Source organism: Haliaeetus leucocephalus, unplaced genomic scaffold (assembly GCF_000737465.1).
Source record: "Haliaeetus leucocephalus isolate CR32 unplaced genomic scaffold, Haliaeetus_leucocephalus-4.0 Scaffold13, whole genome shotgun sequence".
Taxonomy (NCBI): domain Eukaryota; kingdom Metazoa; phylum Chordata; class Aves; order Accipitriformes; family Accipitridae; genus Haliaeetus; species Haliaeetus leucocephalus.
This window is the reverse complement of record NW_010972449.1, coordinates 1787700-1931878: the sequence shown is the minus strand read 5'-3', so window position 1 is coordinate 1931878 and position 144179 is coordinate 1787700. Positions and strand designations below refer to the sequence as shown.

The window sequence follows — 144179 nt, the reverse complement described above, 5'->3', positions numbered from 1 at the left end:
AAATCTCCAGGCCGGCTTCTGAGCACCCGCAGAGAAAGGTCCCCTGGAAGACTGTTCGAAGAGAGCAGCCGAGGACGAATGCCTGTGAGTGGTGCCAGAACTCCTCTTGCTCAAGTCAATAAGGTAAGTCAGGAGCCTGGAGAACTTTTCTGTTCTCAGGAAAAGGCATGTACTGCAGAAGGGCTGGTGGTACTGTAAAGTACAAGAGCAAATCAAACTTCACCCCCCGGCCCCTCAACTTCTATTGAAACAGAGCACGTATGGTGTAACTCACTGGCCCTATGAACACCTTCCCTTGTGCTAGTTCTGTAACTGCAAAAGCAGCTTGACTCCGGAACAAAGTCCTCCAGATCTGAAAGCAAAGGTGCATTTACCAACAGAAGTCAAGTTGCTGAGACCTCGAAGGGGGACAATGTCTGGAGGAAGGAATGTGGGAGCCTGCTGTGTTCAGAGTGATGCTGACAGTGCTTGCCTTTGTCAGTGCTTTAAGAATTATGCCACCTAGAAGCAAGCAAGCATACAGCACTCAGCGGTAGCAGCAGTAGTTAGGTGATGTACTGCTGCTGGCACCTGTGCGTATGTGAGAAAAAAATATGTGCGACTTGTAACTGTCATTTTATTTCCCTGCCAGGTCTGGGACCAGTCTTCGGTGTAAGTCTCAGCTAGACAAAGTTACTCATCTTGACCTGCAGGAAAAAAAAGGAAATACACTGAGTATATGCACTCCATATGTCTGCTGCCCAGTTACCAAAACAGCATTCCTGGGCCAAAGCTCGCTCCGCACTGGGAGACGTGACGCTTTTGAAGATTGTTCGCATCTCAGTTAATTTCTCTGCACTTTCCTGCACTCCTGTTTTTGCACTTTGTACTACTGTTACTCTTTCAAGCAGTTCATGAACTTTTTGTATTCACTTTAGTCCCTAGTAGTTCATCAAGGAAATTAAACGGGACTAGAGTCCCACCCCAGGTCTTTACTGTGGTTAGCACCCCTTACCAGATAATTGATGATAGTTCTGAAACACGCTGGGAATGCCTGGTGGCCTGGAACCAGAAGGGCCAAGGTGAGTGAGTCTTTCAATAGAAGGTGTGATTGGATATTCTCTACAGAACACAAGAAAAATTACTTCTGATTAGTCTGTTCACCTGCCACTTCTGAAAGTTATTTTGTTCTCACTAAAATTGCTCTAGAGCAGCTCTGATGGGGAGGGAAGAACCCTGCTTTAAACGATCCCATGTGCCCGGCCCTGAGACAAAGTGCATTACCTATAAGCTACTGGGGTGTAAGACTTTATCCAGGTCTTCTGCATGACAGTTCACTGCATGCTGCTGCACCATCACTGGCTGCTCTCTCCTTTTAGGTTGCTTTGCTGAGTAGTGTATTGTACCTCACTTGTAAATTAACTGAAACCTTTAGATTACGCTGCAAAATAACCGTTAAATACTCTGGAAATTTGGCAACGAAGAGTTAACAAGCCTTATTCTATGACAAGAATTACAGTCACGCTTGTGTTCTCCTCTCAGCGTTGAACACGGTCCCTTCGGAAATGACACCGTAGTCCCGACAGTCTCGCATCCCCCAGAGAGAAGAGCAGCCCAGGCCTGGCTCTTCCCGTGATCTGTAACTTGTCGTACAATAAGAACCAAATGTCATGGCACAAGAGGATACTCACAATGAACAGCTTTAGCGGTTACTGAACACACCTTCACCTTTGCTTCTGCGTATCTAACCTCGAGCCATTTATTGCTTTCTATTCTCTTTTGCTGTGAACATGAAGCAGAGAGCAAATGATTTTCAAAGCAGGTTTTGACCATTCAATCTGCAATAGCAACATTCTAAGTGAACAACCATGTTCTTTACAACTGGAAAGAGCAAAACTGCATCCAGTCTTCCCTTGGCCACACTCTTAAACTTCTGCTAGTCCCTCGCAAGCCTGTGCTAACCTGTTCTAGAAACCCATAAAAATTCAAATGCCTTGTCAGTGTCCTTTGGCGAGTTTCATGAATATTGTATTCCGTTCTCGTCTGTTAGGTTATTTTAGGTCAGATGATTTGGCAGGAAACTTGCTGAAAGTTTTTGTCTCCTGGTCTGGATATTTTGAAAGGTCACTGAGATCAGTCTTTAAATCTTTGCATCTCATGGAAGATCTTCAAGACCTCAGAAATGGGCTTGTTGAGTCCTGAAAGTGTATATCTTGTCTTGTTCGTGAAATGCTTCCTGCTATAGAAATAGCTCAAAGGACTGTACATATTTACAAGAAACTTTATATTCGTAACAAAAGGGAATTGAATTGGTTTCTACTTTTTTATTGTAAACTGTGCGTTTTTCAACACTAGCTTTTTGTTTTAATGGTGGTTGTGGACAGCCATCTTCAGACACTGGAGGGGCCTCAGCTTAGTCCTCCTCGCTCCCATGAAGAAATATTGTAACATTAAATTGCAATTGAAGCTTGTTAGCATAAATGAGGTTTTAGGTCTCTAAAAGTACAGGATTTTTCTTCATTACCTTTTTATTATTGACAAGGGAGGGAACCAGAGGGACAGTTCAAAGCTCCACCTGGAAAGTATTGAACTTTGTTGTTGAACAATAACCAAATAAAACAAATAACTATCTTGACTGGCATGGTGAAATGAACGCTTCCTTCTATATAGAGTAACACTGAGCCATCCTACCATTGCACCCAGCATTAGAGGCTGTGTAATCTATAGGTGTCAAAGCTTACCAAAGAGCTAACCTTGACAAATATTTAGCATTTTAATAGTCGTTATTCCCTGAACAAGTAGCATAAGTGGCTTCACAAAAACAAAGCATGTTCATGTGAACTAAAACAGGTGGATTTGTCCAAATATTTTACTAGAGCAGCAGTCAGCTGCAAACACCTACAGCTAAATTCTGCCCTAGTGATACGGGCAGAGGTGAGACACGTGTGAGTATCTGGGAAAACAATCTTGCCCTGGTAAATGACCCACACATCTTGAGCTGGAAAAAACCATCATCTTAATTAACAACAGTGTGATCTAATGACAGGTTTGGGATTTATCCCAGCAGTGTACTGGTAGCAAAGCAGACGGAGACAATTACTCATCCCACCGCTGTAATATGCTGGTGCTTTAAGGCCTAATAGCTGCAACTTTAAAAAAAAAAAAAACATTCACAAATCAAGTCAGATTGAGTACAACCTGCAGAGTTACTGTACATCTTAACATACACCTGCTGGGAAAACTTGCTAGATCAGACTTAAATGTAAATACATCTATTTTTAACTGAACCAGTTTTTACAGGGTCTGAAGTATTCTTTCACAGGAAGAGGTTTTTAATATTCACACTGCTGCCTACAGTAACTTAATTTGTCCTCCTACTGTTCAGTGTTTTTGGTTCTGTGCACATACCCACCTCCTTACCCCCAATAAAAGGTTTGTTGGAGGGTGTGGGGGTGGGTTACTAATAGCTCCTCTTACATTTTGGTCTACATGACATTCTTCATGAAAATGCGCTACATAAAACCCAAGCTGCTTGATTTATCTATTGTGCCTACTATCTGATGTATATGATGAAATGCTAACTTGTTAAATGTTCCTTTCTTTCTATTTTACTGTGCACAAAGAATACTTATTTAAAGCTCATTGTTGCAGTCCTATGATGCATGATCAGAATTGTAACAAAACTAAAATAATCCAGAAACTGGTGGAGTAAAAAAAAATTATTTATTGAGCCTTTTGATTACCAAGAACCCTGCACAAATCCACAGTCAGCTTGACCACCACACACTGTGCTGAAATTCAGGGGGTCGGGGAGGGCAGGGAACTCTTGTTATTTCTGCTGTAGACACAGAACGTAACGGCTTACTCAAGAGTCCCAAAAAATGACTATAACAAAAGTCTCTGCATCTACCTTAAAAAAAATGTGCTCTCCTAGCAACAGCCAAGAATAAACATAACAGCACAGACTGGGAGCTGTGGGTGGGGAATGTAAGTGAGCTAATAAATCCAACTCTTGATCCAGCTTTTGCCTTTGGAGGGATCTGATTCATCCCATTACAATAAGGGAACACAGTGTGATTAATCTAATTCATTCACCTGTCAAGCAGAAAACAACCTAGCAAAAAACCCCCAAAAGACCCCCCCACCCACACCCCCCAAACCGCCCCCCCCCAGCAAAAAAACAAACTAACCAGCCTACCTCTTCCTTCATCAGCCCCCTGCCCTGGCAGGAGCCAGCCCTCCCGCAGATGCTCCTGCTGAAGAGAAAGGGAGTTGGGGGGCTGCTGCAGCTTACCTGGAGGAAGGCCATGGCTCCCGGGAGATGTTCCTTGAGGCCATAGGTGCCAGGGGAACACCACACCTCCATCACCTTGCCCTGCCCCGTCTGGGAGAGGTCCTTGGGCCTGAGGGCAGCTGTGCTCACTCACCCAAACGAGCAGAGGAAGGTGGAGGTGATTATGGCACGATTACTCTTGCAAGCCCTCAGGTGATGTGCGGGGCTGCTTGCAGGTCACAAAGCCTGGGCCACTTCACCCTGGTTTCTGAGGCAAACAAGCAAAGATTTTTTGGAGCTGCAAAAGCTAATGGTGCAGCACCGGCTGCAGACCAGGTACCAAGTGCTCTACCATCTGAGACACGGCTATAGCCTCCAAAATAAAAAAAAAAAAAAAAAAAAAAAAGCTCTCTATAAAATAATTGGTTCTGTCCTGTGGTTCCACCATACCAGCACTGATGAAAAGCCTGGAGTGAGTCATGCATATATGTAATTGGAAAAAAATCCACAAAGCTTAGCAAGAACTAATGAGACAGAGTCCATAAATACTGTTAAGTAAGTCTAGCATACTTTCACCTTCCTTTCTGTTCTCCATTTTGCAACATTTCAGCTTTAGTGTTTGACCTGTGAAAAATTTGTTTTGCAACTGAAGGAAAAAAACAAACCACAAACCAAACTTACTAAGCTACCTCTAAGGTCCTCTCTTCTTCTAGCAAAATAAAAAAAAAAAATTCTAGGTCATTCAAATGAGAAATTTGTGGTATCATTTCCCTGCTGGCAGTAAAAGCATTTAAGAGGACTCACTGCATGACTTCTGTCTGCCAATACACTCTCACATCTACTTTTCTTTGAACGCAGCTGAAAAAATTCCTTCCAACACTTGCCTCTCCGCTGCTGATGCTTAGTCTACCAAACAGACTCCGTTCTGCACAAACGCCTTCACCGAGTTTGCTTCCACAGCATGTCACCTGCATTTGGCATCCTGCAGCGCCCAGCTCAGCCCCATCACGAGATCCCAGAGCACTTACCGCCGGTGCCTTGGCCCACGGTGCCCGGCCAAGCGCTCCCAGCCCACTGCGCACACCCCTTGGCTGCGCCGTATCCACCAAGCAAAGGCATGAGCACAGCCTTGCCCACCACTCCTCAAGCTGCAGGCTGCCAGCCCTCCTTCAGTTCACCAGGCAACGCACCGTGACCGCTTCTATTACCCGACAGCAGAGCCTGTCATCAGAGACCCCAACACATCGCTTCCGTGCAACAGCTCTGTTGTGCTACAAGACATCAGGCACTAGCGCGCCTTTGCTGCCGCCATTACGGAAGGAGAGGCCATTATTTAATGACAGCATCATCAGGCAGGGAACTGACAAAGAATGGCTGTGGTCACCCGCTGATCTGCCAGCACATACTTCTGCATTTGAACATCCAGGTGTTTTGACTGAGTGAGTTTACACTTCAACAAAAGGCAATCCTGTTGAATTAGTTAACTGGAACTGTTCCAACCCGCTCTTCCTTCTCTGCTATTGATGCACCTTTGTTTACTGCCCCGACACAACCAGCTCAAGATAAAAGAAACCTCTACCTCCCCAGGCCCCAGCAAAGCCCACAGGCCTCCCTGCAGCATGTGCTGCTCTGCAGCTACCAGCCCCAATCCCACAGCCTCTTCCCTGACCTCCTCACAAGTAAGTCAGCATTTTCTGGTGCCGATAAATATTACAGAGGGTGCACAGCCTACTCCAGCGCCATACACCTGCCTGTGACACCACAAACCATATCCAACCCGCAATCACACGCTGTCAAGAAGAAAGGCTTGGGAAAAACGTCTGCTTGAAGAGTGGCTGGCTGGAACAGAGAGAAGCCAATGGGAGGCTTAAGACCAATACCAAGTTTTTCAGCCCTAAGGAACTGACTGCTGGAGCTTTTTACGCAATTGTTCTTCCTGTAAGCTTTACATCACAAATACACACTAACACCTCCCTCATCTTATTTACTGATTAACTGCAAGCGAACAAGGTGTTTCAAGCTGCATCTATGAATGAAAAGTTGCACAATCCACCAAGGCATAAAACTGCAATCAGGCACTCATAGGTTACAAAAGAGTAACAACTAAAGGAAGCTGAGGTTACCAAAGATGGGAAGGATAATAACAAAGCAAGTCACCCACTTTTCTTGAAAATGTTTTATTTGTTTCTAAAGAGGCTGAAAACAAAAGCAATTCCATATTTCAGAATACCAAATACTATCCATAGCACAGAACGAAGAAAGAGTTTTCAGAGAAAACCATTGCACTAGACCCGGATCTACTCGGCTACTCAGGATATTGCAACAAGGCTAGTGAGCAGATCCGAGGATGGCAAACCACCCTTCCACTGTGGCTGGTTCCACTGAACGCTGGCTGCTGCAGCTTTTGTCCCCACTCAGACTCCTTACCGATTTGTGCAATGTGCTCTTCCCCACAGTCGGACAGGGGCTGGTTATCATTGGCACAGTCGCTGGCACTCGCAGGCACCAAAAACAAACAGAGGGAAGGACCCAGCAGGTCACTTCCTGAGCTGGTTCCTCCAGGGCAGGCCCGAGGCACACTGGCAGGCAGTTTTGCATTAATGTTGCATTTGTTTTGGGATAAAACAGGCTGCGAGTACCAAGTACAGGCAACCTGGTGCTACTATAATCACTTAGAAAATATAAACAGAATAAAAAGTTGCAGAGATCCCCACAGCCTTGGCTGCAGAAGCACCAGGGATGTTATACCCGTGGTCAATGCTGCAACCTGGAGCAGAGGCCCAGCTCCAGCCCTGGGCACAGAAGGATGCAGTGCTGCTGTATCCAGCGTGCTGCAACTGCTTACACCAAGGGGCAAGTTTGGCCACTGGGAGACGGGTGACTCACAGTCACCTTCAGGCTGTTACTGAAGAACTAATCCCCAAACTGAATACATCGATTTCCTTACGGCTACCTATCCCAGCTTAAGGAAGTCCTTATCAGTGACAGCAAGAGAAACTAGTTTCAAAAAGCAGATTACTGCAAGACACATTTATGATTTACAGAAAAATCCAGCCGTTAAAAACAATTGTCTTTACCAAAATTCCACAGGGGAAAACTTGTATTTCAGTTCTCATGAAGAGAAAAACTACAGAGCTATTCACAGCAGAAACAGTGCACTCCAGTCTACCGTAAAATAAAAATGAACTTGTCGGTGATTTGTGTCGCTGATTTTGCCTAGCAAAGGCTGCTACAAAAAGATCATCAATATTCACACTTATTTCAGCCATACAAGTTTGGAACTTGCTACTGAAATAATTGCGTGTTTGATGAGTTATGAAAGCAGTAATGGGCTTGCTTTTGCTGAGTGTTGAGCTCAAGTAAGATTCCACAAGAATCCTGAACTTTCTAGACTTTGGGCTGGCTTGTTTATTACTTACAGTCTGCCTCACTGCTGAAGGTCTTTAATCTGTTGCTGCCCTCACACTTTTCAGCCTAATTAAATTGCTGTTTTTTTAACTGAGCTGACAACAGGCACTGACACCTTTGCCATCTGTCTAGTTGTCATGAAGCTGCCATCTCCAAGAACTTCCAAGGTGGGACTGGGAAAATAAGGCAAATATAGGAGAACTTGGAAGTCTCAGAAACAATATGAAATCGGAGTTCATTTGCTACAGCACAGAGCAGGAATAAATTTGGTTAAGAGAAGAATTTTTTTCCCCCGAGACTGCACTAGCCCAGAACAATTGGTCACAAACTACTGTGATGCTCATATTGGCTTGTACAGCAAAGTAGTCACATATTTCTTCTTGTAACGATGCGTAGCACTAAGCACCATCACTCCATCCTACAGGAGATGGAAAACAAGTGAGCATATTACATGGTTATCTAAAAGCTGCAAGTGTGAAGAACATGCCCTGGTCTCTCACCTTGATAGAAAGTGCGTAGAGGTGGTTCAGCATGACATGGTTGGGTTCAGGGAGCAGAGCAGGATCGCACTGGAAAAAAGAGAAAGCGAGACAGTGTGAAAATAACGGAACTCACAGTTTACTCATCACAGCTGATGAGTGATAAACACCGTCTGTAACTAGCCATATCCTCAAATACATCACACCACTTCTTACACCGAGTTCATCAAGAAACGTAGACAAAGTTTCAGAACAATCCAAGATCCCTCCAGGGTGAAACCCTCTGCATCCTCACTGCAACCATAAAACAGACCTCAATTATTTCTTATGTGCTTCTGACATTTTAATAGTGTTGCAGTGGGAAGATTAGGGTTTCTGGGAGTAAAACAACAATCTAGTTTTCTTTTCAATTTTGAAGAGAGTCAAGTAGAAAAATAAATTTACTTCAGATGGATCCACCTGGACGTATACAATAAGGAATTTATGAACATGGCAACTATTCTAAGGTTTTTCCTTGCCTGTCCCCTGTCTGTACCCAGGTTTTTCCCCATCTGTTCACAACCTCAAGGCCATTATTCAGCAAAACAAACTAATGTACTCACAGAAATGCCTGTGTCCTTATTCAGGATGACCTGCAACAGGTGGGGCGGAAGAATAGGTGGCGATTTAAAGCGCTCCTCTGCCTTACAAACGTAGGGCTCCTGGTGGTACGGTCCTGGAGGTGAACTTGACAACTCTGCCAGAGAGATGTTAAATATTTATTCTTAAATAGTCTGTAAGAGTATGTGCTCTTTATAGGTACCTTTTTACCACTACTCTAAGTTGCTTTTCACATCCAAAAACATGTGGCCAAAAGAAATCAATGGCATGTAGTACAAGAACTGTAGCAGCTGATGCAGTGCCAGAGGATCAGTCACTGCCCAAGAAGTGATTTAAGATGTCCAAAGTCTGTCTGACTTGAGACTAGCTGTGAAGATGTGGGAGGCCAAGGGCCCTACTGCACTCCAGAACTTCACTGCCCAGCACTTCTCCAGCAAACACTTAATGGTAAACATTGCTCTACAATGTTACCTCCAAGGGAAGCGCTAAAAACATGGTACACACAGGTAAAAAGCATGTATTAATCCTGTACAGGGACAGGGTAAGAGAAAGGGCTCTTCAGAGTGTAAAACAATATAATGAAAAGTTGTTACATCTTGTGGCGGGGAAACATTTACTAGAATCTCCTCCTGGCTTCTTGCAGCATCCAAGTCTCACAAATCACACCCTTTCGCCAAAAAGGCTTTCTCCAGGGGAAAGTAGCATAGAGCAAAAACCAACCAAACACACCTTCTGCCTCAGATTCAAAGGACAGGTCTTCTGAGGGAGGATTTAAGGTACTATTTCAACCATGGTCCCCATCCCTACAAAGGTCTATAAAGAACAGGTGGCAAGGCTGACCTCAGAGATGACTCAAGCTAAATCTTACCTCTCTTCTGTTACACTAGAATATGAAACTTGAGACAAAAATACAATTTTTATACTATTCTAAGATTCAGATCATTTATACTAAGCTGAGAGCATATGACATATGACTGAGCCTGTATTAGCACTAAGATGCATCTAAATTCTACCTCTTAATGCGCAACTTCTGACCTCCTCAACCCATCTCCTTAGCAGAGAAAGACTGTATTAGGAGCAGCATAGGCTGTCAACATTGGCTTGATGTCGTAAGGTAGAGACTGATCCACCACTGAGTGCGCCCAAACCAGCCATTTGACATCGCACAGGCAAACAAACAGCTATTAAGCACCCATGACTTCCTCCTAATCAGATCTACAGTAACCTGTGTTGCTCTGTCAGAGGCTTCCTCCTTTATGCATTCCACATTATTCCTTTGTGCACTTGTGACTCCTGCACACGTCCGTCCACAGGGCCTGACAAACATGTAGATTAATCTATACTGGAGCTTTAACTCCAGATGAAAAGGAAGATGGAATTTTTAACAGCTCTATAAAGTGTAATATAAAATCACCAGTAAGCTCATACCAGACATGTCTGAACATTTCTGGGAGTCCACCATCAAAGCATCAAATACTTCAAAGTCAGTTTTCTTCACCTGTATGATATTGTTGACGGTACCTAGCTGGCTGGTTACTACTGGCTGGGAAGAAACAAGATACAAAAGTCAGAATAAAAAAGCTTGCAGGACTATCAGATTCTCAAAACTACACAATCAGCATTACCAAGAATGAGATATATTGCTTTTAAAATATGCTAGTACCACATATGAAAAGAGCTCACTATTGCTCAGTTAGTGTTAGTTTAAGAGCAAGTACAGGATTTAGGACTGAGGGGGATGCATATCAGTTGAACCTGCTAGGTCCACAGCACTCAATAAATTCCTGAGCTATACATAAGGCTAGGATCAGGTTTGGGCTAAAGTTAACAGTGACAACACAAGGAGCTAACCTTTACTTCTAGCTTCTACAGAGGCTTCAGAGCCAGGCTGAGATCTGCATGGCCTGATGTAGGACACGAGTACACTTGGTATTGCTGGTTACTACCAAAGCTAGGACTGGAGACCGAAGCAGAGGTTTCAAAGAGCTAAATTTACTGCAAGGTGAATTCCCTGAGGTTCTGCAAGGTTTGCCAAGACAACAAGAAGACTGGAACCAGCAGCTGTGAATGATTAGCTCTGAGGCAGGTAGGGATTGCTAGGCAGGCTAAGGTTAAAGCTCATTTTATAGCAGAGGAGGACGAAAAGGACTGGTAGATTTTGGCACAATTACTGGACTATGAAAAGATCCAGAGCAGCAATAAGAACATTCTGGCAGACAGCAAGCACAGCACAGAGAGATTTGGGCTGTCAGCAATGCTACAGTGCTTTAAAAGACAGTTTGGCACTAGACAAGAAAAGCTCACCATATCTTATAAACCAATACCCAAGAGATCTTGTGACCCATTTGTTACAAAAATCTCCTGTCCTTTGAGATTGTCAGTCTGATGCTGCCACCTAGGCCAGCTGGGAGCAGAAATATCTTTATCACCAGCTTAAACAGTCAGTTTCTGTTGTTAACCAACACCTTCTCTCTGAAAAGGCCAGCTATTGGTAGAAAAACCAGCCAGTTTCTCATCTTCCAATGCCTCAATGAATAAATACAGAGAATCAAAGAAAACAATACCTCTGAAGGATCATGCGTCCACTGCCCATCCACAAAGAACTTGTATTGGTGCTCTCCTTCTGGCAGGTCCAGAATTGCCACAAAGTTATTGTGGCTGGAATTTAAGACAAACAAATCAGCCCTGAAATATTCTGAAAAGTACATTGATCTATAAACTGTGACAAACACTGTAACACAGAATATAAGCCTCCTTAACGTGCAAAAACTTAAAAAGGCAGTGCCACATTTAAGAGAATCTCTGATGCAATCTAAAGGTAAAGAATCAAATTAAGGTTAATGTTAATGATAATTTCCTCTGTGACAGTAAGCCCCTACACATTCAAAATTAGTATCCACATTCCTGGCATCAAGTAATTGGCACTGAGCTTTTGTAAAGTCATCTGCACATCTTCACACTACTTGTTAGTACATGAGACCTTATTTTATCTGCGATACTGCTGTTGATGGAACAAGATCAGCTTACTTGTATTTCCTTGCCTTTCAGTATTTGCCATCATAAATTGCATTTCACAAATGCCTATGAAATAAATGAACAATGACTAGAAGATGAAAGCAGCAACTCAATACTTCTGAGTTACTTTAGGTCTGAATAGCTGCTGCTTTGTAATTTTGATACTCCTGTGCTGTGAACTTCCTGATTCTTCAGAAGTCTTTACCAGCATCTCAAAGAAGCTGAGAAACAGTGGATGCTATGTGAACAATTCAAACAGGCCACACAATGCCAGTAGCTCTCTTTACTTCTTCTTCTCAGATAAGGAGCACAAGCATACCACCACAAAGCTGGATTTGAAATTTCAGTTTGGAATAACGAACTCTTCTGCCTGAGCATATTTGATTCAGTAACATGATTTTATCTAGCCTCTAAGGAGGTCCAAATATCTCCTTTCCCAGAATACCTAATCTGACAAGAGGCAAACCTGTCTTTTCTTTTTTTTTTTTTTTTTTTTTAAAAAGACATTTTTGTCCTTCTTCCAGATTCATTTCACCATTTCCCGTCTCCCAGGCTTTCTACTTAAGAGTATGACGGTAATACTGATGTTCCATTGGCCTTTTTTCCAGCTCCTGTCTTGATAATTTATTTCACATTGTTCATGCACAGAACAATCCTCCCATACCATTTTATCAGGCCACTATGCTCCTCCCTCAAGTCTCCTAAGAAATTAAGACACTTCTGCAACAATGACAATGCAGGTAGTCACTCACTGAGATAAGAAACACCAGAAATTAGCAGGAGACAAATCTTTCATGAATATGTCATCGTTGACAGACAACAGGTCTCAGATCAACAGCTAAATTCAGACTCTCCACCACCCATTAAGTTTTAAATTTTTGAGAAAACATTGGTTTAAATAAAATACTTACTCAGGTACTGAATTAAGCAGAGCTCCAGAGCTCTCTGGAAGGAAAAAGCACTTGGTACTTTAACACAGATTTGTTCTCTCGTTCATGTAGTTTACCAGCAGTATCACAGGTTCAGTTTCCTAAGCAGAATCTGGACCCTTTGAGCTGGGCAAAAGCCAATGATATGGCAAGAAAGTACATGTGCCATCAAAGACACTATGCTTAAAACTAACTTCACCTTACATATCCCAACTCCACCCCAGGTAGCAGACTGCACAACAAGGATTGTTTCAGGTCATTCACGCATGGTGCCTAGTGAACAAATCACTCCAAAATTGACACACAGCTCAACTTTCATCCTGTGCCATCCAAGAATCAAAAAGTCAGACTCTCATCAAGAGCTTGAGAAGCGAAGCAGGACAGTAGTAAATCCAAGCACAATACCAATCTATCAGCTGACCACCTTTCTCACTGCACTAAGCATTCCCAGCCCATGGGGAATATCACCAATACAGCAGCAGCAGTTTATTACCTCCTTGTCAGAGGAATTTTACTCCAGTTGTTGAAGGACCCAGATAAATAAACTTCTTTCCCTCCTCCAGTCCAGCGAAAGACTGTTGGTCGAGCTTGAGTGGGAGTTTTATCATTCACTTCCAGATCTTGTTGCCAAGCTAGGAATTCTTCTTTCTCCAATGGAGCCTACAAGCACAATGTCTTAATCAAAAGGATTCTTTCCTGGCAGACTTAGACAACCTGTATTTTACTGACGGCATTTTTGCGCTCAGGCACGATTCTCTAAGGTACAAGTCTACAAGTAGTTTTTGTCAGATGGAGATTAGAAACAGCATTTCTAGATACTGTTCACAAATTCATTTGCACAAGTTCTGCAAAGATGTCAAAGCCTTCCAAATTTGCAGAAAGAGTGGAAGGCAAAATAATCCCCTGCCCTCCAGCCTAAATTAGGCTAAAAAGAAATGACTTGAGCTCACAAGAGTTTTCAAAATACACAGATAAAAGAAGAGGGAGAAAAATAATTAAGAAGAAATACACTTAAGCACAAATACCATAGGCACAAAATTTGTAGTTGGCAGAAAGATTATGAATTGTCTGTAGGAAACAGCTCTGTCCAGCAGTCAAAATCTAAGCGTAATTTTCTGTTAGATATTCTTAGGAAACACGATACACAGCAAGGCATTTCTAACAATCCATCTAATACTGAGCAAAAATCCAGTTAACTGATCTTTTAATATGGAAAATAACAGACAGGTAAAACATCACTGGTGACTGCAAGAGCATTAAGGATCTGAGGGAAGCTGGGGCACTGTACCTAGAACTCGGGAAGAGCTTTGAGCCAGCTACATTTTAGTTTTTCTACAGTTAATTCTTGCTGCAAACCATGACATTACGCTCATTATATCTGCTTGAACACCAATGCAATACCTCTCCTTAGCGTGGGAAACAAGGGAGACAGTCAGTTTTGTGTGTAAACTCAGTGACAGAACTACGGAAGGATGTTAAGAGCACCACAACTAGACAGCATTCCCAAGCTAGCAAAGTTAGAAGACAAGAACAAACCAGCAATACCTTCATTTCCTCTGAATGGAACAAGTCTGCATCTTCAGGACTGTCCATTAGAATTTTTGGTCTATCACCCTCTTTTGTACTGATGGCTCCTCCTGAGTTGTCACCTCGGGATGCCTTATGGCCATGACGCTCCAGTCCAGCTCGCTCGCTGCTTGTGTTCCCCATTTTTAATGGCCTAAAAGAGCAGGAAAAGACAGATTAGCACACGTACTTCTGAAGCCAGAATGCCAGTAGGCAGGAAAGCAGGCTCATCAGTAGACCTGGGCTCTGTTTCTGAGTTGAAGAGTCTAAGAAACTTGAGTAACCCCAAATGCTAGAATCTTAAAATTATAACAAACTCAGAACAAAGACACTAAATGACAACTTTTAGCTACTCTTGATAATGTGCTACAGTTCAATATCCTAGCATCTCTGCAACTCAGCCACTCTAAAAGTTGACCAAGCTGGTATCTGTCACTGCAGCACATTGGTATTCTGTCTTGCCAAGCTAAGTGCTTGTTCTTCTCTCTTCTGAATACCTACACATACAATGTTCTACCACATCAACAGAAACATCAGCAGAACTTTCTGTCAGAATGCTTCAAAAACAGCCTACTAGAAATGTGACTTCACTAGGAAATAAAAAGTTAGCTGAGGTGGCAGCCTGCTGAGGATCCTTACAGGGGCCGGCTGTGGCTCTGAAGCGCAAACAGCACAGTCCTGCTGGTGCTCCGCTGGAGACTTCCTCCAGTCTCTGCTTTTCTCTGGGAGAGGCAGGGGCCTGCTATGCAAGAAACGCAACACTTCTTCCCGCTCCACAGCCCATGTGGCCACATCCAGAGGCAGAACGGATGAGACTAGATGCACATGCCATATCTTATCTGAAAGACTACTTACAGGCGAAGAGCAGCAACTTAGGGGCAGCCAAGGGGACCGTCTGGACCCATACAAACAGGCCCTTGGAACCGTACAAACAGACCCTTGGAGCACACCCAGCAGGATACAAGCACACGTATGGGATATCGTTCTGTCCCCTGTAAGCTCAGATTATGGACATTGCCCAACATTCAACCGTACAGATCTCGGCTCAGTCACAACCTGGCAGTCTCGGCACGCGTGGCTTAAGTAAATAAACAACTAAACAGGTAATTCGACGACAAAAATTAAGCATAAATGCAAACGTTAAACAGCTACGTGAAATTTCAACAGCTTTGCGCATCCATTCCGTATCTGCTTTAAGCGGCGACTCGCTGATTCTGCGAGACGGACTGTTGAGAAGGCCCCGGTGAAATCCCACAGCCCCTCAGGGTCTCATCAGCAGACACACCTCCGCGCCGTACCTGCCGGGCCGCCTCAGGCCCCGAGGCGGGCAGCCGGGCAGTCACCGCCTCCGCCACCCACCTCTCCCCGGCCCGGTTCCCCCGCAAGCGCCCAGCAGGGCGGTTACAAAGGCCGCCGGGGCTGGCACCGCCGGCAGGGAACCCACCTCCCACCTTCCGAGCCCACCGCCGTCCCTCCACCGCCGCCCCGGCGCTTCCGCTTCCGTCCGGCCGTGTGCCCGCGCTGCCGCCCCGGGGAAGAACCCGAGCCCGGCGCGCAGGTTCCGGCGCCGACCCCGGCCCCAGGCAGGCGGCCCGCGGGGCCTGCAGCAGCCCAGAGCCGTCCGCGGCCGCTCCCGGGTCCGTCAGGCCCCTGAGGCCAGGCTCGATGCTGACTGTCCCGCCAGGGCTATCCCATACCCGCTGAATATGACTGCTAAACTGGTGCCTTAGGTACGAGGTCAGGGGGGAAGCGTGGTGGCTCTTTACCTGCCTCTCGGAGCCGTTTTCTCCAAATCATCACCGCAAGGAGGTTTTGGATCTGCAGGAGAGTTGCAGATGAGTGAGCACGGGGCCGCGGGAGCTAGGCAATAAATGCATTTCCCCTCTTCGTGAAACGGGAGCAAGAGCCAGCTGAGTGGACGCCGACCATTGGGTGGTCGAAGCAGGCTGTGAAACCACCGGCACATGGCTCTCTTTCCTCTGAGGAAGCAGAGGTGGAAATTTAAGTCCTCAACTGATAAGTGTTTCCCAAATTAAATTACACTCGTATATTTCTCTAACATATTTCTCTAAGCATTTCCAATTACGCTATCTCATTTTACCCTTTGCTCTTCATCAGCTGTTGCTGTCTTTCTTCCACTTTTCTAACAGGCATGAAGTTGGGAGGATTGCAGGTTCCTGGATTGGCAGTTCTCTTTACAAGGAAATGGTTGGTTTTTCCTTAACCAGTCAAAGCAACCTGCAAACAGACAAAAGGATTCCTACCAAATTGAAGTGTATCCTTGTGGCGTGCTGTCATGTTGTGGGAAGAATTCTGCCAGGATAGACAGATTCACCATGCCTAATCGCGAGTGCACGGCTGGCTCCCACAGTATGTTTTGAAGAACAGCTGCTCCTAGTTGTCTTTCGTGGGTAGAATACCTCGGCACAGGACAGCCTGCCAGAGGGGGTGTGAGGGGAATGTGTGTGGGCAGCTCTTCCCCAGCCCCTGCAGAACAGTTACCCTGCTATAAAATGCAGCTGCTGTTATTTTGATATTTCACACAGCTTAGCACTCCTGCATTCTTTGTCTCCAAACCTGATTGTTTTCTTCTCCCCAGTTCTTTTTTGGCCAGCACCAATGCACATGCCTCTGTGTGTGCTGGTTATGTCTGCAGAACTGTCTGCGGCATAGGCTGGAGACACATGCTACCATGTCGTGTCCACCACTTGCCTAGTAGGACCATTGTGATGATCTGCACAACAGCCAGCCAGAAGTACCTTCACTTTGGGGCCCATCCTCACTTCTTTGCAATGGTTTTTGTTACTTCTGAGAACCACAGATAGGCAATAAACGGCAGGATAACGACTGCTAATAGCTCACAAGGCTGTGGGAACTAGTCTGTGGGAGGTCCAAGCATTATTCAAAGTTCTGGTATTAAAATGTGACGGTTCCTCCCCACACAGTGATGAACCATCCATCCATGGTGTGCTACATGCCAAAACCTTCGGGAGTTACTGGCCTGCGGACAGGACAGAGGCAACGGACACAGGCATCTCAGCCTCTTGGTGGTTGGGCTTCACTGTTGCTTTCTCCTTCTTTTCCCCTGACTGCTTCCTCTTCAACCCCAATTCTTGTCTTCCCTCACTGTCAGTCGTGACAGGTGGGTGTAGCACAGTCCTAGAACCTGTAACTCTTTTTTTGTGCGGTGCCTGGTCCCTATGAATTATGACGGCTGGATGACATTACACCATGAACAATGAGTCTTATGTGGGGGGCTTACCACTGCCGCCCACTAAATCATCGCCCTACCTCCTCATGGGCATGCTTGTATGCATGGTTCTCACGTGTCTGGGAGTACTGTATTGTTTTCTCCTATCAGCCTCAGTGGGAGCCCAATTCCCTCACACCTGTTAATGCAGGAGATGTGGGAAGCGAGAGATTAGCTGAAGACATGCCGCAAGGGCCTGGCAGAGCTCATCCACCCACTGATTTTCTGGAACCCTGGAGTTTTGCTCCTCCCTTTAACAGCATCTTTGACTTTTTGCCTCCTTCCATGCTCTGCAACCTGAAGGGCATAAAAACTCCCCCTTTTCCACTCCATCCAGGACCAGCCTCCACATTCCAAAGGAAGACTACAAAATACCTTTTCTACTTCTGCCCCTTTACATACCTGTCTTAACCTTCTTTTTCTTACTGCCAGATGAGGATGTAACAGATGGGGAGCTGGTTCACATTCTTCCATCAAGGCTTCCATATGTGTCACAAATGAGGTTCCTGGTTAACTTCCCTAGTGAGAATGTCAGAGGTGTCACTTGCCATTGAAATAATTTATCACAGTTTTCTAAGCTGTCATATCTCTCAGACAGGGGACACAGCAACAGGCCACTCAGGCTTAGCCCTTGCTAAGCACTCCTGATGTTGGTACCAGAATAATTTGCTCCTTAGCTGTTTAGCTGTGTGCATTGCCTTACAATTCTGGGGCATGCCCAAGAATAGTGACTTTAAGCATTTTCACTGAGGAGAGAAAGAATTAGATAAAAATATCCTTCTTGCCTCTGACACTAACTGCCAGCATGACCTTCAAGAAGACTCTTAATCAAAGGAAGGTGATGCTAGGTTGGGTGAATATTGCAAAATCTTTTAGGTAAATACGAATTCAGAACTGCAGATTATTTTGTTCTGGTGTCTTGAGGACCCTGCTTGTGTTCACTACCTACACTTCCATGGAACGAATGCTCATCTTAAGTAAACATTAAATTTATACATCAGAAAAACAAATACGAAATTTTGATATCAGCAATCACACCAATAATGTGAATGCCCTAGGATTTATGGTTGCCTGCTCAGGAAAAAGAAGTGGAATCATGGAAATTGTATGGTGAATCACAACAGCAGTTTGAATTGCAAATGGCAGGCTGGAGAGTAAAAGGATTGGGGGAAAATGTAACTGAGTAAGTTTGAATAAGAAATTCCTTTGAAAAAAAAGCACAGTCCACTTTCAGACTGTCCACAACCTATAAAACAAGATAAAAGTAATTGATTAAATGCTTTAACAGGTGTCATGACTGTGCTGCACCACCTCATAGGGCAATGTGAGGTTTTAAAAGGAGACGCTTGTAAAACACCTGCAGGATATGAAGATCTACATGGTCTCTGTGTTATTTATTGTCACTAGCCACAAGCAAAGGTCAGCTCCTTTTTCCCTTATTCACATCTACCTTCTTTAAGAAACACAAACTAGACCTGGCCTGACTATTAAAACTCACACAGAGCATCTTATTCACAAATTAATTTTAAGGCATTTTGGTTCTTGGCTCATAAGATCACGAGACTCAGCAGACTTTGACAAAGTTCTAACAATCCTGACAGAGCACTTTTGGTGCCGTATAGGCTGAGGGGTCAAGTGAAGTGATGTCTTTACTACTGAGTCATTCTACTCCTGTAAAGATATCACTTACTGTCTTTCTTCATCAGCTGACTCATTTTTAAAGAAAGTAAGGACCAAACAGGATAGATCTGAGGTCAGGAGAGACCTATGGTAGGGAAATGTATGTCTTTGATTAAATGGGGCAAATAATGGCCTTCAAACCTTTCAGGCAGAAAAAGTCAAAGCTAAACTTTTGTGCTAGCCCTAAGGAACGGATGGCACTCACCAACCACTTGTGCTCTAGGCCAAAACCTCATTTTCACTGTTTGGATTATCTCCCAGAGTTAGTTAAAATCAAAAGGCAATTAAGCCCCCACTGAACACTGCTTGAGATATGTGTACACAAGGCTGCCATGGCTCACCTTTTACCACACAGCCTGCTCTGGTATGCATCCCTTAATTTCAGTGGAGTTTCCCCTTCTTTTACCCCAGAGTATGTAGTGAAAAAAAAAATGCAGTGGCCTAAAGTCTCAGACTGTACAGTTTAGTGTCCTGATGAATCCCATGACAACCTGGCAAAGTTCTTTTTCCTTGACATGATGCAAGCTTATTTAGCCAAAGAGAAGTCATTGCAAGCAAAGTGGAAGCTGACTCAGCCCTGTGGCTAGATATGACAAAACCAGAAAAGCCAACCTCAGTCATGAGCTGATAGATCAAATTCAGACATGCCATAAATCACATTATAAAGGACACATGAACAAGTGCTTCTTGTAGCTTCCGTGCTGTGGAGAGTGAGTTAGGTGGTAGCAGCAGCAGAATTTACCCTAGAGTTCAAGACAGGATAAATTTAACTGCAGAAACCTTCTGGTTAAATTTCTTGCTATAACTTTCCTTTCTACCTTGGGCTCCCAAGTTTGTTCCTCCATCTTTACATTGGTTGAGTGATCTGTTTCCAAACCCCCGCCTCCTTTTAGGTCACTTCTGAATTTAGCCCATTTTGCCAGGCTGCCAGGGAGTGATGCAGAGGAAGTTGGGCAGCCTCCTTAAAGGCTCACTCACATTTCAGGGACACATGCTATTGCTGTGCATGCAGAACATGCTGTTGCGCTTGGGAAGTGGAAAATTGTGAGAGCACATAAAAATCACCCATAGATCATTGCAACCGTTCTCAACTCCTCTACTCCAACATAACGCTGCACACCTTCAGAGACCTACTAATTAAAAATGAGGTTGGAGATGGGAGGATAGTAAAAGGAAAGCAACATTCAAGCAGTGTTTCAGCCTGAAAGTATTGCCTGTGCAAGACCAAGGGCTTAGTCTCAGAAGAGCTGCAGGTTAGGCAGCAGCCATGCAGACTACCCTGCACAGGCAATGTCTCTGACTTTGCCTGGAGGTATCTCCTCCAAAGTCAGGGTAGGTTCCACATCTATTCAACTTCCTCGTAGTTTACCCCATTATCAGGAGTGAAGGTTTGGCGATATGGACTCTTCCCTTCACAAAACAACACATTCTATAAAGGCTCCAGAACAGCTGTCAGGTAACTTGGATGTGGCTTACCAGCTTGGCCCTGAATCAATCCAGTGAATTTCTTTGTATTTAAATCTTACTTGCTTTGGGGAATCCAGTCCTTCAGATGCATTCTCTTGCACATAGGTGCACACACAACGCACACAAAGTAAAAAGTAACTGGGAAGATGACCCAGTCTCTCCCTTACTGATGCAAATCAGTAACAAAATCCATCTTAACTGGTAGACAAAGTTAGGGTCCAGGTAAAGAAATGAGCCTAGAGAGAGATGCTTGCACACTGTTCCAGCAGGTGCATCTGGACTGATTCTTGAGAGTGATAGACGCTGTGGTAGCAATCGGATACAACCTATCTCCATGCTGACAGGCAGAACACAGTTCACACTGTGAACACATATCCAAAGACACAGGTACAAAAGCAACAGCTTCTGGAGCCTCAAGCCACACTGTTCATGGATCGTGGTTGCAACCACATAAATTGAAGAGCCAGCGCTGATCTTCAAGTCACAAGCTGTAAACTCCTGGGTGTGCCTGCAGGGAGGCACCCTAAGAATTTAATTTCATATTGTCCCCTTGATTTTTTTTTTGCTGTGCAATCTGATGAAACATACACCGCATGTTGTTTAAGCGTCTGGCTGACCCCCTTCATACGGCAGCAAAGAAACTCCTCTTATATTTAGAAGCCCTCTTCTAGGGTTACATATCAAGATACATTCACACTGCTGTTTTGCAGAATGCAGCTGCCCTGTAAGAAGTGAAAGATGCTAACATGATCCAGGAGCTGAGGCCAGCAATTTCAAGTTTCCATCTGTCTCTGCCTGTAATACATGCAGGAAGGAAAAGAGAGCTGGACTTCAGGCATTAGTTGGTGCCTTCAGCATGCAGGAAGACTGCATCAAAAAAATGGAAGCCCAGAGCAGCTTTGTGGAAGGAAGAGTCTGTTCTCCTGCCCAGGACACAGATGTTGAGTTGAAATACGTTTTACCACTTTTTCCCCCGCTATTTCATGAAATAACATCATTCAGCACATTCATGTGACAGCTCTTTTTTTCTTTCACCAAAAAATGGTTAGGTGCAATGCAGAATAATAATGGGCCAAATCCAAATCTAGATGCATGATGATGTAGAAGAGGTAATTTCCAGAGCCTGCCATAGATAATGAAATTTGTTTATATGTCCCTCAAAATATAAAGCAGGCACTAATTCCTCGGTCAGACAACCGCATTCTGCCTTCCACACCCACTGTTGTCACCAGGGGTCTTGCTGATTTGGGCAGCAAAACGTCATTTAGCTTCCCTATGTTTGATACATCACTTTGTATGGGTCTCTCACACCTACAACACAATGATTTGGTTGTACAAGGACCATATTGATTTCCAGCACAAGCTGTGTTGGACTGCATTTCTCAAACATGGTTGAAAATTTATGTAAACATAAATAAATGAAGAGAACTGATACCAATACATTAGGAAAGCAAAAATAAGACTACCTATGACACAGAAGCACTAAAGGACATTAGGAGAATTGCTGCATTTTCCCCTCTCTGTCACATTAAGTGGTTTAATATAAAGCCTTTATTTTTATACCAATCAATACCACTGTAAGGTAGCAACATTTGTCTTCAGAAGCACTGAAGATACAAAGGCTCAATTCTCAATTATATTAAGAGAGAGACTTCAAAGATATTTGTGAGCATCAAGATGCAAGTTAGATTTCCAGTATGGTTTTCAAAAGCATCTGAACGAGTCAGGTGTCTAGCTCCTATTGATCTAAATCCTTGTTAGGCACTTTCAAAAATACTTCAAGTTGCCTATCCCTACCCTCTAATGCCCAAATAACTTTGGAAATTTTTCTCCTCTCTCACACCACTAGCTGTGGTTTAGTTTAATATTTTGAGTTTAATATTTTGCAGAAGGATGAAACTTTTTGTACGCACTTTGATTTTTAGTACACTGACACAGAAAACTATTACTACAGCAATGCGATGGTGTTTACTTTGATGCCAGCAATTCAAGGTGGTGGAAATCTGACCTCTGTTACCTGCTGAGCGACCTCCTTTGGTTACCTCATTTGACCACCTTCCCCTTGTGGTAGGAAAACCCCAAAGAGACCACCGAGGGACCATTTTGAAAAGGCCTCAACACTCTTTCTGAATGCTATTTTGAAAATGAAGCAAAGGGCCTACCTTGCTGATATTTTGAGCATTAACTGATCCTAGCAACTTCTGAATGTACTGGCTACAGTACAGACTGGTTGTATAGTATCATGTAGGCCAGAAATCCTGTTTTTGTTTTGATTCACTTTATTCTGAAACTGTCCAAGGGGTTAGAAAAAGGGTTATTACTCTTTAAAATAGAAGTGGCAACAAAACTTATGAAAGACACTTCCCACATACCAGAATGGACATGAATTAAAAGTCATTTTATTCCACTTCTCAATGACAGTTCTATCATATCTGATAAGGCAAGCTACTAAAGTCCCACAAGATGTATCAGATCATTGAAATAGTATTCAAAAACCAAAGAGGAATTCACAGAACAGCCAGTTCTTGGGGTCATCAAAATCAGTGGCAAAATTCCCACATGGACAAATTCGATCAGTGTAAATGCTGAAGAAATCAACTGATGTCACCAGTGTTCATGAAGTTTTATACTGGAGTAATTAAGGATAGGCGATGCATCACTGACTTCAATGAAAAACAGAATTTGGCAGAAAGAAAAGCAAAAAAGCACATTAGGAGTATAATACCAAGGCACAGAAAATACATGCTACTTTCAGGCATATGCTTTAACAGGTAAAGGTTTCTGGGAGATTATTACTTTTTTTAAAATAGGTAGTTGTACTCCTGTCAGGCATAATTCTTTTCTCACTTGCACCTGCAAAACTCCCATGCATTTCTGGGTAGTCAGTCCAGATTTATGTTAGTGCAAGGAGAGTAAGTGTAAGTTGGCACAGCTTGCTTGAAGATGTAGTAACAGTTAAAGCAAATGGAGCAACAACTGCTGAAGATGTAGCCATCTGTCTTAATGCTCAGCAGAGCTTACTCTTTTTAACATGGAATATTTGTGTGACAAAACAAATATATTCTTTCAAACACTTTTCAGCTAATAAAGCTGTTCCATGCTGAATTTTCATAAGGTATCAAGAAACTGCAGTAATTTAGAGGCCATCAATTCTGTAACCTAAGGCTGTTCACTGAGTAATATCTTAGGATCAGCAAGAGTCTATGTAACTATGTAAGGGTACAAAAGTCTGTCCGTCTCTTAACTGCATTGATGTATAGACTATTCATAGCAAGATGAGAGGATGAACTAAACAAAAAAAGACATGAACAAAGCAGAACACAATGAAACTGTGTGACTTGCTAGAGGAACAATAACAAAGGGATGAAGAAGAACATCTATTTAAAAAGAAGATCTTTTTTCAGATAAAAAAAATAGGAACTTTTTACATACGTGGAGTTTAAAGAGGAAAATATGATCAGTGCAACTTTAATGCAGGACTGGAGCTAAGTCAAGGGAGTTCAACAATGAAAGACACCAAAACAAAAATAAATCATTAAGAAAAATATGGATGCTATGGAAGAAGAGTGTCTCTTAATAATCAAGTGATTGAAGTCGGTCCCAGGTGGTTAAAAATCCAAGGTAAAGACCTAAAAGCTGAGGATGACACAAGAAAGCAGCTGCTGAGTCAGAGTACGCCCACGGTATTATAAAATAACACAGCAGGATAAAATCACAAACCCATGGTTACAATTGTGTTATGTTGAGACTATTTTAAAGTAATAAAAAAAAAAATCCTTAATGGCCTGATCCAAAACCCACTGGAGGACTGGAGGCAACAGGAGTTCTACTAGCTTCAGTGGGCTGTGCATCAGTTCTTACATTGTGCACTATAAACAGTCTAGGTATGTTGGCTTTGCCTGGGTAGGGTCAGCCAAGGAACATCATGGATCCAGCATACCTTCCATGTAAATGAGAAAGAAAATGGAGTTGTTACGGCAAGATCTCATTATACAGTAGGGTAAAAGAGAAAATGCTGCTTTATACTGAATTTCTTATAAATAAGTAATTTTGAAAACCTGGTCACGCCATGCTGATTAACTAACTGGACTATCAGTTCATCCACCAGTAACATGCCTCTGCAGACTTGTAGGGTCAAATCTAACAGTCTGGAATGAAGGGTTTCCTTCTCTTCTTCTTCTTCCCTCCCAAGATTTACATGATGATATCCTCCAAGTGCAGTCCTGGTCTTCAGATAGCATGCTGCAAGGACACAGAAATAGGTATTTTTAAAGAGGAAAAGACAGTTTGCCTTGTGAGTTTAAATTATTAATTCTACAGATCTAATGGATACATTATGCCACATTAGTGGCACTTGTTCTCTTAACAAACATCCCTCTAGATTAGTGGTTCAATACAGTTTTGAATCAAAGAGCTAAGTTTCTAATGGCACTGGTCATCTGTCAATCTGAACTGAATTTTTAAACTGAGTTACCTGAATCAATGCAAGTTAGGATCTTTCATTGCCAGGAAATGGGCTCTTACTTGACAAAGTTTCATGAGGTCAACAGCATCTCTGCTTTCTTGAAGTGGTACATAAAACAGTCAAGCAAGAACAATACTTTCAGCAGTAGACAACTTGGTAAACACAACAGCAACACAACAGGTATTTTAAAAGGACTGGGTAACCTCTCTTGTGCATCTGCATTAGGAGAGGAAAGATCTGAGAAGTTCCCTCAAATTCTTGTGTTGGGGGTAGATCTCAGACATTACCCATGGATGTACTGATCTCACTGGCTTATCCCTAGATGCTGGGCTCTCTGCTGGAGTCTGAGATATCTTCTCCATGAAGCGGCTATCTTTTAGCAGCTCCTTAAAGAGCAATCTAGGACATGAGGCACTAAACAGTAAATATATCCTGCAGACAGCATTAACTCCTTTGCTGATTATCTCTTGGATGCTACTCAGGACTCTAATGGGCAGAATCTATTGTGGGGACATTTCCTTCATGCACAGATGAAACAACTGGGCCAGAATTTTTAATGTGGCTTGCTAAGGAAATGAGGCTGATGTAATCACATTGCCTCTGGGCATCTACATGTGTCTGCCCACTGCTTAGCCTCTGAGCTGACTGAGCACATTTGATAGACAGGTAGAGGACTTTAAGCTCTTACATTTTTACAAATCCAATAAAAAGAGGTAGGGTATTAAGAAGATAATCAGTTAGCGCCCTTACTGATAGAAAAGCAGCAGTATGAGCTCATTGCCTAGGTGGACACCAAGAATTAATGTGCATAAAAGAGAACAGAAATGCCCTGACTTCAGACTTTGTGCTCTATCAGTCACTGGCAGGTCAATCCCTGTAGTGAAAGGCAGGTAGTCTTCCTTGACTCTTTTTTCCCTATGGTAAGGTACAGAGAACAGGATTGGCAATGTAAAGATCTGGAGGCTGGCTGTGTAATTCCCGTCATCTTACTGGCCCTGAGTTTATTCTGTCTCTGAAAGAGAGACAGTCCCTCAGTGAAATGGCTGCAAAGTCTTTTGAGAGCCTCAGGAAAGGGACAGCAGAGATATTAAAAATCATCTTGCATGCTTTTTCCCCCTGAAGAATTATTTCTAAGTTAGTAAGAAAAATGTGTGTATACATCTGTCCCTGGTGCACAGTCTAAATGCTTGCATTACTGCGCATATGTTTGATTTAAGACCCTACTGATTATGAAACAGTATAAGCTAGTACTTTCCACACAGCCTAGCTGTCTCTCTGTCTTCCTTTGAAGCCATGCTGACAGGTGGTATTTCAGTGACTTCCTTGGGGTGAAGTTCTAGATCAAGTGAGATTAAAGAAGGGGTCAGAAGTTCACACTCCTCTATGAAAGCATTAAAATATAAAGGTTTGCATGAAATTCCAAAGTCACCGAACACAACTACCCTTCTCACATAAGTTATTACCAGAAGATAATTCTACTCTGCCTGTGGCCCTGGGGTTCAAGATAAACAAAGACAATGAACTTCTGATGTGAATTTAAAAAGTCTTGGACACTGGTCCATTGGCAGGAGTTTCTTACATTCCTTTCCTTCTTTGTACTTAGTACTTTGGCTCCCCTTCCTCATACCAAAACTGTCACTATCTCAGTCAGAGCTCTACAGAAAAGCTTGTGTCTTTACTTCGCTCTAACACTTCTTACTAGTTCTCCACATTTCTACTTGACTCACTCCTACTTGCCTAGACTGCAGAGAACCACTGGAGAGGTGCACAAAAGATGTGGGCTTTATATGATATCCTTTGTGGCTCAGTTGGGAAGCAAAACTCACGTGAGCTCCACTTCTGCCCCAAGCAGCATTGTCAAGCATCACTCAGCCATTAGAGGTAGTCTTAAAGTATGTGCTGTAAGAAGCTGCTTATCAGACTACTAACAGGCTATGCAGCAAACCCAGCAATGGAATAAGAATGCATGATTCCCACGGTAGCATGAAGTACAACATGACATGTTGAGATCCAGTTAAGAAAAGTGTTTGGGTTACCTAGGGTCCCCTTTACTTAAGTAAGGAGGTTCCAGCCTAGGATTACATTTCCCGAAGTCCTGCCAGTAGGACTCAGATGAAATCCAAAGACACCAAATGTCTTGTGTTATGAAAAAGCAAAACAAAACAGAACTTGGAATCTGCTCCAAAAATTTGGAGACTGCTCTGAAAACACAGATTGTGAACTACTGGAGAGCCCTCATTCATGGACAAAAATATTAGCTTTTGCTGATCAAAATACTTAGGAAGAGACAGGAAGGCTGACTCCAAATTCATTCAAGTCAGTGGAAAGGCTACTAACAGGCTTCATGAAGGAACACAAGAATAGTGGTACTGGGTCAGAGCAAACAGCCATCTTTGCGGCATCCCATCTCTGACAGTGACATGTTACAAATGCCTAAACGGACTGTATAAGAAAAGGCTACATCCAGGGTGATATTTCTCCCTGTATTGCCTTCCACCTCTGGCAATCTGCATCTTAGAAACTTTCTGAGCCCGAGATTATATCTGCATCTTTGCACTTAAGCTTTTTTTTGTAACTTCACTCGTTGCTGTTTCAGATAATTTGTATTTTTTTGTATCCACAGCAACCAGAAGGAATAAGTCCCTTAGCTGCACTGTATGTCACATGGAAAAGTACGTCCTCCTTGTTTGAAGCAGCTTTCCTCTGATGCCCCTTCATCTCATTCATAACAGACAACAAATAATCATTCTTTATTTCACTGCCTTTAACTACTGATTCCTAAGTCATTCTTTCCCAAGCCAAAGAGATTGTGTCTATTTTGTCTGTCCACATATAAAGGTTTTTTCATACCTTGCAACCCTTCTCTCTCCTTTTGTGTGTGTGTACGCCACATCTTTCTTAAGACAAGGACATCAGAACTAGAGGCAGGATTCAGGATGTGGTTCAGAGCTGAGTGTCGCTTAGGTATCTTGCCATTCGCTCTCTAACTGGACATATTACAGCAGATTAAGGCCACATGCAGTCTATGGCACACAGCTCTGCACTGTTTCAGTCTGTAGTGATGTCTCCTTATGGAAGACAAATACATCCTTTTTCTCACTGCAGTTCTTAGTGGACAACATGCCTATGGGCACATATGCAGGGCTAGACTCAGTGGTGACACAAATACCGGTTTAAGTTAAATCTGAGCAAGCAGTGGAAGTGTAATTCAGCATTCAGGACTGGCAAGGTAGGATTGCAGGAGAAACTGACAGGAGAGGGTAGAAGTTACCGAATGGAGTAAGAATAAATTTGGCCTAGTGTGGAATGAGGGACAGCCCTGATTCAGCACACGCTGCAGCTTAACACTCAGTGATTCCTCTGCGTAATGAAGAACACACCAGTTTACATTGATCAAGACAGACAAGTTTTACTGCTGGGCTGTTAACTCCAGTGATGCAAGTGACAGCTTCCCCTTGTCTACATTCAGGGTCATGACTGCAGAAGGTAGATGGTTCCCAACTGTTGGGTGGGCCCTGTTCCAGGCTATATATATATGTATCACTATATATCTTAATGTATGTTTGCTAAAGATAACATGCCGGCGTTAAAGACAAATGAGGCTCTCCAAGGCAGCAGTAGAAACCCCAAGTTGGCTTAGCGCCGAGTAAATCTTCAAAATGAAAAGTCAAGGCTGTTTCATCCATGCAGGCGTAGGTGTCGCCTGCTGTTATTCCTGTGCTACTGTTGCTCTGCAACTGAATAAACCAAAGAAGGCATGCAAGGAAGCTCGGGGCTCAGAGGTAGGAAATTTTCTGAAAAGTGAAAGGGTCTTCCTCTTCCTGAGTCTACCAGTATTATTGGGGTATAACTGGGGGTATTACTGGGGTTATAATGTCGCTGTTTGTTCAAAGCAGGAATTTCTTGCTCTTCCTCTCTCTGCAGCTTCTACCATTTCTATCCTCAACACCCCTGAATAGATGTTCTTCTCCTGACTGAGGCATGTGGAGTACCATGGCAGCCCTCCTCAGCTCTGCTTAAAGCACAGGACTTAACCCCTTTCCTAAGCAAGATGGAAAGCATAGTAGGTTTGGGTACTGAAAAGCTGGAAGAGGAGATGTGGGAACAAATGGATAACTTTGGTTGGAATTTTTAATAGGTCATGTGGGTTTTGATACTCAGAAGCTACTGAAATTCAGCAAGTTAGGCACTGATCTCATTGAACTGGTCTTCTAGAAATACCAGTCATAGAGAGGAAATTCCTTTCCAGTGAATGCTGAAGGAATCTGCGTCCAGAGACGGAGAAGTATTTCAGTGCTCCATTCACAGTGATTTCAATGAGAGATGCTCAAGACTGGCAAAGAGGGTTTTTAGCAATTAAGTTGTGAGTTTGCACAGAATGGGACCCAGAAACTCTGTTGAAGACAGCAAGGGACTGCTTGGGACTGTGCAACAGTGGTGGTGATAAGCCACAGGGCACCATCCCCAAAACTGCTGGACCAACTGCCTGGCATATCGGATGCCTTGACCTAGATAGAACTTCGGAAGGAAGATGTAGCTGTCCAGGTTGCAGCTGCGGGGGAGTGACAGCTGCCTGTCTTTGGGGCTGGGACATTGGTGGCCTCTCTGGTGGGAGCTGTACTCTGACTGAACCACTGAGCCTCCAGAGAAAAGGGCTTCAGGAAGAGGTGGGCAGACTGCAGACCATCAGGGTGTACAAACAGGAGACCAACAGGGTATCCACAGAGACTACGGAGGAGAGTGCCTAAGCTCCACAAAGCAAAGGATGAACAACTAAAGACTACAATTGAAGAGCTGAACGAAGACTTCCATGATGGGGAAGGCCTGAAGTTTGTGACTTCTGGCAGAAGGAAGGTTCCTTCTTGGCCTGCAGATCCACCAGGACGTGTAGCCAGCCCCTTGGGGGAAGGTGAAGAGTTGTATTGAAGGAGACTTCAGAGCCAGCTGAGCCTGAACCATTTCTATGCCAAGAGGAAAAGCTGTGTAACAATTGATAGAGATTCCCTCCCGCCAACCTGACTTGGATGTCTCAGGTTTGTTGCTTTCCAGAAGCTCAGATTTGGGACGTTGTGGAAGAACTGAAGCTCATCCAGCCCTCAAACTCATTACACCTTGCATCTTTGACACCATCAGCAGGACCATGGATAAATCAGAATGAGCTAGTGAAATTTATCAAAGGGTTTATGAATACTCAAGTTAACACCCTCTGTGAGAAGCTCTAACAGTCATGGGAGAACAGATAAAGTACTAATGCAGATTAGAAATAGGATGGTAGAATGGTAAACAAGCTCTAGGGAGAGATACAGAAGAATATGGAAGGAGAATACAAGGGGGTACTCCCAATGTTGATTTGCAATGAGACTTGTTATCCTTTGAAGACCAAAAGAAGCCACAAGGAATGTCAGCAGGAGCAACTGGGTAATACGGTAGCTGATGAATTTCATGTCGATAAAACATACAGTAACAAATCCTGGAAGGGTCAAGCTTTTCATATATATTGCTTTAGTCTAAATTAACTTTCAGGAAAAATGCATGTGTAGGTCATGGAAGCATCAAATCTGTGCCTAATGGTAATCAGATAAATCAGTTACAGGGCTGACTGTCATTCTATTAAGGCTATTTTGTACTATCTTATTAATACTGAAGCATATATATTAAAGTTAGCATAGAAGTAGTTTACAATCACTTCACATTAGCAGAGTGCAAAATGGCTGTTAGTAAATAATCATGACCAAGGTACAAATGGATTTGAGATAACTGCATGGAGCATGCAATGCCATCCACACCAGTGGCATGTCAAACTCAAAGACAATTTAGTATAAAAGATGAATGTCCAAGAGTAAGGCAACAAAGGGGGCTCAGGTAAGCATGGAGGATGGAAAGGCCAGTTTGGTGCTTCTGTTCACTCGTTTTCACATCAGAGGAATAAAGAAGATTGTTGCTCCCATCAAACACTTTCTTAGAAGCAACAGCTCTTTGGAGGGTGACAGGTGAGAGGGAGAAGGGGAGTAGTAAAGAGACTGGAAAGCCAGAGAGCAGGGTGAATCCAGTAAACCTTGAGTCCTCACAAAACTCAAGGTACCATTTGGCCAAGAGACCTCTATGGAAGCTATTCACTGAATACAGAAATTAATATCCCAGCAGTGTGCTGAGGGTTCCCAGTCACCTGTCAATGCTTCCATCTAACCCAGAGATTTTTCTCTTTAAAAAAAAAACAAAACCAATTTAAAAAAAATCCTCAAAAGACAAAACTTAAGGAAAAACCCACAAAGTCGTATTATACTGATTTACTGCTGCTTACTTCTTTGAGAGTAGGAAAGAGAGAGGTGCTTACAAATACTAGCTAGATGTAAAGCACTAACTACTACTAGTATCTGGCAGTGGGCACAAAGAAGCATTCACACTCCACACAGAGGATCCTACTGTAGTGTAAGTGAAATGTTGACTACAACTAAATGTAGGTAGTGTGCTCTGGTTAATATGAATGCTTCAGATCAGTGTTGTCTGCCCTTCTCTCCTCCTACTTAAAAAAAAATTATTGAGCTGCTATCCTTGCCTGAGAAATGATGAGTAAGGTAGTAGAAGCGAACAGAAGTATTTACTGCTGCTGTCAATTACAAAACTTGGCACACCCTGCCTGAAGGGACTTGGGTTTAAATCTGTGAGGGCTGAACAAACTGAACACAAGCTGACCCAAAGAGAGATTCATGCTTGCAAAAGGCCTGGGAAATTAATGAATATACAATAAGCTTCTGATTCTGCAGCACCATCCACTAATATCCTACAGAAACGGATGCCATCTCCACTAACTTCCCTGCAGTTCAATATGGCATACTTCAAGTTTTTGTCTGAAAATGTTGTACATGTTTAACCAGCTACTCCATTCCACTCCCTGGAGATGTCTGCATTTCAGTGGTGGATGAGGTGATCTCTGTTTATAGTTTATACATAAGTTTGTACAGTGCACTGAAAGGCTCTGCAACCAAAACAGCCAGTAAGAAATTGATTTAAATTGGTTATTTTAATGGGAAGTGCACATTACTATGGAGAAAAGAACATATTGTTGCACAACGTTAAGAAAGGATATCAATACATTAATTACTTTTGTCCTCTTTTCCAAATAAGATTATAATCCATCTGGGTAACCACTGCATATATAGAGATTCATTTGTCGAGCTTCTTTACTATTGTTCCAGGTGTACAAAGGCAGGTCAATTACACAGCACTGAGAGTGAACAACCTTATCCCACAGCAAGCCAAGTCAAAATTACATTTGTGGTCACTTTTGATATAGTTATGGTCACCTTAATATCAAACAGTAAAATAGTAATTGACTGTCATCTTCTCCTTGCAAAGTTAAAAGATATGTTGGGCAGATTATGAGACTGAAAATTAGCACCTTGGGACTCTATTACCTGAAATCTAAGGATCTCTATGCACGTGGTCTTGCAGATGGTGAAACGAGGAGCAGAAAAAACAAAAAGCAACCGGCCTAAACTTGAAAAGCCTAAGGGAGCTGCAAGAGTTTCTAGAAAATCCAATGCTGGTAAGACACAGTTGTTTGCATTTAACCACAGATAACAGAATTTTCAAAATTGCAAAGTAAGTAAAAATTGCTCTTTTGGAAAACATGTGTGCATGCCTACATTTTAAGATTAGTACATAGTTCTGACAATCTTTCTTATTTTGAAGCCCACGCACAGAGAATTTTTGTATTGGAACTAGTAGCATTTTGCTTACCGTTGTGAAATGAACTACGCAATAGATTCCAATGATGACAAGGCCAATGATAATTGATGCAACAGCAACCCAGAGTGCATTGCGACCCAGTCTTTTTGACCCTTCTATATCTCCTTGATTATAACTGTTTAAAGCCTGTAGAAGAGAAACAGAGAGTTTGTGACTTTTTTTTAAACAGAAATCTGTAAACAAACCCATGTGACTGCTTTGAAGTAACATTAAGTCCTGTGCACATTGGTCCTGTAGAAAGGACTTCAGAAAATGCTGATTTGCTTTGTAAAATAAACATCCACTGCCAACAGTCCAAGGTAAGCAGGGACTCCAGTTTTCTGTTCTGCTCATTTTCAGTACACTTCATTGCAACTACAGCTCTTTTATTTTCAGTGGTGAGGCTATATTCATATGATAAGTTTTCTTGTACACACCAGCATAAAAGCTGTCAAATCGGCTCTAAGCCACCCACTTGCATAAATCAGTGGCTTTTATCTCTGGCAATATTTTTGTAGTATATATGAACTGTTAGTTGGCTGCTTCATTAGCAGTGAAATAAAGTCTTATGCTTTACAGGACCATAAGCATGAAAAGGAGCATAAATAGGCTGCATTTTTACAGAAAGCCTCAGGAAAATTTCTTAAAAAAAGCTTACTAATTTCCTATTTTTCCAACATTTTACTTTTCAAAACAAAAGTCTGAAGAATTAATAGGTAGTTTGCTGGTGGTGAAAAAACCCCACAAAACAAAGAAGTATAGATCATCTGAACAAAACATCTGAGTGCCATCTTCATGGGCTAGAAATTCTATCCCTTTGCATTTTTGGAACACACTGATAATTATTATCATATACATCCTGAGGTATGCATCAGACATACGGATATTATCTCAACAGACTTGAGTTTATCTCTGTCCACCCATGACTTAGCAGATGATTTACATTCATTACATGCAGAGAGAGCAAGGTATGAAAGGACCACTCTGATCTTCTAGTCTTTTGTGTGACAGACTATAGGATTTTCTGAATTAATTTTTGTTTTAACCAGACCATATTTTTAAAAGAAAAGAATCAGTGAAGGACCCTGAAGTATTCTAGTACTAACATAGTTTGTTGTAACTTCTTCCTAAGAATAAGATGCTATCAAAGAACATTAAAATTATTTCTAAGAAATATTTTCTAAGATCAGGAGAGTTTGAGTTCATAAATCATGACATTGAGCTCAGATTTCTTTATCAGATTGCACTATTGAACTATCTCAGCATACTTCCTCAGGCAATCAGGTTAGTCATAACCTGTTCTTTAGTATCTCCTAAGTATTCCAGGAAGTATCCTAGAAGTGGGAGGTGCAGGGGGAGAAATATGGGGACCTGATCAAATGAACTGTTCTGTGGACCAAGTAATTCATGTTACCTTTAGAAAACAACTGCACAAGGTATCACCAAGTGCTATTATGAAAGTGCTCTAGTTATGAACCACTTTTTGTAGCAAAGACAGCTAATTCAACAGAGTGAAGATCTGAGACTGTGGAGAGTAGGGAAGGAATGAACTTCAGACGATACCAAGCATTGTTGTAGAGCCTTTTTTCCCAAGCAGAAAAATAATTAGGGACATTATCTGTGTGCATTCTGTCGATTAGTGAGCACACAGAAGTTAATGGACTAGATGGATCCTTGGTGTTAGCACTGCAGTAAGATCGCTCGTGCCAAGACAGTCCCAAAGCAATGAAGCCTATATTCCTAGAATTGCATCTCAAGGATAAGTGCAGATACTTATTCTCTGGTGTCTAAGAAAGGCTGAGCTGCTGATGCACCCTTGCCCTTAAAGAGAGCACTGATACATTTCTTCTCTACCTGGAAGCCTGCATGCCTAAACATTTCTCTATTTTATTTCCCTAAAGAATATCACTAATATCTCTGCTCTGCCGTCAAATTTTATTGAGGCTGGCTAGTGGACTTAAAGGATATAGCAGGGAAAGAGGGAAGAGATGGAAATAAGATATGGACACAAACTTATAGTCAAATAGGATGACTGCCCAAGCCTTGTTTCCTTAGGGTATCAGGCTAGCCACACCTGACCATTTCAGGCAGAAAACCAGCAGCTGTGCTGAGACACAGTCACCTCTGATTCTCCACCAGTGTGGCTTCCTGTTACAAAAGGTGGCTGGTACAGTTCCTCTTACCTAACTTACTCCCCTGTTTTCAGCAGTCCCGTCTACAGGAGAAGAGCCTTCTTAGGTTTTCTCAAAATATATTCAGGAAGGTCAATAAAAGGAGTATCAGGAGAAACATGGGTTGGCTCGGTCTTGACCAGGCTGACTTCTCCTCCTGCCTCTGTCAGCAACTGTGAATGTGACTGTGGCTATAGGGAGAAACATGGAGAAGCATCACTGACACCCTAGCCCTGACTTTGTTCTCCCCACCTATCAAAGGGCTCACTTTCCATGACATGTAGAGAGTGGTCCTGCGAACACTATAAACACAGTTCCCCATACACGTGGTCTAAAGACTGAGACAGAGTTGTAAGCAAGACATGGCAGCACCAGCTTGTAGTTATGCGCAATTTTACTAATGTATTTAGGAAGTCCAGAGAATGTCCATGTGATTTCTGCAGGTAGCGCATAAATAATTCACCTTGTGCACTTTAATAAATAATGTCATTTTAATACAAATCCACAGTAAAGAGGAGGAAAACAGCATTAATGATAAAGAAAAGGATTTGGGAGAGACAGGAAGGAGACAAAAGTTTCTTTATTAAGAGGTTTAAATTAAATGGCATAACTTAGACAGCATTCAAGAAAAAAATAAGAGGTTTGAGGGAATGGTTGGGATCTGATGCAAAGCTATTTGAAATTAATTTACTTCCGTCTGCTTCAAAGGGCCCTTGGATCAAGCTTCCAGTTTTCAACGTAAGGCATAGACAACATAAACACATGTAACATTTCAGGCTTTAACAGTTAATTTCCAAGGCCTAGGCAATATATACAGAATACAAGCATCTGCATGTGACATTTGGGCTATCCAATTTTTAAAATAAATTTCAGCCATTTTCAACCTAATACCATATGATTTCTCATGTTTCTGCTACCTCACTCACTATGATGTCATAAACTAAATTAAAGCCACAGTTCTGCAGCTGCTTATTTACTTGAGCAATCTCAGTGACTTGACCACGTTCACACACATCTATTTATAAAAGATATTCTCAAGAATGAAGCAACTTAACCTCATACGAACAGAAATTTGATGAATTAGCCACAAACTGTTAATCCCTTTTAACATGCATTTTCTGTTCCGCATTCCCAGAGCACCGTTTATGGCAAAAGCAGAAAGAACACTGAGTTACTTCAGAAATCCTCCTCTAGAGCTCTTACAAATCTGGGCAGACCAAACTGAGGTTCTCTGATAAACATTTTGCACGCTTTCCATGAGCCAGGCTGTAACAAACCTTATTTGGCTGTGCCTGGAAGTGAGACGCTCTCTCTAGTTCAGATGAAAGGAAGAATGAGACATGCTGGCTCAGTATGACTCCTCACTGTGAACAACTTAGAGGGAAGGAGAAAGAAGAGAGGGGACTTGGGAGCAATTCAGAACCAGGCTTGAGCTCTGCTTTTTGGCAGATGAAACAGGCAGGTGATGAGCAGGACACAATGACAAGGGAGTTTGCTCTGCGGGCTGTATAGCAGCATGCAAACAAACGCTGGACTTCTGTGTCTCTGGGGTCAGGCTGAAAGTGTTGTTGCAGAGGAAAAGCTTACCAGTTTGCAAAGATGGGGCCGTGCAAAAATGCTTAAGAATGGCTGCTGAGCCTTGTTGTTAAGTATTCCTGAAATAGGTACAGGCTGTCCCATATGATGTTAGACGTCCAGGTACCTACAAGCTACTTAAAAAAAGCTGTATAAACAATAAACTTTCCAAATAAACTTTCTAACTAAAGAGAAGTAGAGCTGTACAGGAACACTGGTCACTATGCTAGTCACTGACCTGACCAAAGCCAATATGCTGTACATGGCTCATTAGGATCCCAGTCAGAAGAGGTGACCTCCTCAGAAAGCAAGTTCCATCCTTTGCTGTCCCATGACTTCTACCACCCTCTCGCTCATTGTTTCTGCTTAGGGAAACTAATATACAGACAAGGCATGTGAATCCAAGGGTAACAAATGCAGTCAAAGAACTTGTTATTATCAGAGACAGATAAGCCAAGATTGTCACAGCTTGACCACATATGTTGTTTGAAACATGCAAATGATTAAACAGAAATGTGTCAACATAAAGAGGGAGTTAGGAGCAAACAAGCAGGGAGAAATAGCTTTTAAGAGACTGAAGTTGTTACAAATCTAAGGCCCTACGGAATTAGATGACTAGTCTGACATACAGATCTCTGAAAGACAACTTAAGGTGCTGTACTGAGAAAGGCCAACAAAGTTTGTTCGACTATCAGACCTCAGAGCTGACATTAGAAATATCTGATTCATTTTTCAGAGTTGTCCCACAGCTTCTCTCTAGCTCTGATTCCATGAGTCAGATACAGCCAGTCCACCCAGGCCAGTTCTCAGATACAACTGACAGTTCACTGCCAGCTAAGCGCTCTTTGGGTTCACAACAGGGGGAAGAGACACCACTGCAGATAAGCAGCCAAAGAGCTCAGTGACACACTGCGTAGCCACAGCCTTGCACCAGAGAAGACTCTTCTGTCACATGAGCCTCCTGACTTGGTACCTGCACCCCACATTCCTACCCTGATGCCTGTTGTCTTGCATATGTGAGAAAGAATAGGGAGAATCTGAGCGAGGCACCTCTGCAGTTGACTGAGCCAACTAATCGTACAGCAACACAATATAGCTGCTGGAAGCAACAGGAAGCAGGAGAACTCACAGCATCTGTCTGGAACTGCAGAAGAGTACTGAGGAGAACAGTAATCCTACAGCCAGGAGTCCTGGCCAGGACCCTAGGCAAAACAGATCTCCATTACTGCCAAGCAACCCTCACATCTGCAAGTGACCAGCAACTGGTTTGATGGAGCTGCTCTTGTAATGCCAATATATCAACACACTGATGTCATTAAGTATCCATTGTCCCAGCTATCCTCTTACCCCTGTCATAAGAAATAGATTTCTTTCACAAAGGTGCTAAGAAACAAGAAGAGGTTATTATCACAATAGGGAGATCTTGGGAGAGCTTGATTCTAAAAATATAGTCAAGGAGGTAGGACCTGAAATGGTAAGGTTTGTGCCCCCAAAGGTGATGAAGAAGTGAGGAAACCAGTGCTGGAGTTGTAAATGGGTCAGCAGAAGAGACAGAAGGGACTGAAGACAAATCTGTCATTTAATTCGGGGGTGTGTTAGAGCCCAGACTCTACTTTTAGAGTGGAAACATTGTCTGAATTGAGAGCACTTAAGGAGGACGTGACAGGCAAACAGGGGACTGAACCATGCCCCTCTAGAAGCCAACAGGACTTTTCCTTCCAGGCCCATTCTAGGCAGTGGAAATTTATACAGAACTCTACTTTTATGGGTCTGTAACTCTTCTGACACGAGATCTCAGGTAAGCTCTGCTGACTATAAAGGTATCTTCTGTAAGAAAAGAAAATAACCCACTTGTGTATCTCAGTGTTAACCCTTAGCAACTCTAGGAAACAAAGGAAGAGAGGGAGGATGTAGATCCCAGCAGAAGTGGGAATAAAACCAGCATAGGTTAAAATGCAGAACCTGGAGTTGAGGTTAATGGAGCAGTTACAGGTTGCAGCTCTAAAAGGCAAGGGAATCGGGCTGTGGAAAAGAAGTTGGACATGTTATTTTCAGGGAAAAGGAGATGTTTTAAGTAAGAATGATATTGAAACAGAAGGGATTGACATACAGTAGAGGTTATCGGTTTGGTTTTTGTTTCCCCCCTTTAAGGGAATGGGCAGCTGAGACCTGCACAGACTGTTTCGCATTCAGGAAGTGCTCTTCCCACCCTGTTTCTACATATCCCCTGATGACAGTTACTTAAGCCTGACTCCAAAAGCCTACATGAACTTCAACTAGGGCGTGGGTGGAGATTTCTCCATATGGGGTGCAAAAATCTTTAGAGGCCAAATTCTGTCCTTGACAGTTAACTTCTGTGCAGCCCCAGCGCTTTGGTGAAAGTACTGTCACAATGAACAGATGCTCACAGCCCCAGATCATCAGCTCTCATTACTTTATATAGCACCCTAAGTGTCCACAGACAGAAAGGATGCTGGGTACCAGCAGAACCAAATCTTCTCAAATCAAGGAAAAGAGCACATTGTACAGTTAAGTTAACAACAAAATAAACACAGAAAAAAAATACAATAACAGCTAATACTCATCTGGACAAAAAAGGTTGTGAAGATGGCTTTGGAATAGCTCCTTTAAGTAATTTTCAAGCTTAAGCAATGCGATTTCTGATCAGTCTTACCAGTTTTAAAAGAGCCTGCTTTAGTATGTTTTAGATATAGCTAATTATTCTTATACTTAATTGCAAAAGGGAACAACTATATTTTTACTTACCTTTTCAGACTGGCTGTCAGAGAAAAGGATGAAAATACACAGTATGTTTTAAACCCTTTTTAGCTCCTAAACAACAGAAGTACATTGCAGTATTACTGATTACACTGATCATATATACTATTAGAAAAGTCTGGATCTGACTCTGCAACTTTTAACTCAGAGAAGAAGATTCTGTTCTAATAATCCTTTTGAAATTAATGGGATTACTGGATTATTAAGGACTATGCAAATCAATTATGGGTTACAGGAGTAAGGCTGTTCTCTCAGTGTACTCGATACTCAATTTTATAGGAGTTTTTGCCAACAACCTACAATCATTATTGTTGCGTGTATTATTCTAGCAAATAGTATCAGGCTAAAGAACCTGTTTACTGGAAAAATAGCACTTCTATCGTATTTGATTAGCTGAAGCAGAAACCACATCTGTTTCTTTGCAAATCTGTTTTATGTTCCCAAACTGCCGCTTTCACATATAGATACTACGCCCAATTCAGTGTGCAAATTAGTTGATGTAGCAAATCCCATTGACTGGGATAAACCTCCCTCCCTTATCTAGCCTGATACTGAAAACTTGATTTGAACTGCCTCTCACTCCACGTTTTATATCTGCTGCCAGGATAGCTAAGCGGACACCCTGACTGAGCCTGCTGATGCTCTCAGGCTCGCTGCCTCACCTAACTTTGTCCACGCGCGTCAGGGACAAGTGGTTGAAAAGGCGCCTGGATGCCCGCTACCCTGACGGCTCCTCCGACCCCGCTTTGCTCCTGCAGGTCCCAGGAGGGACCGGCCGGGAGCACGGCGGCTGCGGCTGGGCCGGCGCCGAGAGCCGGAGGTCGCCCCACGGAACACCCGAGCCCAAGGGGAAGGTCGCTTGGGCACCCGGCGGGGCGCTACTCACCATGACGGCGAAGACGAAGGCGACAATGTTGACGGGATAGGCGGGACAGAAGCAGGCGAGGATGCTGAGGAGCAGGTAGTTCTTGGGCCGCGGCTGCGGCGGCCCGTCGGGCAGCTCATCCTCGATGTCGGTCTCGGGGCTGTTCTCCAGAGCCCTCTTGATGTCGGTACCGGCGGGGAGCGCGGACATGGGGCTGCGGTGCGGCGGGCGGGCGGCTCGAAAAGCCCAGCGCCGCGCACCGGGCAGGCGTGACCCTGCCGCGGCGCCGAGCCAAGGGAGCCGCCCGGCGCGGCGCGGCGCCTCCCCGGGACGGGCACCCGGCAGTGCTGCGGGGCGGGGGCGTGTGGGGTGGGTGTGTGTGGCAAGGGGGCTGCCCTTCCGCTAAGTCTGTCGAGCCGGGAGTAAATTCACGGGAGGAATCGGAAAAAAAGGAAAGCCAAACAATGCCGTCGAAGGTTTCCAGCGCCGCGTCCCGGCTGCGGCTGGCCGGAGACGGACGGGGGTTCCGCGGGCTATCCCTGTCCTGCCCCTAGGAGCCTCCCCCGCCGGCGGCACGGCGGGGTCCGGAGCCACATGGCCTTCGGCTGTTCCGGTCGTTCCCGAAACTTTTTAACTGTTTGCAGTTAAACGACTTTAACCGACTTTGCCTTACCTCCGGGAAGAACTTCGCCGTCTCGTTTCTAGCGTCAGTGAGCTCCCTCAGCAAGTGGCGTAAAGGCTGCAAAGGCGTTTCCTTTGATCTGGGCTGAATTTGTCATCCATCTCCTAACCCCGGTGGCTTGCTAAACTTCACAAAAACATGAAAGATTGGCAGAAAATAACCATCTTAAAGCATTTTGGTGGCTCAGGCCCAGGGTATTTTGGCCAACTGATTGGCAAGTGATTCAGTCCTACTGAACATAACATCTCTAAGGTGAAATCCACTTTGGGGGATGCGGGAGGGGGAACAAGGAAATGAATCTTTATTATTTCCAAAACCTACTGTATGGAAAAAAACCCACAAAACCCCACCAAACCACAAAACAAGTAAATAAAGATCTGCTTCCATCATAGTTTTAAGTTGGTGGGGAAAGTATGACAGCCTGCACCCAGAAAGGCACAGGCTCTGTTTCTGCCATGTGATATAAGACATAAGATCTTTATAAGTGCATAGAGCTTCAGCAAAATGGAGAGACTTCTGATAAGATGAAGGTTGGAGCTGAGATTTTGCTCCGTCTGGCTCCCCCTGAGAGCATTTAATTAATTAAAGTTACAGAAAACAGCAAGGTGCATTTAGAGCTTTATGAATGAGCTACTTTTGTCACTGGGAGTGTTGCAATTGACTTGAATGGAGCCACAGTTTCCCATTTCTGGGTATCATCCTACAATATAAAATGGAGTCAACACAGTAAAGACATAAGAAATACAAGTGCAGTATTTTTACTTTCATAGACATTAATCATATCTCAGCTGCATGCCTGGAATATAGTGCAGAAGGAGAATCTGCTGATCTATCAAAACATCAAAAGAAAAGATTCTGTATCTTTAGGAAAGAGTAAGAAATACCAAAGTTACACCTGCTTGCCAAAGTACCCATTAGTGTTCAGGCACAAGCTCTTTGTAGCTGTAAAATCTCTGATATGTTTGTTCTTAGGGTACTTTAAACACAGTCATCACACAAGCTCAGAAAATGCAGTTTGCATCACACCATACAATTACTTTTAGAATAGATTTCAGTAGGGATGGAGGCCATGGACATATCCTGTGCAAGGGATCAACATCTCCCAGGGCCACTCAAGCCTTTAATTCATGAGAACATTTTCAGGGAAACATTGTAATGGCTTAATGAGTTTGAGTTTGCTTGTAGTTGAAACACTAACAGGCAAATAAGAACCTATTATCAGGCATGTCAATGAGAACATCCAGCTCACATGGGGCAGTCTGAGCCATTAATGTTGAACATAAACAAGCACAACAAAAAGCTGCTGGCACATGAACTCTACAGAGAAGGAAAATGTGCAGAGATTAGCCAGGGAGACTTGAAATTGCAGTATGAGGACAGGATGTAGATTCTTACTGTCTAACATCAGACACTGAGTTTAAGTGCCTTTATGGGGGGCCTCCAAGAGGGTGATTCAGAGACTGGTGGAGTTATCAGTCATATCAGGCCAACAACCTGCACTAAGTGTTTCACTGAGGATCATGAACCGTTAGGAGGAATCTGGACTCTGTTAAATCAGACCATGTTAATCCCTTCCCAGGTCTCTCAAAGACACAGACCTAATAGTAGAACCTGGGGTTCCTTGTGTGTTTCTAGAAACAGTAAAGTTTAATTGTTCAAATGAGGCTGCTAAGGGAAGCTAATGGATTGTAAAAAAAGCAGGAGACAGGAAGTGGTGAGATGTGTGGAGCGATAAAAGATATTATAGATATTCAGGGGCAATTTGTGATAATGAGAGCTCATTAAGAGGTTCTTGAGATGGTTCTGTCATGAGGCAGTTATTGTAGCTGAATTTAGTAGTTTGTTTTATGTAGAAGATGGGTTAAAATCCAAGAAGTATATCCTGTTAGGACAAGATTGATTAAATTTTAAATGGCACTGTCTTGTAGCCACTTACTGAGGTAAAGAAAAAGAAGGAGGTATTCAGCCAATAGTTTGGTTTCACAGACTGCAGTGGTGGAGGGTAGTTGAACCTGGGAAAGGTTCTTACCTCAGAGGGAAGAACCACTGTGCTGATATGGCTCAGCAGAAACCTGTGAAAATTATTTAAGAACATTAGCTGAGAGTTTTAAAATGTAGTTCCATAGAGAACAGTCATAAAAATAGTCCTCCAAAAGAATGAGTCAGAGTACCCAATATTCTTGCTTACAGCCTTGCACTTCAAGCTGAGTCTTGAAAAAGAAACTGATCACTCTGTACAGAGCAGAGATTTTCCCAGTGATATGAGTAAGGCAAGATACTGGATAAATTGCTTATCATGATGGGCAAAGCAGATGGGCTAGAGACATGACAGTTTCAAGATTTTTTTTTTTAAAGGTCTTCCTCCCCTGATTTCAGAGGGTGCTATAGCTTGACAGCAGGATTTGTTGTAAAGCAGAATATGGTCTCTCCACCACACTTGGCTGTATTGCTGGCTGGTAGGACTCTGTCCTCAAAGGCACGTTCATGGCTTGCCGTGGTTCTGGAAAGAAGTTCTAGCATCTGCACATCCAAGTCAAAGTCCACATAAAGATCAAAAATGGTAGTTTAATGCTCAGAGGTTATTTGGTATTAACATATATGTCCAGACAACATGATACAAGGAGCTTCCTCCTTAGTTCGCCACAGCACTAAAAGAGCAGAGTCTCTGCAAATCCTGAGCACTATGAACTCTTCTCAAGTGTAGAGTCACACCAGAAGGAGCTGGTGGGACCTTGTACTGGCCTGAGAGACCAGTCAGATGGGCTAGGCTTCCCTAGCCTCCCTCGGTGTAAGGTCAGGGAGGCATTTCCAGATCACAGTTCTTGCTGGAACAATGCAGCTATGTGTCACCAAACTGGCCTTATATGGGACTGTGATTAGCACAGTCAATCCCTATGCAGCAGAGCTGGTGATGTTCAACAAATCTCATTTCAGATCATGCGCTCTGCTATCCTATGGCAAAAATGAGCACATTGTGCTTCCCCAACTACTCTTAGAAAAAGAGAGCAACTGAAAATTTTTAAGAGTGTGCAGTGTGCCCAACAGAGGAATAGTAACCTGACAGTATTGCAAACAGTGTCTTTGTAAAACAATCTATCTGTTATTTCTCAGTATGATCACACAGCTGTCTATCATTGCCTCTGTTTCAAACCCTTCTGGGTTATTAAGCTGAAAAAAGGACTATAGAAATAATAAAGGAGACCTGTGAGCAACACTTTTACACTTTTCCAAAGAACTGTTGTTCTCTGGCTAGATCATGGACTCAAGCCTTTCCAAATACAGCAGACAAGATGTTCACAGGAACCCTTCTCCACCCAGACTTAAAAACAGCTCTGAGGGAAGGAGGTCACAGTAACAGTCAATGGCCATGTAAGGCTCCAAGCTGAGTTCTACTTAACTGAAGAAAAAATCCTCCCAAGCACTTTCCAACATTTAGCCATACTTTATCCTTCCTGACAGAACAGTAAACCTGGCTATCTTGTAATCCCAAGGGAAGAGAAAACTATAAACTGGAAGTAATTCAATATCTAAAATTCTCATACTGTATCCACTGCACAGTAATTTAAAATTCTTCATATGCTTCATCACAGCATCTCATGATAGCAAAAACAGTCCCCGTTTTACAAAGGGAACAAGCAAGCCTATGGGGATTAAGGCTATGTATACACAGCAGGGCTGCTACTTCTGTCATGTAGCTCAATGCTCTGACTCTCCCCCAAAAGGGGGATCACCTGGAGATGGGACACACGAGATTGGATGGGGGCCTCCCATATCCCAAAAAGTAGTATTTCAGCTTAATAACTGCTTGTACAGAAGTATTCTTCTACATGGGAGCAGAGGAGGACTAATCCACCCTTTTATTTTTAAAGACAATTCTGTATCTGGTCATTCTGGTCTTGACAAGTATGTGGGAACATCCCGTCTCTGCCTGCTGTTCATTCTCATGATTGTCAGGCCATTTAGCAAGACTGTGGCTATGAAGAACAAAGACAGAACTGCATTATTGGTTCTTGTTGCTAGCAAGTTATAAAGAAATCTGTGTCACCCAAGCAGCTATTGGAGGGAAATGACTCCCTATCTGTTCCCAGTCAGCAATGCCAAATGAACCAGTGTCTCCAGGGTCTGCAGCTGTTCCTCTTTGCAGGCTTACTGCTAAATCAGTCCTTTCTTTTGTACATTTTGAACATTTCAGTGTCCACATTTGCTTTGCACTCGTAGGTCTTTGCTTAGAAGCCTCTATTTATAGTGAACTGAGGTGATCTGTCTTTTTTACTTCTGCCTGAACTTCAGCTGCAGAAAACATTATTTTTATTTTTATTTTTAGGCCTTAAACCCAAATACCTCCACAGTTTCAGTTTGGTGTTTTCAAGTTTTGGACCAGAACTTCGTGCCTGCTACTTATCACTAAGAGAGAAGCAGTAGTTTTGATGTTTTGATTCTACGTTACAGTTAGAGTTGAATACAAGTTACAGAAAACCCTGAATGGGGTGAGATGTAAGAGAAGAGCTTGCCCTCGTTGTTATTGATCTTCAGGTAATACTTTCTAATCTTATTTGGTTGGCTCCTAGGAAACTTATTACAAATACAGAAAGTTTATGTATGACATTTCATCCTAGACTCAGAACAAGGAATAAAGTAACTCAGAATAAGGAATAAACAAGTAGTCTCAGTGTGATGCCAGTGAATATACTATTAACCAACAAAAAATTTGGATAAAAATGGAGATTATATTAATGACTAAAACAGGTACAGCAGATGACTAAGCAGGACTAAGGAATGCAGGACTACTACACTTCCAAGAAGCGCAAAAAGAAAGAAATCTATTGTAATTCATTGTGTTGACCCCAACACAGCTGTACCATGAAGGTTTACTGGCAGGCTTTGGGAAGTAGCCATTATGCTTTTGGTTTTAGATGTTTTGGTATCTCCTAGCTGCTGTTTGGGTAATTATGTTGTTTGTACAGTGGAACTTGCAGACGGAAGCAATTTGTACAGGCATGTTGAAAGCGCTAAACTTACTTAAACATGAAAAGAAATGAGAAGGGAGAGATTTGGGAGGCTGCTTAGGGCTGCTTACTGATACCTATCATTTATTATTGATTGAAAAAATCAATATTTTGATCAAACTCTTTGTCAACATTACACAAAGGAAATTGTTGTAATAAGCTATCATAAAGACAGTTGTTCCTAGCTCTGATGTAAGTTTCTCTGTTGACAGGATCACAGAATCTTCATAAATACCATTCAGACAGTGCTGGGTAATGACAAACTAAAATCCCTTTATCCAGGAGACAGAAACTAAGCTTACTCGAGGGCCCTTGAATTCCAGTAGATTCAGTGGGAGCCTAGCAAAGGTATTATTAATTTATGAGGTTGAATCAGATAGGTACACTTTACTGGTTTTCATACATATTAAATATTCACACAGTTATACTTTTCCTAAGATAGGGAGCTGCTGTATTATTTAACTGAATACTGTAGTCAAGGAGTTACAAGAATAATTTTGATGGTGATTTCTCATGGAAGGCACAGTAGTGGGTGGACTTATAAAGAGACAGAGACAACTCGTCTGAAAATGATTTCTTTTCCAGGAGAAACAGATAAGAGTCAATATCCGTGCATGGTACAAATGTTGAATACAGAAGTCTACCTGCCCTTTAACCCTCTGGCATAAATAAATGATAACATTCAGGAATCAAAAGCTAAATTCCTGTTGGCCTTTTTTTTTTTTTTGCCAACTTGCATATATTTGCATTACATTGCACTTCAAGAATCAATTTAGAGCTTTCCCTAAGTCTGTTCATGTTACTGTCATTATTTCTTCTAGTATAGAACCAGTTAGGGCACAACAAGGCCATGTCTCATTTTTCCTGCTTTTGAAGTGGACAGAGTTTAATATGTGGCATATTAAATAGTAGAAAGTGTAATGGTTGGAGGGATGCATGTTCCCTTTCTTAAAAATGATGGATCAGGACTCTTTTTGCTACTGTATTTCTGTGGGTATTACTGAGTCAGCAGTGCCTGTGGGGCTGATGCATTATTCTACCACTGGAATTAGTGTACACTGATGCTGTAATAGGTATTGTGAAAGAAATGCCTTTCTTAGTTTAAACATAACTTTGCAATTTTAGCCTTGCAGCTGTATATTCTTGTTTTTCATTGTTGACTAGAACTGTGGGCTGTGGCTTTGCAAACATCAAAGGTCCATGATGAGCTGTTAACTTTGGTAAATTATTCATGGTAAAAACATATGTGAACAGGGAAATATTCAGATAAAAATGAAAGTTTCCTTCATAGTCTGAGATTGTTTTTGCATTCAGTGATAATTTCCTGAAGTACTATCGTAATTTGAAGCCAATAAATAAGTTGACTGTGCAAACCTGCTAGTGCTTAGAAGATATCTTTATATGTTTTTCATGATCTATCCTTTTCTATTCTATCTCCTGGCTTCTGACCTGTCTGATTTAGTCACATATCAACATCAAAGGATCTGTTACACCAGCTCAGACAGCAATGGGCATCTGCTCAGTGCTGTGGGTGACCTGCGTTGTTGCTGTGAGGAGCCCTTGTTTTATCTTGGTGTTCCATTTCCCTGCAAATGAGTTCAAGTTCTTGGAAGTTTTTCTCCTTGTGACTGACAAGACAGTCTGTTGTAGCCGTCCCTTTGCAGCACTGAAATGGCAGAATTTATCTTACCTCACTTTAACCATCTGAAAACAGAGCATCACAGCTCAGCAAGTCAAATTTCCTTTAGAATCTATGTGGAGAAGAACGCACCCGAAGTGAGCTTGCATGCTTTAGGATTAAAAGTTAGGGGAGATGAATCCCAGGCAGAAATTTTGCTTATAAGTCACTTCTAAAGCACATTTTGAGTCCATTACCATGCTAAGAAGTGTTCTTAGCAGCTGCCTTCTGTAGCATGTCTTAATAGCTAGAAAATTTAGGCTGTGCTGAATAGAAGCAGTTGCAGAGGCTAAGAGCCCTTGCAAAAAGAACATTCAAGCCTCTCCTCTAGCAAAGGAGTCTAGCATACATGTCCTACATGGCCTCACTACCTTTATTCTTGGGCCAGGTGGCTATTCCTCAGGTAGGCTTGTCCCTGGTTGCTATGGGCCTATCTGGGATACAGGATGACTGGGTGCAGCCAGTACTCTCATGTGTTGGTTGGCACCTGCTATTTGACAGCTAGGCAAAGACCAAAAAACATCATTGTACTGTTAAGTTTGACTGATCAGGGACTGGGACATGCTTTTCAGCAGAGAGAGATAATATTCAGGGATGTACCCAGTGGTGCGCACACTCTGTTGGCATTAACTTAATTGCTGGTGTTGACTTAACTGCTTTGACTCCAGCTCTCACCCTGCCCTCTTCCTTGCACATTGGCAACAGTGAGACTTTTTTTCTGAAAAAACCCCACGGATCTTAGGGTGTACTTAATGCCTGACTGAAGTCATGCTCGGATTTGCTGCTCAGAGTTAGCAGTTATTAAAACTCCTAGATATACTTATGTAAGTTTGATTGTGCTCTGCTCATGTTTTGCAAGGGACTGAAATATTAGCAGTGGATTGATTTGGAATATGTTAAAATAGACTGATTATGTTTTGAAACTTTTCCACAGCTGAGAAGCATAGTGTTTTTCAAATTTAGACCTTCATCTGCTAAGAATGTTATCACACACTGAGGTTCCAATGCTAGTTTCTGGTGGACAATATAATTTATGTAATCTAATTAAAAACAATGTTGATATAGCATTTATTTAAAATACATCATAAGGAAAACATATTTCTTTCTCTGTCACTGTGTGTGGACAGCCTATACTACATTAAATCTAATTTTACCTATTTTCTTCTAGGAATAGTTACTACTAGGGGGTTTAATAGCAGACACCTTCTCAATTATATTTTTCCTTCTTTTAAACTGGGCACCTAATTTTTCAGATTTCCTGCTATGAGAATTCATTTCAGATGTGGCTGTACAACGCAGTGCTGTAAATTCAGCCTTTTGGAAATATTAATGAACATTTATTTTCTAGGAGTTCCTGGACGTATTTATAACAGACCTGTTAGTTTAAGAATTTGAACAATTTTGCCAACTTGAGTGGTATTTGTATTATCAAAGAAATTTCAAACTAATTCATACTAGCAAATAACTGAAAATTGCTGGTTTGAATAATTTTCATAAATTCAAATGTTTATGAAAGTGTTTCAGGATTATTTAAGATTATTTCATATTCTATTAATTAAGGCATTTGATGCAGACAATGAATTTAATTAGTTCTCACTCACCCCACACTCAGTCTGGAATCTCTTCATAGACTTCTCTGGATCAGCTCCAGCTTCACACAATACAAACAAGAGAAAAACACAGGCATGGCTACACGTATTCTTCTGTGGCTGGACTAGGCCACTTCTGTTACTTACAAGTAGGGTACGGCTTGAATCAAAAGGCTAAATGCACCCATTAGGGAAAGTTTGGATCTGGACTCAGAACTGAACTTGTGGGATAAGCTGAATACTAATTGTTCTATAAATAATTAATATACTTAGCACTTTTCCATTGTGTAGCATCCCATAGGAACCATCTCTCCTTCTCTCATACATATACACGTACTCCTCTTTCATTAAGGATTCCCAAATACAGTAATTAGAACAGTCATCAAATTTGGATCTGACTGATCAATGCCACTTCAGCTTTATTTCAATGTAACTGCAGTGGCCTAGAGTGCACTGGTGAACATGGCCCAGAACTCGTTTAACTATTTAACTCAGGAGATCATTTAATGGGAAAAAAGTAACTGAGACACTGTTTCTGGGATATGAAACCCACCAGGAAATAACCTGGATGTAGACTTAACAGGACATTATTCTTTCTCCTAATTTATACACTACATTTATCACAATTTCATAAAACCTGTTCAAATGTTGTCGTGGTTTAACCCCAGCCAGCAACTAAGCACCACGCAGCCGCTCACTCACTCCCCCCCCATCCAGTGGGATGGGGGAGAAAATCAGGAAAAGAAGTAAAACTCCTGGGTTGAGATAAGAACGATTTAATAGAACAGAAGAGACTAATAATGATAATGATAACACTAATAAAATGACAACAGTAGTAATAAAAGGATTGAAATGTACAAATGATGCGCAGGGCAATTGCTCACCCCCCGCCGACCGACACCCAGCCAGTCCCCCAAGCGGCGAAATCCCTCCCCCCCCCCTTCCCAGTTCCTAAACTAGATGGGACGTCCCATGGTATGGAATACACTGTTGGCCAGTTTGGGTCAGGTGCCCTGGCTGGGCATGAGAAGCTGAAAAATCCTTGACTGTAGTCTAAACACTACTGAGCAACAACTGAAAACATCAGTGTTATCAACATTCTTCACATACTGAACTCAAAACATAGCACTGTACCAGCTACTAGGAAGACAGTTAACTACATCCCAGCTGAAACCAGGACAAATGTATAAACTCAGTGTTCACTTTTGTCCCATGATGTCAGGTTGCAGTACAGATAAAGTTACTGATTGGGCAGATGCCAGCCTATCAGACTGATAAATACGCAGATTTTCTATTTTGGGACAGAATTGCCATGCTATGCTCCATGGCTGTCAAAAATCCAGATGCAATACTATCACAGAAAAAATGCTCTTTGGAGGGCTACTCAGAAAACTGAGCTTTAGGCATATACGTCTAACCAGGTGATTTCTCTTAGCCCCTTTATAGCTAACAGCAAGAAAACTGCTTCTCCAGAAATGACCAGAATCCAGAGTACCTACACTAATTTGTGTGGGTGTAGGTACTTCTAGATTCTGGATTTGTGTGGGTGAAGGGCTTCTCATCCCCTTTACCTACAGAGGGGGCTGTAACTGTAGAGAAAGACTAGCTAGCTAATGTTCCCTGCCTATGACTGAGGAGTCTGATTACCCATTGCTCATCCCCACACAATTTCCATACTAAATGACTGTTTTGTTTAGTAATTCCAGTATTTTCTTTTTATACTTTGTGCATGAGAAAATCTGGTAATTCTCCTGTGGAATTTGGAGACGGTATTTTAAAAAGTTGAACAATATTCAGTCCTTGCTTATGTCCTGGATTCTTTTTACAAGTCTGCAGTAATCAAGTCTATTTTTTTTTAAGAGCAAAAGCTTGCTTTTTTGTCATTTTTATCTCAGCCACTTAGATTATATGGGTCACAGTTCCTCCTCTTTCCCTACAACAAATGGGAACAGTTAGACATCGTAGCCTTCTCTCCACACTTTTTGTGCCAAGTTTTCATTGCAGACCATACATATTTCCTTAGCTGCAGTCTGCCCTACTTTGTAAGCATGGTTTGAACAACCATAGGTAGAAAACAGCCTCTTAAAGGCAAGTATTTGTTAGAATATTCTGAGAAATGTTCTAATAAACTATCTGTGCAAGACAATGTTTTGATGACTGTTATAGTAATATGGCACTAGAAATAAATTAGATGCCCCAGTCGTCAACCATGATGAGTTCTTTTAAGAATCCACTACAATTTATAGCACAATGACTAAATCCATCATGTGTAGTTGGGTGTAATTTACAATGTAATGTACTAAAATATAGCCACCCTAATAAAAAGCTATATAAATCACATAGGAAAGAAACAACCATTTGCCAGGAAAAAAAAGGAAAGACATGTCAACAAAGAGAAAAGACTTTCATTTTCAGCCTTTCCCTACTTTAGGGTCTAATCTTACCCCTGTGAAGTGCACTGCAAAAGTCCAGTTCAACAATGGAAAATCAGAATCTTGAAAACTGACATTGTTAATCAGGACTGACACTATTGAAAACAAGATAATTGTGTGGGGCTGATGCAGTAGTCAGTCTAAAGCCTGCAGAAGATTTGTGTAGCTATAGCATGCCAGCTCCTTTGGAAGGCATATTCTGATGGGAAAGAGTTAGCTTTGAGGTTGCTCTGCTTCGTGCAAGAGCAAATTCTTTCCCTTCCAGTGGAATACGCCCTTTATTTCCCTTCTTGACTGCAGAATAATCTAGGATCTGCCTTTCATTCCTTAAGACCACACTTTAGTATGGAAACGGCCACTTACTGCAAATAGCCAGCTGTGGTGGCATCCTCAAAACATGGAACTTGGTGGCTGGTTCAATGGGATGAATGCTGCTGTTTCCCTGCCCTTCTGGCATAGCAGCAAAAGAGCATTCCTTGCTTCTCACTGTTGAAAGGACTCCTGAATGAATATCCTTTCTGCCTCGTATTACCCTGATGAATAGATAAATACAACTTCAAACATGCTATAATGACACTGGTATGTTGGACTGTTACCCAACAGTCTCAACTTTTCCCTCCCTCTCCAATTTTGTCATAAAACACAAGCATCAGGTAGACCAAAATGCATCTACATTCCATCTTTGACATTGGCTGATAACAGATGATTAAGAAGAGTACAAGAAACAGGGCAATTTCAGGGTGTTTCAGGCCCTGGTATGTCTTCCCAGCTTCTCACAATCAGCTGTTTATGATCTTTTCAGGACGAGGTTAGACATTGATTTCTTTCAGCCAGTAGTCAGTTAAATCAAGGAAGCTGAGGTTTTGCTAAAGAAAAATAACCACCCAAATACAGGGCCCCAAATTTAGAAACGGGAGGAAATTACATTTCCTACCCAGGAGAACTGAGGGGTGGGATGGAACAAGCCATGCCAACCCTTGTGTGGTTATAACAGAAACAGAGAGGGGAAGATGTCTGCTTCCAAAAACTCTTCTTCCATCTTCTCCAGATGATAAGCCTGGTGGGCTGGCTAAAGTAATCTTCCCTGATACAGAGCCTGCTATTACTTTCAAAGGTACGATTCAGTTCCAGCCAAAGTGGGAAAGATTAAGCTTTACTTTCGCTCATTGCACTCCAGACAGTGGATGAAGAACAGTCCTATCTACATATACATTTGGTGTCCAGATCAATGACATCATGCCCTTGGTACAAGTCCAGCACTCATCCCTCTTTGGAAACTGCTTTTAGGCACACGAGAAGAAATCTCACCAGAGATAGGAAATTAAAGTTGGGGTATCTGAGAATTCTTCCCAGCTGTATTCCTTCTGTCACATATTTTTTTTTCTCTTTGATCACTTTCTCTTGGTGGTTGGTCAGCTTTCCTACTGGGAAGTGTATTTTTATTTTGCTTTGTGTAGGCTTGCTGCATAGCAAAAAGTATGGCTACAAACACTCAGTTAGTGCCTTGAATAAAAGATTGAGCTGCTGGTTACAAGATCAGCCGTTGCCCTTGTCATAACAACCTATTCTGATTTTACAGTAATCAATACTCAGCATGGTCAATAAGAACCTTTCCAATGACCTTAATAGGAGCTGGAGCTGGTCCCAAATATCCTGGGGTTTGTTAGCCTGAGCTTTTATCTTCTGCAATGCTACAACAGTGGTATTTATTAAAACTTAGCAAAAAGAATTGCTGTTATTAATGTGTGAGGCCAAATATAGTTGCATCTCTTTAACATGCTGGCACGGTGCCATTAATTTACAAGACAGCAGAATAGAGTAATGATACATAAAGCTGAAATTCCAATTAGAAAGACGTTCCCTGATTTCTGAATACCCCCACAATGACTGTGACATTTATTTACAATAAAACAGCCTATCTCCAAGAAAGATAGAGATGTTTATTTTATAATCCCTATTTATAAGATGCTGCTTTTTATCTCCAATATAAAACACAGTGGGAGTATTGTTGTTGATATAATAGGACAGTTGGCTTCTTTTCTACCATGGTGAAATCTTACCTATGAAAAGAGCGTAGAGATGACAATTTCAGAACCATTGTGAAGCGGAAAGGAAGGGTAAATGGTGAAAAAGGCATTACTTACTATTTTAATCGATGAGTTCTCCTGTAACACTTGTCAGCCTAATATCCAAGCAATTCTCATGCAACAGTAACTTTCTGCCCTGCTCCTAGTGAGACCCAGGAAAATGTTCTTATTTCAGTTTCACAGAGGTGTAATCTGAGGAGGGTGGGGTTTAGACGATACTAGGAACACATCAGCAAACAGGATCAAGATTCAGTGTCTGAAACCCCGAAACATCCCTCCAGTGCATGAAGCAAGCTTGCATGATTTGTTTTGGCTACCAGAATTTGTGAATGGCTGGCCCATTAGCTGAAATTGTAAAGGACCAGAACAGAAAGGGAGGAAGGATGAGCGGACAGAATACTAATTGAAGCAGCTCTACCACATGCTCTGTTGACCTTTAGCAAATTTCTTGGTCTCTTGGTGCATCCATCTCCAATGTATTAAATAGGTTACTTTGAACCTACCTCACAAGGGTTTATTGAAGCTGTGAGTCGAAGACTGTGAGATTGTTCACGGAAGTATTTGGGAGAATCCAAGATATCTGCAGGAAAAAACCCCCAAAGTTTAAAAAGCCCAAGTCTTCTTTTATCTGGGTATGGACCTCTAACCTCTTTGTATTGTTTCAGTCCTTCAAACTGGCAGACAAAGACTTGAGCAGAGTTGAGGCTCTTGCCTGAGGAAACTGTAAGTTTGTCAGGAAGCAGGAAAAGGGAAGCTGGTCTTTTGCTCCAGAGGAGCTGTTCTCCACCTCAGAGTAAGAGAGGCAGAAAATTTTTCATTAGGCTGGTGCTGGAGGAGGAGAAAAGACAGTCTATTTTCTTTTTTTGAGGGGGAGTCCCTTTTGTTACCTGGTGCCAATAGGAGAGAAAAGAGCCACTGTCAAATGAAAACATACATAAGATATTTCATAATCCCACAAAAACATTAGAGACTCCTAACATTCAGCATTGGCATCCTGCTTTGGGAGCTCAAAGAGCTGCTCAGACATTAGCTAATTACATTTAGCACAATCATCTCATCTTACATGCAGGCAGACACATTAGGTCACATGCTCAGCTGGTGTAAAGTTTTGATTCAGCAGCATGGCTCATGTACTCCAGCTGAGGACAAGCCTCTTTGTTTCCATTTCTTATATGTAAGGAAAACTCACCACCTTGTATCTGCAGTTCCGAGGAAGGACCAAGATGAAGGTTTCATCTTGTGTAACCACAGTTCAACCAGGAGCTCCCAAGCTGCTAAATTAAATTTCTTTTTGTTTGCCACAGGGTTAACACAACCACACTGACAATGAAACTTGACTCAGATCATGGTGAAATGATGCCAAAAGAACTGCAGAATTGGGGTTTCTCAAAACTCATGGAGGGCTGCAAGGAAGTTAAAAGAAATGGAAGAATACAGTGACCAGTGGAGTTGAGGTGTCACAGGTCAGAATTGGACCTCATCCTGTTCACCTGGCGGAAGCACTGCCACCAATTTCACTGGGCAGTAGATCAGTCCTACAGAGTTTTTGAGGGAAGTTTGCCACTGGATTTTGAGATGGAGGGAAAGAAAAGCATGGACAGGGGAAAATATGGCTTCACTACCTGTACAAATGCTAGCTTATCACTGCCATATACAGAATGAAGAAAGTGGGAGCACAACAGAACTTTAAGAGCTTACTTTTCTCTGATGGCTGCAAGTCATAGAAATCTGTGTTCTTGGCTCTTTTCCTTGAAAAACATTTATCTTCTGATAATGAGGAGGAGACAAAATAAGGCCATTAATCAACAACATATTACACCTCAGGGGTCACTGTACTCACCTACACCCTAAGCTGGCATTGTTTCCCCTTATTGCGGCTGAAGGATCAACAGCATTTCTCCCCAATGGGTCTTCTGGAAGTTTTGACAGGCAGGTAAGCAGCTCATTAAGATCATCAGCTTAGAAGGTCGCTGGGTCACTGATTTCATCACCCAGCAATTATGACCCACCATGAAATACACAGTCAAGCCCAGACAGCTTCACAAAGGTCATGTATTTATCACTGTCTGCGAGTTCAGCGGTGTCATTCTACTGTCTTACCCAGCAGAGTAATGGCAAACATATGCTAAGGTAATCAGGGGAAAACATATCTTCAGGTGAAAACCTGGGAAATGCATCTAAGGATGCTTGGGTTTTCAATATTGATTTTAATAAGGCAAGAATTAATCTATAATCACAAAATAATACAGAATAAACTCAATGCAAAAATAAAGCATCTGAATTACAAAAAGAATTAATGCAAAAAAAAAAATTGCCTTAAAGCTTACAACTACCCTGTGCTTGGGGTATTTTTTATAAAGGAGAGCTAAAATGAAGAGCAAAGAGAGACAATGTCATTTAGATATGGAAATCAGTATATCCATACTGAGCAGATGGCTTGTTATACTATAGGTATTGTTAGAGGAATGTCTGAAGAAATGACCCGACCTGTCATCAGAAACTCAGTCTTCATTCTACATGGTTAGATGAGATTGAAACTTGATGGTCTCTCCAAGACATCATACAGGAAGGAGCAACAGTATTTAGCTTTTATTTTCTGTGGCTGACTACAGCCAGCAGAGCACTGTAGAGGGACACATTTCATTTGTGCAAGAGTGGTCAGTGGGACTTCCTGAAGTCAGCTCCCCTTCCCTAGTCTTCCTTGAGGCAGATCTCAACAGGCAGTAGTTTTCTTCTTGAACACAGTTGTAGCTGGAAAACCATCTCATCTGGCTGTTCGATTAAAAGGTGGAGGACTGTGCACTGAAGAGGGCTACTCTTGTCTGAAACCACTCACTGAAATCGTCTTCTGGCATCTGCACAATACTTTCACGTACAAACTGAAACAGAAAAAGGTTCTTTCCTGAGCTTTTGATTTATGTGTAAGAGAGAGATAACGTGGGAAAATTTGACCATTGTGACAACAGAACAAATGTAATAGCTTTTGCAAACAGTTAGTACAGTGCTTTTTATCACCAGAACATTTTTAATGCAACTTTCAGAGCAGCTGAATATGCTCTAAAATGAATTAAAAGGAAAACTTGACAATCTTTATTGCAATTTATATCCTGAATCCTTCTAAGTCAAGTCTTTGTGTTTTAAACTTGCAGCTGTCTTCTACCTACCATTGCAGTACATACATTAAAGCAACTTGAAGTTAAATAAGAACTTCATCTGGAATCTCTGTCAGTATCAGCCAGGTCATATTCAATGATGCACTTCTTCCTCCTAAAATGTGACAGTTTCCTTTATCTATTCATCAGAAGGAGCACCAAGGTCCTTCTTCCTCTGTGGCTATTTTTTGAAAGATGTATAAATAAATAGATAGGAGATTCAGCTGTGCTCACATGTTTTTCTCCATTACTACTGCACAAATATGAGGGAACAAAATGCAAAGGGAGCAGAATGGAAACAGCAAAGAAATACATCTAAACCCAGCAAGCAACAGAGACATATATTGAACATTAAGACAAGGCTGCCCCTCTGGTTATGACTATGCAAATTAGTGCACAAGACAAAATGGCTATTTTTATAAGACATCAAGAAAGTACAGGTTGTCTGACCTTGACACGTTGGGTGCTAAACCTCTACCTTTGTAAGGCATGGTAACACTCAGTATGTGTAAGATGCACAGTAACCTGCTGCCTCTCAGAGATTTCTGTAGGTCTTGCAGATTAGGGCAAATAACTGTCATGAGAATAAAAACCACAAGGTGGCACCATTGCCATTTTTTCTAAGTTAGTTACCTGGTTAGACTACATAGTGGTATAGATTCTAAATGTATTCTCTTCCCTTTCTTGTGTCCTTCCTCTTCTGCCAATTGCTTCTAGAACTACAAGAGTTGAGCCCAACTTAAGAACTTGAGAAGCAGGTGTTAATGTTGCTAAAGCAAAACAAAGATATCTGCAGAGTTCCTGGATCAGTGATGTAACATTACTTGAATAGCTCATGGATGTAACTACTGGGAATGACGGGTCTTTTCAGGGCACAAATTAATGTTTCTCTTCAAGTGTCCTAACAATTTATGACAGATGTCACTATCACTGTGATGGTAAATAAATCAACAATGACATAATAATAAAATGATACTGATTAATAATCCAATGCTTGTCATAATATCTTTCTTCTGAGGCGTTCAAAGTGCCTTGTGAAAGGTGAATAGTAGCATCTTCATTTAGTGAGATCCTAAATGATTTCATCTGGTAACTTTCCGTTGCATGAATTTCACCCATAGGTGCCTGCTCTCCCCGCCCTCATCACACAGAGAATCAAGAACTGGACTCATCTCACCTCCACAGCTGCAGCAATTTCTGGAGAACACAGCTCCCACACCTGCAGATCAGCCAGAGCCTTAAGAAAGGTGTCTGGATGAATTTTCAGGTCAGGAGTCTTGCCATATTTTTCTAGTTTCTTTAAGATTTTCTGTACATAATGGTCACTCTTCACAGACTCTGGGAGTCTGGCAAGCAATACAGGAAACCTTTTAGCAGAAAGAAGAACAGCAATAAAAGAGAAGCCATGGGAACAAATGCATATCTGATTAATAACTCTGGGTCTGCCTGGCATTTCTCCCACTTCACCACCTCCGTAACTTCCATGGAAAAATGGTTCTTTGGGGACTGCAATACCCGGTGTAATTCCGAGTGAATAATGTGAAAGAGCTTTACTTTATTGGACTTGTGCACCAATTCCCTTTGCAGAGCATTGAAATAGATGCTTCTTCATTGTTCATTTAAATTTTGGATGACAGACTTGGGTATGAGAGGAAATAATAAAATCCTAACAAATATTTCCATTTTACTACATATTTGTCCTCTTCATCTTTTCTGTATTTATTTTGTTTAGCCTCTACAGATTTTCCGGTGCAGTCAGTGCCTGATCTGAAACACTTTCTGATTCTCTTTACTATCCCTTTTCCCTGGGCTATCATCATTTTTCTCTCTCTATGTGCTGACATAAATCTCACTGATGTAAGTGCACTGTAACATGCAGTCTTTACCATCTCACTCTGAATATAGAGATACAGAAGGAGAATTACACATTACAATAAAAATAAAACTCTTGTGAAAAGCCTGCCTTTTTTTTTTAATGTTCTGTATAAATTCTGCAGTGCTGCTGTGACAGTCCTGGAGACTGATGTTCCAAACCTTTCTAGACTGTGCATGACTGGGGTGTGCTGTGGCTTTCATTGCAAAGGGCTGAGGATTTGGCAACACATCAGCAGGAAGTGCTGCCTCCCTCTGGTTTAGGACACATGTTACTGGGACAGCAGGAGAGGGTTGAGGAATTTCCTCCTTAAACCAGTGAAAAAGGAAACATGTAGGTTCTTGCCTTCACTAGGGCCAGTTCTACACTCAGTAGTACACTGCTGGTATGGGTATGGCTATATAGCCAACTCCTTATTAGCACTGGCTAGATTACCCAGGTTACCGTAATCACGTCACACACAAGCCTTTTATAACCCATCCATGCATTAAGTTATTTTATTTGAGAAAGGAAACTATGTTTAGCGTACTCTTACATTGCACTGTTCATATTTTATATATTTTTTTTTTTTTCACACCTCGAGAGAGATAAGACAACTACGCTGACAGCATATACTAGGAAAGCGTTCCTACTGTGATTCCGCTTTTTTGGCAAGGCAGCGTTTGCAAGAGTATGGGAGAAAACAGCACTATTGTAAATTAAAGAAGTGGCACGGTGAAAGCAATTTCTCTGCCATGACTCGTGTCTCCACAAGGGGGTTGACCAGCCTTGTCAGAGATCTCACTCTTCATACCCCTCATGGATAGCACTTTGCAGAACAGGCCTGGCATAGAAAGCAGTACTCGACTAACTACGCTGGCACAGTCAAAGCAAGATAGCCTCCTCACTATGGAAGCACGATATTCATATGAATGAACAGCAGACTTGTAGTACTATTCTTGCATAGGAGGAAAAGTAAAAAGCTATATTGGTATAGTCTCCTTTATACTCGGGGAGCTTTGCCCAAATTAAGGCTTTTTCTAGAGGAACAATAAGTATAAAAGCAAACCCACATCCACTCCAGTTTCAGGGCTTATTTACATGCCTGATATTAAATTTGGGGGACAGCTGGAACATATATGTTTGACAATTAAAACCAGAGTTCTGCTAGATAGGTCAAGACTAGGTTTATTCATTAATGCATGACTGATGTGCTCCTGATATGTCCTGGGCCACCTGCATTTTGGACCTCAAGATTAGAAATGGACTTTTCATTATCTCAAATTATGAAGGACAGAAGGCTTACTAGCAAGGAGAGCAAAAGAGGGCAGGCTGAAAAAAAAACCCCATTCCATGCAGCATGCATAGTCTGTAATCCCATGTCCAAGGAGTTCTCATGGACAGGGCAGTAGGGAACATGCTGTGAGGTTGCTGAGGTATTCTGGTAGGCTATTTCTAGTGTGTATCTGGAAGCTGATCACTGGATACAGCTAATATCTTTTCAAACATAAACCACTAGTAATTTGCAGAATTGCTCTGCTGGGAAGCATTTAGGTGATTACTCTACTTGCCATTTTAAGTGTTGCAGTATTAGCCATATGCAGTTCAAACATTGGCAGCGAAATATTTTTCTTTTTAACATGGATGAACAGCTAGAGTCAAAGTCTCCTTTGCCATCAGTTTTAGTACTGTGAATATTCAGTTCAGTAAGAAGTTGTGACTAACCGATGCACATTTATATAACTTCTCTCATCTTCAGGGTACAGTGTGTTTTACATACTTCCTGGTAGAAGAAGTCTCCTATAAAGCTGCACGCTGGGGAGGGTGTGAGAATGCAAGGACTGAGTGCTTTTTGCTGAATATCACTGGAAAGGAACTCTTCGTTATCCCCTTTCTTACCATTTCCAATTAACCTATTTACTGAGCAGGCTGAGATCTGCTCCTAGAGATCATATCTGTATTTTTGTTGCTACCAGTTTGAAAAGCCTGCATTTCCAGCAACTGATTCAATGGTTTCTAGTGATACTTTGCTTTGAGAAGGTAAAAAAGAATAGAAAAAAAGCTTTTTGTACTAAAGACAGAACTCTGGGACCCTGACCATCTCATCTGAAATGAGGGTTTCTGTGCCCCCTTACCAGTTTGGTCCACCTTCATCATGTTCTCTTTCAGCTCTCATGCCCAGCTGTCTTATTCTTTCCATGTCTCTTCTGAAATACTTCAATTGTTTCAAAGCCTGGTATTTTTGACAACATCGCTCTTCCTGCCTCCTACAAAAAAACCTTAAAAGTTACAGCTGTGTTTTAAACATTACCATACTTCTGCATAGTTAACTGGGAGGATACTAAGGAAGGCAGAAAACAATCAATGTGAAGAACACATTGTATGTTCAATCTGTGGACACTAATAACAATTTTTGCTTTTGCAGTTTTCTGTATACATTCATATTTCTACAAACATATTAAAAAGTGTTTACGTTTTATATCAAGTCTAGGCTGTAGGTAAGAAACAAATTTCAGAATCAAAACATTTAAACTGAAATTCAACCACCACTTTCTATCAGGTATCCACTGCTTAAAAACAAACAGAATTCTGTATAGTGATTTAGGATAAAATATTATTTAAAATACAACAGAAGAGATGTGGAATAGAGTGACCTGAGCTAGAATTTTGACACAGAGATTGGGCTCATGTATGCATTCCTACAAAAAGTACTACTGTGTTATAGCAAAAATTAACATCTGCTTTACTTTCCAGTAAATTACTTATACTATATCCTGCCAAACTGAGGTTTCATCTCCAAATGCTGATCAAACAGAATATGCTTGAGTGGCTGTATGGAGAATGGTAAGATAGCTGCAAGTAGTAAGTTTCCATCTGACTAGTCCTTCCATACTGCAGGATGCTGGAATGATTAGCTCCTTATGCAGTCACAGCAGCTGTTCAGGGAAGAAAACAAGAACCCTGCTCCAGATAAAGAAAGCTCTGAGGACAAAAAAAAAATATAAAAAAATCTAAGTACAAAATGGAATAGAAGAATGGAAAGAAGAAGGAAGTGAGAGGGGGAAAAAAAACTGTGTCTGTAACACCCTTCAGAACAGCAATATTGAGAAGGATCTTGGGTCTGATGCTTAGTGAGACAAAAGAATTTGCACAAACATCACAGATGAATGTTTCTAGGTGAAAGGAAAAGGATGACAGGCTTCAGCTGGTCAACAAGGTAGAAATGTCACTGATCTGGGAAAAGGCCTTGAGAGAGGACATTGCAACTGTTACTATGAGAAGAATCAAAATAAAGTTGAAGAACAATACAGTGATCTCTGAACTGAAAACACAAGACATCCATATAGATTGTATGTGGACTGAATTTATTATTCTGTCTGTGGTGAAAAGGACTATGATGTCCAAAGTAAGTATATCCAATGTTTTTAGCAAAACTATTTCCAGAAAAGTCATTCAGAAATATCCCAAAACACTGCTCTAAATATTTAACCTGTAAAATATTTTTTGTACAGTCATAAAACTTTCTATGATAACCCCTATATTCTTATTTTAATGCCAATCAATATAAATGCATCTTTAAAAGGCCTGAAAACAAGTCCTAAATCTGGTCAGAAGCAAGGTGTGTAGTGTTTTAAGAATATACAGAAAACAGTCTCTTCCTACCTCTCAAGGCTCACTAGGGTATTATGTAAACCACAAGCTGCTTCTTCACGTACTGCTGTGAACTTTTGCCTCATATCGGCACACAAGTTAGATTTGCTTTTAATGAAAGAGCTGATATGGCAGCTGCAATTAAAACACAGAAAACTGGAATTAACATCTTGTGGTAAGCACCTATGTTGCTCAGAACACACAGTGATGTGAGCCCACATAAATTTTGAGATTTCCTTATTCTCAGTAAAAATCCAAATTTAATAGCATTTACAGTTTTTTTTTTCAATTCATCAAATTGATGAAAGAATTTGATTAATTAAAAAAAATTGTAAATAATATTAAGTTTGTATTTTTACTGGTTTTTCAGTCACATCCTTCCAGGAAAGTGCCTTTGCATTGCATTGAAATGTACTAAACGTGCTGCAAGGTTTCACTGGCCTGCTCTGGTCTCATGTAATAAAATGTTCTCTGACGTTTACATGCCAAATGCTTTTCACACATAGAGCTGAGTTTATACAGCATATAGCGTGCTTCAAAATCAGATTTGTACCCTTACCTCTGCCTTCTGGGCCTCTGTTTCCTTGGTATTATACTCTCTTGGTCCTTAGTGAATGGCACGTTTACTCTGTATTTCTTCTGAGCCACTGGCGGCAACAAACTGTAAGACACAACAAGGTTTTAAACAGTGTGCAGTATGCCTTCTCCAGAATGTGAAATATTCTACAGGTGCTGATAAAACGTTCTTAATATTACAGACTCACTGGTATAAATTTATTTCTCTTGACCTCAACTCAAGGGAAGAAATGTCTCGCAAAGTCTAGTTGTAAGAATGGTTTGTCATGTTGATCTTATAGCTGTGGAAACCACTACAGAACTGAGTAATGATGGAACACATCTAATGTAAGCTTAGGTGGAAATGTTATAGAGATACTACTGAAAAACCCAATGGTAGAAACAGAAACAATTCTACTGGAATAGGATAGACCATCGCCTTTTCTACAAAGCTGCTGGAGCATAAGATCTCTTACGTTTGCAAAGGCAAGATTCATGGGTATTTTCCATAAAAACCACACCACTTGCACAGCAGTAAAATGGGCTATTCTGCCACCCAGCCAAAAAATGTAAATGTCATCTGAATTCACCGAATGCTGAATTCAGTTGTTCGGGGGAAGGGAAGGAGGGAAGGAGAGGGTGCGAAGAGAGCAAGAGAGGGCGCGAAGAGAGCAAGAGAGGGCGCGAAAGAGCACCAAAGAGCAGGAAAGAAAAAAAAGCATCAGCTCTGTCCTGATGAGTTGCTTCTCCTAGTCATTCAGAAACCCATCAGGTAACATACCGCTGCAGTCCTATCTTCTTAACCATATCTTCTTGTTTATGGACATCTTTTGACACCTCTTCATGTGTTATTTGGATGACTTTCTGTAGGGCTGATAAAAAAAGTTCTGTAGAAACATGCCAACTCAATAGTACATTCCTCTGTTCCTTGCAGAGAGGATGCCATATATGCTGGCCTGAATGAGACATCCTAAAGAAACCTGCTATTTAGTATTTCTAAAAATTTAAGTTTCTTCAAAAAAGCACAGCTTTTTAAAGAGGTTTCAAGATAGGTACCCAAATACGAATGCACGCAATTCATTAACCACTTTTGAAACACATAAGCTTTGTTCTTTCAGCTATGAAAAAAAACCCCAACCCATCAAGTAGAAGGTACTAAATATCTTTTACATTTGATGCTTATAAAAATAGTGTATTAGAAAAACAGGTAGACTTGAACAAACTATGCAGAAAGTCTATTTTCAGTTCCGTACTGTGCTGTTAGCATTCTACTGGCATAACTGTCAAGTATTCTGAATTTTGCCGTTGTTCTTTTAAATGTCATATGGAATTTAATACATTTAACATCAACAGGTATCTAATTACCTCTCTGTGTCTCCTTATCAGCATCCACTAAAACTTAAGACACGTCCTCAAGTAGCCCTTCATTGGCTATAATTTCCAGATTGTCCATCTTTGAGCAGATCTCTCTCACTAATAACGCTCTTTACGCTTTCTGCATTCCACTGTAATGTGAATGCTTATATTCTCCTCTACCTTGAATACCTGGAAAGCCAATTTAACTCACTGTTTTCCTTCAAATTGACATCTTTGTTTTCCTTCCCACTGCTGTTTCATTCCTGCTTTGATGCCAAACCCCTGGAGAGACACTGAGATGGCCATCTTCTCTGCATTATTCTTTCCACTCACTCATGCAGTAAAACAACTGTCACACTTGTTATTAAAAATCCCAGTGTTAGCTGTCAAATTCTAAGTCATCATCTGAGGCTCTCAATATGTCCTACATGGTAATAAGTGACATTTTACTGAGCACTCAACACCTTGAAGTTGTAATCCCCAAATTCAAAAGGTTCTTTTCCTACATTTTTGTTAAGCACCACATATAGTATAATAGAAAGTGACTGCTGAATGCTGACTGTGTTAAATAGCAGCACAAACTATTTCTACTTGTTAAAAGTACAGATTTGAATATTATACTGTGAATGTATAAATGTAAGACACAGATGGAACAAGTTGCTGGGCACCAGCTAATGGGCTAAAATTTTAAGAACCATGCTTATAATGACGATCCTCTATTAGCTGTGGCCAGGTGAGTTTCAAGAGTGCCAAGGTCCCAGTAAGAAACTCCTAAGTTCTAGCAGTGACTGGTTCTAATGATGGCTCCACTGTGACACATACTAGTCTCAAAGTATAAGCCTGTAAGATGCTGGCTACGCCACTGGACCTTATAGAGCTCTAGAGCTGAGGAGCAGTTTGAATACAAAGGCTGACTCCCACAGGGTCTGGGAACCTGACATCAATATAGGCAGGGAGCCTCTGCTCAAACTGAGCTAAGGCTGCATACAAATCTCATCTGTTCTTGGCATGCAGTGTCAGAACTCTTCTTAGAAGAACCCAGGCCTTTCTATTTATGGTTACCATTTGGGCAGATTGAGTAGCTGGATATCTGAAACCATCTACTGTGCAGATAATGGTGCCTTGGGGGAAGAGGGCTATACTAAGCCATGGCTGCATTTGATGTTTTCTCCAAGATCAGTTGAGTTGTCCAAAGCCAGTCCTGAAAGCAGTCCTGTTGGCAGATTTTGGAGGGAGATGACAGGAAGCAAACCAGGGCTAATACCACAAAGATACAGCTCCTCTTTTTGGTTGATCAACAGAAACAGAGGGCACAATACCTCTCTGCCTTCCATTTTGTAGCATTAGAACCTGTTCTAATTCTCCATCTTGGAGAAGCTGGGAAAACAAATACTCAAGCCTGTCCATATTCATAATATTTTTGAGATACTAACCTCCATAGCTATAAGCTAGTCAGACATTAATTAGAGAAGAGAAAAACAGCAAAGAAGAAAGTAGTAATTTCACCTGGCCTTGATTTCTATGTCTTAGTTAATCATCTGTGAAATGGGGTACTAATATTTACCTGCTTTGCAGGGATCTCACCATGATAAATCAATTGACAAGACATTGATTAATCCCAAAGAAAAGCCCCAAATCCAGGTATAAGTTTTATAATGAAGATCCTTTGCACAAGTATAGTACCTCCTCTTTTAAAAGTATGTATTTGACTGAGAATTCAAAGCTAAGCTGATGGCCAGAAAGCTTTGAGCACAAAATCCAGTTAGTGTTTAATCTCTTAGATACAGGTCTCACATTTTACTTCTCCGTGTGAAGAAAATGTATGTCATTTGACCTGATCTGCATACATACATTCTTCATTACACAGTAATCAGAAAAAATTAGGCTCAGATTTAGTACATTTAGATCACATACTCTCTGTCTGCACAAAGAAAGGTTGGGTTTTTTTAAGTGTGGTGGAGGAAGCAAGCTTAGAACACTAATCTGCTTTGTAAAACCTTTGACTGATTAGGTGGCGACTGAATGATAAATGAGACTACCTCAGCAGTGACCTGTTGTTATACCACAGCTGCAAGGACTGCAGCTTCCACATTTTCCTTGTCAACATGATGTAACATTTAAACTTTTGGACTAATACAGGTTCTCATTCAGCCAACAGCATGGAAAAATCAAGTTGGTATAAGCAGACATTCTACAGCAGCAGTCCCCAAACAACAGCATCTAAATTATAGTTGGACAAAAGGCTTTATATCAAGTTATGAATTCTTTCTTAAAAGAAATCTTTCTTTAAGAGTCACACTCAGCTGTATCTACTGATTAGCTGCCTAGTACAGAATCTCTTTCCCACTTCTAAAATATATTTATATGCTTTCATGTGGGTTAGGGTTGTATGTGCTCTCAAAATTATGTCTGTATGAGTTACATGAAGCTTTGTGAATTTGGGGTGTAAGGCTACAGAGCAGCTGTACTTGTAATCCATTTCTGATTTGTCCATGAAGCATCCTATAATCAGAATCCTGGATTAAACATGATTCTAGCAGCTTCAGAATTCATTATCATCCAACCTTTGTTACAGAGCTGACCTGCAGAAATTAACTTCCCATATTTTTTAGAGCTAGGAACGTAATCCTTGAGAGGACCAGACTGGTAACTCAGGCCAGTCCCCTGAAATCGCAGGCAATCGTGTGATAGACATTGTTCCAAAGGGTACACTGAACATCCTTCCCCTACATCACATATACTGCAAGATATTTCTTTATGTCCTACAGCAAATGGAGGCTCCCAGCTATTACAGCTCTCAAGATTATTTTCAAATCTCATCTCACCCACAAACCAATTGTTCACCTATATCTGTAAACAAATTGCTTGAAATCATAGCTTTGAATTCTCCACTACTCCCATTCATGTCATAGAAGGGCCATTCAGCCGTGCTCCGTGACATGGACAGCAGCAGCTGCGTAGGTAGTATATGGTATTAGTGCAAGCTTCCTGATATATCCACCCAGCTTCTGGAAGTCTGAATCTAAAGGTCTTTCAGACACAGAGAATGTGTCCATTCCTTTACATTTAAGAGCAATTAATTGTTTTTTCTTCTATTCAGTTAAATTGTTTTTGGACTTGAATATACTTCCAGATATATACTGTAGCAATGAATTCCTAAGTTTAATCATGCATGAAAACACTTCCCATTGCTTTAAATTACCTGCCAGGTAATTTAATTTGGTGTGCCATAAATCTGGTGTCAAGGGAACTTGTGAATAACCACTCTAATCACTTCTTTCCATGCACTTCGTGATGTTACAGAGATCTGTCATAACCTTGTATTCAGACATTTATTTTCTGCACTGAAGAGCCCTAGTCTATTTAATTGGTTCTCATCTGGAAGTTATTCGGTGTCTCTAACATACCTCACCATGTTTTTTCCATCAAACTTTACTACTTCTGATACTAGCCTGTCTGAATTGGAAGGACCAGAACTGAAGAAGCACATAGATGTATTTTTGCACAACATGTTTTCTTCTTTGTCTTCCACTTCATTCTTAGGGTTCTTCTTGCCTTTTTGATAGCTACTGAACATTCACAGAACTATCCCAAATGACTCTAAGAGCTCCTTACTGAGTGGTAATTTAGAGTCTAGCAAAGCATGATGTCAGCCTAATAATGATAATATAAATATCAATTAAAAGCTAATTAGCGGTACTAAATGCTAACGTGGTTTTCTGGTCCAGCTTTACTTAGAAGGAAGGGAAAAGACAATTACCTAGCTTTGTACTGAAATGCATTGCAGAGCTAACAGATAAACTATTCTGTCACATTTATCAAGCGCAAGTAATCACTGATGGATGAGTAGGAGGAATACAGGGTAAGAAACCCCCAAGTTAAACAGAACCCCCTAAGTTAGACAGATACATATTCAGTAGATCAGTTGGTTATGGCAGAGAACAGTTTCACTGTTTTCACCGCCTGTTGGACCTTACAGATGTGGATGACAGTCTGATTATACAATTGCTGTAACTGAATATTAATTAAAAATCTTACTTAATATTCACTTGGGATTATATTGTCTTTAAATCTATTTGCTAATGGGGAGGGCACAGAGAGACTTGTACGAAGTTCCATATGCCTGAAGAGAAATACACTGGTACATCTAGCAGTGTCTTTGACATAGGTTCTCCCTAGTAACACTGAAAGCAAATCCATTTGATATTGCAGTCAAGAAAAGTAACTTACAGGGGAAAAGAGGTTGTTGTTCTTTAGCTTGTGCTGACTCACTCATAACATCACATGAGGCTATATTAATCTTGACATTGTCTTCAGAGCAAAGTACAGTGGAAGTTTCGCTGCCACGAGGGGTTTGACTACGGGGAGATGACTGACTGCTAAGCTGAGAGATACCTGGCGTAGACATCTTGTTTATCTTCCTGCTAAGTAGACTGTATTGTGCTTTCCAGGTGCATTTCTGTACATAGAGAAAAAACAAATAGGAAGGAGGGTTTTCTATAGCAACTTGACAAGAAAGAATCATATTCCTGTTACTAATTCTAATATTAGATCTTTCTGATCCGCCTGTAACCTCACAGATTTTTCTCCAGTGATTTCAAACAAGCTAGTGATTTTTTGTGTACAATCTCCTTCATTTTGTTATCTTTCTTCAATACTCCTCTGCTCTAGCATTAATGCCAACAGATTAAGCTAATTTGTAAACGACTAACACTGCAGCTGAGAGAGGGTTGGTAATAGAGCAACCTTCTCATACAGGGAAGAATAGGTCACAGTGATTTGATGACTGTTCAGGTCTCCTCCCAACGCCCAATAACATAGCAAATGAATTTCCTGTGTCAGGAATGTAAAACTGAAGTCTGAAAGCAGACTGAATTCTACAGGCTTGATAATCAGAACAATATGTATTATAAAGCAAGAGCCCGTGAAGGAACCCAATATTTTCACTAGAAGTTTCATATCAAATATGAAAAGCAATCTTCAAGTAATATTAGCATAAATGACAAAGGAAATTATCATTAATTCAGGGAGGAAAAAACCTAAAAGTCTCAGCAATGCAAATGGTAAAAGAAACATCAAGACTGACATGCACTTTAGTTTCTCCTGCTCATGTTCATTTGGACATGACTTTAGAGAACTGGTAAGACTGTATGGAAAAAATCAGAAAGCCTCTTATTTAGAAACAACTCTGGTTTTTATGTGACTTGCTGACTTTTTCCTCTCTGTTCGCTAACAGCAGGAAGAATATTTGTATAAACCCACAATCTTTGTCTTTTAAGTTTCACAACTTTTGATGCTTATTCCCCAACAGAAATAATTATCTTCTGTTGAATCATTTTAATTATTATGTTGCATGGGTAAAAGCTGCAGGTGTTGACAAATAACAAGAACAAATAGCCTACATATGTAACAACAGCCCATATTTCTAAGAGTGCCTCACCTGGGGTTCTAAAAGCACTTTACAAAACGTTTTAAATTTAGCCTTCTAGGGGGCAAAGCAAGGCACTAAAAGTTTAAGCAAACTGTTGAAGATCACAATGTAAGATGTGCTACGGAGTGAGAAACCCCTGGTTCTTTATTGAGTTCTAGTTATAAACATCACTCATTCCCCCTTAATTTTCTTCCAGTCACTTCAGCAGTTTCAAAAATAAAAGTCTTTCTCTGGTTTCAGAATGATAGTAGAACAGTTACCAAGTGTTACAGATAGTTTTATAGTATTTAATTTCCTCTCGGGTATTAACTTTATTTTTCTTTTAAAAGGCTTTCATCTGAATTGCTTGTTTTTTCTTTTCCTTGGCTTTGCTTTGAATGTGGCAAGTGAATCCTGCTTTCTTTAAAGGCCTCAACATTTGGCATTTGTTTCCAAATTTAGCTTTAAATTCTGTGTAAAGAGGCAACCAAACAAATCATGACTAGAACTTACTAGAATAAGGCCTCCAGGATACCAGTCTGAAATCCCCATTTGACTGAAAATGACCTATTTGTGTGAATAGGTACCGCTACATGATTCTGGGTCATAAAAAAGGGGCGCAAATGCAAACAAGAGTCTAGTTATGTTTTAGCTGAATATTTAATTCTTTCCACATCAGTACTTATCACTAAGACCAAGCCACAGTTTCAGTCAGCTACATATTGCTCTTCCTATTACCCAGCATCAGATTGTTATTCTTCAAAACCTAGAGACAGTCTTACCAGCTCTTGCAGTCACAAGATCCATAGCATAAAATGTGATATCATGGAGTTCAATTAAGCAACAAAACAAATGCTTGGAAAGTTGGATTAGGTCCCAAAGAAAGAAATTAACAATGAAGTTACCTTTGTGTTTGTAATAAAGAGCTCCCACATGTATGTTGCTAACTTTTCCTCTTCAATTTCTTTTATTGTTTTTTTACAGCCACCAGGGTGCCTAAGTGAAAACAATTTAATTAGTTTTCCATTTGGAGAGTCTTGCTTTTATTATAAGTTCTTTTAAGAAATGCAATAAATGGAGAGTGAATAGTGGCTGACCACTACTATGACGTATATCTTTGATTATAAGAAATGGAAAGACAATGCAAGGTGTATAAGCCATGAGTAAGTTACAGTCACAAGTGAAGAAGAACCTAAATAAAGCACAGCCATGCTACAAACTATCATGCATGTACTGGGCCAGATTAAGCTCTCAACTTCCTCTGTACAAATACTGAAGCATTTTCTCCAGTATAGCAAGATTTCATGGATAGAAATGACAGCAGGTTCATACAAGTTTGATTTTTCCATGCTATTGGCTAAATGAAGACCTATACTCATCCAAAAGTTTAAATGTTCACAGAGGTAAATGTGGAAGCTGCAGTCTTTGCAGCTGTGGTATAACAACAGGTTGCTGCTGAGGTAGTCTCATTTATCATTCAGTCCTCATCTAATCAAAGGTTTTACAAAGTGGATTAGTGTTCTAAGCTTACTTGCTTAACCACATTTAAAAAAAAAAATCTCTTTTTGTGCAGACAGAGACTATATGATCTAAAGGTAAGCCTAATTTTTCATGGTTACTGTGTAATGAAGTATGTGTGTATGAAGATCAGTTCAAATGACATTGAGGGAGAGGAGTGGTGGTTAGAGACAGCAACAGGGAGCAGGAAGAAGTATACAACAGGAGATTGCACTACTTCAGAACCTGGAAATGAATCCAGAGCTTTATGCAGTTATACTCTGCTGTCAGCCTGTACCTGTGAGACTTGCTGACAAACTGTTTCTTTTCTCCCAGTCTATTGGTTGGTCCTCACATGTAAAGGGGTGAAAAACCCATCCACAACACATGGTGGACTGATTCTCCCCTCCAATTTATCAGGCTAATTCTATACAATGCTACTCCGCCACCTCTGTTACACATAGACACAGTTTGTCTTGACTGAGAATATACAGAGTAAACAGAACAGCTTTGAAGAGCTCTGCCCTGCGAATCAGAGCATAAACTGTTACTGTTTTACTAAATACTCATGAATAATTTAAATGCATGTTATGCCAACATGATTATATTGACTAAAAATGTTGGGAACTTAAATTAATATTTACTTTTAACAGTATAAAATTTCAAAAGCAATGCATCTTTTACAAGTACCCATCACTGTCATACATAATTGATAGAATAAAACCAGCTACTAAGTATCACTTAATAGCTGGCTTTGTTCTGTAATTATAATGTATATGGAATTCCTGTTGAGTTCACTGAGATAACCCTCCAAGGGAAGGCTATGGGAATATACATACATCTATTACTACATGTATTTAATTTGCATAATTGTTAACCAAAAGAGAAAAAGGAACGAAAACCCGACTAAATTTGGCTGGGATATCTCAGTATTTTCTCCTAGTTTTGCAACTTCCAATAATAGAGAATCATGCTGTGCTACTGATTTGACTCTACAACTTCCTACTGACTGCATGGGGGCAAAGCTGATGTAAAATTTGTTTATGTTGCATGGCACAGAATTAATAACATTTCACTCAAATAGTTATTACTTGAAAGAAGAGAAACAACACCACATAAAGGACAAAAGATCCCAAACATTCGCAAACTCCTCATTCCATTTACTATCATGCATTATGCACATACATTGGATTCCAACAAGTTAATATGGAATGCATCGAACTGTTGGATTCAAGAGTCAAAGCTTCCAAAAGCCAGTGTATGGCACACAGTTGTCGGAAAAGATGTTCACTGCAAAGAGGAGAAACAAGTGTGTTATACTGTAGAGTCAGGGAAACAAACTGGCATCATGTTAGCTGAAATAGATACATCTAAGCATTTCTGTAGCAGATGATTTTTTTCATTGTCCCAGTGAATTCTTGACACCTCTCAAGGTTTTTGTAATGTTAATACATAACTGAATCCTTAAAGCATATTTTTGGGTGTGGAATTTTCAACGGACTTATCTTGGTGATGTGCTCAGTGCTTTCATGCCTATGAGGATTCCGGCATTTATCCCTTTACGGTATGGATTCTACAGTAGCTTCTAAGTTTTGTATTTAAGAAAAAGCAGTGTGTGAGTTTAAAATGTTGGACCCATCTCTTTCTGAACTAAGATTCTCTTTGGCATTTTAGCTTATTCCACATGCAAATGTAAATACGTAAAGACACTTTTGGTGAGCAGTTGGATTAATGAAATTGGAACACAACAGTGTGTATTAGTGACTAATATAAAATATATAGAAGTATACATGGTACAAGTACTATCTTCTCCCTCTCTCTTTTATAGGCCTAGTTTTTTTTAACTAGGCAAATAAAATTTTAATATTGACAGCCTTTCCTTAAAATGAGCCTAATCTTGGAAGCTATACCACATAAGCAAATTTTACACAACTTAGAACTTGCCGAGTCAAGATCAGCAAGGCAAAATGATGTGTTTGTGTACATGCACACATACAAGGTTTTCAGTAACTCATTGGGATTCAATCACTTAGAGTTTAACAGTTGCTATTAGTTAAGACAGACTATTTCACCATAAACTGAATTCTCACGATACGTGTTTACCAGTTGAACAGCAGCTCTAGGTATACATGTTATGGGTCTGTGTTGCTGTGAATTTTGCTTATGTCCTACCAAGGAGGGCAGGACATAAATTTGCCTTCAAATGTACCTTTTTGCTCCAGGGGGGCTTGAAAACAAGACACTGGTATAAACAGGAGTGAAAGACCGTAAGGTCATCTTTTTTTTCTTCTTCCCTGACTTCCTCAGGTGGTTGCCTTCTGTTAGAGAGCAACTGTGGGAAAGGACAAAGATGGAAGTTAAAAAAAGGAGTATGTGAAATGAAGACAGAGCCAATAAAACTGTTTATTGTGTTGACATCACCACACTCTCTCTTCTCCTCCTTACATTTAAAAAAAGTACTTAGATGTATTTCTACATTCTTAATTACTGCATTTATTAGCATTTATTAGTATTACAAATCTGATATTTATGTTTACCAGGATATATAATTATTATTTATTTCTAATATGTTTACAGTACTTTATAAATTATAAATATGGTATTATTTGCATTAATGTATTTATACTACTACTTATTATTAGCAATTAAGCATTTCTGTGAAATCAAATTTTGGGGCAGACAAAATAGTGTGACTGGTTTGTTTGAGAAAAGATGCTGAGATACTGCTTACATTCCATTACACTTGTTTTCTGTTGCTATCATGCCAATGGAGTCAGTAGGATTATATACATGAGGCCAAAGTCTCAAGACATGCCTCAAATTCTGTTCAGTTTTTCCTGGGTTAACATATTGTGTGCACAGAAAACAATAAAGATTAAGTTGAAAAGATTCACGCCAATGAAAAAAGAGCCTTGAGTGCTGGCCAAACCAATGTAACAGAAAACTGAGCTCTTTATAGGCTGCGGGCACTGTTTCTTAGCTGCCACAAGCCTGTTTGGCCATTTACACCTGTGCAAAGTGTTTATAAAATGCTACCAAGCAAGAAAAGGAAATGTTTACAGCTGTTTTTCCCAAATGTAAATAACTACCTGCACCTGGTGTTAAACAATGGAGATTCAAGCTTAAGAAGCACAGTAAGATATTGTAGCCTTCATGTATTGATAGTATAGAGAAGATAGAAGGTCCACACAGAAAATATAACATGAACTATTGTATGCTGGATCATAAATTAGTAAAAAACTGAAATGATACTGACCATAACAAAATAGCTGAGAGGTTAACTGAGATCTGAGTGGCGGGTGAGTCTTAAAGCTTTATGCAGATTTCTTTAGCAAAGACTTCCTAGATGAATGAATGAATGATTCTGGATTAAAATTTCCTTTCTAGATCTGAAGCAGTTTGGGGATGTCAGCTTACTATTGCCTACTATAAACCAGCAAATATTTGGAACAAGGGTTGAGGAGTGTGTGCCCTAAGCATTCCATTGATACAAATTTTCTAAATCAAAGCAGCAGCTGTAAATGGTACATACAACACTGGCATGGGCATCTCAGCACTATATTTAAATATAGATCAACATATCTATTTTCTTCAGCTAATTAAGAAATGAATAAACTTACGTATTGTTTTGTCTAACAAAGGAGATGTCTAACAAAGAAGGTATCTAACAAAGACACAAGCTGGCAGGTGTTCCTGCTGTCCCAAAAGAAATTTCTTACACAAAACCTCAAGAAGTGGTGTTCTTAATTCAGATAATCTTAGACAAATTTTAACTGCAAATTTGTACTTATTAGAGATGACTGGGCACAAGAATTCCACAGACTTTGTTGTTCAAAACCACATGTCTGTCTTGTGCTTCCTCAAATCACACTTCCAATTTTGTCTTCTCTGTAGTCCTAATGAACAACAGAATGCTAGAATAGACAGTGGGACGATTATATACACATTAAAGTGTTTGACAGAGTCCATATTCCTACTAATGAGGGATAACTAAATTTACTTCTACTTTGTCTACTCTTATGATAAGAAGCTGTTATCAAGTTTCGAGTATTAATAGATTTTAAATAGTTGATAACACAATTAAATTCTACAACTTATGTAACAGTGGTAAAAAAGTCCCAGTAGAGGCTTAATATTTGCTTTTGTCTTACAGGGAAAAGAGAGGAAGGGGGGTGGGAAAAGCCTACATCCATCACTGGAATCTGTGCATATAAAATCATGCCAATAGTTTCAGCCACTGTGAAAGACTGAAACCAGACATCATTTGTTAAAAAGACATTTTGTGCCCCAGCAGTCTAACACTGCTTCAGAGCTTTTCTTATTCCATGAAGTTCCTAATTTTTGAAGTCAGGACTGTGAAAGCTAGGTGTGAAGTCTCTACAACAGATAATGAACTGTATTTTGTACTTAGGCTTTTGCCCCATGCCCTTATTTAAACTGTTTACCACGGCAGAAAAGCATACGTATAACAACTGGAACTAACACATGCTGGCAGAGTTCCCGAATGTGTGTAAATCACATGGGACAGTTTGAATGAGTGAAGGCACACCTGTCAAAGCCACGTATTTCTTGTTTCACATGCGTTTCATTGTGTACTCCTGTCCCACTCAACACATCCTGGAGTTGAGAAAATTCTCCATAAGACTCCCTAATTTTGACATCTGATCTAATGATTTCTCTCTTAGAAATGTTGGCAGATGTTAGAGTTCTTTCCCCTAAAATGAAGTTAAACTCTCAATTAATATTAGTTTTAAGCAACAAATTGAAAATATTAAAGGATATCGGGTTTACACTAGGAACTTTTGCTAGTGTAGATTTTTGGGTTAGTTGTAAGATTTTTTTAAATAAATTTTTACAACTGGCAAAAACCCTGGTGCAGATGTAGGATTAAAGTGGCTTTGTCAGTATTCACCCACAAGCCTGGTATACTCTGCACCAGTAAAAGCTTTTTTACTGCTAGAGAGGCTGTACCTAAATGCAAATAATTTTGCCTATGCAGGTATACCTTCATAAAGGAAAGAGGAATGTTAAATCTTTTTAGGTCAGCCTTGCTGAAGAAAGAAGCCTTTCCTTACAGAAGGAAATAAATGACTTCAGTAATCTGAATGGTCACAATAATAAAGGCAATGGTATTTTTCATATGTGTAATAAATTATTTGTCTGCAATAAATGTGGATTAGCTGAATTATGGGTAGATAGAACAGTTACATATCAAAAAGAAAAATAAACATGGAGTTTACAAAAAGCTTTCAGGGAGGTTCTTATGTATTCTTTTTTTTTTTTTTCCAAATTAAATTATCTTGTTTACCTAAAATGTTCATGTGGTCTTCATTAACCTAGGATCAAAGTGCTTCATAGTGCCATTTAAATAATAGAGCTGTAGGTGACTTAAGTAACAAGAAAGTTTAGATGATGGAGACATTAGAGGCTAAGATTCCAAAATACTTTGACTAATACCCTATACCTTTTCTCCTTCCATAACACTATCTCTCAGTAATACTCTATTCCTTTCCTACCTTTCCTAGCTATTCAGTTAGTGACCATTTAGAATGCTGGATATTAAATACTACTGTAGTAAATATGATACTTTTCTCTTCAGAATCTCTCAGCCTGTCTGTGCTACGTGTTTGCTTTTTGGTCTGGGTTTCATACAACAGGAAAGATTTTATTTCTTATTTTTTAACAATGGTTATATATTGTTGTCCCACTTTATGACTAGGGCGTAATTGCATCTCAGATGACTCTGGAGACTGAGTTTTCCAAGTTGAGAGTTAGTTCATGGAAGAAAGGTGAATGAGAAGAAGCTAGTACCTGGGAGTGACAAAAGCCACAGCAAACTGATGAGAAAAGACTGTTAGAGATGGATAAGCTTTTGATGCAATAAGGCTCCAAAGGTGTGTAACCTCTAGAAGAGCTACTCTGTCCTGCTGGGCAAGTATTTAATCACCTCACCACCTAGTGAGGGTTGACAAATGGAAGACAACTACATTGTTATAACAGGCTTTAGAGGTGCACTGAAAAGACCAGCGTGAGCCAAAGGTTTGAATGCTATCTAATGACCAAATGGAGAGAAAATCTGAAAAAGGTAGTGACAGGTCTGAACTAGCGGAGAAACCCACTCTCCAAGCTAAGCCACTTCTGCTGAATGCAATTCTTTTTTATTCTTAATGCTGCAGTCCCATTGTGGGAACAAAAGCACGGCACAAACTCACGAGGCCTCCTCCTTTTCTCCTCCAAGAATCAGGTCTGAGTTGGCTATGAAACCTCTCTTGAGTTCACTAACCTTCTGCCTTCTAAACTTCCTCCTTTTTAAGCAGCACCTTAAGCATTTTTCTTCCATGCTTGCTACGTTTACAGCTGCTCACTTACCCAGATATTAAGCATTTTCTCTTTCTAGTTCACACAAGTAGTAATATTCTGCCTCAATACCAAGTAATGACAGAAACTGGAAACTGTTGCTTTTTAAAACCACTGCCCTCAGACCACCAAAAGCCCTCTGAATTGACTTACATGTTTATTTCTTCCTCTGACTCCTCCACATCAGAGGAATATTCGGGTGCCTGGAACTCAGTCCTCCATCTCGTACTCTGAGCCTGCTGAGCTGCTTTCTGTCTGTTATTCCTCTCCAGTGATTCTTGGTGAAGTATATGAAAGTATTCTCCACCTTGCTTCACAGAATTGATATGATGCCTGCAGAAAGTCATCACAAGTTGGTCAGTGTACTAAAGACACCCTATCAAATTGATTAATTTCTCTGATGCCCACCAACTTAATTTTTAACAGAGATTTCATATTCTTCTATATACAAGAGTTCAACATTAGTATTTCCTTCTGCAGTATACCTATTGGATGTCTTGAACTCAACACCACTTTGTCCACTACTTGATTTAAGAACTTCCTGCCTAGTTCTAATTTATAGCAGCCAATTGCTCATTGGGCCCCTCACTGTCTTAACTCAGTTGTCAGCCTGACAGGCACTGCCCTAATGCTAAACTCCACTCGCTGTCAGAAGGCTGCATTGTTAGAAACAAGAAAGGTGCCAGTGAAGCCTGTGAGTGAGCTGAACAGGCAGGGTATTACTGCAAGAGAAGAAAATAAAGAAGAAACCATGATGCACTCCCTGTAGGATGACAAAAGAGATTTAAAAAAAAAAAAGGAAAAAAAAAGAAAAAGAAAAAGAAAAGGTGAGCTAGGGCAGTGAAAGAGATATGGCACCCAACTACTCTACAGCCTGAGATTAAAATATAAAATTAAGAATGTAGCAGCTGATCCAAGTTAGACGAGCATACTATCCAGGTATAGGACACACCCCTTTAAGTTAATGTATTGCTGACTTTTGAATGAAGTGTCATCAGGCTGTATTGATTCTTTCAAACACAATCTAGGCTTGAAAGCTGGGCCTTATTTGTTTTACTGACAAGTAATAATTCCTTTTTCTTACCAGATAGGTATTAAAGCACCTGAAGGTCATATAGGTTGCAAATTTCAGGCACCAAATTCACCAGTTCTCGAGGGGAGCACAGTTTACTCCCTCCTTGCTTCCCTTGATGAAAAACCACTTGCAAAATTTAATGGTTTGGGGATTGGCTTTTTGGTTTTGTTGACATTATTTTTTAAGTCCAGCAACTATAAATACAAGCCTGAAAATATTTCCAGTTCAGCTAGATGATCTGTTTGCTAGATATTCCTATACTAACTTTGGAAAAACTAAAAAACCCACCAAAAAACCATAAGAAAATAAGATGTCCCTGAGAAGAAATGCTGCATGCTTCAGAAAAACATAAGGATTTCAGAGTCGTTTCAGACTGGCTTAATGTTTTTCATAAGAACCTAGTATTTTGCATAACAGACTTCTCTTGGAATACTTTAAAACATTTAATGGCCTCAAATTCTTGCTTTATGTCTTTTTCCAGTAGTTTTCTCTCTCTCCTGTCTGCCAACTCTCAAGATATTTGTATGTAAAAATATTTTTTCCCCTTTGCAGTGCTTTTTCTACATTTCTGCACACACTAATGTAAGTATTCCTTCTTCAAAAGCCCTGCTGTAGCTGTGTATTATAATGCCACAAATAGCGAACAATGAGGTTATTACATGACTCAAAGACAAGTGATAGAGAAAGATACATTATAAACTAGAAAGTTCTTTTAGACTAACAGCCATAACCAGTATTATTGGAGAAAGATGCATAAATGGCAAGTACAATCAGTACTTTTTTTAAAGGTTTATCTAATATAGAAGGCTTTAATATGTATATACCAAAATCAATGATCACTCTCATACACCCATAGGAATAGGGTTATGCACACTTGTGAATGAATATTTTTAGTCTATGACTTCCTTGATGTCCCAGGTATTACAAAAAGTATCTCTACAGTCTCCAAGTATGGAAAAAGAAGTAACATAGAATTAACGGAAATGCAGCATATAAAGCTGTAATAACTACCTGATTTATACCAAAAAAGTCCTCTCATAATTCCATAGAATTATTTCTGGGATATTTATGAATGACCCTAAAGGTTCATGGACTCTTGTAAGGAAAAAGAGTAAAATAAATCCAAACTTAAAATACAGAGGTCACCAACGTACTTTTCTACACTGTAGATTTACAGTATATTGCTGGAACAGGACATCAAATATTTCTCCATTTAAACTCTGGCATCACAATACCCTGTTTATACAATAACTTAATAAATTTAGCTGGGCTGCCTATTTGACAAGTAGGTGAGAATCATTCATTAAAATGCAAATGTAATCAAGATGAAATTTGGAATACATTTATTAAAGTAATTGAGCTTCAGTCAACTGTAGTCACAACACAGATTTTCAACTGCCATTCAGACAAAAGGATTTGTCTTATTTTTCTAAGTTAATATCTTTATCAGCATGAAAATCAAAAGAGTTTCCTGAACAGTAATAATGTACCATGGAATACTTCAAGTTCTCTCTACAGGATTATATTATTATAGATAAGGGTCAATGACATGTGCAAAGGAGTGACCCAGTAGTGTACTACACATAGAGAAGCAAGCATATTTTTAGTGCTTGTTGTAACTACGTACTTATTAAATTACTCCTTAAATCCTTTAGGGACTCAAGGTCATCAGTTAATTGTTATACAAGGCCATTAAAGTAGCAGTAAAAGTTCAATTCCCCGATAAGATCTGAGATTCTTGGTGCTTTTCTTTGAGTGAGAAATGACTCATAAAAATAAAAGGAAATCATAAATTTGTCTTAATTATAATTTAGGTGCTAGAAGAACATTAAGAAGCTATAATAACAATGCCAGAAACCTTTACATCAGGGTAAAAACAAGCTAGATATTTACCAGTTGTTTTTATCTTCTGTTTAAGTATACCTTATTTAAGTACATTGGGCCATCATCACTAAATTCAAAGGAATCATACTAAGGGTGTATTTGTCTCAGAAGATCAAATTTTACAGTTAACAACCTCACATCTACTTTGTAGGTAAACAAATTCAGTGGGAGATGTTTAAAGGAATGACATGCACTCCTGAACATGTGATGCCAAATCCTTGCTCAAGTAAAGCTGGTATAACTCCAGCCTGAACAGAATTGCTAGAAAGATAGGCAGAAGGCTGCACACCCATGTGGCTGTCCCTGTACTAAGCAACTGTATTGGATGCAGTGGGTGGTGTTACAGGGGTCCTTCAGTCTCATTAACTCTTCCTGCTTATCTCCCTGTCCCATTCCCTGAGGTGCAAAGAAGTTGCAGTCCATTTATACCAGCTTGATTCTCTGTCGCTCTAAAGCTGAACATTATGTTATGAGCATGGTGAACAAAAATTGTGAGCTGTAAGTAAAATAACTATGTATCTATCAAACAATTTACATACATATTTCTCTGATCACGGAAAATGGCTTATTCAATTTTCTTAATGAATACAGCCTTTATACCAATAAAGCTAATGACTGAACATCTCCTGCTCCAGATGCTATACAGAAAGAATTTAGCCTTTTTCCAGAGGCCTATAGCCAATTGTAAATATAAATGAAACCAACGTGGCATTGCTCTGAAGACCACTGAGAGCACAGGGTCTCTAAACACAATTTCCTATATTTTCATAAAAGCATTTCAATCTGCATCTGCAACAACTCCCTACTAGACCAGTGAAAGCTCCTCTTTGGGCGCGAGGCCAGACCCTGCTGAGGGTGTTGCAAGGTGAGTATCAGCTGGGTACTGCCTAACTTGTTGCACTAGTGACAAACTGAATATGAGCTAAGACTTCCCAGGTGAAAAGCAAGGGCAATTTTATGCACACTGCCACTTAAAAGCATTCTGAGTAAATATTTTCGATAGCAGAAAAAGTAACACAAACAACAATCCATTTCTGTATAAAACAGGAAGCACAGGAGGCAATAACTTTGAAACTACAGTAAATACAGCTAAACCGTATTCTGAACATTACAGACTAAAACCATAGATTAAAACCCAGTATAATTCTTCTAAATGAACACTTAGCATTATTTGCAGTTATGCCATCATGAGCTGTGACCCCATCACAAATCTCAAATGAGGCTAACGAGTATTTGGATCCTGAAGAATTCAAAGAAATATCCACTGAAGGAAGTGGTGAGAGCAGCAAGCTTGCTTCATTTGGATTAAACTTGAAATCTATGCTCTTACCTAGTTTTAGGGGGCACTGTGGTACTAGGTGGTCTGTGGTTTTGAACATATAATAAAATGGAAGTTCTGACAACCTGAAGTTATTAGGGATCCTACAGTAATCTCTGCAGGAGCACAAACATTAACACCTGCATCCTCATAGATTTCAATTGATTAAATGTTACTGTCCTCACTGCTGTTTCAGTTAGGATACTTATTTTTTTATCATTCCAGTCCCCCCAAATACTATGTTGTGTGTATGTGCATTAACACGTCAGACTCCATGTGAGCTGTTGCTGCATTCTAATAGCTGTAGTAATTCTTGTATGTCCCTTAACTTTCTGACAAGGTGGTGTAACACCTAAATAGCTAATAATTTTAAAACAGCAGGAAGTGCCAAGATGAAAGAAAATCCATATGCACACAGTGCTTTTCTGATTTACAAAGCACACACAGAACAGTAGGAGAGCAAACTCTGCATTTCTTGTAAACTGTCAACAGTGATACTGATTTATACCAGTGGAGAATCTGTTCCATTCTCTTAAATATTGGAGCTGCTGACCATTTCACTCAGTTCTTTAGTGCCTTACATTCAGCGTTGTAATCTATGCCAGTATGTCCCAAATTCATTTACATTAAGACTGCTTCACACCTTTCCTGAGTGATGTAAGGCAGTCTCATCGTAAATGAGAATTAGTGCGTCACTCACTGAGTATACTTTAAGTGAACTATTACAGGGTGCATATGCTACCCACCTTCTGAAATTACCGAAAGCCATGGAGTTAAGTTTACATGGTGGTGAGTCTGAGCTAGCAAGTCCTACTATTAAGCTCTGCATTCAGGTCATATCTTGAAAGCTTAGCATGTGGACAAGAAAAAGCTTGCAACTATTCACAATTAATATGTAGATACTAATGTAAATTAATTACAAATTCTGGTTTGGTAGTGTTTACAGCCATGCTAGAGATGCAAACATATACATGAGGCAACGGAGAATCAGCAACACACTGGTTACTACTCCTATTTAATGGCTGAGTAATTACACAGCAAGAACCAAATGGGTAAATATTCATACATCTACCCTTCCCAAATTCAGTGAAGGCCAGATGATAATGACATTAAAATCTACCAAATGTAGTTACTAACCCATAGAAACTCAGACATATGCGATCATTTACGATACCGAACCATTAACCATTTTGGCAAGGAACTGAAGTAGTACCATATCAACATCTGTCTTGAGTAGCTGAAGACATACAAACGATCTGGAATACCCACATTATTTCAGATATAGATTCCCATTTTATTCTCCTGCAGATGAGTACAATATTCTGTACTCAAATGTCTGTTTAAAAAAAACCTCCAGTATCTGCATAATGGGAAAGATGCATATTATCACATGAAAATCTGACCATCAAATAAATCATCTGTAGTTCACAGAAGGTTGTGCAACAAGAAATAAGGATATTCAATAGTCAAAACAACACCCCACACTACTATAAAAAATGTCACCAGGTGAATGTGTTAATGCATCACTGCATATTTAAAGATGTCTCAGAGTGGTTTTGAATTAACTACAAAAACATTAAAATGTAGAAGATGCTGCTTCCATTGTGAAATGAGGCAGAACGTCTACTTTGAAAATGAGGAGAGGTTGTCTAACATTGAGAAGCACAAACATATTTGGCTACCTGGAGGTACGAAAACCAACATAGCAAAAAACTGGCTTATTTTTAGTTGGAAATGTGTTCTTCTCAACCTAGAAAGAATGGAGTGCAGCAATTTCTCTTTTAAGAAGTCCCAGAACACAAGAACATGCACACATACACCCCCCTCCACTCCTGCCATGCTGCAACCCCCATTCCTGTTGATCTTCATATAAAAGTTTTCTCTGGGGGTAGGCACATTTAGGTTTCCAGCTCTCGGTGTCTCTGGAGAAGTACATAAACAAAAGTGAGCGGGGGAATTACTTCCAAAGCAGCACAGAGAAGACAGCTTTGTACTGATAAAGGGCAGAAAAATAAATCTGTGAGATTTCAAGGCTTTGCTTTAAATTCTTTCCCACAAAGCTGTGGGGAAACTATTACGAAAACTTCAAAAGAAAAAATCATCTGGAGATTTCTGGGCTTTCCATTTTCTTGCTGTAAGAATGTACAATAATAACTTTATGTTCATATTACCAATAAAAACTCACTGCTTGTTAAGTGGAACTTCACTGAGGTCCCTGATCCTCTACCAGGAAATACTGCTGGTTCAAGATTTTCATGTGAAAGTAGAAACCACTCCCCATGATCTAGTGTCTTGCTTTACCACATAAAGGTATTTACAGAGCAATGACATTTTACTACTAAATAATGGAAAACCCATTTTAAGTGTTAGCTTTGTTCAAACATTCAGTGACAATGTGTAATTTTGTATGTGGCATTAGACTGTTGTGTTTAGATAGATAGCAAAATCTAATAAGCAATGAACTGTTTCTACTTACAAAATTTCAAACAAACACAAACATATTTTTGCACAAAAGGAAAGGAGATTGAGACTCAAATGAACAGCCTGGAAAGGCAGAAATGTTGATGGGAATAGCAGCCTTTCCAGTGATTGATGATAAAGATAATGATTCATACATCCATACACTTAAATGGTTGTCTTTGCTCATGACTGCTGTCTAATTAATGTGAGCCATCATTCAGGTAAAAGAAAATTTTTGCTTGTGGAAAAAAAAAAAAGCTGCAAACTGCCAGCAGTGACAGTACTAGAAACATGCCAATTAAGAGTGATTTCTGCCAAGCAGCAAAAGGGCACAAAACACTAGTTTCCAAGCAACTGACATGAAGTATTAAATACACTGGAAACTAATATTGGCAGATAAACATTTCACCTTCTCAGTTAGTACTGCCTCAGTCTCTTCTTTGCTTCTTAACTCTACATTGCCTCTCCTCCCTGCTTTTACAGACTCCACTGTATCTTCCAGTAAACAGTATGCATTAAGAAATGCCAACTTATCAAAACCTCTAAACACTAACATCTTTTTTGTCTGCATATATTAGAATAGGATCAGTATAGATTCACAGGTAAGGACAGACAAGGTCATAACCAAAACTCCAAAAATAACACATTTCTTGCCATTTAAAATCTTCTGGTAGTAGCTGCCATTTCAATCACAAAATTTAAATGGTTTTGTATTAAAGTCAGCTACACAGCCACTAGCAGGAAAAGAAGTAAGAGAAATGGCTCTTGGGGTAACAGTCAGTCTAACTGTTGTTGCAGGCATAAAGAATGCATTAGTAGAGGCTGGGCTTTCTGCATGCAGAGTGACTTTTAGAGATCTGCCTTCAGGAAACTTGAACCATTTTAAAGAGCCATCCAGTTTCTAATTTAAAACATAAAAAGCATCCAGTTGAATCCAGTTGAATGCCAGCAGTTTGACATTTAGTTTTATTTAACTAGCACAGCACAGTGAAACAGATCCATGGGAGCCATTTTCCTCAAACTATCGGAAATGCAATGCAGAGGTTTAACATGCCCTTTTTGCAAGTAAAGGCTTGGACTGGCTCATGGAATGGCATGGACACTTTCCCTTTGAGCTTGCAGCTCAGAGCTGTGGACTCCTAGACACCATCAGCTGAGGATGACCACAACTTGCCATTTTTACATGTGCACCTATGCTTAGATGACTGTCACTGCACAGCTTCCAGTTTCTATCACCTTTCCTACCTCCTTTTTCACACAAAGAAAGTATTTTCAGCTACTCTCATTTGAAGCAATATGCTTATTTTTAAGCACTGTTTTTTTGTGGTAATGTTTAACAAGAGTATTTCCAGCACACTTGCACGGTCTTTGTGGGCTGAGTTAGTCTACAGAAGTGATTGATGGCAACCTGCTTTTATTATGGATTAACAACTACAAGCTTCCCTTGCTTTGGTAACCTCTTTTGCTGTGTAACTGTTCCTACATCTTCCTACAATTTATTAGTTATAAAGACATCTACTTTCTTGGTTCTCATACAATATGTCCTCATGCAAGCATGGATTACTTAACATTATTTCCAGATCCCATTTACAGATGTCATTGGAACAAAACAATAAGAAAGGATCTCTCTCAGAGCTGAATGTCATTTCAAAGGGGCTGCACTTCTCAGGTTTGCTTAGTTTTAGAAAGAATAGCAATAGAAATGAAAACATAATTCTTAGCTCAAAGCTAAAAATATTTGAATGCTCAAGGACAAAGTGTCATTTCTGCCATACTGTATTCCACCCACTGAATCTGACATTGGGAAGTACTTAGTCAAGTAAGTCAGAGCTGCTTTGTGTCTACATGCGCAGTCTCCACTGGAAGTAACATTTATTGATCTACAAAGGAAAAGGACTGATCACTATCTACAGATTTCCCAAATGGTTTTTCATTTTATGCTGCACAAAGATAAGCAAATTCCTTCCTAAATTTTAATCCTGTGTTTAGGTAAAATGGTATCTGAACACTGGCAGGTGTCTCCCTAAAGCAATTGGGTACAACCCATCAGTAGGGAAGAGCTGGTACAACTTTCTACTTGGCACTAGTGACTGACAGTTTTGAAAGATGAGTAGTTTGAGCAACCTCTGCATCTGTCATCATCCTCTATCATCATGAGGACTCAAGAAAGTATAAGAGAGTATTACTGAGAGGAGGTATGAGGTCATAATTATAAGGTTTATCTTCAGTTTAATTATGCTTTTAATGTGTAAGGTAGAATATTAAAGCTTTATGAATGCAGCTAAGTCTGTTCCAGTAATGACTCTTAAACCATTTTTGAGATAATTTTAAAATAATTCATACAGCTGTGCTATGTCACTGTCATCATTAAAAAACTTCCTCACAGTTTGTTCCATTATACTCTTTCATACAAACAAGCTGCAAGATCACAGGCACTACTTCCTGTGAATATGTATCAATTATCGTCCAATTAAGACAACTGCTGGGTGTTCCTTTTCAATCAAGAGGAGGAAAAGCAGCAAAAAAACAAATCCACAAAGGTCATTTGTATTCACTGACTCCCTGTAGTATGTATTAGCATGCTGCTCTGCTAGCCTGACTGCTTTAATTGAAATTAAAAGTTGCTGCCCTGGAGAAGAAAACTCCAGTTTTCTTCTTTCTTTCTTTCTTGCATTTTCCACTCTGCTTTTTTTCTAAAATAGCTCCTTTTCTATTGTCTGAAATTGTTACTAAGAAGTATTGCTGACATGTCCTTTGGGTCCAAACCAGCAGTGCAGTCATTCGCACTTGAAATTATCTTTTCCCCCAACTTCACATCTCAATATTTGGTTAAAAAGTCTGTGGGTTTGATTTCTTTGCTCTTCTTGCTGTTCTTTTTTCTACATGCAGATTTAGTCAAAATAACATTGTGGAAACACTTAAGATGAATGGCTAACATTTTCACTGTTAAAAAGTCATACAATGACACTCAAAGAACTTCCAGGCTTACACAACACAAAAATTTAAAAAACAGTTAATGTGTACCTTTGATTTCCACATTTTAACTCTGTTGGATATTTTCTGCATACTAGGTCATTTGGCTACTGTGCATTTCAGAAAGTGAGTTCATATTTCAAAAAAAATCTGTTTCCCTGACTTCTCAATCAAATTTCTCCATGGCCGTTACAGCTCATATCATACTTTACTTCATAAATAATACAAGATATGTGGGATTCATGATTTAATTGCCACAGTAAATAGAACAAATTATATCAGGTGTGTTACAGGATCACTATTGGGATTACAATATAAAGAATGTGTGGTATTACACAATATGACAGGCAAACTTCATTTGAGCATTTATTCAGACAGCAGTGCTTTCCAGAAACTAGTATTAAAGTGACCATTGCCTACACAAGAGCAAAAAGGCACATTTCTCCTGAGTGTACTAAGCAGCTTTGACTACACCCTGACCATGCTTCTGATCTTCAAAAACCAAATGTGTGTAAATATATCATTTACTGTTCAGTAAATGTAAAAAGTAAATATACATTTATTAGTGCAGTAGCACAAGATTAAGTCTTCCCTTTCTTCATCTTCCATCTGTTTCAATTGTCATGGAAAACTTGTGGTCAGGAATATTTCCACCCAGGCATTTGAAATCACACGAAGCTAGTTTTGAATGCAACTGTGAATTAAATTTAGGGGACCAAAAGAAGATGGCAGAGTTGGAGATGCTTTAACAGGTAGGTATTTTCTTACTTATCAGCACTTCAAACTCTGCTTGGGATATTAAAATGGAGTTCGGTTCTTTCCATCTTCTGCATCAGCAGTAAAAAGGATTCTGCAAGCCAAATTAGGTATTTAAGAACAATTGCACAACATCACTATCCTCTGCAGGTGTGGTGCAAGTACAACTGATCAGGACACAACAGACAATTCTGCTGATAATGTACATAAAGGAATATAATCTCATTGGTCCCTTTAGCTGTATTAGCTTCTGGAGGTGAGAAGGGTTGAAAGACTGAAATCTGGGTTTTTAATAACTCAGAGAAAAGATATGACATCAAAACACATCAGGATCAAATCTGTTCACATCATTAAAAATCTACATTTAACATAATTTTCCAGATTGCATTACCATTAAAAATTCAGTGGAAGGCAAATCTGCATTTATCATAATGTGGTGCAGGAAACAGAAATGTTTTCAGTTAAAAGTAGGCTAGACTAAACACTTCATCTGTTATAGGAAACAACTGCATTCACCGAGAGTAATGGGCTGGATGTCTTAAGAAGTCTTTCCCTGAAGCTTCTAATTTAGTAGGCTAGTTCTGAAAATAAAAATAAAAATCAGAGAAACAGAGGCATCACTGAAGTCTAGAAGAATAAGTAAGGCATTCAGTTACCTGAGACACCCAAATTCCAATTGTAGATGTTCCAGTGATAATTAACCTTACATCCCCAATGTGACTTTCATAGTTTACCTATGGGAGTAATAATATTTATCCACCTAACACCTAGCAGTGCTGCAGAGATGAATACGACAATGCTGGCATGTATTTGAGTGCTAGGCATCACAAGATTTATCAAACATTCCTAAAAGCGTAAGATAGTGGTAATAAGATTAAAAATTTAAAAAATTTACATGAAAATAGCAAGAAAAAATATCCCCATATGTAAAAAAAAATAATTTTGCTTTCAGTAACAAAAGCAATCCTCATTCACACTCCGCCATCCATATCAATTTAAAAGCTACATATTTATGCAGTGAGTTTAGTTCGGATACATTGTCTAGTTTCCAAGCCCAATTTACAATTTACTTGACAGAGCTGCAGAGGGGTCAAGTGATTTGCACAAAGGTACATAAAAAGTTAGCTGCTCAGCCAAGAGTTAGGATCAATACCTTGACACTTCAATTATTCAAACTGCAAATTATAATGAAATGAGTGGTCCAGCTTGCTTCATCCAAATGTCTACAAATCAATTTGCTAAGATTTAAAAAAATCAAGCCTTTTAATACCCATGGTGATAGTAATTTTCATCCTGTAGAACACTTGCAAGTATTTTTTAATCGTACTCATCTGAGAATAAAGGATGTAAAGCAACCAAAAGCAAGGTCCAAGCACCTGCAACTCATATATAAAGAAGTAAACTGATCTTTGGCAGGTTATCATCAAAAGAACTTTAACTTGACCTCGAGGAGACAATCCCACTGAAATTTAGCAATAAACAATGAATGCAGGCAGTCAAACATAACTAACAGTGGATTTATGGCAAAAACAAGTCATGCTTTACTAAAATGGCTTATCCAACCTTCAAAGTACACAGCATTTATTATTTTGTTTATGGTTTATTACTATTTTTGGCCAAGTTTATCAAGTGAAAAATTCACTAAAAGTGAATTAACAAAGTGAATAATAAAAATAATTGGGGGAAGAGAAAGATAAAAGGGAAGAATGTGAAATTTAATGTTATCATGAGTAACTAGTATAACATTCAGAAATTGCTCTGATGTAAAAATTTGAGAATATTTAAAAACACATTATTGTGAAATGTAAAGTTCTGATTCCTCTACAGTACCACATGCAAAGAAGCTACTTTTCTCTAACTTCCTTGAGTTTTATGCAGTTACAATCTCAGCCAGACAATGCAAGAGCCTAATTTGTCTTCAATATATTATGCTAATACAATATCATATGTTCTTGACTGCCCTATTTGCTTAGATTTAACCTAATTAATAATTTTTTATATAGATGTCTGTCTTATTGCTGCTTGCTTTAATTCAACTACTTTTATTGAGTGAACACTCTTCAAAGACTTAAAGTCTAGGAACCTTGTAAACACTTGTGTAATCTGTACCCTGCTGGGGCTGGCAGTGGTAATTTGTCAGTTTTATTTGCAGCAGGCTGTTGCTAAACCTTGCCAGATGTAAATCATCTTTTCGTACTACTGCTTGCTGTTTCAGTTGCAAATGAATCTCATTTCTTAGCTTAACACTCACATCAGGAAAACTAGAAGATTCCAGGAAAATTTAGAAAACCCTAGAGTCACCTACTGCAAGGCTTATTATGCAGTTTAGCAACTGTTTAAGCTAATACTGAGAAAATAGAGTGAATGGTCTCTGTAGGCAAGTTTGGAGTGCAAGCAGAATGTGTGATTGCAACAGAAAAGCATATTCAAGCCTCAATCTTGTCAACTTAAGCACCACCTGCAGTGACTATGGTGAAACACGGGTGACAACACACCCTAAGTACATTTAAGAGTATGAGTGCCTAAATGGGAGAGTACTCTTTGCTAAAGCCTATTACCAATAGGCCCTCCCGGTTTTTGTTTTGGTTTTTTTAAGTGAGACCATAAGAAATGCCCTGCTGGGACAGAAGTTTATTGTGTCTAGTGGCAACAGAAGATACTTTCTAGGAAAAGCATGAGCACCCAGCTACTTTCTGTGGTCAGTCCCATAAAACAACGGTTGCTGTCCAAACTCTGCTGGCTAAAAGGTATATAAGATCCCAAATCCATATCTTATTATAACAGCTCACTATCCATCAAGGTAAGGGGCACAAAAATCATTCCTTCCATGTCAGCATCTTCCTGAGACTCAAGTTGGTAAATTTCAAATGAGTCCACGCAGATGTTTCTATAATAGTGGTAGATATTTTCGCTATGATTTTCTATCATGTAATATCACATTATATGTCCTAACATTGCTCATTTTTTACTACTTTATTACCAAATCTTGGCACAACACTGTGTCATGCAAAAGACTGCAAAGAAGTAACAAGCACCTTTATAAAGAACATTAAAACAATATAGTATTGATATAAACAGAGCTATCAATCATTCATACAGCATTGACAACATTTTGAGTCTGCATAAAGCCTATAAAGGAAGAACTGTAAACTATCTTTTCTAAGCTGTTAGTACATTTGATTATTTCACCTATGATTGGTTCTGTAGTGGCAGCAGTTCAAAGATTCCTTTAGCATTGACTGGCCCAATTCTGTGTGCTCTGGATTCCCTTACCTTGAGTGAGCTAGAGCTTTACTAAGAGTCTTCAGCTCCTTCCCTGTTTCTCTAAATGGGGAGACCCTCTTCACTGGTTCTGGTGGATCAGACTGAAAGTGATCAAATTGAAAATAAATATGACAGTATTAATTAAGAAGAGCTTAGCATAGAGAAGGTATGTGCAGTCTCAGGGTTCAGTTTTAATCACCAAATATTTTCTGAGATGATCATCTTCTGGGACAGCATTGTGTCATTTCACAAGCATGTAAACAAGTCTTACATGATACTGCTGTGCATGCCTATGTGTACCTGTGTTCCAACAGCTTTTAATTCGTGGGCTGACTTCAAGTTTGACAGATATCTTTATAGGCAGTTAAGCACTCATGAGCTTCATTAAACTACGAGACAGGAAGAAGAGATTGTTCAATGGCCTAGACTTAAGGAATGACTGCTGTGGGTGCTTATGCATTAACAAACTACAAAAAGCATGCATAGGAGAAAAATCTTTTAGAAGTCCCAACCCAGAAAAATTTTCAAATCAGGCTCAAAACAAGGAGAATAACATCTGTAAAAAAACAAAACAATAAGAAAAGCTCCACAGACATAGTTGGTTTCAGAGCACAGAACATAATGGTTTTATTATTTTCTTTCTCTCATTTTTTTAAGAGTGTACAAACCAGGTCAGCAATTTTACATAGGGGAATTAAAATCACCTACTTAGTATATTGTTCAAAATGCCTGCAACATTTTTTCTTCTGAGTAGCTATGGAACTGAAATACATGGGAGATGAAAGCTTGTATTTGTTGTTGAACTAGCCCTGGCTTAGCAGTAGTACCCTTGGGGTTTCCAGAGAACAGCTGCATCAATTTCATAGAATTATGATTGCATGCTGTGCATATGCAGTGTTTTTGCATGTGTTAGGTAATAAAATAGGCAGCTGAGACAGTGCTCAATGTTCAAAAAGTGCATGGCTAGATTGCTATCCATTGGGAGGCATAGTGCTGGTGTGCAGAGACTGAGGTGCAGCCCAAGATATTCCTTGAGGCAGTTCCGTGCATTTCGTAAGTATCCTAAGGTGTCCAGAAAAATAAATTGCTGGTAAAGGAAATAAAGAAGATCCTTTATTATGCACCTGGGAGAGCATACAATAGGATTTTGCAGATCTCAGTTGGATCTGTAGAGAAAATGCTTGCCTACTCAAGAGAGGCTGCAACTCTTACTTCAAATCATTATGCCTGAGTGTACCGTTCTTGGTTGCTGAAACAATTGGTACTCTGTATGGACAACAGCTTCTATGATAAGATTGAGCTGCATACTTCACTCTTTCTTAGTACATTTTTAGCTTTAAGAGAACATTCTGGAAAGTGCAAACAAAAATCTTATTAATGAGACGTGTAGATAAAAATAGTAATTGTAAACGAGAACTGAAAAGAGAAAAAACAATAAATTAAGGTGGTTGGTGGAATGTTTCTGGTATTCAAGCCAGAGTGCTTCTGCCAGTAAAACAGCTGGCAAGGCTGCACCTTTCAACAGGACTTCCACAGCACATCTTACTTTTCAACTTTGTTAGCTTCCAACAAATCTGACTGATTTGAGTTAGATAAAAAAGGAAATCAAATATTGTGTTATGATAGGTGAGATGTTACTGGATGCTAAAGTCAGCCTAACACTTGTGCTTGCTTTCTTAAAGAAAAACTAAAAAAAGAATTAAAAAAAATCATTAGTGTTAGTTGTCAGTTTTCATATAATTGCAAATGTAGCATCCTTCCTCTTTTGTTTACATTTTATTTTTCTCTTTTAAAAAAAGGTTACAATCTAATCAGCTGCCTGGCATTCAGTTTTGTTCTAAAGAGAAAGGAGATGGATCAGATTTTAAATAAGCTAACAAAGACAACATCATGGAAAAGTAAATATTTTTGCTGGATTGTCAAATAAAATTCAGGTACATTGTTAAATGCACACAGAGAAATTAAAATGTGTTTAATTCCAACATTTTATTCATATTTACAAGGCCTGAATTGCTTTGGGATAGATAGGCCCGTCATGCAACAATGCAGAGTTAGTGTAATTTGTGGCTAAGTACACATCAAAATAGAGCATACGCTTGGGTAGTCTTGGATGAATTAGAACGGACTCACCACAGTAACTGTTCTGTGCTGACCAAAAACTGTCATTTAAGTAAAATTATCTCCAAGCCTTTCAGTATTTAAAATTGTAGGTTAAGGTCACACCAGGCAAAGGCTGAAAAACCAGGTATAGGCTAGATCTTCAACAATTGTTAATTTGTGCAGCTCTACATAACACACAAAGGAACAGCTCTTTCAGCTTCAGGTTTTTGAGATCTAAGCATGTGCAATATTGACCTATGTACTTGTCCTGGTTTCAGCTGGGATAGAGTTAACTGTCTTCCTAGTAGCTGGTACAGTGCTATGTTTTGAGTTCAGTATGTGAAGAATGTTGATAACACTGATGTTTTCAGTTGTTGCTCAGTAGTGTTTAGACTATAGTCAAGGATTTTTCAGCTTCTCATGCCCAGCCAGGGCACCTGACCCAAACTGGCCAACAGCGTATTCCATACCATGTGACGTCCCATCTAGTTTAGGAACTGGGAAGTGGGGGGCAGGGATTCACCGCTCAGGGACTGGCTGGGGGTCAGTCGGCAGGGGGGGGGCAATTGCCCTGCGCATCATTTGTACATTCCAATCCTTTTATTACTACTGTTGTCATTTTATTAGTGTTATCATTATCATTATTCGTTTCTTCTTTTCTGTTTTATTAAACCGTTCTTATCTCAACCCAGGAGTTTTACTTCTTTTCCTGATTTTCTCCCCCATCCCACTGGATGGGGGGGGAGTGAGTGAGCGGCTGCATGGGGCTTAGTTGCTGGCTGGGGTTAAACCACGACAGTACTTTAGTAAAAATATGAATTTTTGAAATAAAAAGTCATTTTGGATCTATTAGCCATTTCTGTGCTAAATTGTAATATAGTTTAAAGGTCAGTCTTCTAGAATTGACACATGGAATAACTAACACAGCTAAACTGAATTTTCAGAACACTATTTTTACCAAATTACAATAGAACCCTACATCTCACTTCATCATCAGTGATTTTTTTCTGATAGCTTCAGGAAGAGTTTTATTAGATAAAACCTATGAAATGTTCATCAGTCAGCAGAAGGCTGGTTCCTTAGCTATAGTAACCCTTTAAACCTTGAATTCAGCAAACAGACATCTATATGAATAATTAAAACATGATGTTTGTCTGTTGCCTTCTTTCACTCTATCTTGAATCAAAGCTTCACCAGTAGTCTCACCTCTGGATTGAAAGAGCACTTGTTAGTAGTAACCTCAGCCACTTCTTCGGGTGGTTTTTCCTGCACATCTTTTTTCACTGGTTCCTAAGAAATGAACAAAAACATGTAACCATATTTGAAATACTGCCAGTTACCCATACTGTAGCAGGTCATCGTTTTCATAACTAAGTGGTGCAAATAAATTTTTCTACAGAGATGCAAACTAAAGCAGAAATAATGGCTAGTCAGTTGTAGAATAACTTAAAATATCAGTAAATAACTTTGGTGCACAAATAGATTCTCATATGAAGTACCAGCTGACAAGCTACTGGGAAAAATGAATACATACTTTCTAAATTACTATGCTTCAATGCTCCAAAAATGTAACTTTTCTCTTGGAAGACTGTTATATAGACTACTGTGCCTAACATAAAAAGAAAATCCAATTTCCAAAACCAGGAATAGAAAATTACTTACCTGTAATTGCTCTTCCCTGAAGATACACACTGTGATAGACCACTATTCTTGGGTCTGTGCTTTCACCCAGAAAGAAGGCACAGACTCATAAAAAGCCCTGAAGCCAAGCACAAGCACACTTTTAGAACTCCTTCAACCATCAGTTTATTCAAGTGGAAGGAAGACATATTCCCTCCTATTAAAAAAAAATTGTATAGGTAGATTAATAAAAGACTTTAGATCACTCAGCAGTGTATGGTGCTCAGGCTAAAAGGATATGAAAACACTAATTCCTTTCTGCACTAGTTTTAGATCAAAGAGCTAATTTACTGATTCCAAGCAAAGCAAAGCTGGAGGCCCTAGCAAGTTGCATCCATATAGTCAGGGTAGAGCCAATGTACAAAAAAGGCTGCACAGCAGACTCAAAGCTGTGGCTGAAATACTTGCTACGCTGTATAGCTTTTGCACAGCAGAACAAAGCCTGGAAATATTCAAGTATTTAAAAAAAAAAATTAAAAGCAGAGCATTTTGCTTGTTGGAATCTTGACTTCAGAAGGCACAAAATTCTTTCTGAATTTATGTTCCTATGTAACATTTCAGCAGAACAAAGGTTCAAAGTGTAAGGAACGGTATTTTCACTCACTGGAGAACTGAAGATATCAATGTTCTAATATAATGACTGAGGCAGCCCACAAACAAGTAGAAAACTTGGGGGTGTGGGGGGTGGGTGTGTGGGGAGCAAACTCAAACCCAAAATGGTACTAAGAGCAAAGTAGCTGTAATGGAAAGATTTTCTGCAGCCAGAGCGTAAGGATGAACTAATGAAAAGTCAAAGACAAGTCTGAAGGCTCCACTATTTCATGCAATTGGGGCACATTTGACCAAGATTGGTCAGCAGCAGAGACAGATGGCAAACTGACACTGCTCAGGAGCACAAGTCTTATAGAGGGCTACCAACGAACCTCAGAGTCCGCCTCAGTGATTGTGAAAAACTCATTCATGCGCTGAACAAGAGAGGAATCATTTTATAGCCTGAGTCAGCACCCATACTTCACCTGTAGGAAATGCTAATCAGAGATTACTGGGGATGAGTACGCATTCAGTATGGAAAATCTGTTACACTGAACTTTAGGGAAAATAAAAATTAAGTATTTGTCATTACATAAATCTAATCATCAATATTTGGTTTATTTTTTTCCAGAGATCAAAGTGTATTTATTTTAACTATTTGTAGTAAGAAGCAGATTCTGAATACTAAATATCTTTGTCTGTGAAAACAGGCTTTCAGAAGTAGACTGGATTTTAGAAATGAGTTGCCAAACAAAACCCTTTAAAAAAAAAAAAAAATCATTTCCAGCATAAGAAGTCTGAAATATTTGTAACTTCATTCCTATATATTCATGAACACAAATGATCTATCCAGAACATAAAGCTAAAAGACAAATAATTATTTCATCTGATTTACCCTTCTAAATTTCAGGGTACTCTTAAAGGTAGAAAGGTGCCAGATGGACAGAACAGAAGACTTTGTAGGTGAAACACCTTCAGAGAAGCTAGCTCAGAAGCAGTTTGGTTTTAAATTTGGAAAAGTTTTCCTATTTGGGGCAATATTTAACTTGTATCAGGGCACATTTTTTTTTGAGAGTACAATGAAAAATCCAAGAAATTCTAAGTATTTGGACATTCTTGAATCCTCTTTCTCCTTTTCTGTTACTATTTCCATATGGCTATTTTCTCTGCACTGCATGTCTATTTGTAATCTGTAATGCTAACTACCACACCATCAACCCATAACACAAGAAGCAACAAAACCCCAAACTGTAAACTTGTGTCAGTTTTCTCATCATCTCTGCTCTGGGAATAGCATGCAGCAGACTGATGCTGGTGGAACTTTTTTTTAATTGCACACATAATCTTTATTTAAAGAGAAAGCTAGAAGAAATTTGATTTGGACTTGGAGCAGAAGCATTTTACACTCCAGGAACTGCAGAATTTCCAGTCTGCTTTGCTCCTGACACTTTTTTTTTTTCCAGAAGCAGCAAAATGTTGACAACAGCCAAGTGCCACTGCTTTTACAGCTGGCAATACCTTGAGTGACATGATTAAAACCAATTAGAGTCTCTCAGTATAACTTACTATTCAAGGGAAGAAAGAGTGGTGGAATGTAGCCCTAAGGTTTCAATGGCTTGAAAGCATCAGTACACTGACCACCAGTATAGGGTCTGGAGCCATTTAGCTATATTCAAGTGTCTAATGCCACAGAGCACTGAAGAAAAGTTCTCAGGTGCAACATTTCCCTGCATCCTACCTCTGGCCAGCCAGCTCTGCCAGTTCATGAGGAAAGGAAAAAGAGCTGTGAACCTATCTAACCTTTGCACAGTTGCTCAGGGAGGGAGGTATCACAAACACCACCCCCTCCACTCAGGCACTGATAATGTGATTCAATCAGCCTTATCATAGAAACAGAAGGGAATAGCTTCCTTTTCTACAACATTATCTTTCATTACAATGTCAAGTATTGAAAAGGTGCAATCTGCGCTTAAAACAGTAACAATACATAATTATAGAAAAGTAGAACTCAATTTGCAGTGCAGATATAAAAAAATGAAAGAAGACAATACTGGTGTGTCTAATTTGTTAAACTCAACAATATATCATCATGACAATCTGAGTTTGGGTGTTGTGTTTTTTTTTTTTTAATGTTTCCAACTTATGAAGATTTTCATCATAGTTCATCTAATTTGCTTTTAAGCCATCAAAAGGCCTGCTTCAGTGATCATTTCCTGCTTTCATTATAGTGAAGTAACAAAATCTCATACAACTCCATATGTAAGAAACAATAATTAAAAAAAACCAACAAAAATTATGAAGTAATTTATGAAACATCATCTTAAAGTGAGATTACATGAGGAAATGACCCAAAAGTTTTCCATGAAAATTACTACGGTCATTTTTCTTGAGACCACATCCAGCAGCTCTAGGTAAAATGAACTACAGCCATACTGCGGTAGGTGGAGCTCGATGCCACCTGATTGTCTATAGTGGACCTGGAGGCAATCCCTTTCAGTGCTACTACCACAGGTGGTTAATGGCACACAGGAAGCCCTGGCATTCCTGCTTACTGCCTTAGACAGCTCCTCTTTGTGTGTCCTCTTCATCTTTAGAAGGAAAATGGAAGGCTCTTAAAGTATTTTTGGATTAACAAATTCTTCTGAATAGCTTGTTTCAGTAGAAAACCACCTCCTGCAGACTCTAGATTTTAACCTAACAACTCCCAAATACTTCCACTTACTCTTCTAAATAATTCTGGAGATTAAAAACTGTTCAACTCTCACAAATCCTTCCTTTTATTAAACATTCCCTCCATTTCACACACCTGTCATCTTTGCAGATGTCATTCTGTAAGTCTTGAGAATTTCCAGCTTTCTTATCCAAATCTTTTTGTGGAAATAGCCTGAGTTGATGGTATATCTGCCAGCTATAGATGGAGAATTGAGGAACAATAAGCATGCTTTCAGGTTGTACATTTTCAAATATTTTTTTTGTTGTTGTTTGTTTAAGCTGGTGGAAGAACCTTGTTTCCTTTGCAATTCCTGAAGTTTTTCATTCTGGGTAGCTCATTAAGTTTATATGTTGTTGTCAAAAATAGGAGATTGACACACCTATTGTACTCTTCTTTCTTCTAATATATCACTTGAATAGGAGCATTATGATTACATTTGCAAACTGTGAATGTGTTTTGATGAAAATAAATCAGCACAGCCTCATCACAAGCCAACATTTAGTCATCCAAATGCAAGATTGACCTGGTGAAATACATTTTTTAATTTTACAAAAATGTTTAGAAAGCTTTTGGGAAGCACTACATATAGAGATGACTACTTCTGTTCTGCAAGTGGGATTCTAAATGTTGAATTTTAAAGGTAGTATTCTAGCCAAGTACTCAGGATTTTTTTTTCCCCCCATTTCTTCTTTTAGTGCTGCTGCTCAATACTGACCCTTTCTGCCCTTTCACTAGAATGTGGGAACATGGAACACACATCAGGACCAAAAGAGGATTTTCAATTAAACACAAGAAGCTCCAAGGCAAAGGACTTCACTAAGAATATATTGCAGAAAATTAAGATTTCTTTAAGAGTAATGCTATTTTAGTGCTTCAGCCTGAAAAAAAAAAAAGCCACAACTAAATCTGCAGATATAAATATATATCAGCATCAAAGACAAGATACCTGATTTGTTAAGGTTGTGCTGTACCATATCAATAATGCAAAGCACTTTGCAGTTGAGAATCTCTGTTGCCAAGGAGAGCACTTGATAGGAGCTACTGCAGCAGCTTCCATTCCTTGGTCTCTGGTCAGAAATGGTCCCAATATCAACGGAAAGTGGCATTCATTCCACTGTTTTACCATGGGTAGTTTTAATGAGCGAGGGAGTTCCAGTCCTGTTAGGTCTTCTACACTCCAATGAACACATTACTGTCAATATAGACATATCAGGAAAATGGAAGGAGACAGCTGAAAAGTGAGAGAGAGGTTGTCTGCTAGTGAAGGCATGAGAATGAAATTCGGAATAAGTAGATTTAATTTCACCTCTGTCAGAAATTTCCTCTGACATGCTAAATAAAACATTTAACACCTCATCCCAGCTAGCAGAACCTTTTTTTTTTTTTTAAACACTACAACGAATTTTAGTACAAACTCCACAGCTCATTGTGCCTCTACTCCCCATGTCTGAAATGGGAAAAAATAACACTTCTTTTTCACTAACATCTGTGAAGTATTCAGATATTATAGTGATGGAACGCCTATGTGCAGAAAAAACTGTTATTTTCACAACAAACCCAGCTCAAATAGTTTGGTATTGTTTATTTCATCAATTTCACTTCTTTTCTTGTATTCCTTGGGGAAATCCCCTTTTTATTTTCTTGTCTCCAAAGAACACTTACCTAATTCTGATAACTTTGGTAAGTTTTGTAAAATAATTAGATCAAATTTATCTCAGTTGTACTACCATTGTTATCAGTGCATTTACCCCACCGTTACTTTTAACCCCTTAAGCAACTACATTATTTGAGCTGCCATCTTTATCGTCTCCATGAACTCTTTTCATTAAGATGATTTGAAAATTTTGAAATGTGCCATTGGAAGTCAATGTAAATAAGCAAGCAAAAAAAATTTATCACTTCTGTATGACATTTCTCTATACTGCTTGTATTTCTGTCTTCTGTTTCTCTCATTTACATGGTCTCTGGGCAACGTGCCAGTAATTTAGGTACATGCAACACTCCCAAAGCCTTTTATTCACATTTTTGGTTGCATACTGGCAATGATTAATATTACTCAGCTTTAGCTAACGTTTTCTAGATATTTCCCCCTACTGAAGTGAGAATTACAAATGTCCTTGTTAAATCTTCTTCCAGAAGACCAAGTGTCCCAAAGGCATTTTGGATTGCCAAAAATCCATTCTACTACAAATTGATGTAATCTGTGCTAAACTGAAAAAAAGAAAATCCTTTTGCACCACAGTAGTGCTCACTTCCTTCTTGCATTTAGCAGAGTTTAAAATAGATTACAAGAGTACTGAAAAGAACCCTTTAGGCACAAAGGACACTCAGAAAGCAGAAACATCTATAAACACCTCTAAAAAATTAGTTTCTTACTTCTGCTAGTCTAACACAGGATTTCTTATTGGAATGCTATGCTAAAAACATGAAAGTTCATGAACCAAGGCAGGAGTACCTAATAAAATTATCAGATCAATATCTGCTACAGCACAGACTCTCTATTCAATCCAAAAGTAACAAGCAAAAAAAGAACATGCTATTCTGTTTTATTTCATAGTGAGAACAAAGTTAATTTGAGAAGGAGTTGGGGGAAGACACAGCTGGAGAGCAGAGTTACCAGCCTCAGGAAATTCAAGGAAATGTAATTGAGAACAAATTATCTCTTTAATTACTTTTGACCAAATCAATAAAAACCATGGAATAAAAAGCATGATGACTGCCACCTGGTAGAGGACAAAGGACACCAAAGTTGAAAATTACCACAAAACCAGAACACAGCCACGTTAAGAACAATAAAAGCACTTCTCTTACAGAAGAAAAAAAAAAAGAGAGGGTGAAGGATATTAGTTCAATAAACAAGCAGTGCATGCAGAAGTTAATGGCTGGTTTTGGCCACTGCTCACTGTTCTCAGCTGTAAAGATTGTTAACTCTTTACTATGTTGTTTGAATTTCAAGTTGTCCCATCATTACTCAGGGATCAGAAAAAAAATACCCCAAATGCCAAGACATCCTGTTTCCTTCTGAACTTCCATAATTTCTCCCATGCTGACTTTTATTTACTAAACACCAGTGTAGGAATTATTTATTATTTAAGGCACAGCACTTATTCTTGTCAGTGTGTTAATAAAACAGAGCAAGATCTTACCTCTCCTTTGGCTTCATTCCCAGATATGAATAGTAATACTCACATCTGGAGGTGACAAATGTGTAGCTAAGCTCTGAGTGTGATGGATGGGACAGTCTTCTGGTTAGGCAGAGATGGAGGGATTACAGGGGCTACAACAGCATCCAGCAGCAGTGAAGACTCCAAAGCCTATCTATCTATAATACTTACATGGTCCCCATTACTGTAGTAGTTTAGCAGTTTACCACCTTTAAGCCATCAATCCTCACAACATTCTTGTCAAGTAGGAGTGTGGTATTATCCTCTTTGTATATATGAAGAATGAAGGTAGGACGAGATAAGTGACTTGTTCTGGTCACATAAAATGTATAGAACAAGAGCAGGGTATTGAAAGCAGGTCTGTGAAGCCAAAAGCTTGCATCTTAGTCCGGAAGTCCCAGATCCCCTTCCACAGTCTGAATCCTACAGCATTTGTCAGTGTCACTGAAGAACACTGAAGGAGGCAAATTTCTGAACCTCCTCCTTTCTCCTCAACCATGTTTTAGTTTAACATTCCACAGCTGTTCTTCACGTGGATGCTGAGCACTGAAGTTTAAGTGGATTTCAGATGTGCTGTTGACACCTTGCCCTCTGCCTTTTTCTGTCTTATCGCAACTCCTCATGGTCCTTAAGATCTTCAGAGTTTCAAATGGTTCCTTTAAAAGTCTTGGCATTTATATGTAAGCAGGACAATCTGTTTATTTTATGGGCTGGGTAAAAGAAATTTCACTCTAAAGTGACCTTTGCTTGCATTTTTTTCTTGGAGGGAAGCAGAGTGGCTATTTTCAATCTCCAGAATTCTGCATCTAGATTCATAGCAAATATGCTGGGATGACTGGCTCAACCAACCCATTAGCGAACCCTTCACAAAGTGTCTGACAGTGATTATCTGCTTTATCCTGCTTCCCAGTAGAGCCAGTTTAGCTCGAGATGAAATTCTATTTTCTAGTAGAAACCAAGTTTCACAGCACCAAGGAAGTAGCATCAAGGTAGCCTGTAGCTAAGCACTAATTTTTCTAGGACATTCCTCTGCTGCTTTCTTGCAGGATCTTATAGTTAGGAGTTACTTCAGCTGGCAATGGCAAAAGACTGCAAAATACTAAACTGGATCAGGAGCCTGAGACAAAGTACACTACTGTGTAATAATCTTCACACCAACCTGTGCTGTCTGAATAGCTTAAACGTTTCACAGAAGTAAAATTAGAATTAGCAAAAATAGAGGCCTTAAAACCAAATAGTTCTTTACCTTACAAAAAAAGGTAAAGAAATTAGGCGGTTTAGGAAGATGCCAATATCTCATTGATTTTTAAGCGGTAAACTGTCTTTTTGAGATACACTCTTTCCCTAGCAGTAGCTAATTCCTTCTTCCTCTCCTGCCCAGTTTATACCTTAAACTCAAGTACTGACTAAGTCCTTCACACAGGGGTAGTGTATCATCCCAGTCCCACCAACACCGGTTATGTGTAACCTCTACACAACAGACAAAAAAGACAGGATGGCGATGAAGGATCAATCCAGCAAATGCAGTGCCTTTGCTCTCTAAAACCACAGCCACGTTAGCTAGAATTTCAAAATTATTGAAAATTCAATATTACAACACAATTTTTCCCCCCAGCAATATATGCCTTATAGGTTTTGAATAGGTCTTATTAAAGTGCACACATGCCTAAAAAGTTATTTACTTTTTCAGTGGAACAGAGGTGACTTCTACTAAAAGTATGATCATTGGCCCAGGAAAAAAAAAAAAAAATCCCAGAAAGATGAGCTACTTCCTATTTCATTGTCAGACCTACAATGGAAAAAAATTTCAAGTGACAATATAATGCAGACAATGCAGTGAGATATGCTATATAGCCCGAGGTAAACGAAACTGGCTTTGGAGTCTTTTTTCTTGTCAGTTGCTGTAGCCCACTTAGCAAATAAATGGATTTGGGGCCAAAACCATTATCATCACTGCATCTATTTCCCACAGAAATGCATTCTCTGAGAGAGAGAGGTCCTGAGGTCCTGGGAGCAAACATGAACCACTCCTACTGGTTTTGTCGATAAACAGAAAATATCATTCTGCAAGGACTGTTAAGCAAGCATTTTTCATAAGATCTAAAATAATTTGAAACCCCAACAACAAAAAAAATCCACATTAAAAAATACAATATAACAGGCTTCCTGGCACAAGTTTCTCAAACAACAGCTGGCCAAGTATGCCAGACTCACAGGAAAGAAAGAGCTGGCTGTGCTTTCTAAAGGACATTATTTCAAACAAACTAGATCTCAGAACTCCCTTGATCTTAAGAAAGCAGAAAAATCTTTTTAGTTGGCATAGGGACAGCAAAACTATTGGTAGAATGAACAACTAATTATGGTTAAATTCACCTCTGGAAGGAATTGGGGATGCATAAGCAAGCCCAGCTTTGCCTTGTAAACAGAACACACAGTGGATCAGTCCCAAGAACTTCTATCTCAAGCTCCAAGACCCTTACTTCCATACATTTTTAGAAAACCTCTTTCATGACAGAAAGTAGAGTTCAAAATTATCAGCTTTATGCGGGCAATTTTGCTTTACTGATGTCTCAGAACACCTGATAGCTTATGTTAGTAAGGTTGGTTTATTAGAATTCATTGCATCCACCTGTATTCGAGGTTTTTAAAGAAAGGAGGGGGGGAGAGAAAGGGCTTAGAGAATTTTCCTCATAGAGTCAAATTATTAGATGTTAAGTTCCTAATTACAGGAGCTAGCTTTGTGTCTACCCAGCACTTATTTCTAGAATGTCTCAACCTGATGAGGTATGCTTATTTTTTTCCACATAGACAAAGCCAGCCAAAGTCTGGAAGCCATCTGACATGAACAATGATTTGTTAGAAGCCTTACAGTAGACTAAGCTCTGATCTCTGGGCAGCCAGACCCAGAAGTGGTTCATGCCCTGTATATAAGGACAAAGTGATTTTTGGAAATAGTTCTTAAGGAGGATGGGCAGGACCAATGAAGGCTGGGAACAGCAATATCATGGAAAAACACACCTTTATTTGATTAAACATCTTAGCTTCCAGAGCTCTATGACCCTGGTTGCTCAGACATCTGCAAAACTTCACACTTTACAGTCAAACAAACATTTATTTTGATACAAGGTACTAAAGTAAAAGTGGTACAAAATGTATTCATCATTTCCATGATTAAAATTGGTTACTCTCAGATAACAGTAGAACAAGTTTAGGTGCTTGTGTGTGAGCAACTGAAGAGCTAGAACTGCAATAACCAGAGGTCTAAAACACTATAATTGACTGTCATTTCAGATTGCATGACCCTATTTGTTTGCAAGGAATATGCTAAAATGTGTTTTACATGATTCTTCTCTAGAGAAAAGCTGCAAATAACTGGAATAGCCATGGTGATTTTTGCTTGTATTTTTATACTTGCAGGACGCAAAAATAAGCCAATAATCTTAATCTCTATCCTAGGCTGTACTTTGTCCTTGGCATAGTAAAAAGAATGGACATTACTGAACCACTTTCACAGTAGAACTTTAAAATGAACTTAGTAATGAACTTTCTTCCTATGCTAAAGACTGAGGGTTTCCTATTCAGGTTTGTGCAGAAGAGATCTATCTTTGACTTCTCCAATCATAGATCATTTGATTTACTCAGAACTAAGCTGAGCAGCATTCAGTCACATCAACACACATACTTAACCAAAGCCCTGTTGCAGCAGACAATTTATTTGGTCCATATACCTAGTTTGGTAAGAAGCTATAAAGTCTAGCATAGTCTTAATCAGTGTGAAGGTTAAAGGTCTGAGGAGTCTTCAGGATAGGTCAAGAATCTAATTTCTGGACAATCCATATTGATAGTCTAGAATTAGCTGTGGGACTATGACACATTCTAGAGAAATAGCAGTGTCTTAGGCTTAGGACAAATGCTTAAGCTAATGTGTTTTGTTTCATAGCTCTGTTTTTTTGCTGAGTAATATCTAAACCTCATGTAACAGGAGCCTGAAGGTGTTGGAAAGCCTAGACAGCAATATTGTGATTGGAGAAGAAAATGTCAAATGTATAGGGAAAGAGTAAGCCTGTGCTTGTTAGAGCAACTGTTTCACTTGTATCTTCCCAGCTCACCAGTGGCACTCTAAATGTTGTTATTCTGAAATCACAATGACTCATGTTTCTGTGGAAGAAAACAATGGAAAGCCAACATTAACAGAAAGCTCAGCTGATTAAACATCACTTCCTCCCATCTATGGCTTTCCTAAGAAAACTTGTGTGGAGGAGAGCTGTGCTAACAGATTGCTTTCCAAGTAAGAAATCCACGTGAACTATTACTCAGGCCAAATAGTTATCAAAACTAACTACTTTTTTCCAAAGTGGTAGCTGTTATCTGTAGATCTCAAGCTTTTGGCAAACAAACATTACATCCAGTTCGGGGGGGAGGGGGGGGGATTTTTTTCTCCAAAGACAGCTAAGGCTCAGTGATTAGGAAAAACAAGTTTCTGCAAAGAAATGTTAGAGAAGTTTAGTAACAGTAATTCTCTTCCATTTTCACAGCACTTTAAAGCATTTTTAAAAAGATGCAGTTTTCTAGCCATGTCAAGATAGATAATATCGTAATGCACAAATTTCTGCTACAGATTCTCTCCTCTAAGAATGCAGACAGATTAATCAAAATCTCTAAGCAGATTAGCAAATACAAATTTTTTGTTACTCTGCATGCAGTGACATACCTAAGGTCAGAATGTAACCTTCCATATGGAGTAGCTAGACAATGAGAATAATATAGTAGGCTCATTATGGAATTTATCTATCATTTTTTCAAATAATGTTTTGTCTTTCAAAATTTAAACTTCTACATTTATCTTGCACACTGTCTAATCTTTTGGATATTCTAAATCATATTTTAAAAACTCACACGATTGAGTTTGTATAATGAGAAATTTAATGACCTGTAAAATGAACAGAGTGCATCTGCCAGCCCTAAAAAAAGTCATCTTTTTACCACATGCACGTCACAATATGGGACTGACAGTTCCATTGTTATTTTTCCAGGCAGCCACTCCTGTTGCTTCCCTAAAACATACATGCATTTTGGCATGCAAGTTGAAGACTATTTTTTGCCAGTAACACTTTAAATAGAATAAACAAAAAGTATACAATGGTTGCTATATAAATGCACATTCTCCCCAGGTAAACTGAAAATACAAAGTTTACAAACAAAAAATAACCAAATTCTGAACCACTATTTAATTTCACTCAAGCACATTTTTGTTAAAGGGTCAAATTCTCTTCTGGAATAAAGGTCCTGACTGAATCCATATTTTGACAGAGATGAATACGGTCCATACTGCAACAGCAGAATGGATGTGCATCTACAGACTGGCTGGCACCAACTTCACCCATGATAAACATGAGACAGATGAACACGTCAAGAAAAGGATCTTAGCAGCTATGTTTTATGCAAGATTACAGAGTATCCTTTAATCCCAATACAAAGCCCAAAACACCCTTTATGTCTATACCAAGGTCCTAGCAAAAAGCTCTCCATGGGTTTTAGATATAACATACTGAACTAAAAATGCCCTTTATTATCTATTTGTAATTCATGCTAAAACTTAAGCATGCACACACCCATCCCCCTCATTTGTACCTAGTATAGGCTGGATCATCAGATTAAGTTAGCTAGCATTCTGGCATAGATTTGACTTTGGTTATCTGAAAATAAAGCTGTAAACCGTTTTATCTGTGACTTAAAAAAAAAGAAAGTATTAATATTTAGGAATGACTCTACACTTCTTGTAAAAGAAGTTCAGTCCAAACTCCTAATATCCGACACATAAATAAGGGAATAACCCACAGCTAAACCATCAAACTTGACTTTCCAAAGGACAGCTATTTTCAGAAGCATTTTGTGGTAGCCATGCCAGCTGCACACACAGACTGCATTACATCTGTGGCCCATTCTCCTTAAGCATTGTCTTTGTTTTGATTTCCTATTTTGTATTCCATTAGTTTTAAGGCTGTATGTCATACTGCCATTAAATCGCTGTTTTCAAGCAATAGTGTCTTCCAGCTGACCTCAGAGCAAAACAGCACAAAGACTTACATTCATACAGTTTGGTGTTACAACCAATAGGTGCTGGAAAGCCTTACTCCAGAGCCTCCATCTTACATGGCTAACTCGCTCTGACTTACCACTTATTGCCACGCACAAATTCAGATCTCATATAGATAATATACACTATCATTAATTTAGGAAAACAGCTGAAAGTTAAATACCTGAAGGGAATAAAAAAAATACATACACAACATTTTACCCAAAGCAGCTTTCTTAAAAGGGAAGGATTCAAACATTTCTGATGAGCTAATAGAAATGGCAAAGCGACATTTTGGAAAAGGTTTGTGGGTTTTTTTGTTTTACATCTGTTTTTATCTGCTTTCACTAAAAGATGAAGTGAGCTCACTGTCAGCAAGAGTGATTTCTGACTGTCAGACACCAAAGTTGAATGGATTCCATGCTGCTGAGCTTTTAGGAAAAGCCAGAAAAAAATAAAAACAAAGCTTTCATCTGATGAACCTGGATAGGGATCACTACGTTCCTGCCAAGGTTTAATTTCTCATTTTTCATGGATTAACATCATTGTTTATAGTTCAGGCTGTTGCATAGTGACACAAGCTCTAAACAGGGTGACAAGAAACAAACCCAACCAACCAAATAACAATTCCAAGACATAGCAGTGCCTCTGACAGTTCAAAATGAGCTTATTTTACAGAAATCCACCTACGAGCTTCACCAACAATGGCAGCATTTGTCAAGGCTGAGTTTGCGGGTGAAGTGCCCGAGAACCCTCCAGCGATGGTACAGCTGTCTGCACAGAGGATTCAGCTCCCTGAACTGTAATGAGCAATTTGTCTCACAGCTTTGATCCACTGTCAGTTTAGCTGACACTGACTCCAGGAATTAATTTCTAACATTTCAGGGTAACCTAATAAAAAAAAAAAAGAAACGGAACCAGTGTGTGGTACATAGCTGTAGATAACCTATCACCTGCTGCAGGTGTTAACAGAGAAGTTAAATGTGTTTCTGTTATAGTACAAAGACTCTCAGTTTCTTGAATGCATAAATACATAACCCTAAGACAAAGTATCAACAAGGTAAAGCAGCATAAAGGACAGAATGTTTTAACTATATGCTCTAAGCTAATACTGTCTTGGTCCCATGTATTTGAGAAGCTTCCTTAGAGAAAAGGCTTCAGTTGTACAACTGAACAGATCCTTTATTTGATCAGTCTGCTCACTTTGGAAAACAGGTTAAGAACTACAGAGAGATCAGTTTCCAAATTTTTAAAACCATCACAATGGAATTGGACTAGAATATGTTTGGGTTTTAATTACAAGACAATTGTTACAGATTTTCAATTATTTTGTCAATGTAATCAATACGCTGTATGAAAGTCATAAACACTTCTAGCTCTGGCATAACTGATCAACACTAAGTAGACCAGTAAAGACCAGTAAATACTGGCTTTAGAAAATATTTAGGAAGGGAATATAAACTCTCTTTAAATTCAGTCCTACCGTTATGCTGTCATTATGCTGCAGATGGATCACAATCCACCTATTTCAGTCTGTTCTGGGCAAAAATCTTTGTCAGTAACAAACTGCCACTATGTTGTGGCTTAAGGTTGTCACACTTGACCATTGTGAAATGATGGCAGTCACACCATTCTTCACCAGCCAGCCAACAAACCATTACACCAAATTCCAAAGCATTACACCAGCAAGAAAGTACTAGTCCTAAGAGTTACCAAAGACCAGACTTCCAGACCTTTACTATTTCCTATTCCCCTGTATTCAGGCATGTGTCTGGCAGTAGGTTATGTGACAGGAGGGGAACATTGCTGCTGGGCTCTCACGTGTGATTTTTAGTGGGAAATGTTGTGCACGTAGGCTCCATAAGATAACGTTCACTACCTGCAGTATTGCGTCACAGCCTCTCTGACGTATCCAACTCAGCCAGTTGGCAGACCAGAGATCAAGATGACCAGTAGCACCTGGCAGCTAGGCTCAGACAGCACCAGAAATACACAAGGTATCAGTCTAGTCATAGGGGAATTCAACCACATGAATAAGTCTTATTCTAAAACTGTGAGACATGACAGATTTGACGTTCTGCCATTAACTTGCCAGTGAAAAAGAATGTCCTTTATTTTTAGGTCATAGTTATGAGATAACTTCATTTATTCTTAAAATAAATAGCTCCCCAGACAACAGGGCAAACAATTAGCTATGAGGATCATTTGTTATCTAATAAAGCTCTAAGTCTTCCTCTATCTGAACTGGGAGATAACAGGTTCAAGGGGTACAAGCAGTTAAAGAATGACTTTGCGGAGAGAGGGAGGAATCAACTGAGAGCAGAGTTCAGAAACACAGGGTTCCTGAGGCACCGAGGGGGAAATGTTGACACATAGTGGGACCAAATGATGCCACCTAGGAATCCTGGACAGATCAGCGTGCTCAGTATGGAAGGCTCAGTATGGAAATGAGGAAACTGGGAACCATTGGTTGTACCTGCAGGAGAGAAGTGAAGCACAGAGGTCAAAACTGTTGAAGTAAATACGTTTTGGACTGAAGTACCACAGCCCAAGGACTGCTCTAACAGATGAGGAATGACATGATTTCACCCTCCCAGAAGTGCCACAGGCATAAGCTCAAGGCCAAAGACACAGTAGAGTGCACTCACAGAGACTAGGATTGGCCAGAGGCTTCAGTGGGTTCTGTAATTTACTGCAACCTAACTTTAATTGCAGCCGAGAAAACAGAAATAACCCTAACAGCTTTGCAGTCTGTTTATTTCAAACATATGGATTATTATCTGGAGGCCAATGTAATACAGCTAGAATTTGCCTTTTATGAGTAAGAAAAGTTACTGAAAAGTCAAAATAATTCTTAAAAAAGGTAAGATTTTTAGCGGATGCAGTGTATGAATGAGTGATTACAAATTTTAATATATCACAACCGCTTTATGAAGCGTCTTTTGAACCTTAAATGAAATTGTGTAGGTGTGTATGAACCAAAATGCTTGCAGACCAAAAATCTAGCAGTGTTTCACTTGAAGAACTGGGCCTTACTCCATGATTACTCCACTGAGGTTGATAGACAGGCATATGAAATATCCGAGTATTCCATCCACACCAGTAAGGACTGTGGAATCTGTCTTTTGTACCTGCTTAGGTCAGCAGAGGGGACACAAACCTTTTAGCAGTAAGTCATTGAGGAATTAGGTTAAAACCTCCCTCTTAATACACCAGAAAAAAGGTTCCAGGCTAAAATACCCCAAACAATATCACAGCCTAGTTTTTACAAATAACACAAAGTAACTGCTTTTTCCAAATGAACAGAAGCCAAAGGAAAATTATAGCTACTGCCTCTGTTCCCCATACCTCGCTTTTGAGCTCTCAATGTTAAGACTGACAGTTATATAGCTGCCTAATTAAATTGACTATTGTCCCCTAAAAATACGCTCTCTCTTAGCTCTCCTTCTGTGCAAATAGCATAACATTAATTTAATGGAAAGGTCACATTATACTACAAGGAACATAGTGACATTCCGTTATGTCTTTCTCTCCCTGCTTACAGTCCTCCCCGCCATCGCTGTTGTGCATTCAACACTTTTTCTATAGGCATTTCATGAATAAGGAGAAGCTACTCTAGCCATGGAAAGCACTGCCTTCCACTGCTTGCAATTTAAGACACATCATTCTACAATCTCAAGGAAAGCGAAACACCACCACATCTGATTTTACACAAATGGTTTTTCCTCTGCAAGCCATTCCAATTTAAGAACAGGTTTCATAGTTCTTGCATTCAGATCAACTTACCCCAAGACTGTTACTTTCTGTATGAGAAGGATGATTCCTCCTCTGCCATGCAAAGTTTGGGGGAAATTAGCAAGGTCTCCTTGGCTAAACTTCAACTTGCTTAAACTGCTGTCTGCTCACTTAAGTTCACCTCTCCTTTTTCAACTGGATACATTATTCTTCATCACTTTCTATCCTGAACTCTCAGGTAGTATTGCTCTGCTCTGTTAACCACAGTAAACCAGGGATGGGATTGATATGACCTCTACGTTCAGTCTGCAAAGTGCTTTTGGCATCATTTTGGGTAAAACTGATCTATAAATATATTAACCTTCCTAGAAACGAGCATAACCCAACCTATCTACAAATCCAGTCCAGCATGTCTACATCAGTTCTGATTTTTTTCACCCCTCATGTGAATATAAAAATCTCCACATTGTTCATGTTCCCCTGCCCCTAATTAAATACCTACCACTTCCTACTAGTGATCACATTCACAGAGAGGTTCCTAAGTTCGACGTACACAAAAGAGCTCTGCTTTCCCACCTGAAACATTTTCTTATATTTTACTGGTACACATACATTCATTCCTGACTTAACTCCACTGAACATGACATTAGAGAAATCCACCAGTGTCTGGTAAGGTCAGCATTAACATTCCTTTGTGCTATCAGTGACACAAAGGAATAGGAACCAGAAACTCGCACACGAATTACAAAGAGTGTTAACATTACTGTCCAGTGCAAGTTCTAAACCGATTATACCCACAAACAGTAACAACCATTTCTTTCTTACATAGAACTTTTAGTCAAATATCAAAATGTTTTTTCTCCATTCTCTCCCAACAGTAGCCATTCGGTGAAATGTTTTCAGTTAGCAAGAGTCAATTTTAACTGCCACACTGCAGCCAGAGGAGCACCATGTTCTTCAAATACAAGGAATAGTCTTATTTCTTCATTATATAACCTACAGATTATTTGTATGCACTATTTAAGAGAAGCAGACATTAAACCTGTTAAAAATCTAACACTTTGAATACTCCGAAGTGTAACCTTTGTAATGTACTTCTCTCCTGCCCCAGGCATGATATTGCAGATCAATTCCCAAGCCTAGGTGAGCAATGCAATTCGCTATAATGACAACTCAAGCTGTAATCACAGAAGTGTAATGCACCATGACTGTACCAGCAGCCTGACATTTGGCAAGTTTACTAAAACCTTAATAACAATGCATTATTACATTTGATATGCTTCCCTTAATTCATTATGGAAGCAGCCTTTAGGAACAGAAATTGAACTTTTGAAATTGATTAGACTGTTTTGAACTTAATAGCATGGAGATTGTGCAGACCTCACCGGCTAGCTGCTGTTCCAGAGATATGTCAAACTAATTTAGCAATCATAAACCCTTTATTTTTATAGAACATAACATTTTTGCATAGTTAGGCTCAGGTCAGGAGTACCACCTAGCATTTAATATTCATGTTAGAAAGTAATACTACAACTCTTAACAAAATAAAAAAGCCCAATCTTAAAAACGTAGTTCCATAAGCATATGCCCTATCTTCAGTCTCATTTATATCACCATTTTTGTTCCACACTCTAAAAGACAAAACAAGAACACCTGCAGGAAAAAACAAGAGCTCAGGATCAGAAAGTTCTTCACTATAATACCATGTTTATACTTTCCATATGCAATTAGCTAAGATAATCCACTTTTCTAAGTCACTTTCTCCAAAGGTACAGGAAAGGTAATGATTGTCAGTCTCACAATGCCATGAAGAAAAACATTTCAACAAAACTCTCAGTACATGGGTGCTTAAACGTTATGGTTAACAGTAATAAAACCAAGTACTTCAGCATTGAAGGACTGCTGCTCCTCTAAAATAGCCAAGATTTTCTAACAGACACATGACCACAGTGGCAGAGTAGATCACAGATGACAATAAAAAAAATGAAATCCAGAAATTCTGCATCAACAACAGCTTCACCATGCCTGCTAAATAATCTCAAATGCTTGATCGGCAATGTTGTTATCCTCTTGTTAGAACTGCTGCAATACGATGTAATATTTCCCCGTTTTGTCCATGAACATGTCAAATAAGAATTTTAGTTCCTCAAAAATGGTGTGACTGACTTTTTCAACTTTTTAGTAAGGGCTTTTAAAAATCAAACCCAAGTTAAAAGAAATAGGTTTCTGGTTCAGGCTAACAAAGGGGAATGAGCTTAATTAATAAAACCAACAGTAGCCACTGTACAGACTAACAGCCTACTCTAATGTAACATTTGTTGAAGAAGGCAGAAAACTATCTGCAATTGCAATTTAGGCATATACCCAAATTTGATAAAATGTCTAAAATCAAACTTTCCTTCTTATATCATTCTCTCTGTTCCAGTTCTGTTTATGACAACACCATTATCTATCATCTCACTTCACAGCTTCTGTTTATCTTTCATTCCATTCCTCCTTTTAGTACCACCCTCACACAATCAAACTGCTCCAGACCGCTAGTTCAGTCACCTAAAGCTATACCCTTTTCTGTTATTCCATAGCCAAATTATCCACAGTCTGCTTATTCACCACTTTCTAATATGCCCTCAAACCTTATGCATTCAGGCTCACTAACATTTAATAACATGTACATAAAAGCAGCAATATAATGGTACATTATCATTACATTGCAAATGTCTGGTGGGTCAATGCCTCCTTGGATGGGCGAGAAGAAAGTCACCTATATGAGAGAGAGAGGGGGGCCATTAGGCTGTTCATTTCCAAACATTCTCCAAGTTTGTCTTTTGCAACAAGAAATGCATCTGTTACTATTTTTAAAAAGGAAAAGTAGTGTAGTGTTATGCTTGCTAACATAGTAGAAGGCTATAGAAGACAAGACAGTTAAAAAAGTACTTGAGCAACTCATTCTATTTACTGGAAATCAATATTATCCATAAGAAGCATACAACCAGAGTTTCACTTGTTTTTTGCTAGCAGCGACCCTGGTGAAAGCTGGAAGTGTACATCAGCTTTCATCATGGCAAGTGAAGCAAAGATGTCCCCTCGGATGGATAACATGCATGAATTCTGTTCTGCCTGATGATTACCATGCTGAGAGCTTGCACACATATGTTATCAATAAAGGTTATGAAGCTTGTAGGAAAATTCGTTGGTATAACACCCACAGTTAGTTCCCCCCCACACACACCCCCAGAGCAGAACAGCTACTTCCCTGTATGTTTACTCCAGAAAGAAGAAAAAACTAAACACCTCACAACTCATATCTGGTTAACACCAAAGAAAAAAAAAAGCCAAACCACAAAAAAACCCATAACACCCTTTTACCTGTTAAAACCAAGAAAAGGAAACTAGACAAGGTTAGCAAAAGAAAAACTACCTGTTAAATCCACCTGTGTTAATTAGGTACAAGAAATCTCCATGGAAACCTAAGTCAGGCATACCTATATACCCACTGTATGGTAAGCTTTCAAATGGAAGCATCACACACTGGTGACAAAGTCTTTAAGACATTAAAGTACATTCAGCCAGGTCTCTCAGAGGCATAAAACGACGCACCCTTTCATTTCTGTAACAAGTAGTAGAACATTTCTTACAATGTGACACTATCAACTCAGAAGTTGTAATCACAGTGTCACTGTGCTTGCACCTGCTTGTTTTGTTTTACATGCTCTGTACTTAACATTGCTAATATGTTTTGGCGACAGCAAGGTCATAAACTGTAGTCAAGTGATAAAGGGCAGTTTTCCAATTACTGACTTTTCTTGCACAACCTATTTCTTTCTCTCCTGTCCTGGAGCATTTCTAGCACATAGGCTTATGGCCAGGTGCTTTTAGTTTTCACACTGATTTCCATATGGGGGGCATGCACCGTGGTCATAGCTTCAAAAAGAAAAAAAGAACTTGGGTATAATTTTGTGTTTCTCATCTTCATTCCCAGTTCTTCATCAGAAATGCACAAGGACAAACAAGATAAATTTGGATCACAGAGGAAACTGAAAGTATGACTCTCACTGCTACAATCACTTCTATACCCTCCCTGTTTCTTCCTTGTTCCCTTCATTATTTTCAGAACACCAGCCCATACAAACATTGTAATTTGTGAGCTGACACATTGTCATGACATGATGAGCCTGGCAAAATAGTACAAGCAGAAAACACCCAAATAACCTTAAATCAAATATGAATTAACCCTTCCAAACAAAGTACATCTCAAAATTCTCACTTTCATACTGCCAATATGTGTTTTGTAATTGTTAAAGAGATACTCAAGTGTTTACCTCTAGCAAGCAGTGGAATGATGTGGAAGAGTTCATTTTCACCAGCCAACAACCTAACAAAATAACCCAAGATATACTTGAACCTGGACATCTCTGTCAATGCTTTGGCACTTCTGAATAACAACCATCCCAGCGATAACTCACCCTTATATTCTACTTCACATAGTTAATACGGAAAAAAATACTCTAGGAAGTATTTTATAGCTTTTCACTTTCAAAGCCAGTTGAGTAGTTAATGGAAAGAAATATTGTGCTGTCCTCTTTCTCACTAGCATTTTGTTGAAATTTCACATTCTTCACATAGGAAGTTTCAAGGTATTTCTGAAGCTTCCTCTAAATGTATAATAAGGGTCTTTGTTTTGGTTTGGTTTTTTAAATGACTCAGGCATAGCACTTCTTAGATGCAGGCATGAGACCAGAGTTGATCAATGACCATATATTGGTTACTCAATTCAGAAAGCATTACAGATGTCACCACACCAGTGTAGTCTGGCCTGACCAGTTTACCGGTTTTGGAGATACTAGGAAGACTACCCACCACTAATGTTTTCCTGCTGTTCCCAGAGTGATAAGGAATTATGATTGACCTTCACATCAGAGAGCTGGCAGGAAAAAGGTTCTTTGCATTAGAAGTTCTGCCTTGAAAAACGTGGTTTTAGTCTTCTGGAAAGCAAGATTTTTAAACTGGAAACCCTGACAGATCTTTAACTGCAGCAATAGCAAATAACATCAGTGTAATTTCTCTTGAAAGAAATTGCTCTGTTTTCTTCTCCAGTTTCCAGCTTAAAACCTTTCATTGCTGATGCTGTTGTCAATCTTACCTAGTGACCTATTTACCCAAAGCACAGAATTACAGAACAGAATTTTATGACAAGTACAGAGCAAGCTTTGACACTAATAATACTCAAGATTTTGTGGACTTGGCTTGTTTTCAGGGCTTGGTCAGAAAGGCCACCTTTCTTTCATGTAAAAAGTCAACAAGCCACCTCAGAGGTTTTGCAAATGAATTTGTCATAGCAATTAAGGGAAAGAAGCTATATAAACATGATAAAAGGTGACTAACATCACCGTGCACCGTTACATTAAGAAATAAGAAAGAGACCTTTAACACGTTGCTCTGAACACTTAGGAAATCAAAATACTGTCTGGATAGCTACATTCTTTGACTTTCAATGAATCAGTGCTGTCTGCAATGCGCACCTGACCTTTGAGAGAGAGAGGGGAAAAACCTCAAACCGAACGAAGTAACTTCCAATTATCTGTAACAGAAGCTTGGAGGGCTCTGTCTCACGGTATGGGTATGGACTGATATTAACACAATGCAGAACCAGGCAGCCCCACAGGGAATCTCCTCCCCACCCCCCAACAAGTTTTGAAAAGGCAAGAACTTGAAATCCATTGGGAACACACTTGGTGTAGCTGCTCCGGTTAAAATACACGGCCCGTTCAACGTATCAGGATTCTTCTAGTAAAGATAGTGGCAGGGAGCAGACAGCACATGTAGAAAGCCACCACATAAAAAGCACATCTGAAAACACTGAGACACAACTGGAGATAAAAGTTGGGATAACTGGCAATCTAAAGCCATAAAGGTCACAAAATCCGCATCATTGTGAAAGCTGGCCACTCAATTACGCTTGGATAATACTGTACAGGATGGGTAAAAGAAGCCTCCTTGTTGTGGGTATTTTTCCTGGGGTTTGGGGGGTTTGTTGCTTGGTTGTTTTTTAAACACAAATGCTACACTTCCTGAGCTTCTCCCATCCCTTGCTGGTATTGCTAGTAGTTTGGAAGGGGTTTATTTTGTTCCAGTAGGTTGCAGTGGAATGCAATTCTTCCACTGCGTTGGCCCAGCTTTACCTAGTGTTTTCGCTGCAAGACAGATACCACATTCTATGTGTGGCTACAGAACAGCAGAGTTTCCAATGCAACAGTGAGAACATTCAAATATCAGCTCTATATTTTCAGATACCAAATTTACTGAATAAAGATACAAAAAGCATCCATGAATGCACAGCTTTTCTGAACACATTTGTTGCCATCAAGTACATAAAAAAGCATCTTAAATGTGCAATTATTACATATAACATCCTATGCCAGTATCATTTTGTTTGACCATCCCAGCATACTTACTCAAAGGTTTTTAGCTCTTAAAAATCTTTTTTTTTAAATAATATCAGTTTAGAAAGTAGCATTTGCCAGCAGATACTAGCATACTCAAGCCCTGTTGAATTCACAGGGCTTTTATCATCATCTTGCTTTTTACAAATTTTACTGTCATTCACCATTGCAAATCATCATCTATACTTGTGGGTGAAGAAAATGCAAACTCAGAAGGCAGACATGAGTGCAAATGCATTAATTGGAGACCATAAGTTTTACTACCAGGAACATTATGCTCTCAGACACCTATAATTAGGCATATCCAGTATCTACAATCTTTTCAGTTATGCACAATATGATGGGGACTGCTAGGTGTGGGTGGGAATGAGGTAAATAACCCATTTGAAGCAAAAATACAAGTAATACAAAGTATTTTTAGAATTAGGCTATAGAAATACATTTCTATTCTGGTATCTCTGAAAAAACACATAAACAGATTTCTGCAGAGCACACTGGCAGCTTAAACAGTGAGTGTTGGTGCATGCACAGCACGAAAACCCTGGGCCTTCCCTACTTTGTGGGAATAGAGGGAAGCAGAGGACAGGTCAGATTCATTGCCAGGAAATTTTTATTTATTTTAGTTTTTCAACTTAGTAACCATTACCTTTTAGGAAAAGGTAAAAAAAGTGGTTACTCTGAGATTTTCAAGACTATGTAGTGCTTTTAGCCACACTCTCCACAAAAAGAAGCAGCAGGTGTGACTACATCCCCTCTGATAGCTTCATGAATCTAAAGCATAAGCCACAACCATGCATTTCGTGGCCTACATATAGTTTATTTTCTGTATAAATTGCATACTTTTAATTTGGTCAAGTAGCTGAGTTCCAACTGGGTTTCAGAGCACCCTTAAGGATCAAATCCTGACATCATTTTTCAATGCCAAAACAACCACCACCACAAATCAACCAACATTTTCAGGATTATCAGGTTTTTAAAGAGCATATCTACAGTTGAAAAATCTTTAGAACAACTTCTAACATTCAGAAGGAAAGATGTTTTAGAAGTTAAGGATTAAAACAAGAATACTGGCAACACTTGCTGGATGTTGACTAATTTACAGAAACAAGCCTCTGAATGAAGACCGGCAGCAAGATGCTGCTTTAGATAGTACGTAAAAATAAAGCAAATGCCAACCATTGTCTATTCAGAACTTAAACACTTGATCTAAAACTTTAAGCTCTGAATGCAACATACACAATCAGAGCAGAAAATTAAGTAGTGGGTGGACAGAATCTTTTCCATCTACCCTGAATAATAACCACACTGCTTCTGCTGCAGCTCTCAGACTATCCCTTTGGGCACCCCATTAGAAGGCACATAGCAGAGCGTAGGCCTCAAAGTCACAGAGACTGATGTTACAGATAGGCTGGAGACGCTTCACTCTGTTTCCACAAAGAAAACTGCTCTCTGCACAGGACAGAAAACTCAAGAGAGCTTCAGATCTCCTTGCGCGAGCCAACAGCATTGAGGAAAACAAATGGCAGAACACTGCAAGCTCATCTCAAGCATCAGTACCAGAGTTCTTGTTCCTGTGGTTTAATGATTCAAGCTTAACTTAGAAGCAACTTCAGACAGTTCAAGACCCACAAAGTCAGTGGGTATGCAGCACCAGGAGACCAGGAGATAATAACCACACAAACAATCAAACTATTACAGGGACGCTCCTGGGTAATTCCCTTACACCTTCCTGAAACACAAATACAAATGCAAAGTAAAATGCAAAGTAATTAATCCACTACCTCTGAAGCCACCCCTATTTACGTAATACAAACACTACTCTTTCTATCATTCTTATGCTCAACTTTTGAGCTTTTTACCCACCCCTCAACTGCCAGTTATCATCCCTGCTTTTTAACCCATCCTTTACCCTTATGCTCTCAAGTAAGATTTCTCTCCTTCCATTTTCAAGACTTGTTACCTTTCCCTGAGCATTTTTCCTTAAGTACATTCTCATTATCTCATGTTTTCCCTTTCATTCATTAGCCTGCTATTGTCTCTGCTCCATTTTAAGTGCTCTCATTAAGAGCTTTAAAGACCAGTTTCAAAAGCCAGTTCCCAAATCACAATACATACATCAGTTTGCTTTCTTTACAAATACTCCGTACCATCATCAAATATTATATCAGATTGTGATTATTCACAGGAAGGCATGGAATATTGTTTCAAACATTTCTTGAAACAGAAATAATTATTCCTTGCCCTGGAAACAGGGCTTGCAATTTACTTAAGACAGAAAGCGTCCCTACTTTTCTATTTAAAGCAGAACCAGGAAAGTCAGGCCTACCTGTGCAAGCTGCCCCAAAGAATAGAGGGTGAGTTTCTTCGGGTCTGTGTAGAGAATCTCTCCAAGCTCCCGATAAGGCTTCCCAGTGGGAGTGAAGTGTCCCTGAGTGAACTGCTTTTGCCTCCTATGGTAGTTTTCCCAGAACACGTGTTCTCTTGGAGGTTCACTGCTTCTGTAAATTGTTCTGCTTCTGGCCAAGACCTTTCCCTCCTTCTGAGCAAAGCCAGGCAAAGCCTGAATGCACACAAAATCTCGAGGATTCAACATTTTAGTGGCTGCTAGCGCCTTGATTCTGCTGTTCTTGGGTGGATCTGGTATCACAGGTGCCTTGAGTCTGCTGCTCTTAGGTGCGTTTGCTACCACAGGTGCCTTGTGTCTGCTCCCACCTACATTTGCTACCACAGGTGCCTCAACTCTGTGTTTTTTAGATGCATCTGGTACTGGCATTGTTCCAGAATGGGAACCTTGGTGGTTTTAGTCCCAAAGTTATTAAAAACTCTAGTTTCTCAGTCATGAAAACACACAGCTGCTGCCCAAACTCTGAATCAAGTCTTTTCAGTTTTCTAAAGGACAGCCCAGCAGAAGAACCTGCTGCTGGCTAACAACTACATGAGGTCTCATTCTCCTCAGCAGCCCCTCAAACAACAGAAAGAAATCCCGAGAGGCCGGAACACCTAAAATCTAACCAGTCTCCTGGGGAACACCCAGAGCCAGAGCACCTCCCTCTGAAGGGCTTGCGTTACAAATAAAAACTTCCTTTATACCTTTATTTTTAGCAACGGCACGACCTCCCCTGGCCGCACCCCTCACGCCAAGGGGCCTCCCACCTCCCAAACCCTAGGGACCTGCCTAAATTGCCCCCACCTTCCTCCTCAAGGCGCCGCGGAGGCGGTGGTGGTGGGGAGAGAACGGGAACGAAGGACCGACCCCCTTCTCCTCAGCCGCCTCAGAGGACGCCGCCGCCCCCGCGCGACGCTTAACGGCCAAACGGTCCCGCGTCCCTCGGTTGCCCGGGAAACGCCGCGCGCGTGCGCGTGCCCCGGGGGTGTGTGTGTGTGTGTGTGTGTGTGTGTGTGTGTGTGTGTGGCGCGGCGTGGCGTGAGGCGAAGCAGCGGGCCTGGCGGCGGGCTGTGGAAGTGGGGGACGGGCTGTGGGGCCCGTGGGTGTCTGAGGAGCGAGATTTGCGCCGGGGGGGGGCCGTGGCCCACGTAGCTGCTCGCTTAGCCTTAGGGATGAGGCTGCGCCGTGTGGCTGTGCCACGCTGAGCGTTGGCTTCAGCCCCCAGAGGCCGGCGTGGGGTGTGTTGGGGGGGGAATTCCTCTTGGAAAACCCACGCTGGGGGTCACCAGGAGGTAGTAACGAGGTTAGGGTTTCTCCAAGCGTGAGGTTGCCTGTGGAGCTGGATTTTTTCATCTTTCTTTCAGCTGAGGGGCAAGCTAAGGTGTCGTCCTCCCTCCCCCCTGAGGTTGGGACACCAGAGCTTGTGTTGGAGGGAGGACAGGGCCATAAATAACATGTTTTGCCTTTAGATAAACAGAACTTTATCACTTCACGACACCGGTGGAAGGTGCAGTGGTTAAAGCACTGGGAAGTGGGAGACCCGAATGTCATTATAACAGTAAAAGCAATATTCATCAGTATTTCAATTAATTAAATATAATCCTTGGCTTCTCTCCCGGGCGGCAGCTTGGGGTGTGTGGCAGAGCAACCCCAGCCCCCTCAGGCTCGTCGGACAGATGCTGCTCAGCCCTTGAGAAAACCCATCAAATCTCACTCCTCCTACAACCGTTTTCAGTAAAAGCCTTTCAAACTTCACTCAAACCTTGTCAAACAAGCAGTAACTGGTGGCAGATGAGAACTCGAGATGAATTTAATAGTGTATCTATTCAGCCCTAAAATAACACAGATGATCAGCAGCAATAGCACATTATTTGAGGTATATGATTTCCAGCAGATTGGGTTTTTAGCCTGTGAAGATCACTCCAACCATTTGAATCCTGTGAGCTCTCTAAAGGGATGGGATATCTGGAAACACCTCCTCCCCCCGCAGTCTTTCCTCTCAACCCTGAAAATACCCACCCTTGCTATTATTTCACTGCATTTTAATCTGTCCAACACCTCTTTGCTATTATAACTTTTGATTTAGAGTGATGTGACCAGACATGAGAGGGCAGAAGCTGTGAGCTGCACCCCGAGGAACGGCGCTGTGGGGCTTCACGGCGCTGAGGCTGCAGGAGGACGTGGGGGACATTTGCAGCTGGGAAGGTTTCCCCCACCTCATTTTCCTCCCCAGCTTTATATTTTCTGCAGGCTGAATTGTTCCCCAAAACCTGGTGTCTTGCGCTCCTTTGTTTTTCAGGAGAAACTGCCCACCTATGTGCGGGTCGGGGCCAGGGCTGCTCACACATGGATCTGCTAAATTGTGAAGCTGGAAATGCAATTCTGCTACTTTTCTCATTGGCTGCAGCTTAATCATAGATGTTTCCAGCTGAAAAGAAATATTCCCACACCCAGTATTTGAGACAGCCACAGGAAATATCACAATTTGGTAATGACGACCCTCTGAACACCTGCTTTTGTTGTAACTGCGTGTACGAGCATGTTTTCAACTAAAACATTTGAGAAAAAGAACTAGTTTCAATGACTTCCCTAATACAAATGTTGACATCTCATCTAGCACCGGGATTTCAGCTCTGGGGACTTAAGGGAAATATCTGCTAGACAATCACCACGTGAAAAATGTAGAAGTGGCATTTGGAAGCAGCCTTCATGCCTAAAAATGTGCTTCTGCATCCATACAGCAATGCTTTTGCATCAGAAAACAGTCCTTGATTGGTTTTGCTGATTGGTTTGCGTTTGAAGAAGCCTCAGCTCAACCTTTGGCTGCAGCAGGTTAAGACCTGCCAGGGGCTTCGGGGTCCTAGAGCAGGAGCACCCCAGCTGCGACATGTCAGCCCCGGCACCCTCTGATAATTTAACTTGAGTCAATCCAGATGTTGCAAATGCTGCTGAGGATCGGGGTGGGCACGTGAGAGCCATCCCGCACCCACAGTCTGCAGGCTTTACTGCTGTAATGCTCTGGAGTTGTGCCCAAAACACACTCTGCTTCCCCAGCAGATCCATTTTTTAATGGCCTTAAAATAAGCAAAGCACCGCTTGGCTTTGTCAGGATGCTCAGGGGCCAGTGGGGCTGGGAAGAACCCCGGAGTGGACGTGTGCAGGGCAATGTCCTGCTGGTGCTGGAGACACCCCGTCTTTCTTGGTCTCCCCACCCTGCTCCTCGCACCCGGGCTCCACCATCCTGCTGGCATGGGCACCCGCACCCTATGGGCGGCTTGGGACAAGGCTCTTGCAGAGGTCTTTTCACCCTGGGTGGTTTCTACAAGGCCATCATGCTGTTTGCAATTTGTTTCCCCCAAAGTTTGTCACTGGGAGCCCATCCTGCAAACCCCTTCCTGGCAAGAAGTTCCCTCCGGAGCCCCGACCTTGGGGCCATTTCCATAGTGCCATTTCCATATAAATAAGCTCCCTCCAAGACAGGAGGATGTATTATTCAGAAACAAACAAAAAAGAGGGATCTACGGGTTTGTGTTTTTGGAGACACGCAAAACCTTTTTCCTCCTGCAGCCCACAGAGGGTCCCGGGCAAAGCTTTTGTAGTGACCAGCTCCTGTCACCCAGCTGAGCTAGGTGACTTCTCCCAGCTCTTCCCTTCCTCAGCTCCATTTCTCCTCCACCCTGTTCATCATCTAGTCCCATTTTCAAGCAATATTCTGGGAACGACAGGTATGCATTTGTTTCTTTTTTCCTTCCGTGTCATTTCTCCATTCAGCTTACAATTTTTGGTGGCAATTTAACAGCTTTTACAAATTACATTCCTATCTTTTTCTCGGTTATTGTTAGAGAGGAGAAAGTCTCATTTTTCACTGTGATCCTTCAGGTTTCTGCTGTCACTGTATTTAAGACTTTTTTTTTTTTTTTTTTTTTGTCCTTAGCTTTTATTTTCTTATCCCTCAAGGGCAGCCTTGGAAATTCAAAGCTGTTCCCTGACTATCAGTGGATCTGGTATTCTCTCTTGGCAGTTCTGCAGCAACTGTCTCTCTTCCTTCCGTCCTTCCACCTAAATGACACCCTTTTCTCAATAAATTACCCTTTGTCTTTCAAAGCACTGTTTCCATTTGTGACAGTTTGGATGTATAATAGTTGTATCCCAGCGGATACCTTCAGGACTGTCAACTAACAGGCCAATACAAACTCAGTGGTGCAGAAAATAAAGAGATTTACATATTTTGGGCTTTATTTCTTCCCCAACAATTGGGCTGTGCTCTGAATTTTCGAAGTTTGAGTTTAAAGGTATGGTTTCTTGTCACCAAAAAACCTCTCCTGGAATGGAGGAATGGCTGAACCCATGGCAGGATTCCTTTTTTTCAACGTAACATCCCTCAGGGTCCCTAGAAAATGCCCCAGAGCAGCCAAGCCCACCCAGCCGTGGCCCCCCGGTGTAGGGCTTCGTGGCCCTGGCATGCTGACCACAATGCATAAAGCACCAGAACCTGCTGAAAGCACAAATCCGGCACCACCAGCAGCGCACGCCCAATTCCTCTGCCCTATTTTGGGCATTTAGCAATGTTCATGCACCACTGGCGCTGAGCAGTAGGTGTGAGGGGAAGGCAAATGGAACTATTGCCTGCAGTAACACCTGCGGGCATCGCGCATGGTCCCTAAACACATGCAAGTGGCCTGGGAAGGTTCCCCCCCCCCCCACGTATGGCAGCGCATGCCATAGCGTGCTGGGTTGCTTCAAGTGTTTGCAGAGGCTTGCACGGAGAGAAGGTAGCTGTGCCGCCAGGAATGAGGAAATCTGTTGCATCGTATTTTGCAGTTATCCAGCTTTTCCCACTCTTTATGGCAGAAACATGCCCAACAAAAGCCCCGATTGCTTACGCTACAGAGGAAACATTGATTTTGCAAACATTTCCTAGCAATAATGATGGTGATCGATTAGCGCTGCTGTTGCTCATAATCTCGCTAATGGAGGGTAAGTGTGCAAAGTGGCTGGAGCAGGCTCAGCAGGAGCAGCGGCTTTAGGGTGTCCCCAGGAGCCCTCCCTGCCCACGGGGACAGGCACACACCCAGCGCTGCTGGAGGAGGGATGCAGCAGATAAAGCTTGAGAAGATCAGATGCTCACACCCCGCTCCCATCGGATGAGGATGGAGATATCCAAGCCCAGGGCTGGTGACAAGAGCATCCTCCCTGGCTCCTGCAAGCTGCCCAAAAGCAACAGATCGGACATTTTTGTAGAAGTTGTCAAGATCCAGTCCTTGGCTTTAGCAGCCTGGGACTTTCCTCTCGCAGCCCTGCACCTTCTGTCTCCTTTCCAAACACCAGACAAGCCAAACATTATTTTACAATCCTGGCATCTGGCATGCAGCTTTGGGCAAGCCTCTCAGCCTGTCACTGGTGAGATAAATGAGCCCGTTTCAGTGGCCGACTTCATAAAAGTATATGAAAAGTAGTTAACAAAAGGGTATTTCACAAAGCCGGGAATGCAAATGCAACCTCCGAGATAACTAATTAACTGAAGCAGCCATAAAAAGGGGAAGCAGCTTCCCATCTGTGGAAATAGATGTCATTTTATAGAGACTTTAATTAGTTATGCCCAGTCCTGCAGCCGTTTCGTCGTCAGCGCGCACAGGCTGCCTCCTGCTCTGCAGCTCCCGGGGCTTTCGAGGTAGAGAGGGGGAGAGCAGAGCTGGAGGAAGAGCTGCTTCATCTTGCAAAAGTCCCCTACAAGGATTGTGTTTTCAGCTGGTACCCAAGCAGCGAACAAAGCTGGGGTTGTTTTGCGGAGGTGGCTGGTGTGGCTGTGCAGAGCCATCCGGCACAGAGCAACGGCAGCGCTCGGCTCTGGCTGCACGGCAAGGTCGGTCCCACCAACAGTCCCATCCTGGCCCTGGGGAGATTTGTGCTTATCCGTCTCCTCTGAGCCCAGAGGGACTCACAGGGAAGGTTTGCTGGGGGCTGTGGTTTGGCACTGGGGTCCTGGGGTGGTTACTGGTTCTCCCCAGCATTGCTGCTGCGGCCCCGGGGGCTTTTGCGTGGTTTGGGTGTTCGGTGTTCACAACGTGCCTGGGAGGTGTGCTTGGGAGGGTTAATTGTTCAGCAGAGCTCTGGGTTTGCCAGCTTTTGTTTGGTGGGAGGCAGCATGTTTACAAATACAGATTTACAGTCGCCTTTTTTGAGTCCTCCAAGCTGCCACCTCCTTGACAGGGAACGTCCCTGCTGGGGCAAAATCCCCTCCTAGCTCTTCCATGGAGTGGGATTTTCCCCCTTCCTCAAACCTTTCCAGCAACTTTTGGGCAAGAAGCTTTAGGTTTTGATACACCCCATGCTTTGCACAGCTCACACCGAAGCGCTCCCCAGGAAATGCCAGCATCCAGAGGGAGGGTGCTGGCATTTGTCCCCACCGTGCCACCGCCGCAGCCAGCGCCTGCCCCTTTCGAGCTCTTCTCGTGCAATGTTCAGCTTTTTCTTTGCTCCTCCGCCTGCAAGGATCCCTGCAAACCCCCAGCCTGCAGTGAGCTCAGCAGGATTAACAGTGGAGCGGGGCGTACCATGGGAATTAGTCACCACTGGGACCTCAGTCAAGTGTTTTATTTAATGCCCTTTTCCAAAGACATTTGTACTTGAAAAAATGAAGAAGTATGAGATTTCTGCTAACAACTGTGACTCAGAGGAGCTGTGGGCACACACCATTTAAGTGAGAAGTGTCTTCACAGCGCCAATGCAACGTGGGTGAGGAGGGGAAAGGGGCTGCTGCCGCTTGCCAAAAGAGCCAAAACCCGCTTGCTGCCTGCTTTCCTCCCACTGTGGAAGGGCTTCACCCTCTGCCGTAGGAAAAGGTGCTGCTGAGAAAGTGGTTTTTGCAAAAAAAAACAAACCCAAAAAATGGCTTACATTTGCACTGACAACAGCTTTGCTACAGAGGGAACAGCTCTGACTGTCAATGCAGAGAGGCCACCACCAAAACTGCACCCGGCAGCTTGGCCACGGTCTGACCAGCCCTGGTGACAGCAACCAGAGCCGCTCTGGACCAAAAGCATCTCTGGAATTTAGTGCACTGAGCAAACCTGTGCCCAAAACTTGGAGTAGGGCAATGCTTTGCTACCAAAGGCCATGCTGCCCCTCACCATGCCGTCCCACCTCCGTGACTGCCAGGAACTTGCTCAGCAAGAAGTTCATGGGACATTGCCAACCCCCCCAGGAGCTGGCTTTAAAAACAATGTGCCTTTGCCAGACATTACCTGTAAACTGCCCCAGCACACAGGCCCATGCACGGAACACCGAAGGCACAAACGATTGCAGAAGCCATTTGAGGGTTGCCCGAGTCCCTGTGCCAACACCCCAGCACTTGCTTTGATGCTGGGGCCATGGCAGCATGGGCGTTGTGGGAGCCAGGAAGGTTACAAGAAAAGAATAATGATAATTTATTCAGCTTTTCTCAACACATCATCTCCCACCTGTATCCAACATCAGCCTTGCTGGGAATTAATGGATCGGACTTCGTCAGCAGCTGGGAGATGCTGTACAGGGGAGGATGACCAGCAATGCAATTTATAGGGACAGAAGCCTTGAACTTTGTTCAGATCAACTTCCAGCGTGTTACTGGGATGGTGGGGATTAGCTGCCAAATGGAGGCATTTGGAAATCCTCCCAGCTCTTTCCCAAAGTGGAGGAGGAGGAGGCTTTACCCACGCCGAGCCCGGTTACTCCCACCCCCATAAGGACCCCAAGGGAACAGCTGGGAGAGGGGACATGCACGTCCCATGGGACCTCAGCGCCGCCGGTCAGGACAGGGACGGTGACTTTGCACGATGCTGTGTCTCAATGACTCGTCCGCAGCAGCTGGCAGAGGCTCGCCTGGAGTGGGTTACAGCCCGGGTATTATTAGACACGATGGTTTTATTTCTGAGGGCAGGGCTTCGGCCAAAGTTCAGCTGGTGTAGTTTGAGCTCCAGCGCCGCAATGGGCATTGGATATGTCCCGTCCTGCCAAACACGCTCTGGCTCTTTGGTGCCGAGGGCCAGAGGGGCCCAGCCCAGACAAACGTCACCCTGTCCCATGCACGCTGCCATCCAGCCACGCAGCTTCCCACATCAAAGTATTTCATAACCCTTCTTTTGTTATTAAAAAAAAAAAAAAAAAAAGAAGCAGTGACAATGAATGATCCTAAGCTGAGGCACACAAGGCTCTGGGTTGTGCAGCAACCAGCTTTGCCAGACCACATAACCCTCCCCTCCCCTCTTCGCAAAGCTCAAGCTGTCAGAAATCTCTCCTTGCTGCTGTCCTACTTAGAGGGGGGAAGAAATGAAATAATACCCTATACAACATCTGTACCAAGCTGCAGCACATTCCTCTTCTCCTCCAGCATCATGCAGCATCTCCCCTGCAACTTGCCCAACCTGGGCTTGCCGACCAGGAAGGTTTGGGGAGAGGAGCGGGGCTGGGGCTTGGCGTGGGAAAACAGCTGGGCTCCGTGGCTGGAGAAGGCAAAGCGAGCGCTGCCATCAGCCCGGAGAGGCGGCGGATCCCTCCATGCCATCCTGTCATCTGCGGGATGGGGGTTATTTTTCCGAGCCCCTGAGCAGCAATTCCCGGCACGCGTGCAGCCGGCTCCTCGGAGCTTGTCAAAACTTCAAGTGCAACACTGAGTCTGCGCTCCTGGCTGCGGCTTGTTAGAATAAATTGAAACGTAGAGGGAAAGTCATTAAGATCTCTTTCATTAACACCATTCCACACAGGCCTGGAGAAGCTGAGGTTTTGTCAGATCACGTTATCACCACAGCTTCATCGTTTCCAAACCTTGAAGAGAGTCTTCCAAAAAGCACAACCGCCCCCTCGCCTGCTCCCCTTTCAATCTCCAGCTATTTTTATTTCACTCCTTGAGATAAAAGTATGCATGTGGGGGAGGTATTTACACACACATAAGAAAATATAGATGCACATAAAAATAACCTGATGATTTGAGAGACATTTCACTTCTGCAGATCTTTCCATTCTCCATTCCATTATAAAAAGAAAATGCTGAAGTTATTGAGGCTTGGGGAGAGTTTTGCTGTGGCTCTCGTTGCAGATGCAGCGAGCATCCTCCTGCCCACAGCAGGCTCTGCTTATGCGCAGGTTCTGAAGCCCCCAACGAACGGGGCAGCAGCTGGGGGAAGCATGCACTGAGTTAGTGCTGAAATTCCTCAAGAGAAAAAATAAGATACTTTTGTGACCCTGCAAAGTTTACGGCTTGCTGTGGAGCAAATACAGTGGACATTAATTCCTACGGAAACCTTCTCATACCCTTATTACATTCATGATACATTTCCAGATGTGTAACTGCCTGTCTTCACATTGCTTTTACGTTTGAAACATCCTTTTTAAAGGAAAGAGGGGGGAGAAAGATGAGTGCCTGGTACCACCAGCCACAAGGCGATGCTGCCAGGTCTGGGAGCTCGGCTGTGCCTGGGCATCAGGGTGATGCAGCATCTGCCTGTCCTGCAGGATGAAAGCTGAGGGGCTCACACACCCACCGCTCCTCCTGCACCCCACACATCCCATGGGATGGATTTAGCATCCACTGACCCCAACAGAAATTTGGGATCCATCGGACAAGACCAGCCTCTAAGCAGCACGTGGATTCAGGAGGGAGCGAGCTCACACAGCAAGACAGGCGGGTGACAAGGGCAGGCTCAGCCCAGCTTGGGGCGAGCATCTCTGCCAAAAACAAGACGACGACTCACGAACGTGAGACCTGGGGTAGCGCTGTCAGTGTCCCTACAAGCCACAGCACGCCAGGACATCACCACTGCCCTACCGGCGAGCGTGTCATGGGCTGCACCAGCCAAACCAGCATAGCTCTGCGGTACAGAACATCCTTGCTGGCTCCGGCATGGAGGAAACACAATCGTGCTCAACAGAGCCCTGGCAGCGACGGCGATGCGCTCAGGCTGGCTGCTGCCAGCCTTGTTTTGACTTTCTTTTTAACAGGCTGCCACACACAGCATTGTTGGTGACAAGTGACAGCCTTGTTGCATTAACAGCGCTCCACCAAATGGTATTACTATTATTATCTGTTTTCACGAGTATAATAGGTAATATGACTACCCCTCTCCAAAATAACCTGGCGTTTGAAGGAAAGATTCGGATTATTTGCTGAACATCTCAAGCTGTGATAACACGAGACAGTACCGTGTCATATCAGAAAGCATTGCTGTGTGTTACACACACCGTACCTGCAGGAAGCTTCTTGCATTAAACCGCAGGATAGCTGCCACTGAATCATTCTGTAATTGCAGGAAGAGATAACAAGAAAAGGCAGCGCTCTGGCAAAGCCTGCCTGGCCAAGGTTGTTTAAAAATACCTAGCCCCAGCCCTCACGGCTTTCTGCAGCTCTGCTGGGTGTTGGAAAGCCCATGCTGCTGGCGAGCAGGTGCTCCCTGCGGGCTCAGTCCATTGAAATAACTGCTGGGATCTCGCCCAAGATCTCTCCTCCCAAAACTTAAGCCAGATCCCAGCTGGGAAGTGCTCCGCTACACTGGAAAAAAACCACAGCGACATGCCCCACCTGCGACCTCCATTTCACGTTAAGCACAAAGACATCTCACCACCCATCGGGAGCATCACCCTGCCTGCTGGATGGACCCATCTGCCACAATGTGTACGTAAAAAAAAAAAAAAGCTTGCCCGGAGATGGGCTGAAGGGACAGCTGCCCTACGCAGACCAGGCTTGAACAGGGCTGGAAGCAGCAATTTCTGACCCAGCAGTTTCTGCTCAGGCACCGTGGCTTCTCGCCCCATCGGTGTTTGCCGGCACGTGTGGGGAGGGAGGTACGGACAGGGAAAAGGCTTCCCGAGAGCCCCGGCGCTGCTCTCCTGTCATCCCCAGCACATTCTCCTGGGAGGCAACACAACAATATTTGCATATTTGCTGCTATTGCTCACGGTCTCCCCTGAGCACCCCAGCCCACCCCAGAGAAGTGAGACCAGTCAGAGGAGACAAACCAGCCCGCACACGTTTCTTTTGCCATGACTAACAGCTTAAGTAAACGACCGGGGTAAACACACTAATTTTACTTTCAAAACAAAAACAAAAAGCCACAAAGCCCAGTTCTTCCTTGAGTAAAGACGGGTAGCATTTGTCCTCTCAGTGCTTTCGCAGGTTGCCAGCATTTTAAAACCTGGCAGCCACTACAAGACAAAGTGACATATTTAGCTCAGGAGCTAAAATGCTGCTTGCTTGTGAATACCAAGGAGGGGGAAAAAGAAAAAAATCCTCTGAGAGAAATGCCTGCTGCCCCACAGAATGATGCCAGGGAGGCTCCACAGCATCATCTCAAAGCCAGGGGGACAGATTCTGTCCCAAAAGCAGCACAGCTCTGGGGATGGCTGGTGTTAGGGTAAATTTATAGCCAAACACTTCATTCTTACATTTGGGAATCTATGCATCCTGGGGGAGGTGGCTTTCCAAAGAGAAATACAGCTCCAGCCATTGCATCTCGCTTACACTGCAAACCGCAAGGCTGAGCCCTGACACCCGGGGTTTGCCTATGACTCTTTCTCTTTGCTTAGAGACCAACCCCCCCAGAAATTCCAGCCCTGAAAGCCACCTTCCCGGGGAGCGGCTGGGGAGGTTTGTTACCACAAAGGTTGCCTGCATTGACCTGGTTTCTTAATTTTATGTTGAGGCTTACTCTGAGGAGCAGCATCTCACGCACATCCCCAGAGCTGTCGCTCCGCTGGGTCCGACAGCCTCTCCCCCGTTGCTCTGGGCTCACGCTGTGGTCACACAAAGGTCCCGAGGAACCCGAATCCTGCAACCCCTCCCGCTCCCCAGCCTCTGCAGAGGAAGAGGTGAGGAGTCCAGACTTGACACTGCCAGGTTTGGGGATCTCTCAGTGTTAATTGCCGTCATATGCAGGATTGAGATGAGGCCGTTTCTTAAGCGGTACACTGTAAGGATCTCACTTGCTCTGTTGATGACTCCTCTTGTGTCGTTTCAGTAGCAGGTGGTGGAAGGGGGGGAAAAAAAAACCTATAAAATTTTTAGCATCCCTTTAGCTTCAATTTATCTGAAGAGATTCAAACAGCACAATTTCCTCCTGCCATCTGGGTGCCACTTTAAAAGACATTTTCTCATATCATTGCAATTTCAGAAAATCTTGTTGTATAGCTATAGAAATGCAAGATGCTTCCCCTAAATTGTGCATCAATGTGAAGCTTTTAAAACCTCAACTGCAGCTTATAATATATTTTGACAGGTCACAGACAGCTCCCAAGAGACTTTCCCAGTTCCAACACGACCCGTGCAGGCGAGCCCAGCTTCGGGCACCGCAGTCCTGTGAGGCAAAGCCCTCCGCTTGGTTTTGCCTTGTTTTGCTTCAGTAATGGGAAGAAGATGCCATCGCAGAGCTTCGAACCTGCTTGCCTAAACACTTGAACCCACAGGCTGTTGCATATGGGTGCACACAGGTCAACGTGTCCATGACACATATTTCCCACTCATGCACCCCAAAATAGCTTAGAAACACATTGAGCTACTCCAAAACTTTAGAGAAATCTCAAAGGTCGCTTATAAGCATCCTGCAAGTGGGCAGCCTGGAAGAGAAGGGCTCTAGTGATGTCCCTGCTGCACTCAGCTCTTCTTACATACCCCAAACCGCTGCAAGGAAAGCTGCTCCTTGCAGACAGCCAACCCCAAAATCCAGCTCCATAGGAGAGGGGTTTTGGTGCCAGCACAAGCTGTCTCCTTCAGTGCCCCAGCCCCAGGGGAGACTCTCAGCCAGCCCTTGGTCCCAGCTATCAGCCAGGTGAGAGAAACACTCCAGACCCCAGCTCTAAGCCTTGGCTTTGCTGAGCTCCGGGCTAGACCCTCGACCCCCACCTGCATAAGCAGATCCCCTAATTGTGGGGCAAACTCCTATGGCCAGTGAGACACAGCTCAACCAATTTCTCCAGCCTTGTGAAAGCTGTTTGTCCCTGTCCCTCCTTGGCAGAGGGAGAGACAGAGCCCCCGTGCATCCCGGCGTGCTGCTCCCCTCCAGCCCCGCTGACCGCTTCCGAAAGCGCCCGAGCTCAGACATTGATTCGCAGCCAGAGAAGTGACTGAAGAATGAATTGAAGGGTTAGCGCAGGTCAGCGGGTGGTTAGTGTTAGTCACCTTAAAGCTTAATGATCACATAAATACAGCAGGAATAACTCCGGAGCATCCAGTTCATCAAGGGGATGATCTGTGCCCAGCAAGAGATGGGACACGCGGCGACTGGCCGCTCCCTGAGACAGCCCTGGACATGGAGAGGGAGTCACTCCTTCCCAGGGGAAACACTGGGAAGGGAAAGACAGGTGTTTGGGAAGAGTAGAGATTTTGTTTCAAATCCAGTGGGCTTGCTTGTTTTTGAAGATATTAATGATTTTTTCCCCACGTGGCTCCTGCATGGCAGAGGAAGGCAGCTGCCCCAGCTTCACAGGCAAAGCCAAGCCAAGCTCCCAGCACAGAAGGGCAAAGCTTTTGTCGTCAGACACCCCTGGACTCTGGAGGGGTCTGGCAGCTCACCGAGGTCATGGGCTAAACTCAGGTTCAGTAAACCCAGGACTGGGTCTACACCTGGCAAATCAGGTCTGGATGAGGCCAAACGATGCCATTACTGCCCTGTGTGATCCTAAAACACGAGGCCCCACCTTCAGAAATTCCTGCCATGCACAGTTCAGGGAAGTCAAGGATATTTCAAGTGGAGAAATGGATGTCCCCAAGGGACCAAAAAGCCATCTAAGGGCTAAGGGTCAGGCTTGCTAGCCCATGCGTGTCGCTTCATGAGGGCCTCAGTTTCCCCAAGGTAGGGAGCAGGACATTTTCAGTCCTTGAAATGCAGGATGCATCTTCCAGGTTTGCACCGATACCATCAGAAAACAGCCCTGGGAACTCAGGTAGGTGCTGGTTCTGTCATGTTCTTCCCAAAGTTGGCTCCTGCCGGGGGCAGCCTCTTGCAGCTCGCCGGGGAGGAGTTGAAATGCCGAGCACGCCTTCCCAGCGCTCACCCTGATTTTCAGAAATTGCAGTAAATCAGTATCGCTGCAAATTGGCCTCTTTTTTTGGCTCTGGCTTGATGGAAAAAGGAAAACAAATGGAGTTTTAAAATGCAGCTAATCAAGGAGTTAAAGAGAGGTTAATCCTAATGGATTAATCAACACGCAGGGGGATGGGAAGGAGGCACGGACAAGGAGGAGCAGAGAAGCAGCCAAGCCTGGTTACTCCTCCCAGGGGTGATGGCACGTTTCAGGGAGAGTTTGGAGATGGAGGCAATGCTCCTTCTTCCACCCAGCCGCATCCAGCATCAGGACCAAACAGGTTTGATCTAGCGATAACAGGAGAGTCCCAGGCTTAGGTACACCTTCCCTGAGAAAACACTGAATCCTTGATGTGTTCATTATCACCCCCTGGGAAAAACAGTGAGCGATGTTTGACTTCACCACCTTCTCCTACTGTCCATCATCTCCCTTCAGACACTAACAGGTGATAAAACCCGGGACGTGGGGCAGCCCTGGCTGCTGTCAACCCCCCTTCTAGAACTCAAGGTGACTGAGAAAGGGGTTTTAAACAGAGCAGAGCTGCCCCGAGGCTTTCCACCACCTCCTGTCCAACGCTGCCCTGACCACCCTGCAGGACCCAGCCCATGGCTCCTGCAGCCGAATCCCAGCATTCTTCTGCCCAGTAACCCAAGACATCAGCATCTGCCTCCCGGCACAGCCGGGCATTCTTCATGGGGTAAAGCCTCTTTATAGGCAGCTAATTGGGCTTAGGCATAAGAAGGGCTTGAACATAATTAGTGACAGTGAAAGCAAGGAGGTTTGAAGAAGGTTATTAATGATATACACCGCTGTATACAACAGCATAATCACCAAAAAAATATTAGATCCATTAAGTATCATTATCAAGGCCTGGAGCTAATAATTTAAGCTTAATGAAACTAATACATTTCTCCAGCACTGGCAGTAGTGCTCATCCCTTGGAGGGAAGCAGCAGGCAGGAAGGCTCAAGCCATGCTCTCTCAGCAGCATTACCACTGACCTTGGCTGTGGCACCAGCGCCTGTGCTGGCTCTGGGCTCCGCGTTCCCAAGAGCTGAGCCCACTTCCAGGTGCTTTCAGAAGTGATTCACTCATTTCAGCAGGAAACCTTTTGCTTTGGCAGCTCAAAGACCTTCTGGTCAATGATGTCCTACGTGGGCATTTAACACATTGCAGAAGGCTTTCCTCAGCGCCCCGCTGGTGGCGAGCCCCTTCCTCGGCATGGGTCAGGCTGGTGATGCTGGTCTTTGCTTCCTGGGACCTTCGGCTCGAGCGTTGTCATTGAGGAGGACAGCAAGATCTCCCAAACCTCCCTTAGCTGGTGCAGGAGCAGGGGTCCAAGGTGTCCCCCTCCAGCACCCATCTCTGGGGGTGCCTGGGCATAGGCAGGGCACCCATCCTGCTGTCTCCCCCCCCACCTCCCTCCTCTCCCTTGTGTTTAGCAGCTCTTTGGAGACCGGAGGAGAAATGACTCCAAGCCAAGGCGGTCGTGATGATCTCACTGCTAATTATGCAGAGAAGTCATTTAGCTGTGGCTGCGCGTGATGAAGTGATATGACAGGGAGGAACAAAACCCCACAGCCACTTTGCACATCACAAATTAAAGAGGAAAAAAAAACCCAAAGTGAGCAAACCAAGCACCTCAACCTGTGCCTGCCCCTCTGTGAGCCACTGCAGATGCTGCACTACCCCCAAACCCACTGCAATTACAGAGAGGCAGCTCAGATCAGGAAACAATTAAAAATCCCATTAGCTCTGCTTTCCCCTTGCCTTTGTCTGGGTCTGTTTTCTGCCCCGGTCCCAGCAGCGGGATTGTCGCTGCAGCAGGACTCACCATCACTTTAAAGAGGAGCCTGGGATTAGCACCAGCCATATTAAAAACCCTCACTCACACCTCATTTTACCTTCACGCTGGAGATGATTTAGCTTGATTTATTCTAATTAGTTGTAATTTATTGTTTTAATGAGCTCTTCTGCAGGCTTTTTGTGCTTCATAACCACCCTCCTTGGCTGTTATAATATGTTTCAAGGAGGTCTTTAATAAGGAGAGGTTTCCAAGGCCACCTAGGATAGGAAGCTTTTTGTTGCAATATGAAAGAAGAAAATGAAGACAAAATTTGCCTCTCCTCCAGGACGGGTTTGCTGTGGAGCATCTGGCTGGGAGCAGGAGGATGCACTTCAGCACATCACCCAAATGGCAAGACGGCCCTTAATTACCAGCAGTGTTTGCAACCGGGTTTAAAGATTGACAAAAGAAAACAAATAGAAGAAAACTCTCCTTCCCTCCAGCTACAGGAAGGAATTCATGGCTACAAGATGTCACAGTGCCTGGAGGCAGCTGCAGCTCCATGAAGGGGTTAGTGATGCTTAACCCCACGGTCACACACACTGTCCACCTGCAGGGTCTGTGCTGCTGGTGGGGGTCACCGGCCTCGAGCCTCAAAGCACACCCAGTCCCCTTCCGAGATGAGTACGGGCAGAAGCATCCAAAACACAATGCTGTAACGTCCCACCGGCATTGCTTTATCTACGGAGGTTTCTCCTCCCTTTCTCTCTACTGGAATGGGCAAAGCTTCAGGAACTTCTTGGTCTGCTCCCAGGGGTGGTCATGCCAGTTCATGGCCAGGACCTCCTGCCAAACTTCCCAGCCTTTGATTTAAGGGACAGAAAGGCTGTCTGGTCAGCCAGGGTGGGTAATTTCTATGACACTGAGTTCTTTCATTAGAGAAAAAGAAAGTTTTCGCTTCTCTGTCCCCTCAGCCATCATGTGGCAAAGTCTTCCCATTGGAGACATCCAAAATAAAGCAGATATTTGCTTTGCAAGTAGAGACCAAAATCACAACAAAGCAAAATCTCCAACAGAAGAGAAACTCCCAAAGAGAAACACGAAAAACCCCAAATGACCTCGACTTTAGCAGAGAAACACCTGGATGGTTACAGGATATTCTCTGGGGGAAAAAGGGACTGGCTTGTACCGAAGGGGCCCAGGTTTGTGTGAGAAACCCTCGGGGAGCCAGGGATGCTCCAGAGGACTCTGGGAAGGAAAAAACACCCAGAAGTGTTGTATCAACCCCTCTGTGCAAACCCAGATAGATAATCTGCAGGAATAAGACCCCAGCTGCCAAGCGAGAGCCTGGAGGACTGCAGCACCCAGGGGACCAAGGAAGGGGATGCTGGAGGAAAACAGGCTGAGCCTCTGCGCGCCCGTGGCACATGTGCGGCTCAGAGCTGTGCAGAGAGACTCCCGGAGCGGCTGGAAAGCACAAACATCCCCATCAGCCAACAAAAGGGTCTTTGTGGCCACCCGAGGACCCCGCAGCACGATCCAGCAGCGTGCCGGGAGCAAGCGAGAGACATCAAGTGCATCTCCGCAGGGCGAGCCAGCGAGAAGCGTGTCCCGAGCCACGGGCATGGGTGGATGGATGCAGAAGCGATGCTTGCCCAGAGCAGAGCTGGACGCAGCTTTGGGAGCTGCTGTGCTGGCCGCTGGCCACGGCTCTGCCCGGGCACGAGCTGGCTCCTGCCACAGGAGCTGGGGAGTCAGAAAACAAGACCAACCCAGTTCTTCTAGGAGAAGAAACCGGGCCTCTGGAGATGCCTGGTGTTTCTGGACAGCTCTGGAGCTTCTTGTGGATTATTTACCCACATGCTGCCAACCAAAATAAATCAATTCGGCTTTTGCTTCCTTTTTAGGAAAATAAATCTTCTGGGACAGGTTGGGAGCCGGTGCCCCGTGAAGAGCCACGTGCTCGCCCAGCCCGGCCCCAATGGGGTGTAAACTGGTGCTCAGAAACTGCTCAGCCCCGCTGGCCCGTGCCCCTGCTTTACCGAGGGCCGGTGGTGCTGGCAGAGCCCCCTCGGCAGCAGGACACGGCCGAGAGGTTTATTCAGCCTCCTGCAAACCAATCCTCCTGCTGGCGAGCTCTCCCAGGGCTCGGGTGACCTTATCCTTATCTCTTCACGTCCTTCAGCCCGTCTGCAGCAGCTGGTTGGGGTGGCGGGTCCCCTGAGGCCAGTTTCCCATGATGCAGGCCCCTTATCTCATGGTGCTGAGCCAGTTTCCCCTTATCTCATGGTGCTGAGTTCCCAGCCTCGAGCCCTCCCCATCAGCCCATCCCAGCTCCCTGTCTGCAGCACTGGGAATCACCCGCTTGTGCTGCGGGAGGGATCACCGCTGCAAAGAAGCTAGAAAAATCTTTCCCAAAACAAAAAGGCCGCGCGAACCACCTGCATTTCCCTCCGGCTGCCCAGGAGAGCTTTGCCAGGGCTTAGAGCCGAGCTCACAAGCTCCTGGTCCTGAGATGCGTCGAGAGCTGCTGGATTTCCGAGCTCAGCGCCGACCCCAGCATCTCCTCTCCCCGGAGCAGGCACATCCCTCACGCTCCTTGCTCCGGCTGCTGCCCGGGGAAGCGAGGCACACGTTGGCAACAGACAGCCTAATGCAAATTGCCCAGCATCTGACTACTTAATTACACCAGCCCCTTTCAGATGCGATTGTGTATTTTATCAGAACTGACTTCTTAGAAAGAAAAAAAGAAAACCTTTCAAACATCTGCTCCTCTCCCCTCCCCGGCCACGGGCAGGGCCCCGTGCCAGCAGCATCAGCATTGCTCCAAGAGCAGGATTTGAAAGGCCTGATTAGGATGGCTCCTCTGCCTCCTTCAGCAGTAAAAATCATTTGGCTTTGAATGATGTGGATATTGATAAGCCTAATATGGCTCCAGAAGGAGAAATAAGGGAGCACTGGCCTCCCGGAGCGATTTGGACACAGCCAGCGGAGAGGTGCTGCTGTGGCTGGGGTGCCCCATGCAAGGTGAATCGCTTATAAACACAATCCTGCCCCTTCTCCCGCCTGCGAGAGGGGTCCCAAAATGCACATCCCCTGGTCTCAGTCCCTCCCGAGCCCCCTCGGCCAGCCCCGGGGTCAGATCCGTGGGAAACCCGCTCCTCCCCACCCCGAGGATGCTCGCCTGCAGCCACGTCCCGCGCGCAGCGTCTCCCTGTTAGAGCCGATATTAAGCTATAAACCGTAATGTGTTATGACACCACCCGATGCAGTGTAATTGCTATAAACCCATGAAATGTAATGTAATTGGCGGAGTGGCCACTACAGCATTGTGTTACGGATCTAATGGCTTCAAGCCGTTATCTCACGCGCAGGCTGAGGATGAGTAAACAGCTCCCGCTCCCCGCTGGCCCTGGCTCTGCAGCACCCTGGTACCCCAGAAACTCACATTTCCCACCCACGGTCCTCAGACATAGAGGGGAGATGCTGATGCAGAAACGCCCCAGCGTTTCCAAACTTATTTTTCCATTTGCAGAAACACCAGTAGAGATCACAGTTTTTAAAACCTCCTTCACTTGAATAATCAGGTCATGCTTTAAAAAAAAAAAAAAAAAAAAAGGCAGATCTCCATTTACAATTATTTCATTAGTATATGATACTCCAGACAATCCAACAGCTTGAGAAGCCGCTGGCTGCACAGGTCTAAGCACGCTGCTTGTGTAAGAGGTCCTTAGTGCTAATTGCCAATGCCAACCTCAGCCATTAAGAAATTATTGCTAATGCATCTTACGACAGTCTTTATAAGACGTTATTAAGGAATTAATCAGAAAGCAGAACCAAATAAAACAGAAAGTGATTAAAGAAAAAAAAAAATCTTCCCCCAAACTGCACAATCAGCAGGAAGGAAAGCTGGGAGCCATCATCTGACTACGGCAGCCCTTACCTGTGCTGCAGCCCCAAACTTGAGCCTGGAATTCCCTTTGCCCCAGCACTGGTACAGCTGCAGCCTGGGGACATCCCCATATACCCTGGGGTGGGAGAGGGGCTCAGCTGTGCCTGATTTGCCCCCTGCAGCTCCCAGCAGAATTGTAGCTGGTCCCTTGTGCCTGCAGCCCTGCTCGGGGGAGTCCTCGTGGGGTGCACGGTCAGGGCTGCCATCCAGCCACTCGCTCCTGTGGGGCTGGGGATGTTTTTTCAAAAGACTGAAAAAAAAATTTTCTTTGTAGGGGCAAGGAAGAGGAGGGACAGTTTGTGCTGGAGAGCTGTCACCTATGGGGCACGATGGCTCCAAGTGGCATGAGGACACAGGGCTGGAGCTGTGACTCATGACTTTTTTGCTTTCCATCCTGGTGTCGGTATTACATTTCAAGGATTATATTTTATTCATAAAAATTGCTGTGCTCACAGCTGCGCCTGGCAGACCTGTCATGGCTGAGCCCGGGGCTGGCTCCTGCCGACAGGCACGGGGGTGTTGTGCACCGCCCGGGGGTCCAGGGTTCATCACAACTGTCGAAAATTAAATATAATATACAAAACCAGGGCGAGAGCCCTCCGGTTCCCCTCTGTGACCTGGAGTACGGGTACCATCGTGGCCCCCAAGCGCTGGGGCCGGGGTTTACAGCACGTGATGGGCTGTTGTTGGTAACTGCATCCCAAATGAGACGGAGCGAAGCATGTGAGGTTGTATTTTTAACTCTGAGGTCCTGGTGGCATGGAAAACCGGGTGCCCCGTCCAGGTGCTGCACAGATCCATCGAAAAACTCCTGTCGCCCATCAGCACCTCTGCTTTGTCGACCCTAGGCATTGCAGCATGCGAACAAATCTTACCTGGTGCTTTGCCCCCGGGAATGGTTTTAAGGCTGTGTCCAGAGTCCAGCAGAAACCATTTGCCGTTACCTCTGCCAGTGAATTAGCTGGGAAGTGCTTCCCTGCGGAGCTGCCGGTGGGGACTTGGCAGGGTGAGATGGAAATGGGGATGGTGCAAACCCAACCTTCCCAGCTTAGAGGCTGATTTAGCATCCCCAAGCAGGAAAACATTCTCAACCCCTCGAGAGCGTAAGGAAAGGATGAGCCCGTGGTCCTCGCCGGGCTCGGTGCCTCCCAAGCACAGCGTTAGCCGGGACTTGGTATTCACAGGCTGCAGAAAAGCCTTGAGCAAATGTTTCAGCTGCCCATCAGTGCAAACATCCGCACACATCTCTCTTCTCCTTCTCCCCATGGGGAGAACCCCATGCCAGGCTAGGAGATGGCACAGGGTGGCATCCCCCCTCGTCCCTGCCGCCCTCCCGCAGCCCTGCGCCCTCCCTGCCGGGCTCAGCCGAGACAAGCGGAGGCTAAGAACATCAACTGGGTTTTATTCCTCAAGTCTGACAAGTAAAAGCACAAATTCTCTTTGGAAAAAAAACAGAAAAAAAACCCAAAACCAAAACCAATGTTCAAGCCACGCGGACAGTTTGCGTTTCTCAGGACGGAGGCCATGCCGTCAAGCTCCGCCGCCAGATGTGCGTCCTTTGCAGAGATGTAGTTTAAAAAAAAAACCAACCCACGGAGGAGGAAAAGACACATGGCTATGGGATTCCACATCAATTTTAGACAAAAAAGGGCCCTTTTTTTGCTATCATTATAAATATCCCATCGGAGCGCCTCGGAGCGAAAAATAACCGTAACGAGGACATCTGTTCTGCTCAGCCCCATGGGCACAAAATCTCTACCGGCACCTCAGACCGCTAGAAAGCCCTCGGGGACAGTGGCCTGGCACCCAGCGCGCGTGCCCCGGCTCTCAGTTGGTCCCCCTGCGGGGTGGCGGGTGCTGCCGTCCCTGCGAGCGGCACCCATCACCCTTGCCGGAGGCTGTCGGGACGCAGTGCCGCAGGGGACCGGGGAAGCGGGGGTCCGGGGGGGGAGAGGAGAGAGGGATGGAGGGATGCCGGGGTGCGGGAGGGATGCGGGTGGCCGGTCAGGCGCAGGTGGGCTCCTGGGTCTCGACGGGGATCTCGCTGCTGCAGCCGCCCTCGCTGTACGGCTGGTAGGGGGGGATCTGGGGTGCCTCGATGATCAGCAGCCCCTCTGGCGACAAAGAGGCGAAGACCGTGATGGGGTCCACCTCGTAGGGCAGCCTGCGGGAGGGAAGGAGAGATGAGACGGTTTAGGAGCCGGCTCCGCTGCCGGCTCGCAGCGTGCCGCATCCCTGGTGGACTTCGAGCCTTGGGAAGCCCACACAGGATCCCCGCTGCATGGGGAACCACCGATGCCGAGCCAGCAGCCCCGGCGAGGGGTTCGGCAAAGCTTCTGTTATTACTGCAGCACCAGGGAATGCGCTGGGGATATTTAAAGCGGCCTCCTGGCCGGTCTGGCCCCTGTGGGCGCTCTGTTTAATCTCCCCGGCAGATGTGTTTGACGGGATGTCACCCGCCGCTTGTGCCGCCCGGGCTTCTGCAAAGCAGGAGTAAATCATCGTCGTGCCGCAGCCCGCGTCAGCCGCGAGCCTTGCCCGTAAAAGGAGCCACCGCGGCTGCCCAGCGCCGAGCAGGAGGGAGCGTGGTGCTCGCCCCAGCTTTCCCACGGGAGTTTGGGATGCACAGGGCTCCTTTGGGGTGGAAAAGCAAAGCTGAGCTGCTGCCAGCCGAGGAAACCCTTCCCATGCCCTGGGCTTTGCTGTTTCTCCCGGTTAACCCCGCAAGCCCTGCGGCTGGGGGTCTGGCCCCCGCACGGGTGAAGCGCTGCGGTCAGGGCTCGCCTGCCTCCGGACTCGCCTTTCCTCCCTGCCCTTTGCTGTTGTTGTTGCCAAAGTGAGCCATCGCGGTGAGTCAACGCGATAGCAATCTAATTGACATCATTCAGATAGAGATAGATAGATATATATTTACATTCACACGCAGGGATGTATTTTGAGGCGGATGATGGTGTCAGCCCATCGTGCCCTGCTGAACGCCGGGGGATGTGCTGGCACCATGAGCCTGGCTCCTTGCACCCCTCCTGCTCCCTGCGTCCCAGCTGGCTCCAAATGCAGCCCCGGGCCCGGAGGAGACTGACAAAGCACCCAGAAAAAGACCTCCTTCTCTTTTACCTCCCTCGGGAAATCACCGTGTGGCCTGAACCAGCCAGGCGCGTGCTGCAAAAGGGCAGATTTTGGGGGGTGAAAACAGGTGCAGGAGCCCCTGCATGTGTGAGCCTGTGCGTGGGGACTGGCAAAGCTCAGCCCTTCGCCACCGGTGGCATCCCCGTGCCGCCTGCGACCTGCCCGTGCCGCAGGGATGGGGTCCCACAGCAGGCTAGCGACATTTGGCTGCTGGTTAAGGGGATGTGGCAGCCCCGTCCCCCTCCCATGTCCCAGCCCCTTCGGCTGGGGGACACCCCAGGGCCGGCTGGTACCTACTGGATTTTCTTGGTGAAGTTCTTGGAGACGATCCCTCCTTCCACCTGCTGCTCCTCGTGTTTGCCTGCAGGGAAGGGCAACACCCCACGTCACCATCTCACCGGGAGATTATTTTTTTCCCCAACAAACAACAACAAAACCCGACAGGAAAGTTTGCAGAGGAGTCGTTTGCCTTTGCCAGTGCAAACCTTCCCTCTGGGGAGGGCTCAGGGAGCCTCTCCTATGTGAAGAAGGAGATGCCGGACACAGCACACCCATATTTCCAGTCAGAGCCTGGGGTCTCGCAGCCTGCCAAGAGCTGGGGCTTAAGAAAAAGTCCCAAAACATAATAAAACCTTTGGAGGTGGCAGCATCCCCCCCTTGTCCCGCTCCCCTGGCGGGGCTCCCCTCCACCGTGCTGTCAGGCTGGGGGTCCCTGTGCCTGGAGCATCTCTGAAGTTAAAAACCACACCAGCAGCTGCCCGGACCCCCCCTGACCTGTGTTTTTCCCCCCTGGTGATGCTGTGAGCCCCAAATAAATACCCAGGGCCATGCTGTGTGGCAGCCCCCAACCCCTCCCTGGGGCACTTGGGGGTAACGCGGGATGTCGGTGCAGGGCTGAAGGGATGCTCAGGGCTGGGTGTCCGTGGGCACCCCAGATGCGGCGCACCCCGCACCCACTGTCTTTACCATTAATTGAATTTTTAGGGACGTGCTTCTGGCCGGCTCGTCCCTGGGCTGGGGTCTCTTGGGGCTGGGTTGGGGTGGGGGCCATGGGGCGGCTGCCCCTCGCTTCCCAGCACTGGAGCTGCCTCTCTCTTGGCCCCTTTAAAGGGAATCTCCCTCTGCACTGGCCTCACCCTGGCTATAATTAACCGAGCCAAGCTGGGGCCCCTCTTGGCAG

At 42.0% G+C, this 144179-nt stretch overlaps 5 protein-coding genes and 1 long non-coding RNA gene across 11 annotated transcripts in view; 1 reads left to right on the top strand and 5 right to left on the bottom strand.

The window, feature by feature from the left end:
* CIT (citron rho-interacting serine/threonine kinase) overlaps nucleotides 1-693 on the top strand; it is a 71117-nt gene extending 70424 nt beyond the window's left edge. For both annotated transcript variants that reach the window (XM_010574498.1, XM_010574490.1), the window contains 2 exons: nucleotides 1-123; nucleotides 632-693. The exon at nucleotides 1-123 is cut by the window's left edge and continues 181 nt beyond it. In XM_010574498.1, coding sequence (XP_010572800.1) covers nucleotides 1-123; nucleotides 632-655 — 147 coding nt within the window. In that variant the 3' untranslated portion in view covers nucleotides 656-693. The remainder of the gene's footprint in view (nucleotides 124-631) is intronic.
* LOC104836123 overlaps nucleotides 1-3689 on the bottom strand; it is a 6852-nt gene extending 3163 nt beyond the window's left edge. Inside the window, exons 1-3 of one of the 2 annotated variants that reach the window (XR_774810.1) lie at nucleotides 1671-3689; nucleotides 995-1101; nucleotides 1-686 (exon numbers count right to left, since the gene is read on the bottom strand). The exon at nucleotides 1-686 is cut by the window's left edge and continues 23 nt beyond it. This is a non-coding gene — a long non-coding RNA (uncharacterized LOC104836123). Of the gene's footprint in view, nucleotides 687-994 lie in introns of both variants that reach the window. The other variant, XR_774809.1, reaches the window with a different exon arrangement.
* Nucleotides 3690-4182: 493 nt separating this feature from the next.
* On the bottom strand, nucleotides 4183-15758 carry PRKAB1 (protein kinase, AMP-activated, beta 1 non-catalytic subunit). 4 transcript variants are annotated; one of them, XM_010574468.1, is made up of 9 exons: nucleotides 15694-15758; nucleotides 14229-14403; nucleotides 13177-13343; nucleotides 11304-11397; nucleotides 10168-10282; nucleotides 8742-8875; nucleotides 8161-8229; nucleotides 4407-4625; nucleotides 4212-4235 (listed from the first exon to the last, which is right to left on the bottom strand). In XM_010574468.1, the coding sequence occupies exons 2-8, from the start codon at nucleotides 14391-14393 to the stop codon at nucleotides 4560-4562; spliced, it is 810 nt and encodes a 269-aa protein (XP_010572770.1). In that variant the 5' UTR covers nucleotides 14394-14403; nucleotides 15694-15758; the 3' UTR covers nucleotides 4212-4235; nucleotides 4407-4559. The 4 variants fall into 4 exon arrangements, with proteins under 4 accessions (XP_010572761.1, XP_010572770.1, XP_010572779.1 ...); XM_010574447.1 differs by lacking the exons at nucleotides 4212-4235; nucleotides 4407-4625 and adding exons at nucleotides 5846-7019; nucleotides 7091-8078; XM_010574459.1 differs by having other exon boundaries at nucleotides 4183-4625.
* Nucleotides 15759-24400: 8642 nt separating this feature from the next.
* TMEM233 (transmembrane protein 233) lies at nucleotides 24401-40454 on the bottom strand. The gene is made up of 3 exons (XM_010574436.1): nucleotides 40250-40454; nucleotides 32852-32986; nucleotides 24401-24888 (listed from the first exon to the last, which is right to left on the bottom strand). Exons 1-3 carry the CDS (start codon nucleotides 40436-40438, stop codon nucleotides 24877-24879), a joined length of 336 nt encoding a protein of 111 aa, XP_010572738.1. The 5' UTR covers nucleotides 40439-40454; the 3' UTR covers nucleotides 24401-24876.
* Nucleotides 40455-56482: 16028 nt separating this feature from the next.
* Nucleotides 56483-120474, bottom strand: CCDC60 (coiled-coil domain containing 60). The gene is made up of 13 exons (XM_010575641.1): nucleotides 120028-120474; nucleotides 94569-94652; nucleotides 91272-91363; nucleotides 77686-77865; nucleotides 73385-73507; nucleotides 72361-72465; nucleotides 70584-70674; nucleotides 68499-68727; nucleotides 63694-63784; nucleotides 62370-62492; nucleotides 60842-60973; nucleotides 58032-58221; nucleotides 56483-56581 (listed from the first exon to the last, which is right to left on the bottom strand). Exons 1-13 carry the CDS (start codon nucleotides 120472-120474, stop codon nucleotides 56483-56485), a joined length of 1986 nt encoding a protein of 661 aa, XP_010573943.1.
* Nucleotides 120475-141841: 21367 nt separating this feature from the next.
* HSPB8 (heat shock 22kDa protein 8) overlaps nucleotides 141842-144179 on the bottom strand; it is a 3172-nt gene continuing 834 nt past the window's right edge. Inside the window, exons 2-3 of the mRNA XM_010574425.1 lie at nucleotides 143297-143360; nucleotides 141842-142037 (exon numbers count right to left, since the gene is read on the bottom strand). Of these exons, the coding sequence (XP_010572727.1) occupies nucleotides 141878-142037; nucleotides 143297-143360 (224 nt within the window). The 3' untranslated portion in view covers nucleotides 141842-141877. The remainder of the gene's footprint in view (nucleotides 142038-143296; nucleotides 143361-144179) is intronic.

Excerpts from the sequence above, each read along its gene's own strand:
- TMEM233 (XM_010574436.1), bottom strand. The coding sequence starts at position 40,438 with ATGTCCGCGCTCCCCGCCGGTACCGACATCAAGAGGGCTCTGGAGAAC. Across the intron at positions 32,987-40,249 it reads CCTTCGTCTTCGCCGTCATG|GCTTTAAACAGTTATAATCA; the intron begins GTGAGTAGCGCC and ends TCTCTTCTACAG.
- CCDC60 (XM_010575641.1), bottom strand. The coding sequence starts at position 120,474 with ATGCCAGTACCAGATGCATCTAAAAAACACAGAGTTGAGGCACCTGTG. Across the intron at positions 91,364-94,568 it reads AGTGCTCTTTCAATCCAGAG|TCTGATCCACCAGAACCAGT; the intron begins GTGAGACTACTG and ends GATCACTTTCAG. Across the intron at positions 58,222-60,841 it reads GATGAAGGTGGACCAAACTG|GTTTCCTGTATTGCTTGCCA; the intron begins GTAAGGGGGCAC and ends TTCTGCTAAAAG.
- PRKAB1 (XM_010574447.1), bottom strand. The coding sequence starts at position 14,393 with ATGGGGAACACAAGCAGCGAGCGAGCTGGACTGGAGCGTCATGGCCAT. Across the intron at positions 13,344-14,228 it reads TCCATTCAGAGGAAATGAAG|GCTCCATTGGAGAAAGAAGA; the intron begins GTATTGCTGGTT and ends TTGTGCTTGTAG. Across the intron at positions 10,283-11,303 it reads GGACGCATGATCCTTCAGAG|CCAGTAGTAACCAGCCAGCT; the intron begins GTATTGTTTTCT and ends GTTTCTTCCCAG.